This window comes from Prionailurus viverrinus, unplaced genomic scaffold, assembly GCF_022837055.1.
Source record: "Prionailurus viverrinus isolate Anna unplaced genomic scaffold, UM_Priviv_1.0 scaffold_50, whole genome shotgun sequence".
In the NCBI taxonomy this organism is placed as follows: domain Eukaryota; kingdom Metazoa; phylum Chordata; class Mammalia; order Carnivora; family Felidae; genus Prionailurus; species Prionailurus viverrinus.
The window spans coordinates 1,616,854-1,723,691 of NW_025927613.1; the positions used below are offsets into that span (position 1 = coordinate 1,616,854).

General features: G+C 46.3%; 7 protein-coding genes across 21 annotated transcripts; 4 read left to right on the forward strand and 3 right to left on the reverse strand.

Annotated features, from left to right (window-relative positions):
• Nucleotides 1-7,010: 7,010 nt before the first annotated feature.
• On the reverse strand, nucleotides 7,011-45,379 carry PIP5K1A (phosphatidylinositol-4-phosphate 5-kinase type 1 alpha). 5 transcript variants are annotated; one of them, XM_047847914.1, is made up of 15 exons: nucleotides 41,506-42,033; nucleotides 24,942-24,973; nucleotides 22,774-22,854; nucleotides 20,906-21,036; nucleotides 20,346-20,463; nucleotides 19,981-20,133; nucleotides 18,957-19,256; nucleotides 14,584-14,789; nucleotides 13,718-13,801; nucleotides 12,845-12,893; nucleotides 12,563-12,647; nucleotides 11,316-11,462; nucleotides 10,983-11,112; nucleotides 7,887-7,935; nucleotides 7,460-7,602 (listed from the first exon to the last, which is right to left on the reverse strand). In XM_047847914.1, the coding sequence occupies exons 1-15, from the start codon at nucleotides 41,585-41,587 to the stop codon at nucleotides 7,600-7,602; spliced, it is 1,650 nt and encodes a 549-aa protein (XP_047703870.1). In that variant the 5' UTR covers nucleotides 41,588-42,033; the 3' UTR covers nucleotides 7,460-7,599. The 5 variants fall into 5 exon arrangements, with proteins under 5 accessions (XP_047703873.1, XP_047703870.1, XP_047703871.1 ...); XM_047847915.1 differs by lacking the exon at nucleotides 41,506-42,033 and adding an exon at nucleotides 45,253-45,379 and having other exon boundaries at nucleotides 7,463-7,935; XM_047847912.1 differs by having other exon boundaries at nucleotides 7,463-7,935; nucleotides 41,506-42,034.
• Nucleotides 45,380-45,517: 138 nt separating this feature from the next.
• On the forward strand, nucleotides 45,518-56,793 carry VPS72 (vacuolar protein sorting 72 homolog). 2 transcript variants are annotated; one of them, XM_047847919.1, is made up of 6 exons: nucleotides 45,518-45,699; nucleotides 49,799-49,951; nucleotides 50,135-50,249; nucleotides 50,649-50,825; nucleotides 55,755-55,899; nucleotides 56,218-56,793. In XM_047847919.1, the coding sequence occupies exons 1-6, from the start codon at nucleotides 45,583-45,585 to the stop codon at nucleotides 56,603-56,605; spliced, it is 1,095 nt and encodes a 364-aa protein (XP_047703875.1). In that variant the 5' UTR covers nucleotides 45,518-45,582; the 3' UTR covers nucleotides 56,606-56,793. The 2 variants fall into 2 exon arrangements, with proteins under 2 accessions (XP_047703875.1, XP_047703876.1); XM_047847920.1 differs by lacking the exon at nucleotides 55,755-55,899 and having other exon boundaries at nucleotides 56,218-56,391.
• Nucleotides 56,794-58,353: 1,560 nt separating this feature from the next.
• TMOD4 (tropomodulin 4) lies at nucleotides 58,354-62,088 on the forward strand. Its single transcript, XM_047847921.1, has 9 exons — nucleotides 58,354-58,485; nucleotides 58,697-58,853; nucleotides 59,173-59,289; nucleotides 60,064-60,153; nucleotides 60,334-60,464; nucleotides 60,561-60,668; nucleotides 61,083-61,226; nucleotides 61,486-61,630; nucleotides 62,004-62,088. The coding sequence occupies exons 1-9, from the start codon at nucleotides 58,363-58,365 to the stop codon at nucleotides 62,024-62,026; spliced, it is 1,038 nt and encodes a 345-aa protein (XP_047703877.1). The 5' UTR covers nucleotides 58,354-58,362; the 3' UTR covers nucleotides 62,027-62,088.
• A 551-nt stretch (nucleotides 62,089-62,639) lies between these two features.
• Nucleotides 62,640-65,137, reverse strand: SCNM1 (sodium channel modifier 1). Its single transcript, XM_047847923.1, has 7 exons — nucleotides 64,956-65,137; nucleotides 64,648-64,718; nucleotides 64,390-64,478; nucleotides 64,193-64,290; nucleotides 64,001-64,089; nucleotides 62,955-63,149; nucleotides 62,640-62,802 (listed from the first exon to the last, which is right to left on the reverse strand). Exons 1-7 carry the CDS (start codon nucleotides 65,004-65,006, stop codon nucleotides 62,703-62,705), a joined length of 693 nt encoding a protein of 230 aa, XP_047703879.1. The 5' UTR covers nucleotides 65,007-65,137; the 3' UTR covers nucleotides 62,640-62,702.
• Nucleotides 65,138-65,680: 543 nt separating this feature from the next.
• Nucleotides 65,681-72,858, forward strand: LYSMD1 (LysM domain containing 1). The gene is made up of 3 exons (XM_047847924.1): nucleotides 65,681-66,101; nucleotides 70,796-71,160; nucleotides 71,574-72,858. Exons 1-3 carry the CDS (start codon nucleotides 65,922-65,924, stop codon nucleotides 71,710-71,712), a joined length of 684 nt encoding a protein of 227 aa, XP_047703880.1. The 5' UTR covers nucleotides 65,681-65,921; the 3' UTR covers nucleotides 71,713-72,858.
• On the reverse strand, nucleotides 72,859-75,691 carry TNFAIP8L2 (TNF alpha induced protein 8 like 2). The gene is made up of 2 exons (XM_047847925.1): nucleotides 75,581-75,691; nucleotides 72,859-73,939 (listed from the first exon to the last, which is right to left on the reverse strand). Exon 2 carries the CDS (start codon nucleotides 73,932-73,934, stop codon nucleotides 73,380-73,382), a length of 555 nt encoding a protein of 184 aa, XP_047703881.1. The 5' UTR covers nucleotides 73,935-73,939; nucleotides 75,581-75,691; the 3' UTR covers nucleotides 72,859-73,379.
• Nucleotides 75,692-86,504: 10,813 nt separating this feature from the next.
• Nucleotides 86,505-100,157, forward strand: SEMA6C (semaphorin 6C). Of its 10 annotated transcripts, none has more exons than XM_047847961.1 (19): nucleotides 86,505-86,523; nucleotides 91,047-91,212; nucleotides 92,975-93,089; nucleotides 93,377-93,440; nucleotides 93,599-93,655; nucleotides 94,011-94,112; nucleotides 94,336-94,426; nucleotides 94,634-94,753; nucleotides 94,934-95,022; nucleotides 95,352-95,569; nucleotides 95,857-95,988; nucleotides 96,266-96,418; nucleotides 96,659-96,832; nucleotides 97,134-97,280; nucleotides 97,528-97,605; nucleotides 97,743-97,798; nucleotides 97,970-98,014; nucleotides 98,387-98,482; nucleotides 98,894-100,157. In XM_047847961.1, exons 2-19 carry the CDS (start codon nucleotides 91,101-91,103, stop codon nucleotides 99,934-99,936), a joined length of 2,892 nt encoding a protein of 963 aa, XP_047703917.1. In that variant the 5' UTR covers nucleotides 86,505-86,523; nucleotides 91,047-91,100; the 3' UTR covers nucleotides 99,937-100,157. The 10 variants fall into 10 exon arrangements, with proteins under 10 accessions (XP_047703917.1, XP_047703915.1, XP_047703914.1 ...); XM_047847959.1 differs by lacking the exon at nucleotides 86,505-86,523 and adding an exon at nucleotides 87,113-87,246; XM_047847958.1 differs by lacking the exon at nucleotides 86,505-86,523 and adding an exon at nucleotides 87,119-87,250.
• Nucleotides 100,158-106,838: the final 6,681 nt, after the last annotated feature.

The following is a 106,838-nucleotide window of genomic DNA, read 5'->3' on the forward strand; positions in this document are numbered from 1 at the left end:
CACACACACATATATCAGGCAACAGTAATGAAAGAAACTGTGTATACCTATATTAATATTATACAAAATAGAAATCAACACAAATAGCTGAAGTAAGATCAGGAGAAGGGTATTTCATAAAATATAAAATCCATCAACAAAAAAATATTCTGGGTTAATTACAATAATACAACTCCAAAGACAAATTGAATATCAAGGATAACTATAAGTATTCTTCTAAATGTATAAGTAAACAAAGACAAACATTCAACACAAACAAACTAGGAAATGAATGTTCTGGAATGTCATCACTGTTCTGGGAAAACATGACCCATGCATGATACCTGTGCAGGGAAGTGTCACCATCTCAGCATTAGTCAGACATTTAATAGGTTGTGACCAGTTTTTAGTCACTACACTTTTTTGTTTAATTTTTAATGTTTATTTATTTATTTTTGAGAGAGAGAGAGAGACAGAGGGCAAGTGGGGGGAGGGGCAGAGAGAGAGGGAGACACAGAATCTGAAGCAGGCTCCAGGCTCTAAGCTGTCAGTAAGTACAGAGCCAGACGCAGGGATTGAACTCACGAGTCCTGAGACCATAACCTGAGCCAAAGTCAGATGCCCAACCGACTGAGCCACCCAGGCGCCCCTAGTTACTACACTTTTAAAAGTCTATGGAGATATTGCAAAGAATACAAAATATAATGACCATCAAAAAATGAGATAGTGAGGGGCGCCTGGGTAGCTCAGTTGGTTAAACGTCTGACTCTTGATTTCAGCTCAGGTCATGATCTGATGGTTGGTGAGATGAGCCCCAAGTTGGGCCCCACGCTGACAGCTCGGAGTCCCCTTGGGATCCTCTCTCTCACTCCTTCTCTCTCTGTGTCCCCCCCCCCCACTCCCCCTCTTGCTCTCTCTCTCAAAATAAATAAACTTAAAAAAAATGAGAGTGAGAAATAGATTGACTTAATTCAACCTAGAGAATCAAGAACCAATACTCTCTTTGAACAGAGATGTCCTGTTAGCATTATGTCAGAAGCTGTTAAGAGAAATGAGAGTTGCAACAATGTGCACAAAAGACAAAATCTGATAGCATCACATTTTGGTAAAACGAGAGCTCTATAATGAAAAAAAGAACAAAACAATCCACTCATTTACCTGTGGCTCAGGCACTATTCTGGGCTCTTGGAGGGGAACAAAACAAAATCCTGCCCTCACAGAGCTTACATTCTATGGGGGAAGGCAGACAGTAAGCCAGTGAGGAAGCAAGCAAATAAATGAATAAATAAAATATAAATATTATGTATTTATATAATTTAATATATATACTTTTATATTTATATATTATTTTATATATTAAAATTATATATTTCTATGTGAAATACATTGCATTACATTAAAAATATAAATAAATATATAAATTTGTTTTCAAATAATGGTGATCACTTCAGAGAAAATTAAACCCGGGTGGATGTGGTTTCTATTTTATATAAATAGGATATTAGGGAAGCCTTATATTATAGACAGCTAAAGGATACCTGGGGAAAAGAACAAGTGAAAATGACCTGAGGCAAGAATGTACTTAAGAACTTGGAGTCTACTAGGGTGGGAGTAGAGGGACAGAGGGAGGGAGAAGACGACCAGAGAAGCAAATGTAGTAAAGTATAGAGGTTGGTGTACAGTCTCATAGATCATTTTAAGGATTCTGAGTGAGTTAAGGAGCCGTTGCAGTTTTCAACAGACGATTGACAGGATTTGACTTGTGTTTTAACAGTATCACTTTGGCTGCTACAGAGAAATGACCTTGGGGAAAAGAGCAGGAGATAAACCGGTTTAGGAGACCACTTCAGTGATCAGATAATATGACGATGGCTTATTCTAGGGTGGTAACAAGGGTGAAATGGTGATACATGGTTGGGTTTCAAGTATTTCATAAAATACAAAACTGACAGAATTTGCCAATGGATCTGATGGAGGTTTTAAGGGAAGGGAGTGTTAAGGAAGACACCAGTTGATTCTAGACAACCAGAAGCATGGAGTCATTATTTTTTTTAATTAAAAAAAAAATTTTTTTTTTAAGTAGTCTCCATGTGCAATGTGGGGCTTGATCTCACAACCCTGAGATCAAGAGTGGCAGGCTCTACTGAGCCAGTCAGATGCCCCATCACTATTTCTGAAGATGGGTTAGGAGGGACAAGAACCAGAAATTCAGCTTTGGTCATGATTAGGTTTAAGATGCCTATTAGACACCTGGATCTAGATGTCAAGTAAACGGGTGGATATAGGAATTTGCAGTTCAAAGGAAAGGTCTAGGCTGGAGACAGAAATTTGGGAGCTTTTAGCAGATATTGAGATAGTCTTCAGATCATGAGGTGATATGGGGTTTGAACAAATTATACAGGTCTTTAGGCTACTGTGAGGACTTAAAAAATTACTTAGGGAATGAATGTAGACTGAAAGAAGGGGTCCTATTATTGAGTTTTGGGGCACTTCAACATTTAGAGGCTAGAGAGGCAGGCACAAAAAAAGAGATGTAGCAGTGTAGCACCATGCTACAACCTAGTGAAAGTAGTATCCCAGAAGCCAAAAGGAGGGAATAAGAAGCTGTCAGATGCTGCTACCATGTCAGAGGACGGACAGATTTAGCCAGATGGTCACCAGTGACCTTATTAAAAGTTTTGGTTGGGTGGTGGGGGCAAAACCTTAGAGGGAGTTCAAGAGAGATTAGGGTCAAAAAAAACTATTAACAAAAATTCATCTGTAAGACAATTAGCTAACTCTGACCACTGGCTGGAGATTTGTTATTAAGAAAATTTTAAGGCATGATAATTAAAGTTTGTGTTTATTTTGAGAAAGCAAGCACAAGCAGGGGAGGGCAGAGAGGAGAGACAATCCCAGTCTGTGCTGATGGCACAGAGCCCGATCAATGTGGGGCTAGAACTCATGAACCGCGAGACCAAGAACTGAGCCAAGACCAAGAGTCAGACTTAGTCAACCTACTGAGCCACCTAGGTGCCTCTCTCTCTATATATATATATAATTTTTTTACCCCATATATGTTTATTTTTTTATTTAGAAAATTTTTTTAAACATTTACTTATTTTTGAAAGACAGAGCGAGACAGAGTGCAAGCAGGGAAGGGGCAGAGAGAGAGAGGGAGACACAGAATCCGAAGCAGTCTCCAGGCTCTGAGCTGTCAGCACAGAACCCGATGTGGGGCTCAAACCCACAGACCATGAGATCTTGACCTGAGCTGAAGTCGGACACTTAACTGACTGAGCCACCCAGGCGACCCTACCCCTATATATATTTTTAAAAAGGGTCCCTATCTCAGTTAAATGTTGAAGTATTTGTGGATGGAAGAATACGGTGTCTGGGATTTATTTTAACTTAATCCTCTGGAGGTGCAGAAAGAAAGTGGGGATGGACTAGAAAGTAATAAGTGAGGGGCACCTGGGTGGCTCAGTCGGTTGAACGTCCGACTTCGGCTCAGGTCATGATCTCGTGGTCTGTGAGTTCGAGCCCCACATCAGGCTCTGTGCTGACAGCTCAGAGCCTGGAGCCTGCTTCGGATTCTGTGTCTCCCTCTCTCTCTGCCCCTCCCCCACTCATGCTGTCAAAAATAAATAAAACATTAAAAAAACTAAAAAAAGAAAGTAATAGGTGAGATAGATTGGCCTTATTTCTGTTGATAATTATTGAAAGCTGGACAATGCATACATGGTGGTTCACTACTCTTTTGGTTGGAAATTTCCATTAAGTGAGAGAATTAATTGGAAAAAGATGCTGTATAATGAACTTCTAGAAAGTAATTTTTCAAATGATATTGACCTTTTTGTGTCTTTGAAAAACTAAAGAGGAGCACCTGGCTGGCCCAGTTGGCTTGCGACTCTACTCTTAATCTCGGGGTTGTAAGTTCAAGCCCCCACGTTAGGTGTAGTGATTACTTCAAAATAAAATATTTAAGAAAAGAGGAAGAAAAACTAAAGAATACACAGTTTAATCTGGAATCTATGGCAAGAAGGGATGAGACCCCAATTCTAGTGAATAACTTTCAGAATAGCTGAGATCGACATGCTGAAAAGAAAAACGTTAAACCATGGTCTCTTACTTTCCTAAACTTTTATGTGGAAGTAGCAGCTGCTGCTCATTAGAGGGGCCCTCTGACCATCAGAGGGTGTCTACTGCACCTATTCAGCATAACAGGTAAGAGTGGCAGAAAGACCACTTATGCCTAAAACATGTTCAGATTCAAGTCCTATTAGGGAAGAAGTTTTCTCCTTATCCAGTCTAAAGGAAGGCTGAGCCTATGGCTTACATTCAAAACTGAGAATCCCCAGTTCCTTTTACTCCAATTACTTGTTCTATCATAGTTTGCTTTTTTATCACCACCTCACTCCTGAATTATTATAGTCTAATCAGTCTGCTTCTCCTATCCGATACTTTGAGAGAACTTTGTCAACAGATTAGTCTTGGAATTATTTTTATCGTGTCCTACAGGCAAAAAACATTCTACAGTTCCTCACTGCCCATAGTAATTTAAAATAAAAAATTCCGGGGCACCCGGGTGGCTCAGTCGGTTAATCGTCTGGCTTTGGCTCAGGTCAGGATCTTGCGGTCCATGAGTTTAAGCCCTGTGTCGGGCTCTGCTGACAGCTCAGCTGACAGACTCTCTGTCTCTGTCTCTCTGCCCCTTCCCCCGATCACATTCTCTCAAAAATAAACATTAAAAATTTTAAAAACAGGGGCGCCTGGGTGGCTCGCTCAGTTAAGCGTCTGACTTCGGCTCAGGTCATGATCTCATGGTCCTTGAGTTTGAGCCCCACTCGGGCTCTGTGCTGACAGCTCAGAGCCTGGAGCCTGTTTCAGATTCTGTGTCTCCCTCTCTCTCTGCCCCTCCCCTGTTCATACTCTGTCTCTGTCTCAAAAAGAAAATAAACGTTAAAAAAAAAATTTTTTTTTTAATTTTTTTAAACAATAAAATGAAATAAAAAATTCCTCAGTCTAGCAGTCAGGGTTTCCTGTGTGTCCTCCACCTACACCAAGATTCTCATTCAAGTCTCCTCCACTATTGCTTCTGCTGTGCTCTCTTCCTTGTTCTGTTTTGGGGAGACACCTCTAGGACCTTGGGCTCAAGTACAACTTTCTTCAACACTTCTGGTCCACAGTGACCTCTAATTTTCTTCTTACATATTCCGTACCATTCTCCAGACAACTGAAATCCTTAACTGTATCCCATCTAACATGTTGTTTTTGTGTACACACATGTATGTACACTATACACTCTTGAAAGTCAATTACTTCTTTTGACCTCCACTGCCCAGTGCATTGCTTGCTACCTGCCGCTTATATATTTGTAGAATGATCTTAACAAGGTAAGGAATAGTGCTGTGGAAAGAATAGTATTAACTTGCTTCTCTCCAAAGCCCCCCACCTACAAGCCTTAGAATGAACACCCCCTCTTTGGCCTAGTTTCCCATCACAGTAAAAGAGCCTAACTAAGGTCAACCTCACAGAAGAGGAAAACAGAACTGAGGGATGCTTTGTCTATGCTCTTCTAAGTGATGCCTTAGGGCCAGGTTGGGGGAAGGAAAGAGGGAATCTGAAGACCAACTTGTCTCAATCTTGCTGTGTCCCTCTCCTTTCCTCCTAAACTTGAGGAAGATTTTCGGTGCTGGATCCCAAGATCCATCAGTTAAAATGGGTTGCCATCTAGGCAACAGACCTACGGTAATTCCCTTCTTCACTCACCGCTTTTCCCTGTCAAATTGAAGTTGTTATGGTGGAGGGGTGGCTGGAAGGTAAGGAATGAAGCCAGCACCAGCCTGCACCAGACTGAAGGAACCTGGGGAAGACACAGTATTCGCTCAGAGAAACACAAAGAACATGGAGCCTGAACAGGGGCAGGAGATGGAGCATACGGTGTTATGAAAAAGAATTAGGAAGAAACAAGAGGTCTAAATAACTGATGAAAGTTTAATACATTAAAACCAAGGATTTATCACTTTTATATTGCATTTGCGATTTCTGAACAATACAAAGTAGAGGCAAATAATGACACTTCATAAAAATGTTGATTCCCCATTCCCTTCCCTAAGACCCAGCCTCCCTCAAATATTCCCTCCCACCCCCTACAGAACTCTGTCCTGAATAAAACACTTAAATACATCATAAATAGTAAATTATGAAAAAAAATAGCAAGAATTGTTTCTTTCCTTCTTGTAAAAAAGAACATGGCAGCAAAGACAGGCAGCCAGAAACTGGCTGGGGGTGTCTAATATAGACAGTTACTTGGGGGATGGGCTACCCTACTATCAAGGTCGGGTGGGATGGACAGGAGAGTCTTCAACAATCTGCCTGAGATGCCAGGCCTCCTTCTTCCCCTGGCAGGAGTAGGAGGATCAGATGGGGAACCACAACTCTTGGAGGCAGGAACAGAGGGATTACAAAGCTCCCATTTCCGAGTTTTCTGTATGAGAAGGGGCAGGGCATGTGGCACAGCAATGACCTCACCTAGGCAAGAATCTGCTGGCTCCCCGTGAGTCTAAGAGAATATCCTCTAGCCTCATAGCTAGACTGCCTGTTAAATGGACACAGGTGTACCCTTTCCACTTGAACTCCACGAACAGCAGAACTTTGTCACAAAACGTGGGAAGGGCAAGGAAGAAACCTTTCGAGAAGGATCCAAATTCATTTGATTAAGTCTTCGTATTTAGAAAAACAAGCAGAATATATTTCAAATTGCAGAACAGTAATAATCGTGATGGCCCCGCAGTGAGTCGGGTCCCGCCTAGGAAGGGCTCTGATCTTCCAGCCCCATGACTGCCCTTCTGTTTCAACCAAAGGGGTAAAGATTACCCCATGTCCCACTCTCTCCATTCCTTCAGGCTTAAGAAATTCATCAAGAGAGGTGGAGTTAAAGAGGTGCTGCTCTTGGCAAAGCAGTTCCACACTTCCATTTCTCAAACACCAGGGGGCTCTTCTGAGGGAACCCCATGAACAGGCAGCTCTCCAACACTTCTGGAGTTTTGATCTGAAACTAGCTTGAAATTGTGTGCTGTGCGCTAGTCTTTCTTTTCCTTTTTTTTAAGGAAAAAAAAAAAAAAAAAAAAAGGAAGTTGGGAGTTGGTTTAATACCATTACTCCCCCAAAACCTTTACAAAAGTTACCAGGGTCTTCTTCCAGAGAAAGAGCTAAGGTGGAGATAAGGTGCCAGCCAGTCTGTCCTGAGGAAATAAGAGTCCAGCTCCTGGTGAAGGGTAGATGAGGAGGAAGAAAACCACCAAGTGCAGCAACCCCGCTTCTAGCAGGAAGAATTGGGGGCTTGAAAACAATTCATTTGTGGAAGCCAAGGCTGGCCAGTTGAAAACTCATGCCACTCAACTCAGAAGTGGGGAGGACGCTGCTGTCCTCAACTGTCCGAGGCACTAAGGCCCATTTGTAAGGAAAGGGAGGGAGAAGACGATCTTCTTCAGGAAAGAGACAGCCCCCCCTAGCCTCCAATATGCTTCTTCTGTGATGACCACGAAGAAGAAAACTCAGCATTGCTGGGGCAAGGGCTGGCATCTTGGGATCGCCAAGCTGGTAGAATCTTGTTCTAAGTCTTCTGAATTTTTTTGCTCACTGGAAAGGGAAAGAGTGTAAAATTAAGGATGTGGAGTATGAGATGAGGAGCCAGGAATGGAATTCAAGTTAATTTCAACCTGATTAGAAGAGTTAAGAAGTCTTCTTCTATTTCAGTCTCTGCTTGCAAGTACAAGGTTCCCAAACCACAAAATTTAAAAAGGCAAGATTTAGGGGGGCACCCAGTCCCTCTAACCTTGCCAATTAACTCCTTGTTCCACTCCATCAGTGATCATCTTTATACCCTTCAAAGCATTTACCTCCCCCACATCCCAGACACTCACATGGGTGAACTCTGACTCTGCAACTTCAGGCTTTTCCAAGAGGATTGAACTAACAGGAGAAAAAAAAAAAAAATGGAGGCAGAGAGAAGTATTAGAAGATAAAAAAGAAAAAGGACCCTCCTTTCAAGTCAGATCTTATACTGCTTCTCCATATTTCACTTCAAGATCGATTTAGGATTCAGAAAGAAAAGGTTAAGAAACTACCAGATTTAGAAGCATGACATTTTAATTAACTATTTATCATCTTGAGTACTACAAAGTATTTCCTAATATCCTCCCCTTCTGTCCTCAATTCCCAGGTGTGGCAGGCACTCAGTGATCACTGCTGCCTGATATTTATGCCATTGTAAAATTTTCTTTTAGTGTAGGCTGGATTTAGTGATTCTCTTCTAGTGGACAGATGAGAAAACATCAATTCTGAGATTAGGTTACCAAATACCCTACCTAGCTTCCTCTTTGGCTCATGCTCTCACTGTTTGCTCTGAGAGAAGCCAGCTGCCACATGGAGAGAAGCATGTGACAAGGAACTAAGGAAGTACCACTGGCCAACAGCCTGCAAGGAACTGAATCTTGCCAACAATCACATAAGTGAGCTTGGAAATGGATCCTTCCTCAGACGAGCCTCCAGATGAGGCTACTTCCCTTACAAACAGCTTGAATGTAATCTCCTGAGAGACTCTGAGCCAAAGGCACCCAGCTAAGTCACAATGAAGTATTTAAGCCACATAAAATCTGAGATAATAAATGTTTGTAGTTTTTAGCTGCCAAGTTGGAGATAATTTATTACACAATCAATAATACAGCTTTTTGTACTTGAAAATGAAGTGCTGCTGAACTAAAAATCTAAAAAGTGGAAGTAGCTTTGGAAGAGGGAAGTGGGCTTTAAAGAGAGTTTTAGTGAAAGTTTAAAAGTGCCATGAATATACTGTAGAATTTTAGACTTGAATGGGTGAGTGGCCAGTGTGGGCTGAAAGGAGAGTGAGAAAGATCTTACTGGCAAGTGAAGGAATTTAGTGGAACAAAGTTTAGCAACAATATCATATGCAGTTATGTGAAAAGTAGAATATGTACCTAATGAACTGAGTGATCTAGCAAAGGAGAATTCTAAGCAAAGTCCTGAAGGTGCCATGCAATTCCTTCTTAATAATGCTTAGAATAAAACTTAAGAGAAGAAAAAGATTAAGGGAAGGACTATTAAATAAAAGGAGGACTTGCCAGGACTTAATGGTTTTGAAAATTCTGAGCCCCTCCAGATAGCAAACCACGCTGAAGTTAAGAAACGGCTTGTGAACAAGCAAAGTTTTATAACCTGAGCACTACCAGGAAAATGTGCCCTAAAGACAAAGCCAATGGTATGACTGTAAAACATTTTTTTGAGACCTCAGAAAAATCAAAGTTTGTTGGTTAGAGTACTATTCAATCATGCAAAAGGCCATCCAAAAAGATTAATGTCTTGTAGATCCTCTCAACAACAGGATCTCTAAGAAGCACAGGGCTTATATCAAGATGGTCAGTATCTGTGGGTGTGGCTTTTGTCTGAAGGACTGAATCCCAATGAGATTCATAGGAGGTCCACAAAATCTTTGAGGGCATTATAACAACAGAAACACTACCAGCTTGGACTGAAAGGGACAGAAACAGTACAAAATGAAGAGACCACTGGACCCTAAAATTGCACTGGCAAGAGAGCAGGCTGACAAAACTACTCAGCTGCAAACACATTCTACCTTTTGTGAAAAGGTAAGACCCAGAAAGCAAAACCAAGACTCCAAATGGTGGAGCCAAGAGCCATGGATAATTACCCCCATGTTTTGAGACTTGATAAAAGAAACTCCAACAATAGCTGGATTTTGGACTTAGCTATGCACCAGTGACTCCTCTGTGCCTCCTTCGCTCCTCTTTTTGTACAGGAATGTGTACAGTGGTTATCTCCTTACTGCCTCACCACTGTCTGCTGGGTATGAAGGGAGAAAACCTCTTTATTTTTCACAGGTCAAAAGACTGAGAGGAACTATACTCGAGGAACACCACCTGGGGAATTCGTTCAAACCAAGACCTAATTCAGAGGACAAAATTCTGGAATTTGAGCTGCTGCTATAATGGGGATGGGACTTTTAGAGACCATGGGAGCCAATGAACGCATTCTGCACATGGAGGGATGTGAATTATTGGGGGCCAGAAGATGGACTGTGACAGGTCGCTCGTTAGGTGGCTCCCCATGATCTCTGCTTCCTGATATTCATACCTTTGTGTAAGCCCTTCTCCTTGTGAGTTTGGGCATGTGGGCCACATTTAGCGACTACAATGCGGTACAGGTGACAGGATGTCAATCTTGAGGTTAGGTTACAAAAAGATTATGGCTTCTGCAAAGGTGCATGCACTCTCATTTACTCACTCTTGAGAGAAGCCAGCTGCTATGTGCTGAGTTGTCCTAACAGAGAGGCTCACGTGGCAAAGAACAGGGAGGTCCCCAGCCAACAGCTGGTGAGGAACTAATGCCCTCTGTCCAGTAACCCACAAGGAACTGAATGCTGCCAATAAGCACATAAATGAGCTTAGAAGTGAAGCCTCTCAGTCAAACCTTCCAGACAAGACAGTAATCCTGGCCAACACTTCATGAAAGACCCAGATTCTGACCCACAGAAACTAGGATATATGCTTGTTATTTTAAGCCACAAGTTTTAGGTTAATGTTTTATGATGGAATAGATAATCAACACACCATGTTACAAAATTAAATCACAATCTTCATACTGGATTCTTTTGCAAGATTGACTGTTCATTTTCTTCACTGCCCAGGAATCTTCCCAGGCTTACAAAATAAGCAGAGAATTCTCATCTAACTCAACAGGAGATAAAGGGTTGGTTGGGGCGTGTTTTGACTGAATATCAAAAAAGTCTTGCACACCCCCCTAAAGATGGAGAGATATTGACACTTTTCCAAATCACTAAAGATCAGCTAAAAGAAAGTAAACCTGCAAAAATCTAGTGAGGAGCAAATGACAATGATCTCTTGAAGAAACAACTTATGGAGGTTCCTAAGGACCTGAAGAGAGACATGAAAAGATTATATGGAGAAAGGGGCCAAGGAACCAACCTTGTAGTTTGCATTTGTAAAGTCTCTCCAACTACAGGTGAGAAATAGGGGTCAGGAATAGTCGTGACCTCACTGATTTTCTCCAAAGGTGGAGTCTGAGGTAAAACATCAGGACGACCGAAGTGGACGCCTGGAAAAAAGAAAAGGGAAGAAAATCAATAAATAAAAAAGAAGACAAAATGGGGTGGGGAAAATATGGGGGGGGAAAAAAATGAAGCAACTTGGCTTTTCCTGGACAGGAATGGAGAGTAGAGGTCCTAGGCAGATAAGATAGGGCTCCGAAGGAAGGGAGGGAGTGCCCACGCACATGGGAGCCCCAGCCCTGGCGCTGACCTGGCTCCACTTCCGCCTTTGTTGTCACTTGTGCCTTGTGCTCCCCAGAGACCGATGTCTGGTAAGTAATGCAGGAGTTGCCGCTGGGGCCTGCTCGCCGAGAGAAAGATGAGCCAGACCGAAACTTTTTGGAAGGAGAGGGCTTCACTTCAAAAGGGAAAGAGAAAGCCTACTTAGCACCCACCTAAGAAACCATCACCAAGACACAGATACAAATCGCCAGCACCCCCAACACAAACCCAAAGGTGCTCTGCAAAGCGGGCAGAAGGACTAATGTCAACAAAGACAAGCTCTATTAACTACTCTTCAGAGGACAGGGTGTGCATCTTGGGTCACCTCACTTTGGAAAGCAGAGAACCTAGACGAAAGGAGACAGACACACACACACACACACACACACACACACACACACACACACACACATCTTTCCCCTGCTACACGCAACCTCGATGGCTTTGCTTCCACCCGATGAGATGTCCTCCGCTCCGTCATCCCCTTGTTCTTTAGTAACGTCCTCCAGGTCAAGCTGATGAAGATGACCCTTTCACTCTGCATCCTCGTAGCACTTACGCACACAGCACCGTGATACTTTACACTTGTTTATATATCACTTTGAAAAGACTTTGAAAAGATTTTTCCATGTTTCTTTAAGACTGTCTGGCATGCCTAAGTCCTCTCTGCCGCACTGAGGGACGACTGAGGCCTAAGATGAGGAGATGGGAAGGAGGAGTTGGAAATGTGCCAGGGTCAACAGCATGGAAGGTTTGGGAAGAAGAATACTGGCACTTTCCAGTCACAAAAGTTGAGGGAAGAGAGTGAGAAGGACTGCTAAGCAGAAATCAGTAAATGCTTCTCTAACCCTATGATCCCACTCTGAGAATTCCTTGGCACTGGGGATACGAACAGAAAATAGAACACCTGTGATATCCTTGTCTATCTCTGTAAGTCTGGCTCTATCTCAGCCTGTGGCGTGGATCCTACTCCCACAACGACACTTTTTCCCCACCAATCCCACTTCCCAGAAATGCCCCTCACCTCAATGACACACGGAGGGACAGCCATGGGGAAAGCAGCAACTCGGAAACCACGGGGACAGACAGAGTGACTGACATAAAGACGGGCAGCAGTTCTCACGGGATGTGGGTAGAGCAGAAGAGGCTTTGGCAGTTCCCTGACAGAGGTGTCTTGCCCCCCCATCTCCTGGAGTAAGGGAGGCACTGGGGGGTCATCTGGTAGAAGCCACTTACAGGGTATCTTCTTGAACACTGTGTTGCACATGAAGCGTTGGAACCGTTCAGCATAGAAGCCTGGCCGATGCACCGATACGGTGTCCTGCAGAGCAGAAGAGAGGGCTGCAGAGTTAGAGATGGGGAGGCCCAGCAAGAGGGCCTCTATTTAGTCCTAGGGCTGCTTTCCCCTAGGCTGGGACCCAAGCAGAAGGGCAGAACCCACAAACGAAATAAGAACAAATGGAGGGGGCAAATCAGAACTGAAGGAGGCAGGAGAGCCTATAGCAAACTGCTACTCACCCCATCATGTACCAGAGCTTTCCAAGAGTGCTCCAACTTCTTAACAAACCTGCCGAGAAAAATGTTTATCACACAGCCCCACATTTTTAAGTGAATGACACAGTTTTCTCTTTTAGAGTTGAAGAAGCTGGGAAAGCACTCCCTCTATAAAACTAGCTTTCCAAAGAACAGACACAGTCATGCTTGTTCAACATGGAGATCAAAGCTGTTTCCAGGGAAGTCACTTAGCTCCCCATAGAAAGAGAGCAGTAATTATGTCCCTGGTAAGTCAGAGACAAGAGCATTTATTACAAAAGGAGAACTGAAGGAATAGATGGGTATGCTACTAGGGGGAAGAGAGGAATTAAAACTGGATGATAAGACGCTGAAACGGTAAACCAAGTATTGTCCAATCCTCAGTAGTAGCTGAAACCTGGGATCCAGCATTCCCAGCTCTCCCCTCACTACCACCTCACTACCTCCGTTCCACAGGCTAACACTCTGCACAGAACACAGTGATCCTCTTGTTTTTCCTCTGAGGAAAGGGGAATGGTGTTTCCAGCTGTATCCCAATGTGAAGTGTGACTCATCTCACAGGTTTCTCACAAAGAGCCAGACAGATGGTGTATTCTACCCTGGTGCTTCTGAGGACTGACTCAGCTCTCCACAGAGGTGTGTGTTATGTTTGGGGAAGTGGCAGGGTAATGAAGCCAGGGAGACAGGCAAAATCAATGAACCAAACCACCATTTAAAACCTAATGAGGTAAGCAGCAGGGTTGCAACTCACTGTTCTTATTTCAGGAAGAATTTAGTGACAAACCCACCTGAAGGAGAAATGTGAGTGGTTATCTGCAACCACTCTGCCCCCTCATTTGGGATCTGTGCACTCCTCACCTGTAAGACTGAAGAATGTCAATGATCCCAATATAAAGCAGCAGCCTTTCCCCTTTACTATTGCGGGCCGGGATGCCACCCATACTGTTCCGGAAGACAAGAAGAAAAGAGTAAGAAAATCTTTGGCCTGGCACACGGGGCTTCTCTTAACCTCGAGTCAGATCAGGACAGGGAACTGAGACCTAAACATAACCGTCCCATCTCCCATAAACTGGGGAAGAGAACCTTCCTCCATCCCCAAGAACCACTCTGGAGTACGTATTACAACCTCTTTGCCTCCAAGTTTCACTCACCTTCCCCCTCCGACCCTAATTCCACCAAAGAGAATCTAAAATCACCTCTACTCAGCCATGTTGGAAACGTTCCAATAACTGAACTTCCTCAGTACTTTCATATTTTACTTCACGCCCACTAGGACACTCTTCTTGAGAGTCGTGGTATCCTTTACCGTGACTTAAAACTGAAACTACCTACAAGACATTTATACTTCACGGTAAATATGCTTCCCTGATAGATCCACCATGGTAAGAAGGACATCTTCCATAAAGCTGCCTATAACAAATTGCTTTTGGTGAAGTTTCAATATAATAGGCAGACATGTCTAAGACCCTGAGTAAATTCTTTTCAAAAAGTCTTTTAATTTTGAATAGCTCTCTTTCTCAGATGTGCTATAAATCCCCAATTTGAGACCTCTTCCTTTCTTTTTATATTCTTAAGAAAGTTCGTTCTATAGTTCTATAAATACTAATACTGTCAACTTAACTCCTGAATCAGGGCTACTCTTATTCCAGAAGCTGGGTCCCCTCCTCAAGAAAAACCTACAGTGAGTCTATGCTCTCCTTTCTGGTGTCCCTGAGCCCACTCACTGGTCATCAGTCTCCATGGTGCCACCTCGCCGAGCCTCGCCCTGGATAGATTCCATAGCTGTGGAATAGAGAGCCTTTTGGGGGGCTGGTCTGCGAGTATCAACTGAATACTGTGTTTCATTGCCTAAGGGCTCTCGTTGGGCATGATCTATGTTATGGATTGACATCAAGAGGCTATAGTCCATTATCTTGAAGCTCTGCAGCACCTAAGTGGAAAGAAAACAAAAACAAAAACCATGATCTGAGCCTCGGGAGGTAAGAGAACTCTTTTTCAGGACCTCACAGCTTTCCTGATTCAATTCTTTTTTTGTTTTTTAAAGATATATTTTTTAAATATTTAATTTTTTTTAATTTATTTATTTTGGGGAGAGACAGAGTGTGAGCAGGGGAGGGGCAGAGAGACAGAGACAGAGACAGATAGAATTTGAAGCAGGCTCCAGGCTCAGAGTTGTCAGCACAGAGCCTGATGTGGGGCTCAAACCCACGAACTGAGATCATGACCTGAGCTGAAGCCCGACACTTAACTGACTGAGCCACCCAGGCACCCCGATGTTTATTTATTTGAGAGAGAGAGAGAGAGGGACGGAGAGAGAAGTGAGAGAATCCAAGGAGACTCCACATCATCAGCATGGAACCCGATGTGGGGTGTGGGGCTTGATCCCATGAACCATGAGATAATGACCTGAGCCAAAATCAAGACTCAGACTCTCAACCGACCAAGCCACCCAGGTGTCCTTCAATTATCCTTTTTTTTTTAATGTTTATTGGTGGGGGGGTGAGGGAGCAAAGAGAGGAAGAAAGAGAATCTCAAGCAGGCTCTGTGCCGACACAAGGCTGGAACTCACAAACCGTGAGATAAATGACCTGAGCAGAAACCAAGAGTCAGATGCTTAACCAACTGAGCCACCAAGGTGCCCCTTGACAGTAAACCTCCAGGGTTAACTACATAGGCTTATCCTTTGCTCCTCCTAGTCCCTGAAGAAGAACATATTAACCTCCTCTGGTCACCGTTTACATCCCTTCAGCTTTCTTCCATTTGAGTAAACATATATTAGACCGCTGCCTGGCCCACAAGACGCTCTTTGTTCCTTCCTTGTATCTCTTTATTATTATTATTGAGCATTATTTTCTCAAGGGAACAAGGAATACATACTTGAATTGTAAAGAATCCACAAGGAAAGTCTGGTAAAGTACACTTCGTGATAGAACAGATCTGCTGCAGGACCTTATATGCCCAGCTTCAATTCAGTTCAGTATTTAGCGAAGCCCTAATATCTGTATGCGCTGTGCCTGCTTATTGGGGTACAAAGATACTTAAGAGGGGTTCTGTCCTCAAGGATATTATAATTTAGGAAAGAAAACAACTACAAAAATAAATGCAATACAGTCTACTATGTGCAACAACAAAACTGCTTACATGACTAAATAGTGTAGAAGTCAAGAAGTGATACATAAATAAGCTTATGAAGGATAAATTGGAAAATAAGTCCAAATAAAGGCCTGGAGACATGAAACAAACAGCATGTTACATCCTGTGAGATGTAATTTGGTACTACTAAAACAGAAAATGCAAAAAAAAATGGTGTGGCAGATTACAGAGGTTGATAGGGGCAAAGCAGTAACAGGCCTGATGTGTCATATTAAGGAGCCTCGATTGTGGGGTGCCTGGGTGGCTCAGTCAGTTAAGGGTCCAACTTCGGCTCAGGTCATTATCTTACAGCTTGTGGGTTTAGGCCCCATGTCAGGTTCTGTGCTGACAGCTCAGAGTCTGGTGCCTGCTTTGGTGCTTCTCTCTACCTCTCCCCTATTCATGCTTGCTGTCTCTCAAAAATGAATAAACATTAAAAAAAAATTTTTTTAAATAAAAAACAAGGAGCTTGAATTGTATCCCACAGTTCTCAACCCTCCTTCCATTCCAGAACAGCATGTGAAAGGGTGTACTCCCACCAGTTCCAGTGGCCCACTTTGGTGATGCAGCTCAACCAAGGGTGTTTTGGTAGGTTGGTGGAGGAAGCGATGAAGAGAGCATAGGAGTGATTCTTTTTTTGTTGTTGTCATGTTTGGAGAAAGAGGGGGGTGGGCAAAGTGAGTGAGTGAGAGAGAGAGTGAGTGAGTAAGAGAGACAGAGAGACAGAGAACTTCAAGCAGGTTCCACACCCAGAGTGGAGCCCAACACAGGGCTGGATCTCACAACCTGAGATCATGACCTGAGCTGAAATCAAGAGGTGGATGCTTAACCAACTGACCCACCCAGGCATCCCAGGAGTGATTCTTATTTAAGTTTGAAACCAACTCTCTGCTCCATTGTATCTAGTCCTTTCAACCAAAGGACTCAAACTAACATAGGCATTGCCCTGTAAATAGATGCAGAGTAAGCAAAGAACGAGGATGGACAATGTTATGGAGTAGAGAAAGATCCTACAGTAACAGCTGAGGAAAAAAAAAATCAGTAGGAAAAAGTGTCACAAAAAACAAAAAAAAAAAATGTGCATTAAGAAAGTGGAAATAGTCAACTGTCAAGCTGCAGAAAATTCAAGGAAAGACTCTGAAGTAGTCTCAGGGCACTTGGGTGGCTCAGTCGGTTAAGCACCTGACTTTTTTTTTTTTAAAGCTTACATTTTTAAATTTTTTTTAATGTTTTTTTTATTTTTGAGACAGAGAGAGACAGAGCATGAGCACGGGAGGGGCAGAGAGAGAGGGACACACAGAATCCGAAGCAGGCTCCAGGCTCTGAGCTATCAGCACAGAGCCCAATGCGGGGCTTGAACTCACAGACCGTGAGATCATGACCTGAGCTGAAGTCAGACACTTAACTGACTTGAGCCAGGCGCCCCAGTACCTGACTCTTGATGTCAGCTCAGGTTATGATCTCAGAGTTCAGGAGCTCAAGTCCTGCTTTGGGCTCTGCATGGACAGCGGGGAGCCTGCTTGGGATGGTCTCTCAAAATAAACATTAAAAAAAAAAGTAGTTGTCTCTATTTGGCATCCCAGGTCGTCACTGGGGAGAACAGTTCATTTGAAGAGAGAGCAAAAGCCAGGACAGTGGGTTGAGGCAAGAATAGGTGAAGATAAATGAAAAGGAAAAAATAGAAACATCATTAGATAGAGACACTGAAAAAGGACCCTCCTAACCTTAAGATAAAAGAGATAAAAGTTTGTACATAGAAAGAAAACAGTTGGTAGAGGCGGAAGCCAGGGGAGGGAAAGGAAGGAAGTTGTGAAGCAGGACCCTAAGGAAATAGTCCTGCAAAAGGGACTGACCTGGACTAAGACACCAAGTTGGGCAGAAAGGAGATTAAGGATGGGTGAGTGCAGACATGTTTATAAATTGGAGATGGGGTCAGGACAAAGGGATGGTATGGAACAGAAGAGCGAGGTAGTCTGTTGAGAAACAAGGCTGGGGGATAAAAGTTAGAAAATGGTTTGGAGACAGTCCCAATCATGTGACATCTGTGCTGAAAGGAATAGGAAGTGGACTGGTGGACAATATTGAGGCTGGACAGCATCAACCTATAGAGATGCCAGGAGACACAGGTGTGTGATTTCCTTCAGCAGCACACAGCTTCCAAGATATAAATGTGGATTTGGTAGGCAGGACCAAGATCTGAGGAATGATGGTGCTGATATGCAAATAAGAAGAATACAGGATTATGAGGCCTAGGAGAGGTAGAGAAGAAAATGAAGCCAGGTGTGGGGAAGATAAACAGAATGTAAAAATGTAAAGGCTCAGCAATGACTAATGTAAAAGTTATTTTATTTTATTTCAATTTTTTAACTAATTTTTTAAATGTTTTTTAATGTTTATCTTTGAGAGAGAGAGGGCGGGGGAGGGGCAGAAAGAGAGAGAGAGATACAGAATCTGGAACAGATTCCAAGCTCTGAGCTGTCAGCACAAAGCTCGATGCAGGGCTTGAACTCGTGAAACATGAGATCATGACCTGAGCTGAAATCAAAAGTCAGTCACCTAACTGACTGAACCACCCAGGTACCCTGTAATTAATACATTTATATAAAAAAAAATTTTTTAATGTTTATTTTTGAGAGAGAAACAGAGACAGAGTGTGAGCGGGGGAGGGGCAGGCACAGAGGGAGACACAGAATCCAAAGCAGGTTCCAAGCTCTGAGCTGTCAGCACAGAGCCCGCTGCGGGGCTTGAACTCTCGAACTGTGAGATCATGACCTGAGCCAAAGTCGGATGCTTAACTGACTGAGCCACCCAGGCTCCCCTGTAAAAGTTATTTTAAATGAAGTCTGGGACATATAGAGCTAAGGAACTGAGTCCCATCTCCTACAGATTTGATGGGAGAATAATAACCTGTTTAAGTGACTGAAATTTTTGGTATCTGAGAGTGAAGGAAATATGACAAACTCACCAAACAGTCACGCTGTAAGGTCTTACATAGAGCATTGTACATATCAGCATCCAAAAAAAGACCATCTGGAATGTCTTGTAAGAAGTCCAGGTCTTTAAAGGTGGGTAGAGGCTTCTCTCGCTCTTTTTGGGAAGCCCGCCGTTTGTAGGTTGAGCCCTTGAGGTCATATTTGATGTGCATCTTGACTGACCGTGGTAAGAGATTGTTCATCACCACAATTCGAATGTTCTTACCACCTGCCTGCACACAGTACAGTCCATAGAATTTAGGCAGCAAAGTGCGAGGGTTCTGGTTGAGGTTCTGTGGGCATGAAAGTAAAAAGAAGTAAGACAACAAGTCAGCTGATTTTCAGTGAAACTCAAGGGGAAAAAGTAGCCACCCATCTTTCTTTGTCTGCTACATGGGGTTCAGGTCCAATCTGTCTGCCCATAAGGCCACACCATATTTGCTTACAATTTTCAAACACATCTATCTCAGTGATCCGATTATCATCAAGCTGAGCCACAGACCCCCCAATCCAGTAATCAGTCAGCATACTCAATGTATGATGGATACATTCTTTCAGAGAGGTTCAAGAGAAGATCGTATTGAAAAAGTCTTAACTCTAAGCCCTTGGTATAGCATATTCTTGTGGGTGTGATGTGAAGCAAAACTAACTTCTCCAGAAGCTCCAAGGGCAGTCAATCAGAGTAAGATGGAATAGAGTACTATCAAGGGAAGTAACCAACCTCATTCTCCTGGTGTAGGAGGTAGACTAAGAACAGAAAATAAAATTATCACTGAATATCACCTTTGGGTAGGACGGTCTAAGCCAAATAATATTTAAAATATGACACATAAAACCCTTTTGGCCCCAGAGAGGCAAGAGAGATGGGCCCAAAAGCCCCAAAATGAATTACGTCTTTAAGACAGAAGTGCTGACATCGTGTTGCCCTGCTGACAAGAACCATCCCGCCCCCCAACCCCCACCTTGCCCAAGAGTGGAGTGGGCAGCACAGGTGGCCAAGTGCTCTTCTTTTCTCACCATGTAGTATCCTGGAAGCAGCTTCTGCAGAAACTCCGCCTCTTTATGCTGGACCGTTTTAATGATGAATTCATCGTCACTGGACACATAGAAGAGGGAACCACTGGCCCCAGAGCTGCAGAGTTCAATCAGTGGCTCACTGCAGAGGGAGTACTAGGGCCCAGAAAGAAGAGAGCAAGAGGTTCAGAAATACCAGGGCTTGTCCAACCAGAAATTAAGTACAGATGCAATCCTAAAGTACAGAAATCAAGTACAGATGCTATTCTAAAGAAAGACTAGAAAAGCAAGACTGTGGAGAGAGGGTTTTCCTTTGGGAGGATCCCTCTGGTACTGGAGTCATAGGGTCCTGAGATCCAGAAGCTTACCAAGTAATCATCAGGCCGGATACCAAATAACTCCCGAAAGTAACGGAAGGCAACAGGTGCATAGGTTTTGAAGCGAAAGTCATTGTAGTGATGAGCAGGAGTCAAGTTGCTCCCTTCACTGTAGGGTTAAACAGAAGAACTTGTAATTTACCAGTCCCTGTCAACCAAGGAGTCTACCCTGGACAGACACTCAGTCACCCAGAGGCAGGTCAGTACATCCCTTCTGAGAGAACCAGAGGTATTAAAAGAGTTGGTTACTTAACGGGACATTGGCACAATATGGGGATTAAGACACGGGCATAGAGAATCACACTGCCTCTTACCTAGTGCACTAAATTGCTTTTACGGCTCACTCCACAGGCCAGAGGCTCATGGAAGTATTCAAAAAACAGCATCTGCTCTCCAAATTCTCCAGTCCCACATCACCCCAACTAAGATCAAGTTAAGGACTGGACAGTGGGCACATGCCTATGTTAGATCTGACCCCTTAAAACTGCCCTCGGGTTGATATGAAAAAGCCACACTTCCCAGGAAATTCCCATGAACATTAACCTCTGTACCTGGGAAAGAAGATACTCTCCACCACATAGAAGTCTTGCATGAGGACATCACGCTCTGGTTTGGTACTCAGGCTTCCCACAGTGTGAGTAATGCCTAACTGGATGGCACCTTTCAAGGCAGATGAGGTTGTCTGAGAAACAGAAGAGAAATGAGAGGAAAGATTCTAGTATTAAATCTGATCAGAACAATAAAAACTCTGGAGGGAAGAGCCAGAAGAAGCACTCCAAAGGCAAATGCCCTTCTAATACTTCAGACTAAGCTGGGGCAATCCAGTTCCTCCAACCTCTTGCTTAACTCGGCAGTTACGCCTGGTAAAGACTGGCAGGGTACAAAGATACACAGTAGCAAAGGCAGACTGTCTTTGTCAGCCTCAGCTAGGCAAGGTGTTCCCGCCTATCCTTATCTACATTTGGAAGATAATGTCCTGAGAGAACAATCTTATATCTCACTCCAAAGGTTCCTGCCCCCAGAGTACCTGGGGCTTCTCCAAACATTTTATTCATGGAATATAGAATGTAACTAAAATTAACTGATATTTTGATTGACTACCTGGCTACAAAAGGCCTTTTAAGTCCTTTTAAGGCAGGGCCTGATTGGTGTCCCAAGGACAACAGAGTGGCACAAAATTGTTCCTAAGTGAAAAAAGCCTGAAAGACTCAAATTATTTCCGCGGGAAGTATTTAGAATTAAAATGATCACACCGTGGTCAAGAGCCCCACTCTTACAATCCTATAGGAAATTATCAGATCATCTAGATCTGTGCTGCCCAATACACCAGCCATGCATGGCTATTTGTCAACTTAAAATCAAAATAAACTAAAAATTCACCTTTTCAGTCTTACCAGCCACATTCAAGTATGACCAGTGGCTACTACCGGATAACACAGATTATAGCACATTTCAATCACTATGAAGTTCTACTCGACAGTTTTGCTCTAAATGATTTCCCTCATCCCCAATCCCCATCAAGTATTAAATTACTGGTACTTCTATTTAGTCCTCATTAAGCATTAAAATTAAAACTAAATAAAATTAAAACTAGAGGCTGGCTCAGGCGGTAGAGCATGTCTCTTGATTTTGGTGTCATGAGTTTGAGTCCCATGTCGGGGGTGGAGATTGCTTAAAAAAATTTTTTTTATAACTAGATTTTTAAGTGTGTGCCTCTCCAATTAGACTAGAAACTCATCTTTTTGTCTCAATGTTCAGCACATAAACAGAGCTCGATATATATCTGTGGAATTGACACTGGGCCTTGGGCCCATTCCCAGGAGGGCCAGGTGCCTGACAGACTTCAGTCCACCTCTATTACTTGGGACAGTGCAATAAAGGCAGAGAACACATGTAAGAAAAATCTACATGGGCCAGAAACAGGATTCCAAGAAATCATCACACCCCATATTAAGCAAAGTATAGATGCTCAATGGAAGGTTGAACACTGTCCCTTGGGAAGCCTGATAATCTCCACGGTAGTCCAGAACTGCGAGTAAACTCTAAAGTCCAAGTTGTATGATAGTTCTTGCACAAAGCCTTAGGATATCAAGGAATGAGACAAAATGTGGAGAATATCATCAAGGGGACAGAATTATCCCTTCCTGGAGTAAGATGAAAGGGTTCCACCCAGACATACCTTTTTTTTTTTTTAATGTTTATTAACTTTTGACAGAGACAGAGAGACAGAGCATGAATGGGGGAGGGGGGGAGAGAGGGAGAGAGGGGGGGGGAGAGAGAGAGAGAGAGAGAGAGAGAGAGAGAGAGAGAGAGAGAGAGGGAGAGAGAGAGAAAGAATCCGAAACAGACCGCAAGATCATAACCCAAGCCAAAGTCAGATGCTCAACCAACTGAGCCACCCAGGTGCCCCCAGACATACCTTTTTATATGTCGTCTCTCCTGAGGAATCAACACCTCGGTGGCCTATTTTCTTCATGGGCATGCCAGAGGCATATGGCACCTGGAAAAAGACGAGTCAAAATTAGCACACGATCCCCATGCCATACACCATACAGCTACTGTGATGGTACATTAAAACAAACCAAAACACTCAACCTACCCTTTCTAGAAAAACATTTTATAAAGTCTTCACAAGATTCATTCTGTGCAAATACACAGCTCTAATGTTGCTTCCCAATGAATTAACTGGCTAAAAGAACACAGAAAATTCCTAGGCACAAATATTTCACTTTTTTTGAGAGAGAGAGAGAGAATGCAAGCTAGAGGAGATGGAAAAGGGGGGACAGAGAATCTTAGGCAGCCTCCATGCTCAGCACAGAGCCTGATGTGGGGCTCGATCCCATGATCCTGGGATCATGAACCCGAGCTGAAATTGGAGTTGGACTCAGCTGCCTGAGCCACCTAGGTGCCCCACATGCTTCACCTTTGATCCTCAGAAAGATGACGTTTAAAAACTGAGTACCAGGGTGCCTGGGTGGCTCAGTTGGCTAAGTGTCTAACTCTTGGTTTCTGCTCAGGTCATGATCTCATGGTTTGTGAATTTGAGTCCCTTATCAGGCTGCGCTTGCTTGGGATTCTCTCCCCGCTCCCCCCCGCCCCCACCTCCCCTATTAGCACTCACTCACCTATGCTCTCTCTCAAAAATAAATTAAAAAAAAAATGAGTATCATTAAGGAAAAGCAGAAACAAGAGAACTACGAAATAGCTGCTCCAGGAAAAAGAACAAACCTCAGTTCACAGAAGGAGATAGGTTAAAAGTAGTTCCACAGACGTTTTTTCACCAACCTTCTTTCAGAAATTACTAACTCTCTAACCTTCAACCCGACCTGAACACTATTTGCCCAAAGTGAATTCACCAGTAACAATGATCTAGCCACTTGCAAATGAAAGTACTGCTAGTTGAGGCACTAAAAAGCTGAGGCAATAAGAGGACTCCTGAGACAGGGGCCTCAGGGCCATGAAGAGATTCCTGTGAATGAGATATGGCTTTGTTTTCCACCCACATGACAGCCCCTGAAATGAGGAAGGAGTAACACAGTACAGCGGCTGAGCCTAGAAGGCAATTCCCCACATCAAGATGAAGCACAAGACACAAAGGTATTCTTCATGAAGTCAATACTCCTTAAGTTAACAAGCCAGAGGCAAAAAAGCCCAGTGTAAATAGGGTGCGATGATCTTAGGGCCTGATATTCAAGTTTTACTGTTCTTGCTGAGGCCCTTAGTGTCAGAAAACCTTCAGTAAAGAATCTCAAAGATCTTGGAAGAGGCTCTCAAGAGAAAAATCTAAAATCACAGGCCAAAGGGGGTCTGCATTCTGAAGCCCTGTCATAAAACCGAGGAGAGAGGCAAGAAGTAAGAAGAGGTTTAGGAAATAATGAATAGAAAGAAAGGTAAGCAAATGGAAGATATTCTGCACAGAAAAGAAAAATTTAGGCAATTAACAGCATCTGTATGGTTAAAAGAAGTTCTTTAAATTCACTGAAGCTATGTAACCAGAAGGCAGTAACAGCAAAAACCAGAGAGTGAGCTTTAGTGCCAACTTTGCAGGTTTTAACCCCAGCCTTATTGATCCCACTTATTAATTGTGTGACCCTGGGCAAGTTACAGAACCTCTAATTCTCACTCTTCTTATCTGTAACACATGGATAACAATGGTACTTAGTTCACAGCGGTGTTTACAGGACTAATTAAGAATAAAGGGCACTTAGGTAAATTATTTACTCTCTGGTACACTGTATTTGATACATTAAAAAAAAAAAAAAAGATAGGGGCGCCTGGGTGGCTCAGTTGGTTAAGCTCAGCTCAGATTCTGTGTCTCCTTCTCTCTCTGCCCCTCCCCCCACTCGCGCTCTATATCTCTCTCAAAAATAAGCGCTAAAAAAAAATTTTTGTAATCATCAATGTGAGCTATTAATACCTACAATAAACTGCAACAAAAGTAGTTGTATAATTTCTAGCTTACCAAAGACATGTCAGAATCTAGTCTAGCTTCCAAGATCCGAGGGTTAAAAATAAAGATGTTATAAACAGGTATCCTTCTATCCCAGAATTAAAACTTTAGAAACATGATATCAATATAAAACTCACCTCAGATGCCATGGGTCTCTTGATTCCAGATGCTGTTAAAAGAATAAACAAAACACAATTACAAGTGTGTACACACACACTAGTACCCACAATCTGTATCAAGCACACTGAAACAATCGGGGTTTGCGTCAAACTAAACCCATGAGCCCCTGCCTCTTGCTCTGATACTAGATCCTTTTGGGAAGGGGTTTTAAATATTCATTCCTCTTCTTCCTCCATACTCACAGAACCCTTATGCATATTCCATTCTTGTTCTAGTCCCTTTTCTTACTCAAGTGATCATATTTTTTCTGGAAAATATATCTGTTCTTGATACATTTAACCATCAGTCAAGAGGGTCTCATTTGATACCGGGGCTGAAAGAGAACAGGTATAAGAGATACCTAAAGACCCACTGGAGAGTCTAGGACTTGATAATTTTTCCTATAGAGGTAAAAGGGTAAGAACTTTTAGAGCCTATCTATGGTGCTTTACTCCTAATTATTTCAGAAAAAAAGGTAAAGAGTTGATCTATGGAAATGAGGCAGCTAAAGATGAGAAAATGCAATGTCAAAATAATGAAGATTCTGCATCTCTACCTCTTCACCTTGATTTCTGCTGTAAACCCAACAGGAATTTGTTGGCATTTACTTACTAAAGTGAGTTTTACTTACCAAATATTTAATCAACGCAGATGTGTAAGACAAGTGTGTGGTTCAATCTCGTATTATGACTTTTATTCACTTAAGTTTAGGAAAGATTTTAAGAATATATTTAGCTAAAGTGATTAAAAGAACCTATCTGTAGAAAACCTACCCTGAAAGGTTAAATCAATTTTCAAGGGTCTGTCATCCCTATAACTTTCACCCATGATCATACTGGAGACACATGAACACTCAGAGACAGACTGTCCTCCCCTTCATATTGGAGAATATTGATCTATACCTTCAAAGACTACTGATATATCACTTTAATCTAATTCTAATGAATTCAAAGGGAATAAAGATTAGCCATATTAAAGAAAATTAAAAAGAGGAGCCTGATGGGATGGATCTTCAATAATGTAAGTTAATACTTGAGTAGGAAGACCCCAGTTCCACTATATGTATAAGGATTAATGGTGAGGCAACAGACACATGGGATTAAGGGCAATAAGGTAAAGCTCTAATTATGATTGTTTAAGACAACTGATCAAGGGCCCTGAGAATTTCAGAATACAGCTGGGCTCAGAGGCAAGGTTGTGATAATTAGCCCTTAGTTGTACAGAGGCCACAGACCAAGTATTTCTGTTACCAATAAACAGAGCAGTAAAATTTCCTTCCCTATAGTGAGTGAGTCAGGGTGGCAAAAAATGGGGAACAGATGGTTTTCACTCCTCTTCCCCAAAACAGAGGCAATTAAATGTCACCTAGCTGTTAGGAAGATATGCTGCATAAAATGACCCAAAAAACTGAAAAACCAGTAGAGCCCAATAATCTATACCCTTTAGAGATGCTTCATCTTCAATCATCAACTTACTTGGGTAAAAGACTAGGTAAATTAGTAATGGAATCCTAAACTAAGCTTCCAAGGAACAATAAGCCAGGATGATTCAGATTTAGGATTAAAACTGCTACTGACCTACAATAAAGTGTCCACCACCAACAAAAAAAGTCTAACCTTTTATATCTTATAACCTTTTAGCCAAGAGTCAACATGCTGAGCTATTTAAAAATCAGAAGACCTGGGTTCAAATCTCTTTTAAATCAGGAAAATTGTTCTCTATACTTAACTAAAAAAGAACCTATATTAGAAGGCTTATGTAAAGATTAGATAAGCTAAATCAAATAGACTATGAAGTGCTATACAAATATGTTCTTTCTGCATTTCTTTGTTGTTGTTGTTTATACTTGACACACACACACACACACACACACACACACACACACACACAGGCAGTGAGAGAGTGGGGGAGGGGCAGAGAGAGCTGGAGACAGAATCTGAAGCAGGCTCCAAGCTCTGAGCTGTCAGCAGTGAGCCCCACACAGGGCTCGAACTCATGAGCCATGAGATGATGACCTGAGCCGAAGTTGGACGCCTGACTGAGCTACTACCCAGGCACCCCGATTTCTTTTTTCTTAATGTTTATTTTTTAGAGAAAGCGCACTTGTGCATGAGCGGGGGAGGAGCAGAAAGGGAGACAAAGGATCTGAAGCGGGCTCTGCACTGACAGCAGAGAGCCCGACGCAGGGCTCAAACTCACAAACTGAGATCATGACCTGAGCTGAGGTCAGACGCTTAACCGACTGAGCCACCCAGGCGCCCCAACTCTGTGATTTCTAAAGCAAGAGCAAAGTTGGGCCCGTAGCAAGGTTTAATGTTCAATTACCTAGACCTTCATGAAATTTTAATCAGCATCTCAAATTACTTGGCTCCTCCCAACGCGGCCCCCCTCCCCAACCCTCCTGCAAGTGCATACATGCAACTATGGAATCAGTGATTCTCAATGAGAAAATCAGTAGGCTTTCAGTTGAGAAGACGAACACTGATTCTGCACTCCTTGGTCAATGCTTGGCCTATCCCTTCCTTTTTTATCCCAGAGGAAGAGGTTTGGAAGCGATCTGGCAGAACCAAGAAAAGCCAACATCCAGCCCTAGTCTGACAGTATTTCCTCCTCTGTAGAGAAGTAGTCACTGGACAAAGTTAAACAATGCAGATAAAAAGGCAGATTAAGTGATTTCAAGGCACAGAGTTAGATATATGGCTTTCTTACTCCCTGAAAAGTTCTATTTTGCTAGTTTTATCCTTTCCTAGTTTTATCCCACAAAAATTGTAGCTCTACAGCTGCTACACTCTTGCAAAAGTACCCAGAACCAGGATGGGAGGAGTTCACTTAGCAGAATTTTGGTGCCAATGGCTTAGCTATCAGCAAGCGCAAAACTGGGATTAATCCCAAGGACACTATAGCTGAAGCAGTTAGAACAATATTGGGATCCAAATAGTAATAATCAGACCAAGTAATATTCTCTTCAAAGAGGAGAACATGGACCTAAGATTTACTCTACTCCTTGCTTGAAGTTCTGCCCCTGTGGCACAGACCGGAGCTCGAATCTAACAAAAATGAACAATGGAAGGGAAGAGAAAAATATCTAGAGAATTTTACCAGTGTTGCTGTTAACACCCAGGTTGGTCTACAAACTTAATAAAGAACAGAGTGACATTTCAAGGAAACAGATACCACCTGCTAAGGCTTGACCACTTGGTCCAAAGCTCTGCCAATAAGAAACTGTCTACTAGAGAAGTCCATGAGACCGAAGAGTCAACAGCATTGTACCTGTTTACCTGATAATCAAACTTTCTCTTCTGTAAGTACAGAAGGAGGAGGAAGAGGAGCTGAGGGAAGTGAAGGAGAAGTTGGGGGGTTGGGGGGAGACCAACTCAACATGGCAACACCGGGCTTGGTAATGCCAGCCAGCCAATGTTTAAGGGAAATGAGATTCATCCCTATGGATAAGACTAGAATATGGTTTAACAGAAAGTTTGTTTTCTAGTATCTTTGTGAAAAATTCTCTCTGATAAAGATATGTTATTATCTTATAATCCATATCCATTATCTATATATATCATTCTCTTTTTGGGTAGGGAAACAGAGTATAGGGCAGAGCTCCAATGTTAAAATTTACTTTACTCAGGGAAAAACTTTTCTCCTGAGAAACTGGGGGCCTGCCTCTCCCCTCTAAGCCAAAACTCTCAAGGATTATTATTAAAATGCCTACATATTGGGGTGCCTGGCTGGCTCAGTCAGTGAAGCATGCAACTCCTGATCTCAGGGTGATGAGCTTGAGCCCCACATTGAGTGTGGAGATTATTTTTAAAATACATAAATTTTGAAAAAGCCTACATCATCAGTCCACACCATGAAACGTGGCATGTGCTACAAGAAAGGAGAGCACATTACCCAAGGGGGGCAGATATGGAGGCTGACAGCTTAGCTATAAAGAAGGTCCTAGAGGGGCACCTGGGTGGCTCAATCGGTTAAGTATCTGACTTCAGCTCAGGTCATAATCTCACGGTTTGTGAGTTCGAGCCCTGCGTTGGGCTCTGTGCTGACAGCTCAGAGCCTGGAGGCTGCTTCTGATTCTGTGTCTCCCTCTCTCTCTGCTCCTCCCTCACTTGCACTCTGTCTCTGTCTCTCAAAAATAAACATACATTAAAAAAAAATTTTTTTTTTAAAAACAAAGAAGGTCCTGGACCCACCTCTCGCCAGCTCAATTTTAACACCTCCCAACACCAGTTCAATGTTGAATTATTTCTGCTCCCCCACCTCATTCATTTATTTAAAAACTATTAATTGATCATCTGTTACATGTCAGGAACGATGCCAGGCACTATGGACAGAGCTTTATGTTCCTGACCTAGAGGAGCTCACAAATTTTTCTTTTTTTCTGCTATCACTTGGGCAGATCCTCCTAGTTTTCCTTAATGCTGACTGCAAGACTCAACAGAAATGCTGATACTTTTTTAGAAAGTATTTCTTTCCACTGGCAAAATGTTTATTTGTATAGCACTTTGAAAGCTTACAAACGTATCTCCTTTGACCCTTAAAACAGTACTACAGGCTTTGGGAACCATTTAAATTAAGGACTTAAGAGACATATCCACCAAGTATAATGTATGAAACTTGTTTGGATGCTGATAAGTAGTAAACTAAAAAGATTTCTGGGACAGGAACCTTGAGAGGAGAAATAAATAACTACTACTAATTTTGTAGATGTGACAAATACTACTATGGTTATGTCATAACTCCCTCCCTCCTTTTCCCCCTAAAATACAGTCCTGATCTGTAGGAATAACATTATGAAGTATTTATGCTGAAATCACATGAAGACTGGGATTGCTTTAAAATATTCTAAGGGGTGGAGGTAGGGAAATGGGAGAATAGATGCAACCAACTTGCAAAATATTGCTGCTGAAGCTAGATGATGGGCACAGGAGGTTCTTTATAGTTTTCGTTCTACTTTGCGTACAGCTTAAAAATTTTATAATTAAAAGTTTAGGGAAAAAATACCACAGAAGGAAACAAGTCTGGATAATCAACTTCTTTGTCTGAGCTGGCTTCTTTCTGAGAGGTTTTCTCTGGTAAAAAGCACCCAGATGAAGTTCTGAAGTAAAATTCTTTATATATTGCACTAAATTCCCAAGTCATGTCCATAGTCTGTTTCCTTCATGACTATGGGACTCCTTCTCATTAACAGGCCCTGGACGAAGAAATATTCTAAACAACTAATGTTGCAGCACTGAAAGCAAGAAATGAAGCCTTGACAAAAAGGCTGCATCAGAAAAAAATTAATCGTTCAAATAACTTATTTTTGAGTGGGCCAATAGATGATATAGAAACAACCATGGCAATATTGAACCCTGGTTACTCTGCAGAAAGAAGAAAATGTAAAAGACCTAGAGATGCAAGGGTGTACTCACTTTGGGAATTTTAAAAATTCCCAAAAAAATTTGGGAATTTTTAAAAATTGACAACACAAGCTCAATCTGGCTAAAATCTACAGATGGGTTTTTTGTTTGTTTGTTTGTTTGTTTGAGAGAGAGAGAGAGAGAGAGAGAGAGAGAGAGAGAGACACCCCAGGATAGGGGGAGGGGCAGAGACAGAGGGAGAGAGATAATCTCAAGCAGGCTCCACACCCAGTGCAGAGCCTGACACGTGCGGGGCTCCCACAACTGGGAAAGTCGGATGTTTGACTGAGCCACCCAGGCGCCCCTGAAATCTATAGCTATTGATGAAAGTTGATTTTTAAACAAAACAAGTTGAAAACTCAGCTCCTTCAGTCATAATCAATAACCATTTATATTATGAAAAAAGTCATTCCAAAAGGGCCTTTGAGAATTTTAGTCTAATCTTCTTTTTTAAGTAAAAGCAAAAGCATTAAGGGATGTGCTCAAAAATCACAAAGCAAAGGTAGTGACAGAGCCAGAACACGAATTCACATTCCTAATCCCCAATTCAACTCTCTTCTAAGAGAGTTTTGTTTTCAATTTCCTGGCCACCTAGCGTCTAGAGAGCCCAAGCAAGCACCAAGGGAACTAGAATACTCTACTAAACTAAATTAATCTCAGAACTTCTAAGAGACAATATGAACACAATTTTCTTCCCCTGAGATCTCCCATTTTTTTGAGACAAGGAAATCTTTTTTTCATTTTCACTGGTAAGAGTCCTTCTCCTTCAGTCCTCCTCCTCTCCATCTTAAATTAACAATAACGACAATTCTGTCCCTCTGGTAACAGCCATCAATGTTACTGGCAAGAAGAGTAGGAAAATACCTTTTGCTTCTTTTAGTGAAGTTATCTTTGTCTGGACCAAATAATGCCTGTATTCTAGAGCAGTAGAAACCTCTTTCAAGTCTAATATTTGCAAGAGCAGTTTTACAGACGTTAAGGTGCTCACTAGTAATAGAAAAGTACCTTTTTGTCTCTGTAATAAAACATCAATAACTTGGAGACAAAAAAAGAACTCCATCTCAGATTAGAGTTTTCTTTTTGGTGTGTGTGGGACCATGACTGGCTCTGATTAAAAGCATAAGGCTTTTATGATTATTGAATTTTCAGTGGACAAAAAGAAGGCATCTGATAGACAAACTCTTTGTGTTTGTTTTGTTTTAGGGATCTTGGAACTGACTGCAGAATCATTACCAATCCTTGGCACGTTAACTTCTAAGATACTTTCTGAAAGAATGAAAGAATCAATAACTCCACATCTTATGCACAGAAGAGCTCAGAATTTTGTTGTTTTTCTAGGAGAGCTAAGGTCAGAAGGGGAAGTTGTCTTCTGTACTACTCTCTCCTTCACCAAGGATTCCTGGTTCAGTCAGTAACCATTCAACAATAAATAGTTAATCTGGTTTAAAATCACATTAGTTCACACACAGACTTTCAGATTAGTCAGGGGAGCAATAGCACCACAGTGGGTAGAAATGTGGACTCTGAAATCAGAACACCTGAGGTTTGAATACCTGATCCATCACTAACTAGGCAAGCTTGCACAAGTTAGTGAAAATTCTCTAGGCCTTGGTTACCTCATGCATAAAATAAGCAAATAATAACATGTTCCTCATATGGCTGTTAAGAGAATTAAATAAATCACGTATAGCATTTAACATATGATAAATGCTCTATAAATAACTAGTAACTATTATCTGCATTGTGAATTAGGAAACCTATCTACAGGATGGGAAGGGTCAGAGAAATGAAAAATGCAGTAGAAAGGGAAAAGAAGAAGAGTTTGGACTAATTTAATGAAACAAAAGGAAAGGAAGTTATGTGAAGATTTTGAGGGAGACAAGGTAGTTGACTGATTTGTATCATACTGTGGAACTGTAAGAAAAGAACTTTCTGTGTTAAGATAGCATCTTTTTTGGGAAGGGCAGAGAGAAATGGGAGCTAACATCAAATAATTCTTGCAAGACACCCACAGCCTTCCCAGAAGAAGGCCATGTAGTGACCACTACACAAAGTCTGTCACTGTTACAGGGAAAAGAAGCTGGCTGCTAGTTACTGCGAGGAGCTCATGCTTCTTCAGCACAGATACACATCAGATCTACCTCTCTTACGGCTGACCCCACAGCACAGAAAGTTGAAACCTAAATGAGGAAAAACAGAAAGTTATCACTTACTTCGAGGGTTCTACTTGCTTACAGCTGAATAAGCATATTAAAAAACCAAAAACAAAACCCCTCTAAAGTTTAAAATTATAGGGCTTACTTAACCCAATCCCTAGCACCATACTTGAAATGTACGATTTTTTTGCAGTTCTGGGTAAACATCCAAAAAACAAGAGAAGTTCTGGCAGAAAATTCCAAGAGTGGTCACAAAATTTGTAACCCAAATCATTTCACTCTGGAGTGATTTCATATTGACAAGAAAATTTCAGGTGCAAAGCTCATTTGTATACAGGCATCTACCCTTTTTAAAAAAAAAAATGTGTGTACATTTTATTTGAGGGTCTTCCATTCTTGGAGGATAATCTGGTCATGCCTAGCAAAAAGTCTTAAAAACATATATGTACAATTGACCTAGAGGTGAGAATTTGTCCTAAAGAAATAGTCAAGTGGATAAAGACGTATATACAAAGATATTTACTGCAGCATTGTATGTAATAACTATTATTGGATAGATACTGTAATTAGAAAAAAATCTAAACAAAAGGAGATTGGTGATATAAATCATGTCATAAATAGAACATATAAACTATTATTCTTATGTATATTTAAGGATAGGATATGAAAAAAGTTAAAAAAATTATATAGTACAATACTTTTGTAAAACACTTATCTATAAATTCACATGTACTTACATACAATGAAAAGATCCAAAATTAGGTTGATTTTTGTAATTTTAAATATTAATTTTCCCTTATCTATATAAAATTTCTGGAAAAAATAATTACATAGATAATTTCATAATTAAAGAAAAGAGATACACAGGGATGGCTTTACTAATCCATTTTCCCTAGTAAACCACTACAAGATAGTCCCACACATACAGACCAATATCACTCCCTCCTCACACATTATCTCAAGCTCATTATAATCATATTGAGCGGCTGCAGAGATACACTAGAAGAAAAATGTGAAAAGAGAATGTCCAGAATGCACACAATCCCAAGCTACAAATAAGCATGATTCCTCTACACTCACTCTCTGCCACAAATCACTTTGAGATGTTTGTACAACCTGAAACATTCATCAGCACATATAAGAGGCTCTCTCTGAAGAGGTTTATCTTTCATGTCCTCCAGAATATCAGTATTTTCCTATAAAATGGGTACTTAATTTCAGCGCATCTCCTGGATACCAGGCCCTGAAAAATATAAAAGATCTACCCTCTAAATTATGAAAATAAGCTGGGAAATCTTTAATGTTACTAAAATAATTTCAAAACAGCTGAACCAGTCAAGTGCTAAAGTGGAAACAATCCAATCAATTTTACTAAAATACAACACTGAATCATCACACCACGTCACAGAGTACTTTTCTGAGAACTCTGGACCAGTCTTAAGGAAGCACTCCATTTTGGTCCTCAGCCCCACCCTAACTTATGTTTCTGATGAAAAAGGTACTGGAGGGGCTGGTTTCTAGTCACTTGGCAAAACACCAATGTGACTCTCCATATATTTGCTCGTTAGCACTGAACTACTTGCAGACTAATATTCACTATTAAGAAGGAGAAAATGTAGAGGAAAAGAAAAACCATCAATATAACTCTGAGAAGTATAAAAAGGCAAACTTCAGAAGGGGAAATGAGTTGACTTTAAAAGAGGAGATAACTGAAATATATTTCCCAACCATAAAAACCTCCGACATTAGAGTTGTTTCTCCCCCCACCAGAGTGTAGAACAAAACAGACTTGGCCTTAATACCAGAGCCTCTCCCTGCACTTTCAGAACAGAAGCATTTCCGTTGGAGATGAGATGACATCATCCATCAGATGAAAAACTAAGAGGCAGTGTGTGACTGACTTCAATGTTTGAAGTACACATATAATTTGGGGACGCCAGAGGCTGGCCGGATGTGCATTCCTCAGACAACTGGAGTTTCGCCTGGGCAAGTCATACAGAAGCAATCCCAGAGACCTAGTTCAATGACTTTCCAATACTACCACATCAAACGTGTCAAGGATACCTACACAGAGCACAAAGAGATATAAACAGACTTTTGGGAAGCAAAATGCTAACTCTCAGGGCTTCTCTTGGTTGAGAAGAGTGAGAGCCAGAGGTTTTAAAAGGAAAAAAAAGGCAAAAGCAAAAACCTACACAAAACAGAAACACAATCAGCCAGCCCAGTTATCTGCTGCACTTTATAAAGCAATCTCTCTGGTCCTTGTTACCCTGAAATACTGAAAGCCATTTTAATTACACCCCTGTAGGTGCGAGGCACAACATGTTCTCCAAATGAAAATACTGAGAAATATGTTTGAGGTATCAGCCCACCTCCTAAGCACTCAAAAAACTGTTGAGAAACAAACAAAAAGGTACCATTACCACCGCCTCAATAAGGACTAAACCAAGCCACATCCCAGAGGAAAGCTAAATGTTGTTTCCTATGAAGTGTCAAGTTTTCCTAAGGATCTTCTAGAAAAAAGTCAGAAAGCCAAGGATGCTCCTAGAAACAAAAGCTACAAAGCAGTTTGATCTACCAGTCCTGAGGTCACCTCAGATAACAGCCAACTAAGTAGCAAGGAAATGAGTTACAAGATTACTAAAACTCATCCTGTAACATACAGCCTTTCTACAACACCTCTGCCACTAGTAACAAGCTCTCTGAACCTCAGTTTCCAGATTTGGAAAATGAGGTTAATTAAAATACCTCTTCATTTCCCTCTAGTGATAAACTTTTACTTCTACAAGGCAAATTTCATGGTTCTCAGGCCTCATATATGTTTTCTTGGCACTAAAACTTTGGTTGAAAAAAAATTGTGTCCTTCCAAAGAGACAGGAGTCTCCTGGATAAGCCACTCATGGCCATTGATTTCTTGGCAGATCACCACCTCCTATTTCCAAACCTGGCTCTATCTATCCTGAAAAAGCAAGGACTCTTGATGGATCGGAATGTACATGCTTTAGCAGAGAAATTTTAATGATATCATTGCCCCAAACAATGCACTTCAAGGCAATTACAAGGCAATTATAAGGAATTACAAGGAAAATAAGAGATAATGTTACTTTGTTGTCATCCCTTTTATACAGGTTCTTTTTTTTTTTAAGTTTATTTTTATTTATTTTTTGAGAGAAAGAGAGCACGAGTGGGGGAGGGGCAAAGAGAAAGGGAGAGAGAAGATCCCAAGTAGGCTCCACACTGTCAGCACAGAGCCCCAAGCAGGGCTTGAAATCATGAACTGTGAGATCGTGACCTGAGCGGTATCAAGAGTCAGATGCTTAACCAACTGAGGCCACCCAGGTGTCCCTATACAGGTTCTTGTCAATGAAAATTTGAAGTTTACCAAGTTTGTTTACCTACGTTGTTCACTGGAAATCTACTCTACTTCAGCTCATTATGTATGCTAAAAAGACCTCTTCCCATTCTTTCCCCACAACTTCCCTCACTTATCTTCCTTTAGACCACTCCCCATCAACACTGCTGATCTTTGGGATAGTGCTTCTTCTGGGTTAAACCCACATTGCTCAGTTAAGTATATAAGGTAAATAATAAGATATACTGAACTCCCTGCAAAGAACTTGCCCTCCTTACTCTTGCCAAAGTCTTCCTCATACTCAACAGAAAGGAGCTTTTTCTGGAATCAGATGTTTACCAATACATTGTCTACAGGGACAACTGACTGGCTCAGTCAGTAGAGCATGTGACTCCTGACCTCGGGGTTCTAAGTTCGAGCCCCATGTTGGGTGTAGAGATTACTTAAAATCTTCAGGGATGCAGAGCCTGCTTGGGATTCTCTCTCTCTCTGCCCCTGTCCCACTTGGGTGCATGCTCTCTCTCTCTCTCAAAATAAATAAACTTAAAAATTATCCTTAAAAAAAAATAAAACCTTTAAAAAGAAATACATATTGTCTACAGCCATTGCAAACAAACAGACTGGAATTTCACAGGAGAAGAAAGAAAAATGACTGGGAGACAAAGTTTAAAAAAATGGAGGGGTTGAGGAAAAAAAGTTCATTTCAAATAGAAAACTGTAAAAAGAATGATGGAAGCTCACAGGAAGTATGAACAAAACCAATCAACACATACACAGAAACTAAACAATGCTCTCCTTTGATAGGAAAGGGTGGGGGAGTGAAGCGAGATAGGGGAAACTGGCTAGGAAGGGGTTTCCTCTAGGAAATAAATACCATCAACCCAAACACTCTCTCTTTGAGACTGAATGGTGGGCTGGGGTTTGGAACACAGAGAAACAGAGATTCCCTCTACCAGGCTATCAGAAAATAGTATACTTCCTCAAACATACTTTTATCCATGATCAAGAAACACACCCAGTCAACAGAAAGAGAGAAGAAACTAACAACTTTGCTCTTACTTTATGTCAAGCAAGAACATCCTAAAATTCTAGGAAAGAAAATATCCAGATTAAAGGATAAAAATAACCACCTTCTTTCTTTATCCCCAGTTCTGTTTTTGGCCTGGTTTTATCTCTGTTATTCACTTCACAGGCTACAGTTTCCATTATATTATCAAAGAAACACAAACTAATAAAACATGTAATAACTAGTAGCTGGCACCTATTTGGGCAAATATCAATCAGAAGACGTTTGTATCAACCCAGAACCGCACATAGAAACCAACAAAACATACAATTTTGAATCCAAAGCCAACTTATCAGTACATTATTACCAATTAATATCTGATACTAGACACCTAAAAAATCTGTATAATCATACTTGACCAAGTTTGAGCAGCCATGGCAGAAATAAATGGTTAAACAAAAACAGTGACATGCCGATGTCATTTTCTGTCAGAATCTACCCAAGGGAACAAAAGTAAAAAAGAAGTGTCAAAACCCCAATGGAGAAAACAAACAGCAATATCTCTCCCTACTTACAAAATGTCAACCAAAATGGTGAACCTAGTCATATTCTGACTACATGACATTCTGTTCTATCTTTATATTTCCAAATTTCAGTTTCTCACTCCAGTAAAGTGGCTTAAATTGTATTACTATCCACTAGAACAGAAGCACTGAAGGGTAAAGGACCAGCGTACAAATGTTTTACATTGGACACAAAGAACACGGATGGGCACCTGGGTGGCTCAGTCAGTTGAGTGTCCAACTCTTGATTTTGGCTCAAGTCATGATCCCAAGGTCATGAGATTGAGCCTTAGACGGAGAGTGGAGCCAGCTTAAGATGCGCTCTCTTTCTCCCTCCCCTCCCCCTCACACGAGCGTGCACACACACTCACTCATTCTCTCTCTAGAGAACAAGACAGAACACAGACAACAACAACAACAACAACAAAATACTCAACAAAATCCCTACCATTTGGAGTTATCAGATTACAGGCTAATTTACTAGTGGGGCTCTTCTGGGAAGAAGAGAGCCATCAAAATCAAGGATTTATGAGGCTGGCCCTACTATAAAGGTCCCAAGCAAAAATGCTTCAGTCCTGTGTTCTCTGGGGTTTCCTTCAGCAGTTACATGAAGTCAGGAAAGGAGCTATAAAGTTATTTCCAAATCATTTGTGCTCATGATAAAATCACATAGGTGAAGGGCCACAATTTCAGAAATGTTCTTGTCTGAAGCAAAAAGGAACTACAGGTTCATGATCTTCTAATGTTTCAAGTACTTTTTCTTGGGGGAGTCACGCATGATTTTATCACAAAGTTCTTATTTCAGAGAACAGTGTACACCTTAGCATTCTAACTTTACTTTCTAACTCCTTCAAATCAAGTCTCCAAAACAGAAACTCCTTACTCCCTTCATGGTAGTTTAAAAAAGGGATGCAGTGGCTTATTTCAAATCCTTTTTTTTTTTTTTTTTTTTTTTTTTTTTAAGATTTGTTTTTAAGTAACCTCTATACAGCAATGTAGGGCTTGAACTTACAACCCTGAGAGATCAAGAGTCACATGCTCTACCAACTGAGCCAGCCAGGCGCCCCTGAATTTCAAGCTCTTGATAAACTAGTCAAACTACAGATAGGGAAACAGGCTCTCTGCACACTGGTGTGACAGATGGTCATACTGTCAACAGCACCTCATCAGGGCTAATTTTATTTTTAAGTGGTGCCACTGTCCAAATAATGAGGATGGGGAGAAAGCAAAAGAAGGAATAAATTTCCTTTGCACACCAAACAGCTGAGACTAGAAGGCAAACTGCATCAACTTTTATTAACAAAGTGTAAGAACAAGCACATGATGATGGCTGCTGTAAGCTGATATTCATTTATAATTGCTTCCCCCAAATCCAAACATGGTAATTAATTATTCCAATGGGAAACGATGTCAAACATCACTTAGAGTGTATGGTTTGATCTAACCTCTGTATTTCACATGTCAGCAGAATAAAAGACCAGCTCTGACTTAATGGTGAAATACTCTAGACAGGGAATGACTGTTCCAAATAATCTGTCCTTTTTAATTTGAATTCCAAAAGATTTTGAGCCTCCAAAGGTTATAGGCAGCTTATCTAAGACGTCAATCTATCCCTGAATCCTAACATTCTTAACCTTGAATCTATTTTCAATATTGTCAAAGAGAGTTCCACCAAAACTTAAGTGAGCTCAGCTAAACATCTAAGAACAATAAATTGGTTTTAGAATGGTTACAAAACCCACACACACAATCTCCTACTTGAATTTCTACAAAGCCAGCCTTCTTACCTTTAACAATTTAGGAAATCATAAACCATCACTCATTCTTGTCAATGTCCTAATTCCCCTGGTACCATCCAGACAAGCAACACTCACCCCCAATCACAAATAAAACCCATTAAAAAAAAAAAAAATCAAAAAAAAATTCTAATAGCCTTTTTTTGCATCAGAATCTAATATCCTTCTTCTTCAATCACATCCTTAGAATGAAATATTTTACTAAATTAAATCTACTAAGGCCAAACCTAAGTGAAAGTGAAGATACACAAAAAAAGTCAACACTATGGATCTGGACACAAAAATCCCATCAGGTTTTCAGGACTATTTATAAACACTTTTTCTTAATTTCTCAATCCAATTGTTTCAACATTTGTCAAAGAAGCAAAGATGGAAGGTGTGAGAAACAAAAGTAAAAATAAGAATCTGAAGCTATTTTTAGACATTTTTATACTTTGACTTCTCATATGAACATCATGGAGTCAAGGAGCTGTAACGTCCACTGAAACCCAGTATTTTATTTTCTGGTGAAAACACAATAGGACAAAAACATTTACACAATCTGAATTACTAACTGCTAGCTGTAGGATCCGGCAGTAAACATAAAAACATAAAAATATCAAACAATGACATCTGAAAAAGACAGCAGGACTATCCGAAGCAGTAGAGATGGAAGAGGAGGAAGATGATTCCATTAAGTGACAAAAGAAATTTTCCTTTACTCCTAAATCTGCCCACATCGCCAATACTTCCATGGGACAGAGGCTGAATCAAATCCTGGAACATAAATACATGGTTTTTAAGGTTACCCTGGTTCTAATAGAACACCTAACTTCTTATAAGCTTAAGAACTACACACAACCTTCTTTTCTGCATTGGGGGAAAGAGAGAAAAGGTTTAAATTAAGGGACTACTCTAGAAAAACACCTGTTATTTTACCTCATCCTTCGCACTTAGAATGCAACACAAGTTTGCTCTGGTCCTCTAATGCTTTTACAGGAAAGGCAAAAAACACCTCTCAAGAAACTAAAAATAGATGTACATAAATAAAACTGCAGCTTATGAAGAAGATACTTGTGACCATGTAGCCAAGCTCATCCCAGCTGGAATATGAAAGCGGGAACCCTCTATTTAGCCAAGTCAAAAGGCAAGGATGCAATCCCAGGCCTAAGGAAATGTCAACCTCTCAAGTACAGCATCCAACATCTGACAGCTTCTCCTGCCTGTAGAGGCAACAGTAACTGTGGAACAGCAGACATTTCTGATAGAAGCTCTAGAACAGTTTCTGACTCAATTTCCACCCACCTCCCCACACTTACACACATTTTCCCTCCTACACACAATCTGCTGCTTTTCTTGTGGGCTCCTCTGCCCTGCCTCAATCTCCAGTAGTTTCTAACTACCCTGGCTCAGTGCTCCAAGTGCCGGTTTCCTGATACAGACTAAGCATTCTTCCAGTGCATTTCCTATTATGCAATATTTCTCCACAGCACGTACAACCACCTCCCAAGCACTCCATCCTTCCCAGGCCTAATTCCCATCACAACCTCTCTCAGCCTCTACTGTGCATCATTCCATCTTCTCCATCTGTTTTCTAGGGTCTTTTAACTCTAATTTTCCGCCTTCCTTCAAAATGCCCTATTCCTTCCCAAAGGTGGGCAGTCTGGAAATGGGAATCCTACAAGGAGGGTGTCTGATATAAATGCATGTGGGTACGAGCGCGTGCGCGGGGGTCGGCACTGGGAAGGGAGGCCTCTAAGGAAAAAGGTCTCCAATAACTCCCACCCCCAACAAAACCCACAATTCCCTAATTCCTCAGCAATCTAAAGAAAACGTCACATAACCTTTAAACATGTTTTAACCCCATGGCTTCTCTTCCACATTTTTATCCGATTAACCCCATAGTCAACTTGAATTTCACCTGCCTCTCACACTAAGTAATTCCTCTAAATACAAGGCCTCCGTTTACTTCAGTTTTCTCTACTTCTTTCGGTTTCCCTTCTGTTACCGTCCTACCCCCATGTTCAATCTCCATCCCTTTTCAAGTTCTCAAGTCGGTCTCCTCGAAGACAGCTTGTGTTTTTGAGAGCCTCCCTTTCCTCAATCAAATCCACCCTTTCCTCAGACTCCCCCTGACCGCTCAGAAAACCCTATCTGAAAACCCAACCTCCGTCCTCCTTACCGGCAACTCCTCGGGCATCCCCAATTACAGGTGCCCTCCCAGGTCTCGCTCTCGTTCCCATCGCACAGCCGCCATCAGCCCCCTGCCCACGCCCCGCCCTGATTACCTGAGGACGAGGCGCAGGAAGGGACGCCGGGATCCGCGGATGAAAACCCGACCGACGACGGCCCTGAGGAGGCCGACGCCATCTTGGCAGCCCCCTCCCCCTCAGCGGCCTCGCTCCCTTTCAATCGGGCTCTTCCTCTTCTCCGAGTCGAATTTTCTCCACGTCTCTTCACAGAACCCGCGTTCTGCGGGCCACCTCCCTGCCCCCTCCGGGGCCTCTCTCAGACACGTCGGGCTGGGTCCTGAAACAGCTCAGGGCCGCACCATTTGGCTGGCATAGGGGAAAACCGCCGTCTCGCACCCGCTCCGCAACTTCACCAGTGCTCCGAGGGAGCTACTTTCCCCTTTCACAAAGAGGTAGGCTCCAGCCCGCCGCCAGGACCCCGCGTCCGAACCTAACCACACCTAACGAAATAGGGGGCGTGAAAAGTCCCAGAGGAACAAATGCCCCCGCCCCTCCTCCCCAGCCACAGCCTGTTTATCGCCCAACCTCACTGCTCCACTCGGTGGCCAGGGGAAATCCGGGAACTGCTCATGCGCGTAACCTTTCCAGCGTTCCAGCCCACTCAATTGGGGGGGGGGGGGAGAAGAGGGAGGCCCTGAGAGCCAATCGGAAGGCTGGTGTTGGTCACATTACACAGGTTCCTCTTGCCCTAACGAATCCACAGGTCCAAGACAAGCTCTTCCCCGACTGTGAACCAGCGCTACGGTGGCTCTGTGGGTCCAGTTAAATTCGTCTCTGTGAAAGGACCCGGCTGAGTTGCCGGAGCTCGGGATAAGTTAGAGTCGGCTCGGCTGGCCTTCAATTTTAGAGCCCAGGGTTAGAGCTCCCCACCGAGGCGCTGTTGTCAACTCAGCGACGTTAAGCCCTTGAATATCACAAAACATCACATGCGGCTATTCTTCCGGCTTTACTGCTTGTTTACTGTTTGGCTTAACATGCGTCCTTGTCTTGCCTTCCTCTGAATGACATTCAAAACAGATCTACACTTTGCTTCAAGCGCAATGCTGGGCACAGTTATGGAATTCAGAAGACCTCTCAGAAAAAGCCACGGAAGGCGACCATATCACAATCTGCGATCCAGGCAAACCCTTGGTTCTGTTAATCAGTGCACCGAACTGCACAGAGAAATTCCGCAAACCCTTGGTTCTGTTAATCAGTGCACCGAACTGCACAGAGAAATTCCCCATTCTAGTCTAGCGTTCGGATTAATAAAGTACCCTGGAGATTGTGAAAACCAGATGGGGAGCTGAAGACTGATCGGACTGTAAGCTGCTGAAAAGCAAAGACTATTTCACTCTTGTATCTCCAGCTCCTCCCATCTTGTGAGCCTGTACATGGTAGCGGCTCAATAATTATTTGTGAAATTAATAAATGAAGAGAAATTGTGTGTGGGGGGGTCTTGGTTTGCAGCCCCCAAGATGGCCTGGTTATCCTCTATCCGGATGTCTTCCGGGTCCTCGAAAGGGAACCTAGGACCATGAAGTCCAGAGACTACCACTGCCTATTTTCCTCTGCCTTCTACCCCTCTCTCAAGATAGAAATAATTGTTTCCCTGCTGCCACTTGCTGGATTATTCATATTCCATTGGGTATGAAGGTAGACAAACTACATGATTGCGTTGCCATTTCATTCAATAGCAATGGAATTGAACGACACTGAAGTATTTTACAGTTGCCTATACATATACCCCTCCACCCAACTAACAGTACAGGAACTAGACAGGTGGGAGCACACTGTCTAGCACAGGATTTGGCTCATAGGTCAAATAAATATTTATTGAATAAATTATACTTGTTTCCATAAAAGGCATGGAGTTGCTACCATTTCCTGAGTTATTTTAGAAATCAGCTGGTGTAGAACTAAAGCTGTTTCTGATTTAAAAATTGGAAATAGACCAATAAAGGCCTGACTCATACAGGCAGTAGGTCAAATAGAGGGATCTTCTCCCTGGGATTTGATCTATGAATTTGATTTCAGCCCTCCTGAAAAGAAGAGATCCCTGTTTTGTAGCTTCTTAGGGGTCTTTGTTTCTCTTTATGTACCAGAAAATGGCTGCTATTACTCCTACTACATGGTATTATGTCAGTCTGTTTACTTGTTTGTCTTCCTCACAAGACTGAATATTTCAGGGCAAAGATTACATCTTACCCATTTTCATATCTCAAGCATTTTATATCTCAAGCATCTTTGTGCCTGGCACAAAGTAGGTGCATAATACATGTCTCCTGAATATATGAAGGAATGAAAGCAAAATTCAAAAAGTGGGGCCAGGGTGTCTCTCATCTTTTCCCCCTTTACATTATCTCTGCCTCCACTCCCACTCAATCCCTGGGGTGTCCTCTGAGTCACAGAGCCACTCTTCCCCAGTAACATTCCTGGCATAGAAGACCTGGGGTGACGTGGCAGGGTGTGGAGGCAGAGGCAAAGCAGGACATGTTGGCTTGGTGCCCCAAGGAAATTGAAAAAGGAGTTCACCAATATATATTTTGGAAAAGTAGAGCAATCTGGTGATTTCAAAATAGGTCCACGTATACAGATTTGACAGAAATAACGTGAGTGTGCACACACATGCATACACACACAGATTTTATCATATCTTAGAATAGTCCCTAAGGTCAGAATGGAGGGGGCTAGGGCAAGCAAGATCAACGTAGACACAAAATAAGAGGATGAGTACCTTATTCATTCAATTGTCATTCATTAATTCATTCACTGAATTGACATTATTTAGCCCCAACAATGTCCTAGGCACCATGAGAGTTCCTGGTATACCAGGTGAAGATAAAGTCCTCGCCCTCAAAAAGATCACAGACTAATGAGAGAGGCAGCCCCATAAATCATTAGAGTAAAATGTAATAGCTGGCATCATAGAATATGTACAAGTGCTATGGGTTGACAATCATACTCTCAGAATAAAAGATAGGAAGAGAAGTTGATACAGGGTCTTGACAATACCACAGACTATTTGATATTGGAACTATTCCAGAGAATCAAGGCGGCATGACCTCCGTGTTTATGGAAACTGTGCCAGGAAGAGAGACTGGCGACTGAGAAGACTTTACTGTCTTATAGAACCTATAGAACCAGAATTTGGCCAGGTAGACAAGTAAGGAAAAGAATCCTAAGAAGGAAAAGCAGGCAGGCACGACGAAGAATTGAAAAGTGATATTAGAATAGGACGATGAGGCAGGAGGTGAAGCTGGAAAGGCAGGGAGAGGCCAAACTATGAAGGATCTTGAATGCCATGTTAATAGTAGTTAGCACCTACTAACCATATGTGCTTACTAAATCTTGTGCTAAGCAGTTTACAAGATTAATATCTCTTAATCTTTGCAACAACTTTAAAAGATAAGTATTATTCGTCCCACCTTGTTATTTTCTTAAGTAGGTTCCACGCCCAACGTGGGGCTTGAAGTCATGACCCTGATATCAGGAGTCGCATGCTCTACCCACTGCTCCAGCCGGCGTCCCTAGTTCCAGTTTACAGATGAAAACTGAGATTCAGCAACTTGTCCAAAGTCACACAGCTAAAAGATCTTAAACTCAAACTCAGGTATGGCTGGCTCTGAAGCTGTGCTCTTAAACACACTACTATTCTGCCTCAAGGATTTTGGACTTTAACCCGTAGATGATAGGGAGCCATTAAACATCTTCGAGTAGAAGAGTGACAAAGTCTGGGTTTTTAGAAAGGTTCCTACTAGAAGCAGAATGGAAAACGGACTGGAGCAGAGGTAAAAGACTGACCTCTTCTAAGTGAAAATTTGTTGACTCCTAAATTCTGGACTTAGGGTAGTAGGACTCCTGGAGTCACCGAGCCCAATCGTTCCACAGTCCAGGTCCGCGCGTGCTAGAACGGGGAGCTAGGTTGTCTCCGAGTTCCCGGTGGGCGGGGCTGCAGAGTGAGGAAGGCGCGGCTGACAGGACTAGGAGCCTCTCGAAGCTCTGCTACTTCTGCCTGTAGACTACTGGCTTCCGCCACCGCCTACCACCCGCAGGTAGTGGTGTCGAGCGCCGAGTTCCGCTACCCGCGCTGGGTGAGGGGCCTCTGATCGCGGCGCAGTCTCGGTAGGCGGTATGAGTTTGGCTGGGGGCCGGGCCCCCCGGAAGACCGCGGGGAACCGGCTTTCTGGCCTCCTGGAGGCAGAGGAGGAAGATGAGTTCTACCAGACGACTTATGGGGGTTTCACAGAGGCAAGAGCTGGGTCCAGGAAGAGGGAGGGGAGGAAGCTAAAGGGAGCCCTGAAGGGAGAAACCTCGGACAAAGAAGGGGGCGGGGAATGGAGTGGAGCCCTGGTAGCTGATACTCGCGACGGGGTGGGAGAGTTGGGGGTGGCGGGGGTTTTAAATGGAGTACTAGAAGGTAGAGCCCTAGATGGGGTTGGAGGGGTCGGGGATGGAAGGGTCTCCGGAGGCACCCCAGAGTATGGCAGAAACCGACAGCGTACTTTTCTAGTTGCCTGTTTTCACCACACTCTTGACGTCTGACGTAACGCGAGCTTCTCGCAGCCACGCAGTATATAGTCGTGGGCCCACGGTATGGTTCTTCACCAGAGGTATAGAAAGGAATCTCTTTTCAAAAAAGAAAAAAATAGAGGAGCTTAGCCTATGCTTTTTCCAGCTTTCAAGTCTCAATGTGTTTCCTTCGATAACCCTTCTTTGCTATAAAAAGTGTCCCATTTATTTCCTTCATAGTATACATTTCAAATTGTAATTAGATTTGGTTTGCCTACTTGTTTATACTTTCCTATTAGGTTGTAAACTCTGTAAGGTTAGAGATGGTCTGTTTTGTTCAACAGAAGAAGTCTAGTGCCTGGGCTAGGGTCTGGATTGGATTGGCACTTGTATTGATTGAATCTGTCCATTCTTAAAATAGCCGTTGAGAAGCTAGGGCAAACCAACTACTGTGACAGGTTATAGGGAAGCAGAGAGTATTAAGAACACTTTTTCTTACCTATACCAGACCCCAATGGGGGAACCAGCTGAATTAACAGTTGAAATACTGTGTGATAAGGAGTAAAATAAGTGGTAAGGATAGGGTGCTGTGGTAACATGTGGGAGCCAGAATCATTGGTGGGGATGGGCATCCTGGGGGACACGATGTTTAAACTTAGGATAGTATGAAAAGTAAGCTGTGGCTGTATGTACAGCAGTAGGGCTGAGAGCAGGGTAAGGAGAAAGGTTAGCCCACTGAGGGGGTGGAGCAGATGTGTAAAGGTACTGAGTCTGGGTTTGGAGCCTGCATGTCTACTCTCATTCTCCAGACCTTGAAAGAGAATAAAGATTGGTGAGGCTGGAGAGAGTAGGCGTGGGCCAGATCATGTTGGGCCTTGTGAACCATGTTAAGGAGTTTGCTCTTCATCCAGAGGACTGAGAAGATTCATCAAAGTACATGATCAAATCTGTACTTTATATAGTTTTTAATGTTTATTTATTTTAGAGAGAGACAGAGTACGAGCGGGGAAGGGGCAGAAAGACAGGGAGACACAGAATATTTTTAAATTTTTTTAATGTTTATTTATTTTTGAGAGAGAGAAAGACAGAGTGTGAGCAGGGAAGGGGCTGAGAGAGAGGTGGACACAGAATCCAAAGCAGTCTCCAGGCTCTGACCTATCAGCACAACCCAGTGCAGGCCTTGAACCCACAAACCACAAGATCATGACCTGCATGGGAGTTGGTTGCTTAACTGACTGAGCCACCCAGGCGCCCCCAAATTTGTACTCTAGAAACCTCACTCTAATGAAGAGAATGAAGGAGGCAGTGGGAGTAGAGAAACATGGGCAATAGGTTTCAAGACACATTAAGGAAATTGAATCCACAGGACTTGATGACTGATTGGGAGTCATTACTTACACAGCTATAGTTTAAAATAGAATGTTCTCTTCCCTCCCCCAAAGGCCATTTTCCTATTCCTGTCATTTTACGAGTCGTTATTTAATATGTACCCTTCATGCTTCCAAAAAGGATTAAAGGAGGCTTACCATATAAACAAAAAGTAGGAACAGTAAAAATAGAGACAGATCAGAAGTAATTGTACCAGGAGCCTCTGCTAAAATGGTAATAGCAATTGATACTAAATTTAGCTGTGAGCTTCCTGGCAGCCAAACCCTGAATTTCTTTTTTCAGTAAGAAAGAAGCATATACATTCTTTAAAAGAGAAAAACTTATTCAACGCTAAATTTTAGGAATTTAATCCTTATATAAGATGTATAAACTAACAGGGTTTCGGCAGATGATGTAGAAATATCCTCTTATCTAGTCATGTCTATTAATGACCCTCAATAAGGGCCAAAGGAATGGTAGTAAATCCCTAACTTAATGAAAGCATTTTGATTGGACACTAACCTAATGTGTAGTTGAACTACTATTCTCTGGTGAGATGACTTAATACCAGGTTAGAGCTGAGGGGATTAATGTGTTCCCAGGCTGTCTTTCACAAACATCAGTTGGGAGGAAATGATGGTCATCAGTGCAAGATTGAACTCTGGCTAGCTTGGAGTGTCAACTGTCTGTGCTATTTGCTTGCTTTGGCAGCATATGTACCAAGATTAGCCTGTTGGTCTACATCATTGATTGAAGAGAGAGCCACATGTTTGAGATGCCACCCCGCCCAGTTGACTCCCCTGCCCCCAAGTGTATTTTTCCCTTTACTTTTTAATGGGGCTGCCGTTCTAGACTTAACCTGTACTCTCTCAATTTCAATTCTAGGCCCCATGTTCTCTACTCCACTCAGCTAACCACCTCCAGAACTTTCTGAAACACTCCTTGTATACAGTCTTCCTATCTCCCCAAGTCTTCATTGGCTCCCCATTACTAGTACTTGTACCCAGTTATTTTTCTGTTCCAACACACCTGAGGAATGAGACCTATTTCTCAGTAACTTTAGTTTACCTCAACAATGATTATCAGTACTGGAACAAGTGAGGAGAGGGAGAGGATTGAGAATCCTTGGCCTGCAAATTAAACTCATGAGTTTATTAGCCTGATAATGTAAGTCTCTCTGTAGACTGAATGCAACCTTTTCAAGTCTTAGAGCCTTATAGGGCAGTCAGGAAATGTTGGAAGAAGGCTGTGCTGGAGTCAAAGGCAGCCAGCTAGGAATATTTCTTGCCCAAGAAAAACTTTCTGCTTTACTTAGGTCTAAATCTTTATTCTATAAATAGGCTATGCACATTCCTGTTTCTGCATCTTTGTTCTTGCTGTTCCATCTACCCATGTTACCTCTGCCCTCTTGGCTGTCTAAACACTACCCACGTTTTATTTTATCTTATTTTATTTTACTTTATTTTATTATTTAAAAAAAATTTTTTTTATGTTTATTTATTTTTGAGACAGAGAGAGACAGAAAATGAACAGGGGAGGGTCAGAGAGAGAGGGAGACACAGAATCTGAAGCAGACTCCAGGCTCTGAGCTGTCAGCCCAGAGCCCGACGCGGGGCTCGAACCCACAGACCGTGAGATCATGACCTGAGCCAAAGTCGGAGGCTCAACCGACTGAGCCACACAGGCGTCCCTATTTTATTTTGTAAGTTTATTTATTTTGAGAAAGAGAGTGCACATGGGAGAGGGGCAGAGAGAGAAAGAGAATCCCAAGCAGGCTCTGCGCTGTCAGCGTGGAGCCCAAAGCAGGACTCGATCTTACAAACTGTGAGATCATGACCCGAGCTGAAATCAGGAGTCAGACGCTTAACTGACGGAGCCACCAAGGCGCCCCAAAACACTACCAGTATCTTAAACCATGGCTCAAGTTCTCTTTGTTCTTTAGAGTCTCAGCAAACTGTGACGTGATGACCAAATCTGGCTCGCTACCTGTTCTGTTTTAGCCCTTCACAGAAAAAGTTTGCCAACCCCTGCTCTAAAGGAATAAAGTCTAAAGTTTAGACCCTCCCAGACGACCAGTCTATAGCAAGTGTGCCTTCCTTTGAGCTCCTGTAACACTTTAGTACCATTTGATACCTTATATGTTGTCTTGTATTTAAACTTCCTTTTATAATGATATCCTGTCCTCTGCCTGACTGTGAGACCCCTGAAGGTAAAGACCAAACCAAATCCTTTCTGTATCCCAGAACTTAACACTGTGTGCTACGGGTAAAGGGCAGTTAATGACTGCCAAAAGAGGCGGTGCTGGAGCCAGAGGCCATTACCTAGAAGGGCTTCTTGCCCAAGGAAATTGAAGAGCTGGGTTGGGAAGGAGAGTGGGGCAGCTCTTACCAAGAAAGCAAAGAGATTCTGTACCTGGAGGGGCACTGATGACTCCAGTGACAGTGAGAACCTTCTCTCCTTATATCCTCAGGAATCTGGAGATGATGAATATCAAGGGGACCAGTCAGACACAGAGGATGAAGTGGACTCTGACTTTGACATTGATGAAGGGGATGAACCATCCAGTGATGGAGAAGCAGAAGAGCCTAGAAGGAAGCGCCGAGTAGTCACCAAAGCATATAAGGTGCAGGGGTATCCTGGTTTTCTTGGACTCCTGTAATTTCCCATAATTTCTCTTCTGCCCTTCATAAGGTCACAGGACTCCCCATGCTAGTCCTATTTCCCACAGGACTAGTTTTCTCTTAAAATCCTCATCTTTCTCTGTATTACTTCTGTTCCATGGTATTTGATTCCAATCTGTTCCCAGGAGCCTCTCAAGAGCTTGAGGCCTCGAAAGGTCAGCACTCCAGCTGGTAGCTCTCAGAAGGCCCGAGAAGAGAAAGCTCTGCTGCCATTAGAACTACAGGATGATGGCTCTGACAGTGAGTGTGGAGATGTTTGGGTCAATTGACAATTGGGTCAATTGGGTCAATCGGAACATAATGAAAAAGTATTGTATTCATGGCAAGTTAACTGAAGTTGACAACTGTACTATGGTTACATAAGGGAAGCCCTTATTCTTAGGAAACATACAGTGAAGTATTTAGGGTCGAGAACTAAGATGTGTGCAACTTAATCATTCAGGAAAACACACGCGATGCAAATGGGGCAAAAGGTTAACAGGAAGTGATCTGGGTAAAGGACACATAGGTACTTTCTGTGGACTCTTCTTACAACTTTTTTGTAAGTTTGAAATGATTTCCAAATAAGAAGTTTTAAAATTAAAATAAAGGAGGTGGACATGAATTCAAAGATTTCTTCCTCTCTGACTTCTTCCCCAGGTCGGAAGTCCATGCGTCAGTCTACAGCTGAGCATACAAGACAGACATTTCTTCGGGTACAGGAGAGGCAGGGACAGTCACGGCGGCGAAAGGGGCCCCATTGTGAGCGGCCGCTGACCCAGGAGGAGCTGCTAAGAGAGGCCAAGATTACAGAGGAGCTCAACTTACGTTCACTAGGTCAGTCTGGTTTTGAGACTAGTGGGCAGAGGGAGGGGGAACCTTAGAAAAACGGAGACTGAAGGGCCTGAAGAGCTAGGGAGTTGAGGATCCAGAAGAAGGGAATCAGAGGAAGGAAATGGGGAGAGTGAGGGATTAGGAGCAAGGAGTGAGGCAGTTAGCTGGGCTCTAAAGAACAAGTTATATTGAAGAAAAAGTGTGTTTGTATAAAATAAGAATCGAATAGAACTGAGTTCAAATCCTAGTTCTGCTGTTCAGTTGCTGTAAGACTGCTGACAGATTGCTTAACCTACTTGCATCTTGCTGTCCTGGTTCACAAGGTGGGGTGATAATGCCTCCTTTAATGATAATCATGAAAATAAGAAATTCGCCAGAATTAGTCCATGAGATGAGCTAAAGTCAAAATTCTTTAAAATCCCTTCAGTTTATGTGCCGAGTACACTGTCACGTAAAGTAATATATTGTACAAAACATATATTTCTTTATAGGGCATTGAGAGTTGCAAATCATGAGAGGTACACGAGGGAATGGCAGGTTATACGCCTCCTGTCACATGCTCGATCTGGGGCATACTTCCATTGAGTGAAATAACACATACAATACCTATAGTATGTGCTTTGTTCTCTCTGTCTTTCACCCCCAACCCCCATCAAATCTTTCTCTCTCTGAATCTTTTATTTTTGGTCAAACACATATGGTTAAACATGGATAGCCCAAATGTGGAGTTGAGTATTGTTTACGCAGAATATCTGGGACCCATCCCATTCTACTTTTATATTTCTCAAATGTAGATAACTCCAAAAGAACACAATGATTGAGAAAAGATTTACTTCAGTTCCAACATCTTCAGGGTGTGTTTTCCTGTTTTGTTATAGTGACTTTAACATTGAACATTTAATCTTTGATGGTAATTCAGTACTTTCAAACAGTAGCTATCCCTCAAAACAGAAATGACTGAGAACCATCACAAACAGTGAGGTGACCTTGATGTCACTGTAATTACAGTCCTCATCCTTTGACCACATTGGTTGGTTTGGGCCACTGTAAGGAGGGTAACACCCGGGCTTCTTGTACCAGTAGCTGACATCGGAGACCCTGCAGAAGCAGGTTCTGCAGGGGGGACAAGAAGTTCATTTTTGAACATGTTGAATTCTAGGAGTTTTTGAGTGGTCCATGCAGTGCTGAGAGTTCAGTGTACACGTCTGGGCTTGGACAAGAGATCTAGGCTGGAAACAGAAATTTGGAAGTCTGTAGAGTATGGATAGCGTTGATGAGATTGGAATGGGTCAGATCACCCAGGGAGAAAGCATGGGGAAGAGAAGATAGAGGCCGAAGAGAACCCTGCAGATGTACAAGAGGAGCTTAGCAGTGGCCAGGATTTGGAGAACTTCAGGAGAATTTATCTTAAGAATGACAAGGAGGGGCACTTGGGTGGTCAGTCAGTTAAGTGTCTGCCTCTTGGTTTCGGCTCATGTCATGATCTCACAGTTCATGGGTTTGAGCCCCACACTGTCAGCACAGAGCCTGCTTGGGATTCTTTCCTTCCCTCTCTCTCTGCCCTTCCCTCCCCCCCAAATAAATAAATATTAAAAAAAGAAAAAGAACACCAAGGAAAGAAAATGTTTGAGAGAGAGAGTCTCTGCTGAATGCTGCAGAAATGCTACTCAAGAGGAGAACTGTGAAGTGTCCATTTGTTTTGATGACAAGGAGGTCAGATGAACTTAGGGAACACTTTTTGGAGACTACACCATTTTGAAGCCGGCTGGGGAGCCACACTTATAAAGCGTGGCTGTAAAGGGTGGTTTAAGGAGTAAAACCTATAGGATCTGGGGTCAATGTACAGTTTTCCTTATTTGTTTTATCTAAGATTAGAGGAACTCTTGTCTTTGGTGAGAAGCAACTGAAAGTTTAATGACAGAGAAGAAAGAAAGGATAGTTAATAGGGTGGGTTTTTGGAGAAGTGAGATGTGGGGGGAGTGGGGTAGCTAGAGTACAGGTGGAAGAATTGGCCTAAATTATGGAGGAGGAAGGAAGGATGGCTTGTAGTTGGAGGTTTATAAACCCATAGCAGGACATTGGAGTGGTTCTCATCTGATGTCTTTTAGGCACTATCACCTGTCAGGTGTTGGGCATAGAGTTGGAAGCTTGAGGATAGTGAAATGTGCTTGAAGTAGTTCAGGGGCGCCTGGGTGGCTCAGTCGGTTGAGCGTCTGATTCTCGATTTAAGCGCAGATCATGATCCCAGGGTTGTGAGATCGTGCCCCGTGTCGAGCTCTGTGCTGAGCATGGAACCTGCTTAAATTCTCTCTCTCCCTCACCTCTTCTCCACTGCACGCACATCTTCTCTCTCCCTAAAAAAAAGTAATAAGAAGAAGAAAGAAAAGAAATAGTTGAGATAGAATTATCTGCTGGCATTGGGGGAGTCTGTTGAATTTGGGGAACATGCATTTGTGGTGGTTCCAGTCTAGCCTGTTGTGTAGTATTTTTCCAGGAGCACTCAGCAATCCAGGTCTGGACCAGGGAGTGTAGATTGATGAGAGTGACTGAAATGATAGCTTGAGGAACCTAACCTTGATTTAAAAAGGAAACTGGAAGAAAAAAAAGAACAATGAAGACTGGAGGGGGCTGCCAGATAGAATGAGGAGAGATCCATGTATGGGAGGTATCAAAGGACAGAGGATATCTAGAATTGTGGAGCAAAACAACCAAAGCATAGGATGTTGTGGCCAGAGCCTGGGATGTGTGATTTTTAGTATTTCAGAGCTGGGGCAGTTCCCGGCTGTAGCCATAGTGGAATGGAGCAACAAATGTGTCACGGACAGGAAGATGAGATCCGTAAACTGTGGGGATGGGATGTTGAAGGGGCTACCCATGGGCATGCACTTTGAGGTCACTAGGGTGATGAAGGATGATAGGAGTTGAGTGGAGAGGAACAGTGGAAAGCATTGCTAAAGTCTTCAGAGAGTAAGGGAGTGAGCATGACAGGAAAGAAACATGATCTAGCCTGGTGGCATAAGTCTCCAGAGAGAAGTGGGTTTGCGTGTGGGGAGAAAAGCAGTGGTCTAAAGTTGTAGTGTGGGCTCAACAGGACCCAGGCACACCCTGCATGGGAGGTGGCAGGATGAGAGACCTCCACCAGAGGGCTGCAGGGAGAGCAGTGGCCTTGGGATGACAGGCTTCCAGGAAGACAAGTTGTGGAAGGAATTCACAGTGAGAAACTTGAGGACATAGATGAGTTGGCTGGTTATAGAGCAGGAGTTCCAGAAGGTACAGGGAAGTGTTTGAAAGGGGAAGTGTTGGAAGGTTGGCAGAAGGGAAAGAAAGCAACATTACCAACCAGAATTCCAAGTACAAGAGAGGCTAAATCATTGGTGGGGTTTCCAGAGCACACTTTTCTGGTCAGACTTTATCTAGAAGATTGGATGCGCACTTAAGAAACAGAAATTTGGAGTTCATTCAGAGGAAAGGGATCAGGAATATTTTGACCTACTGAACATTAACAAATACTTGCTGAGTGCCTGTAATGGGTGGCACACCGCGTGGCCCTGATAATATGTAGGTAACATGAGTCACAGTCACTGCCCTTCAGGAGGAGACCTGTGTACCAGCGATGAACTACCATAGAGCAGTGTCACTGTCCAGACAGGGGACTGTGGCGAATAAGAGGAGCGCTCAGAAGGAGGATTGGTTCTTCTGCCCAGCTCGTTGTTGCCATGTGACAACGCAGATGCCAGGTTGCCCGATTTCCTTGTTAATTTTTTTTTTATGTTTATTTTTGAGAGAGAGAGACAGAATGTGAGCAGGGGAGGGGCAGAGAGAGAGGGAGACACAGAATCCGAACAGGCTCCAGGCTCTAAGCTATCAGCTCAAAGCCCGATGCAGGGCTCGAACTCACAAACTGTGAGATCGTGACCTGAGCTGAAGTTGGACGCTTAACCTACTAAGCCACCCAGGCGCCCCTCCTTGTTATTTTTTTAAGAAGGATCAGAAGGGCACCTGGGCCGCTCAATCAGTTGATTGTCCGACTCTTGATTTCAGCTCAGGTCATGATCCCAGGGTTGTGGATCAAGCCGTGTGTCTGGCTCTGTGCTGAGCATGGAGCCTGCTTAAGATTCTCTCCCCTTCCCTCTGCCCTTTCTCCCCGTTTGCACATGTGCTTACTCTCTCAAAAAAAAAAAAAAAAAAAAAAGAAGGACCAGAAATCTCTGTATTTAAATGTAATTTCCTCATTTTCAAATATCAGTAACTATTTCAAATTTTCTTTAAAATACAATACAGATCAAACAAAACACTTAGAGGAGCTGCCAGCATGCGGCCTCTGCCATAGGCTGTGAAAAGTACAGTAATGGAAGTGTCCTAGGCACAGGGGCTAGCAAAAAGAGAGTGTGTCTCAAAACCATGTTTTATGAGAAATGGTTCAAGGAATGGGTGTTGTGATCGGCCTGGAGGGAGAGACCTAGATACTAATTTCAACTATGTATGTAAAGGACTGTCATGGGGAAGACAGGTTGGACCTGTGTCCTTTACAGCTTGAAAAGGTGAAACAGTGTCATCAGGCAACATATTTCAGCTGGAAATAGGAGAGAACTCTGTAATGACCAGAGATGCCTGAAGACGCAGCGCGCTGCCGTGGCTGGGAGTGAGCGGACAGGGCAGCTTGGGCAAACAGGCTCCTCATCCAAGGGTTCCTTCCAGCTCCAGAGTCCTGCTGTCTGAGTGCGTGAGGAGCTGAGTGGACGGGAGAGGTGGGCGGAGAGGATGTCGGGGGTCGGGGGGTGGTCAAGCAAAGAATGTCGGAACTAGGAGGTGCTAGGGGGGCCTCAGAGGATTGGTGTGAGTGGCTTGGGCAGGCAGGGACTAGACAGGACAGACATGAGTGTGGGCATGGGGGAACTCACCGCCCCCTCATTCCTCCCTTTGACCCTGAAGAGACCTATGAGCGGCTTGAGGCTGACAAAAAGAAGCAGGTGCACAAGAAGCGGAAGTGCCCTGGGCCCATAATCACCTATCATTCGGTGACGGTGCCGCTCGTTGGGGAGCCAGGCCCTAAAGAAGAGAATGTGGATGTGGAAGGGTGAGTGCGTCACAGGGGAGAAGGGAAGAGAGCCTTCTCCCTGCCATCCTCAGTTCTCCTCACACAGCTCTCCAACACACAGATGTCCTTCAGGGTCCTCTTCCCTCAGCTGTGTTTCTTTCTGTTTTTAGTCTCTCTCCCCTCTCTCAGCAGTTTTCCCACCCAGCACAGCTTGCTTCTCCCCATCTGTCACTTAATAGATTCTCTCCGATTGTTGCCGTCATTCTGCCTCCTTCCTCTCTTTCCTCACCTGTCTTATCTCTTTGTAGGTGGTTTTCTCTCCTCAGACTTTTTGTGTTTCTCTGTCTCTCCCCTCAGACTGGATCCTGCTCCCACAGCTTCTGCACTGACTCCCCGTGCCGGCACTGGACCCATCGTCCCTCCTGCTCGCTGCTCCCGTACCTTCATCACTTTCAGTGATGATGCGACATTCGAGGAATGGTTTCCCCAAGGGCGGCCCCCAAAGGTCCCTGTTCGGGAGGTCTGCCCTGTGACCCATCGCCCAGCTCTGTACCGGGACCCTGTCACAGACATCCCCTACGCCACTGCTCGAGCCTTCAAGATCATCCGTGAGGCCTATAAGAAGTACATCACTGCCCATGGACTGCCGCCCACGGCCTCAGCGCTGGGCCCTGGCCCACCACCTCCCGAGCCCCTCCCTGGCTCTGGGCCTCGAGCCTTGCGCCAGAAAATTGTCATCAAATAAGGAGAGGAGTAGTCCTTAGAAACCTCTTTCCTGCCCTGACTTGGGGCTCTTAATGTTCCCCCTCCTCTCCCTGCTTCTCCTCTTGGTCATCTCTGACCTTTGCCTGGCCCTTTTCCATCTTTCTTTCCCCCCAGTTCCTATCGGTTTTATTTGTGTTTTTTAATCTAATAAAAGAGAAAGATCCCCTTTGTCTGGTGTCTCATTGAGTTGGGAGCAAGAAGTCTTTGTGAATGTCTGAGTATATATGGGTCTTTATTTTGTTTAATAGCATTTATTATGAGCTGCCCTTTTTAAATTGTAAGTATTCACTCCTCCAGCTGGATTATAAACACCTTTAAATTAGACCTCCAAACAAAATTCCTGTACTCCCCTTTATATCACCTTATATTCACTGCTTTGAATATAGCAAGACACCAAATAAGTAGGAATGACATGATTCCCCTAGTTTCTAGGACTCTGGCTTACATGCAGGAAGGGAAGGAAGTGCCATGGCTGTGAGTGGCCACTAGAGGCTCTCAGGGCTGGGCAGGGTATGGGGGCTGTGTATATGTGATCTCCCACCACCCCCCACCTGGCCAGAGCTAAAATAATAAAATGCTGAGCTCACTGTTCCCCCACCCTCTCCCCGGCACTGGGCTCTTCCTGCCGCGGGGACAGTGCTCCAGTAGCACTGACAGACCAACCGACAGAAGGGGAGGTGAGAAGGGAGGTAGCCACCAGGACTGGTAGGTGGGAAGGCAGGGGGCTTATGGACCAGAGCCTGGTGGGAGGTGGGAGGAGAGGAGCGGCTCCTTTCGGGAATGATGTGGAGTGTCTCCGTCCCTCAGCGTATGTTTCTGCCACTGTCTGTCCTATCCCTTAACCATAGCGTACATTGTCCATGCAAGTATCTCACACACTTTCTGGATCTTTCATATTCAGTATGGTGTGTATGTGTAGCTTGTGTGTATTTTCTGTATTGTAAGAGATTGTGCAAGTTTAATCTTCCCACTGTTTTTAGAGAAACTTTATCGCATTTAGAAGGTATTTCCCACCCATTGGTCCGGTGTCACCTTCCCGTCCAAAGTCAGGGACAAATTTTGGGGACTCAGCCCCTTCTCCTGAGACCACACCACGCTTCCCCCAACCTGGCACTCCCCCCAGCTCCTCTGAGCCCTTGCTTTCCCTTAGGATTTAGAGTTTTAGCAAACATAGAAAGTGAAATCTTGATTCCCCCACAATAAAAGAGGAAATGAGGGTAGGGTAAGAGAACTGTCTCTCTTCCCCCTTGCGTTCTTCGAGTTTAGGAAAAAAGACTGGATCGTGGGGAAGAGAAGAGGAATTTCCCTGAAACTCTTTGTATGCCCCCCTTCCTTTCAATAGGAACTGGGCCTGGGGCCAGCTGTGCTGGCAGGGCCCTTGGCAGCTGTGCTTGGGCAAGAGGCACGGACGGACGAGGTTATAAGGGAGGGTGTTGCCAGGATTTCTCTGTCACACAATGGGCAGACAAATCACGCTTGGATGCCTGGGATCCCCATCCAGGGTGGCTGAAGCTGAGGAAGCAGGAAGAAGGAAGCTCTGGTTCTAACTAAACAACATAAGTCCCCACTTTCCCCTGCCCAGCTAGATTTCTAGCCTCCAAGGCATCCAGTTCATCGTTCTGCCCCCTGGCTCATCTGTGTCCTGCTGTGTCCATGTGTATCTTTCCATTCTCCAATCACTTTCCCCATTCCCCCCAGGCTCCGTGAGCACCAGAGTGGGGAGGGGGTGGGGCCATCATGTCATCATATCAGAAGGAACTGGAGAAATACAGAGACATAGATGAAGATGAGATCCTAAAGACCTTGAGCCCCGAGGAGCTGGAGCAGCTGGACTGCGAGCTACAGGAGATGGACCCCGAGGTAGGGGCTCTGGCACAAGGAACCAACGAGGAAACGGGCAGCCTCCGAGCATTGGGGAAGGGGTGGTGGGCCCCGGGTGGCTGAGATCAGGGCTGCCTACAGGGCTTGGAATCCCAAGAGGGCCAGGGAAAAGGTGTGTGCAGATGTTTAGGGAACCCTGGAGGTACCCCAGATCAGAGGTCTGACTTCCTCCCCAAAACTCATCCCGAAGAACATGCTCCTGCCCGCTGGACTAAGACAACGTGACCAGACAAAGAAGAGCCCAACGGGGCCACTGGACCGGGATGCCCTTTTGCAGTATCTGGAACAGCAGGCACTAGAGGTCAAAGAACGTGATGACTTGGTGCCCTTCACAGGCGAGAAGAAGGGTATGGAGACACTAACAACCATGCCTACCAAAACCCAATGGTCATCTCTCAAGTGCACCCCCTCCAGCTTCCCTCTGACCTTCCAGCTTCTAGCTGCCCAGGGACCTGGCCACCCTGAAACACACATGCCTCTTTCACTCTCCAGCTTTTAAGAGAGATTAGGGGACCCAGGAGTCCTGAGCTGGTAGAGGACTTGGGCCTTACGGTGGCCCCTAGTGACCCAAGACTCCACCTCCTGGAGAAGGAAAGGAAGGAAGCTAGAGACAAGAATCGTAGGAGGAATGACCTCCACCTGAGCCACCCTTCATCTCCCCATCAGGGAAACCCTACATTCAGCCCAAGAGGGAAATTCCTGCACAGGAGCAGATCACTCTGGAGCCTGAACTGGAAGAGGCATTGGCCCATGCCACAGACGCCGAAATGTGTGATATTGCAGGTGGGCGGCAGTGGAAGGTTAGGGAGGGTAGGGAGATCCAGGGCAGGGCTGTTCTAGCCAGGCCATGGGACTAGTGAGGAAGGCCCTGAACAGGACATGAATGTTAGAGAAAGCCTCAGGTCATGGTTTTAAGTTTTTGCTTATGTATTCACTCATTCATTTTTTAATCTAATACATTCACATCTCAGAGACAAGTTTATAGGGATTATAAAGCAGATAAAAGTAGAACTATTCTGGCTGGAAATAGGAGGAAGTCTAACAGACTCCCTCACTCTTTTCTCTTTTTTTTTGAATGTGAAACACTGTTGTTTTTCTCTCCCTTACCCTCTAGGGGCTCCTTAGGGACCTTCCCTTAGCTCTGTCTCAAACTTGTTTGTTGGTTTTTTTAAAGTTTATTTATTTATTTTGAGGTGGGGAGGGACAGAGAAAGAAGGAGAGAGAGAATCCCAAACAGGCTCTGTGCTGTCAGTGCAGAGCCTGATGCGGGGCTCAATCTCATGAACTGTGAAATCATGACCTGAGCTGAAATCAAGAGTTGGACACTTAACCAATGGAGCCACCCAGGCGCCCCCCCCCCTCAAAGTTTTAAAAACTACCACCTTAAGCAGTTCATAGAAGGAAACCCTGGGACCTAGGGAGAGTGGGAACCTCTTTGGAAGAGGGGGGAGAAGTCAGGCTTTAAAAAACTGCAACAGATTCAGAATAAGAAGGGAGGGGATTTGGAACAAACTCCTTCTTCTCATTCCTTGTTCCCCCTCTACGTACTGTCTCCAGCAATTCTGGGCATGTACACACTGATGAGCAACAAGCAATACTATGACGCCATCTGCAGTGGAGAAATCTGCAACACCGAAGGCATTAGCAGTGAGTGTTTGGAAGCATGGCATCCAGGGCTTTGGGAAGGCAGTCCCAAGGTCTGATTAAAGGTAGCAAAGGGTGAAACGGGGATCATGGAGTGGACCTGGTACAGAAGTAATGGGAGAACCAATGGGGAGGAGGTTGTGGGGGACATGTCGTGGTTTCCTTCTGGCCCTTGCCCGCCAGGTGTGGTGCAGCCTGACAAGTACAAGCCGGTGCCGGATGAGCCCCCAAATCCCACAAACATCGAGGAGATACTAAAGAGCGTTCGAAACAATGACAAGGACCTGGAGGAGGTGAACCTCAATAACATACAGGTATCTGACCCCTATGTTCCAAATAATAAATGGGATTAACTATGTGAGTCCCAGATATGTGGGTCCCTTAGCCCACCATCTCTTCTCCTCTGACAGGACATCCCGATACCCATGCTAACTGAGTTGTGTGAGGCCATGAAGACAAATACCTATGTCCGGAGCCTCAGTCTGGTGGCCACAAGGAGTGGTGACCCCATCGCCAATGTAAGGCAACTTGAAATCCCAGCCCCCTCCCCATACATGCACCCCTTGACATGCACCCCTGCCAGGGCTGTCATAAGGGGTTGGGGTTGTGCTGGGGATGCTATTCCCATCACGTAATCTTAGGATGGCCTGATGAAGACTCCTACCCTCAGTCCCATGGCTCTTAGCTCGGAAATCCTCAGATCACCTTCTCAGAGAGCCACAGCCTGCTCTACCACCCCGCCAACTCCACCACACACTTAACCTCCCTGCTTCCCCTACGACCTGTGCTCCCTTCCATCTCCCTCTCACCCCACCTACAGCTCCTCAAGGACTCTTCTCAAAGAGCTGTGTTTCCCTCTTGCTCCTGTTCTTTCTCTCCTCAGTCATCTGTGAAACTGTCCCCTAATCCTAACCCAAGTCCCTACTACCCAGGCGGTGGCTGACATGTTGCGTGAGAATCGTAGCCTCCAGAGCCTGAACATTGAATCCAACTTCATTAGCAGCACAGGGCTCATGGCTGTGCTGAAGGCAGTTCGGGAAAATGCCACACTCACTGAGCTCCGTGTAGACAACCAGGTGAGCTTTCCCTCCCCTGGTCCCCTGATCATTCAACTGATATTCACCGAGTCTCCTCCCTGAGGCTGCCACTGGGTCAGGATCTCACCTAATCTTGTCTGAAACCTCTTTGTTGTCTCTATGAGGGGAGCCAAGGTCAGCACCTCTTATCACCCCTTCTGATGAAACAAGCTTTTTCAACCTCCCAAAGGGTTGGTGGTATGGCGCAGTGAACAACACAGAGAAGGGGGCTGACAGGGTTCACCTCTCCATCCCCCAGCGCCAGTGGCCTGGCGATGCAGTGGAGATGGAGATGGCCACCGTGCTCGAGCAGTGTCCCTCCATTGTCCGCTTTGGCTACCACTTCACACAGCAGGGGCCACGTGCTCGGGCAGCCCAGGCCATGACCCGGAACAATGAACTACGTGAGTAAATGCAGACATGCTGTATGGGGGCAAGTAGATCCTTCTGAAGCCTGACTTAGGGGTACAGCCAAAGCAATATTCACACGTGAAGTTTAAATCCCCTAAGTGACTAAAAAGTATAGAAGAGTCTCCCTGCCCCCAAACGTATACCCGTAGAAAAGCAGGAAAGGAGCTAGACATACCCGTTTGGGAGCATGGTACTTTTACTTGCCATGTCATGTCTTATTTCATTTTGTTAATGTGGGGTGGGCGTGCTTGCTGGCCAAAGACACTACCTCTTTATGAGTCTGGCCTCAAGGACCTGGAAAGAAGAGCACCTCTGCAGGAAGTAAGAGATGGAAGAAAGACTTGTGTTTACTGTTTCCTGTTACAGGTCGCCAGCAAAAAAAGAGATAACACTTCCTTTCCCTTTACCAACCAGAGCTGGAAGCCCTGAATGCTTAAATCCTCATCTCTCCCCCTTCCTGTAAATAAAGGCCCTTCTGTCCACTCTGCCTGCCTCCTTCCTTGGGCTCTGGGGTGGGAATCTTGGCACTAACACCCAAGGGTTACTGCCAGTTCATCAGGGGATTATTTATACTCTGGGGATCAGCAGACAGAGAGGTTCAAGTTACTAGGAGGAGGTGGGGGAGCTCCCTCCCTTGGTGTTCCCCACACCCCTGTCTTTTCATTTAGTCCTTTCTGCTCTCACAGAGTACCTACCCCAACCCTCTTTCCAGACGTGGCCAGGTCCCCCGGCGTCTACCCACAACCCTCGTGTGATTTGAAGGAGGAAAGGACTTTGAGTGGCGGTGGGGAAGAAGGCAGACAACATGAAGGGCACAGACCTCCTTCTGACAGACTTATTAATAGGGCATTGGGCTACGTGCAGCTGACGCTTGGCATGACATTGGTAGAAGGTGGGGGAGGGGTTAGAAGTATGGGGAGTCATGTACATTGCAGGGAAAAATTGGCCAGGCTGAGAATGCAGGTTTGAAATCCTGAAATGGAACAAGGAAGGAGACTCGAGGAAAATTCGGCTTCCAGAGCCCACTGAAATTTACTTCTGAACTGAGTGGGGGAATGGAATGTGTCAGTCCAAAGGGAGATCAGGGGGTTCCTCTTCATCAGAGTCAAACTCAACATTCTCATCTTTTACCCATCGACCTTGTCCATCTGGGATCCATCCAGAGCTGGAAATAACAAAGAGAATAGGTCAGGAAAAGAGATTTAAGAAGTTAGTAGGGAATAAGGAAAACAACAACAACAACAATTGAGAAGGATTGAAAAAAGGAGAGTCAGAGAGAAAAGAGAAAACTTAAGGAAGGTGATTCTGTATCCTCACCTTCGAAGGGTGAGATAATGATCCAGGGCACGTCTTCTCGTGGGGCTCATGGGTGCAGAGGATGAGACAGTTGCTGACTCCTTGGCCTGTGGGCCAGCCCCAGGCACGGGTTCCCTACTGATCTTCCCACTCTTGGGTTCAACCTCTGGGGGTGGCAAAGGGAAATGGGAGACAGAGGGACGAGGGGTTTCTGGTCTGGGTAGAGAAGAATCAATGTCTATAAAAGTGGTAAAGGATAAGGGCCAATTCTCTTATGAATCCCAACCCCTTACAGCAGTGCTTCCTAAATTGTTTCCCTCAAGGGACACCTGGCTGGCTCAGCCCGTACAGCATGCAACTCTTGATCTCAGGGTTGTGGGTTCAAGCCCCACATTGGGTGTACAGGTCACTTAAAAATAAAAATCTTAAATATAAATTTGTATATTATATATATATATATATATATATATATATATATATATATACCATATGGTATATATACATATACATCATATACATATGTTGTGTTCCTTAAGATGTTTTAGTAAGTGTTCTGCATGAAAAAGAATTTTGGGGGACGCCTGGGTAGCTCAGTCAGTTAAGCCTCCGACTTCAGCTCAGGTCATGATCTTGTGGTTCGTGAGTTCGAGCCCCGTGTTGGGCTCTGTGCTGACAGCTCAAGAGCCTGGAGACTGCTTTGGATTCTGTGTCTCCCTCTCTCTCTGCCCCTCCCCTGCTAACACTCTGTCTCTCTCTCACAAATGAATAAACAATAAAAAAATGTTTTTTGGAATCAAATTGAGTTCTTTAAAGGCTAGGTTAAATTTTTTGAAGTTTTTTAATTTTAAGACTTTGTAGAGCCCTTAATATATACTAGTATTACTATCCAAATTAGGATTACAAAGTGCCATTTTTCCAAACCTAAAAAAAAATTCTCTTTTTCCTGAAATACCAGTTAACATTTCTGGACTACTAGTATTCCTGAGAATACAATTTGGAATACAATCATTTTTGAGCCATCTATCTCCTCTGCCCTTTCCAACCTCTGGCTTTCCTACCCCACAGACCTGTACTTCCGGCGGCAGCAGCTGTTATAGTGAGGAGCTCTGTGCAGAGCACTTTGGGTGGTAAGTCGGGTCTGAGTTAACAGAGGAGCCTGGTATAGAGAGGGGAGACAGAGTCAGAGTCTTCAGAGCCAGAAAGAAGTCAAAACCCTTCAAGCAGACCCACTGGGAACACACTCTCCCCACCCTGATTACCTCAGCTTTGGTCTCTGACCTCCTCAATTCATTCTGCTGTCTTGGATTCTGCTCTGTTCCCTTCCCTGGCTGCTTCTTGCCATAGAAAAGCTGCAGGCCTGAAGAGACAGGGGAAAGAATTAAAAACAGAGAAGCAACAGTGATCTGCAGAGATCTGGAGGATTTCTTCTCTAACCCCTGTCTTCCCTCAAACTTACTGGACAGATGTTTCTTGCCTGCACGGTGGGCAGTCAGCATGGCCAGGGTGTCCAGGACAGGTCGGTGGGGACAGATGGCACAAGCAAAGCTGGACAGGAGGAGAGAAGATATTTGCTCCCGGGGGGGAGAGGGGTCTCGGTTGTAAGTCCCACCTTGATCTAGCAATTAATCCTAGATACTCCAGCTCTCCCCCCTGATAAAATTTTATTGAGCCTCTAACTGCAGAACCCTCAGGCTTGATCACTCCTCATCCTCACCGTCCATCCCTTAGCATCAGCGCCTCATCCTCTGGGATGTAACTGGCCAGCAGATCTCCGACTCTTCGTTTCTACAGGGGGATCAGAGAGTTAGAAGAAAGCATCGGACGGGAAACGACAAGGACGAGGATTGAAAGGGAGTAAGGACCATGAGAACAGAGATCACAAGGAGAAAAAGGGGTCACTACCCATCTCTAGTCGCTCCCTCGCGCCGCGCCCCCCCCCCACCCCGACTTGTTGCCAGAGCAGCAAAACAGCTCTTTCCCAGGGCAGTGAAGCTGCTCCCGGCGCTCTCCTCTAGCGCTTACTTTCAGCACATTGAGTTGACTCCAATCATCACCTTCCCTCTTGAAAGACATCACGACGGAGGCCCAGAAACGAGCAATTCTCCTGGGTTGCTTCGCCTCTCCTTTCAGGCCACCGTAGCAAGATTGGGGCGTCTCCTTTCCTTCGGGTTCTTTTCCGGTTGGCCTCCTTACTTCCCTGGAAACGCTTCCCAGCATGCACAGCGCTACCGCAAGCCGGCCCCAGCCTGCCGAGGGGCCCGCACTTCCTACGCCACCTGGCGACCGCGCGCGTGCGGGGCATTTTGGGAAATGAAGTCTTTTTTTTCAAAGAGCTTGCCGCCCAGCCCTCGCATCTTGACAGATTCGGGGCGTCTGCAGGGGAAGAACCTAAATGTGGAGACTGATTTTGAGAGTGTGGCGGATTTGGTGCTGTGCGGGCCTTAGAGGATCTCGGATTGGAAAGTGTGCTACGAGCTCTCGCACTCATCACGCGCCTAGTCTCCGGCCGACAGCCCACCGCGGGTGGGCCGGGTTTATTACTGACACTAGTGGACCAACCCCAGGACGGGGCGGAGCCAGGGTGTGGGGGGAATTCAGGAGGTCGGGGCTGTCCGACTAGGGGGCAAACTGAGCTGAGTGTGGAGGAAGGTAACTAGAGTTCAAAGGTCAGAGGTTAGCGTAGCGATCTGTGGCGGCGGGGGGGCGGGGGGGCGGGGGGGGCGGGGGTCGAAAGTCGGCGGGGTCCTGAGGATAGACACCGGTAGGGACTGAACACTCAGGGTACAGATTTGTGGGAAAGGGGCTTGGAGGGAGGAGGCGCGAGAGCGGAGGGGGTGCGTAGTACCGGAGGAGGCGGGAGAATTAGGAGAGAAGAAAGAAGGGAAAAGGATCCTCTGGCTATCCATTCCTAGACCCCGGCCCCGTCACTATTGAGCGCTTAGCCGGGCCTCCCTTAGTTGCAACCCCGGCTGTCGGTAGGGTCAGGAGATGGCTTCTCCCTCTAGACAGGCCTCCCTTGGGGGGTCGGGACTGCTTCAAGGGAGCCGGGCTCGTTCTTACGGAAGCCTGGTGCAGTCGGCTTGCTCCCCGGTGAGGGAAAGACGCCTCGAGCATCAGCTGGCCCCCGGAGACACCCTGGCTGGACTAGCACTCAAATACGGGGTGACGGTGAGTTTTCCACGACTGGGATGCAGGCAACCATGTAGAAGAGATTTATTCCTCAGGAGAATGTCATGGCCCTTCTGGGCAGCTTCCCCTGAAATTGTCCCAATTCTGTTGTGGTCTGATCCACCCTTTATCTTTTGGTTTTCCCATCTCAATGTTGCATTGTCTGGTTGGGACAGATCTTGTGCTACTGCTCCAGTGGAGAGGAGCTTCTTCTGTTTATCATGTCGGTCTCTATCCTAGAGGCTTTCAATGTACATTAGCCCATTTGGTTCTCACAGTCCTATCGAGCATACAGGTATTGTCCCCTGTTTACAGATGAAGAAACTGAGACCTAGATTGGTTAACCAATGTGACCAAGGTCAAATAACTAATGAGTGTTAGAGTGGGAATTCAAACAAGTCTGTCAGACTCCAAGGCCTGTACTGTTAACCACACATAAACGTTTTAATTGCAAGTGATTAAACATTTACAGCAAACAGTCCAGGGCTGGTTTCTAGTTCTGAGTTTTTGTGAGACCAGTACTCTAATCCCTCTAGTTCTAAGTTTTTAAAGTCTTTCTCTTCTGGGTCTTTATACCTCATCAGTGCTCTGCCTTCTTTCCAGTAAGGTGGCCTCCTTGGTGCAAAACAGGTACTCTCTACACCAGGCATTTCAGGTCACGCGTGGGGTCTCTTTGATAGGTGTAAGAAACATCACATTAAAATGGATGAATTTTTTTCCATACCCTGTTGAGTTTAGCCAACATTTCTATGCTTGGTATGTTTCAACGGCTGTGCTAACCATTCTAAGAGATAGAAACATAAATACAATGTGTTGTTGTTGCCCTTCTGTAATTTGCAATCTAGTGAGAAATGAACAGGGACGCAAATATGGATTGCAGGTGACAGAATGTGGTGACTTTGTAGAAGTATTAATAAAGGGTAGGAAATCAGAAAAGAAGATTAATTTTTACTTGGAAGGAGGCAGGGGAGGACATTAAGTGCAGTTTTTAAGGAGCCGTGAAACACTTAGAAATTCCTTGCTCTAGCTTCTCTGCAAGCCTATAATCCAGTTGTTTATACCTTTTGCGTGTTTGTCTTTCCAATAATCTGTGCTTTTCTTAAGGGACAGAACTATTTTCTTTCAGTTTTATATCTCTAGAGTCTGGCATAGTCCCTAGCACATAGAAGCTAATAGATGGTTTTTTTGAACTAATGAAAATGTGGCTAAGATTCCCACAGGTGGAGATTGGGAGGATTAGGAAAGCCACATTTCAAGTAGAGGCCATGGCCCACACCAAGGAAGGAGATATGAAAGTACTGAGCAGCTCCTGCATCCCAGGAGAGACTCTGAAGCTGTGAAAAGAAGGAAACTGTGCTACTGTAGATCGGTTATATGTGGAGGTTTTCTTACAGCCCTGTCCCCTCCTGAGTACAAAAAAAGCTCTGTAGCCTAGTGAAGGGTTCTAGGTTCTGGCCTCATTCTGCTGCTTACTAGCTGAGTGACTGCATAAGTCACTTCACCTGTCTGGGCCCTCAGCTTCCTTACCATTTGTAAAATGCAGAAGGTATATTAAATAATGATAATTACCTAGGTTATTACCTACCTAACACTAGGTAGTTACCTAACACCAGCTACCTTAGTGTTAACACAAAGTGTGTGCCAAGCTCTATATATTATCTCCATAAGACTTCAGGAGGTGGCTAAAACTATTCCCCAAATATTTAAAGATAAGGAAAGAAAGGCCTAGGAAGATAACCTGCTACAGATTACAAGTCTACTTAGTAGAACTAAGATTCAGACCAGGTTGTCTCATTCTAAAATCATCACTTTGAACTGCTCTGTTAAACCAGCTAGATTCTAGGGGCGCCTGGGTGGCTCAGTCGTTAAGCATCTGATTTCGGCTCAGGTCATGATCTCATGGTTTGTGAGCTCAAGCCCCGCTTCAGGTAAAACACGAGCCCTGCTTCAGGTGAGCCCCGCTTCTCCCTCGCTCTCTCTTTCTCTCTGCCGCTCGCTCATTTGCACTCTCTCTCTCTCTCTCTCAAAAAAGAGATAAATAACTAGATTCTAGTGGCCTTTCTAGCTCAGTGGACTGTGGCTCAGCAGTCTAGGACTCCTCTGGAGTTTGGCTTTAGTTACATTCTTTTTTTTCTTTTTTTAATTTTTGAGAAAGACAGAGACAGAGCATGAGCGGGGGAAGGGCAGAGAGAGAGGGAGACACAGAATCCGAAGCAGGCTCCAGGCTCTGAGCTGTCAGCACAGAGCCCGTCGCGGGGCTCAGACTTACAAGCTGTGAGATCATGACCTGAGCCGAAGTCCTACAGTCAACTGACTGAGCCACCCAGGTGCCCCTGGTTACATTCTGTTAAAAAGTGGAATGATGTTCGGGCGCCTGGGTGGCGCAGTTGGTTAAGCTTCCAACTTCGACTCAGGTCATGATCTCACAGCTTGTGAGTTTGAGCCCCGTGTCGGGCTCTGTGCTGACAGCTCAGAGCCTGGAGTCTGCTTTGGATTCTGGGTCTCCCTCTCTCTCTCTGCCCCTCCCCTGCTTGCACTCTGTCTCTCTCTCTCTCAAAAATAAACATTAAAAAAAATTTTTTTAAGTGGAATGATGTGGCCTTATATGGAATTTCTAGTAAATAATAAAATAACAAAATTCACAGAATAATTCATAGCATCTTGGAGCTAGAAGGGACCTAGGATACTATCTAGGCAAAATAAAATTAATAGCATCAAAACACTGGGCTAAATAAAAGTACAAAACTGCAAGCCAATTTTAACTTTTTTTATTGTTCAGATTAATCCAATTTTATTTTAAACACATTATAGCATATGATTTTTACTAATATACTACATCTGAGATGTCTATATTTTGTTATCTAGTTTATTTACTCATAAAGCATTAATGAACCTCTGCTGTATGCCAAATTTGTGTCATGCTGAGGAGTGCCTTGGGATACAGAGACAGCATCCCCGCCCTCAAAGGACTCACAGAGTTTGGGCAAGACAAATGTGCAAAGATGTGAATAACAGTACAATAGGGTGATAGGTGTTACATGGCAATGTTTACAGTGTACCTTGGGAGTCCTGGAGAAGGTGACACAGAGGGAGTGACAGTTGATGAGTGGAAGTTTTCCCAGCAGAGAAGGGGATAGTGGAGAAGTGTGTCAGACAGATAAAGACACAAAGGTGTGGAAGATCATAAAATGTTTGAAAGACATGAAAAGTTCAGGATGGCAAAATGTATAGATGGCAGAAGAGAGATGAGGCTAGACATCATATTGGGGTAGATCGAGAATCCTTGAATGCTAATTTGAATTTTATCTCTGAGCCAGTGGGGGGCCATAGGAAGTTTATACACAGGGTAGTGGGTTGATCAGATTAATTTTTTTTAGGAAGATAGATGTCAGGGATGCCTGGATGGCTCAGTCTGTTGAATGCCCAACTGTTGACTTCAGCTTAGGCCATGATCTTAGGGTCATGGGATTGAGCCCCTCGTCCAGTGTGGAGCCCAGTGTAGAGCCTGCTTAAGATCCTCACTCTCCTTCCCTCTGCCCCTCTCCTCCTCTCACTTGCGTGTGCTCTCTCTCTCTCTCTCTTTCTCTTTCTCAATAAATAAATAAATAAATAAATAAATAAATATCAATGTCAGCAGGGGGAGATGCATAGAAATGGAGAGAGGAAGACTGGAAGAGACGTTTTTTGCAGTAACTTGTTGACCAGCTGGGTATGGGTGGCGAAAGAAAAGTATAAGTTGAGGATGGCATCTACCCTCGTTTCTACCTTGGGCGGCAAGTGGATGGTCATGCCAGACACTATGTCCAGTGATGGATAAATAGGTACTAAGTAAATAATTTGGTCAGCAAAATTATTAATATTCGTGTGAAAAGCATTCCCAGAAGGAGTAAAAAGGCCCAGAATTCGAATTACACCTTTGTCATTAATTTGCTGGTTAATCTTAGGCAAGTAACAACCTGTCTGAGCCTCAGTTCCTTCATCTTTAACTGAAGTTCCCAGCATGAGATTCTTCAGGGATCCACAAGGTCAAAACTACTTTCATAGTAATGATAGTAAGACTTTGTCTTTTTCATCCTCATTCTCACAAGTGTACTGTATTTTTCAGAAGCTACATGACGTGTAATATTATAGCCCATCAGATGTAAAGGCAGATAGGAGAATCTTCTGTTGTCTTCTGTTAAGTCACACATTAAACTGACTTGAAAAAATATAAAGCACTGCCTCTCTTTTTGCTCCATTTGTTGTTGTTTTGGAAAATATTTTTCATTAGCATATTTATGTTAACATGCAATGGGTTATTTTTAAATAAGTACATATTTTTCAATTTGTTCACTTTTACTTTATAAGAACGTGTATTGATACCTATAATCTACATAAATGAAATCTTTTTTTTTTCCTCAATAGTTTTTTAAAATGCAAAGGGACCCTAAAACCAAAAAGTATGAAAACCGCTGATCAATAAAATAGGAATAGTATGGAAACCAATTTGACAATAAATTTCATATTGTAAATAAATAAATAAATACCCTAAAAAATAAAATAAAATAGGAATAATATCAACCCTCTGTATTTTAGCTTGGTTGTTATAGGGTCAAATAAGACTCTGTACAATCACTTTAAAAGGCCTGAGGTGCTGTACAGATAGAAGATTGATCATTACTACTGTCATTAATTGCGGTGACTTTTTTTTAAAGATGGAACAGATTAAGCGTGCAAACCGCCTTTATACTAATGACTCCATCTTCCTGAAGAAAACCCTCTACATCCCCATCCTGACAGAGCCCAGAGACCTGTTCAATGGTTTGGATTCTGAGGAAGAGAAAGAGGGAGAGGAAGAAGTACAGTCAAGTAAGGATGAAGTTCAGCCACACTCAGCTGACAGGAAGAAACGAGAAACAGGTTCAGGACGTGCTAACGGTGAAGTCCTTCCCACACCTGGCTGGGAACCCCACACTCCCATCCATGACCTCTCTGCCTCTGATTTCCTTAAGAAGCTTGATTCACAGATCAGCCTGTCAAAGAAGGCTGCTGCCCAGAAGCTGAAAAAGGGGGAAAGTGGGTGAGTCTTGAATGGTTCCTTTTACGCCCCTCCATAGACTTCTTCATTCTTCCAGCCTTGCCTGACCAGACACACAAGTAAGTAAGCACAGTGTTAGCAGAAGCGATGTGAAGCCTTTCCCCCAGATGGCCCTGAAACAACGACAGAGCCAATGGCTGCTGGGACGGGTAGAGAAGCGGGAAATGGTTTTATATTCTCATTGGAATAAAATAGTTGAGGGTTGTTATGGCTCTGATGATCCATGAAGGAGCGTTAATGGTTAGAATTTACAGAGAGGGTAATGAGACTCCATCTGAGAGCAAGCAGCTCATGTATACTAGGAGAGGAGGACAGCTTCCCCTATACCTTTTCAGTGGGCCCTTTCTCAGGTTCTTCCCCTGACCTGTCACTTTGCCCCCTTTCCTCACCTGCAGGGTACCTGGGGAGGAGTCAGGCCTTCACCTGAGTTCCCCTCGGATGCAGCAGCGAGCAGTCCTAGGTCCGGTCCCGTTGACCCGGACCTCTCGGACCCGGACACTTCGGGACCAGGAGGATGAAATCTTCAAACTCTGATGTCCCCAGAAATGATTGGGAGAAGCAAGATGTTGAAGTAGCAACTTGAGGGGGAGAGGAGCCTGAGGTGAGGCTCAAGAACATGGCTTCCCGGCCCGCCTCCCTCCCTCCTGCCTTCGTTCCAGCCTTCTCGTTGATCTAGAGTTCCTTGGCCCGGGGCAGCTTGATTGGCAAGAGTAGAGGATGGGGAGCAGACCCCTCCTCAGTTCTTTGTCTGAATCTAGAGCTGTCCTTCAGATTCAAAAGGCTCTTTTTACATCCCTGTTGGCTTCCCTGTCCCTTTTACCTTCCCTTGGCCTTAGAACAGGGTGGCGAGGACTCCCTCAGCCCCCAGCCTCCTTCCTCTCCATCTCCAACTATGTTACCTAATTTATTTGGTGCTATATTGAAGTAGTATTTATTTGCTGTATCGTACGTTTCCCTCTTATAACTGAAAAATGGGGTTTCTATAACTCTGGGGTGAAGGGAGCCCAGGAGTAGTAAGCCAATGCCCGCTGGCTCCCCACCTTCCCCACCTTAGCCAAGCATGTCACTGAGGGTGGGGCAATCCGTGATCTAGCCCCTCTGCAGAGAATGGCAGACCGTGCTGGGGCTTTTCCCCAGTCTCAATGTAAAGAATTTGGGCTCAGTCTTAACCAACCAGTCCACTATAATTTGTTTATAACTCTTGCTCTGAGAAAAAGCAGCAACATAGGAACTGGAACTCTCCACATCACCAGTTCACCCTTCTGACCTGCTCCTCTGTTCAGCATGTGTGAGGCTAAAGGATGACAGAGGAATTACTTTGGAGTTTGAGGAGGAGGACAGTTGGGGGAGACTTGCTGGTGCGGGAGTTTCTTTGTTACACTCTCTCCCCACCAGTGCTGTTGATCTATGCCTTGCTCCTCACTGCATATTTATTTGCAATCTGTAGCACTGATCTGTGGTACTGGTTTCTTTTCTTTTTTTTTTTTTTTTTTTTTTTTTTTTTTCTTTTAGAGTTTCTTAAGCAGCAGTAGGCAAGGGAACCCCAATACTACTGGCACTATGCCTCTGTCTCCTGTCTGGAAATGGTGAGAGGCTAGATAAGCGGTGTTTTTCTTTCCCTCACCTCTGTGATGGTCATAAGATGTAAGAAGCTGGAGAGATTAAACACTGAGCCCTGTGCATGCTTTAGTAGTTTTATTTCCCCTGTGAGAATCTCCCCTGCCCTAGCCCCTTCTTCCTGCACTCTGGAACAGAGCCTCTGGTGTCCATCCAGGCTCTACTTGGAGCTGGAGGTCTAGGATGGCTCTAAGGGGCCCCCACTCCCACTTCTGTCTTTAGGGTCCCCTGACGGGTTAGATGGGCTATGCCCTCTTACCCTGGTTCACAGGGGAGGGGGCTTCCCTGTTTCAAATGTCCCTTATGGGGGAAATAGAGATCCAAGTTTCACTTCGTCTTTTTCAGGCAGCTTTGTTTCCTGTCCTGGGGCTGGAGTGGGAGAGAGGCCTCAACCCTCAGCTTTGCTTCTTCTCCACCAGCAGTTCGGGGGTGGGGTGGTCTCAGAGTCCAAAGCACTCTTAGGAAAGACGAAGCCCGAGGACTGACAAGCATTAGTGCAGATGAGCAGGGTTAGAAAGCTCGTTCCGGGTTGTTTCCTCAGTCAGCTCTCTGGCCAAGGTGGCTTGTGCTGGGTTCCAGGGCCCTCAGAGTTTCCCCTCATCCAGCATCTTCCTGAGCCCATCACAGATCTTGCCCAGGTGCTGAGTGAAGTCGGGCCCGTAGAGGGCGGTGAGCAGGCCCGCGTCAGAGAAGTGATCGAACACGTGGCGGATGCGGCCGTGTGACTTGGGTGTGAGGTGGTGCTCCACCAGCTCCAGCAGCACATCCCGGCACTCGGTCAGCAGGCCAGCCAGCACCGCAGCCTCAAAGGTGAAGTCCACCTCGCCAAAGCTGAGTGCCGTCATGGCGCCCTGCCGCAGCTTTTGGCGGAAGCGGGCGGCCAGGGCCAGCTCACTGGGGCCAAAGCAACCGCTGCGGTGCAGCACGGCCACCTTGACCGCCACCTTGATCAGGTCCTTGATCACCCGCTGGGCCTGGGGCCGGCTGTGCGTGTACTCTTTGGAAACACGGTAGAGCTCATCTAGCACCGCGCTGCTGGTCTCGTCGATGAACAGATGAGCCACGGACCGACCTGCCATCTTACTCAGTAGCTTCTTCTCTGCCTGTAGTGCCAGACTCTTTGAGCTGAAGGACTCCATAGTGCCTGGGGAAGGGGGCGGTGGGGGCATGTGGTTAGTCGCCAGAAGACAGCCACAGGCATCCTTAGAAAGAGAGACATGGCTTTTCCCCCTTACTCTGGTTTCTTGCCCATTGTCATCATTTCATCTTTTTCCCCTGGGCCCCCTCGGTTCTCTAGGCCTGTTCTCATTTCTTTTCAAGTGGTACTGTAGGAAATTTTGATTTCTAAACCCAGAGGAGCAGTAATAGCTTTGGCTGGAGGAGTGAAGGCTCACAGGGGCTCGGCCTCACACGTGAAGTCTCAAGGGGAAGTAGGCCATTGCTGCCCTACAGTGGAGAAGATCCGCCTTACCTGGCTGATCATTCTACCCTTGTGGACGCTGACTGTGTGCCATGTGTCTATGAGGTGTGGCTATGACTCTCTGTTTTACAGCTGAGCAAACTGAAGCTCGCGTTAAAGAATTTACCCAATGTCAAATGCCACCGTTTTTCTGGCCCCAAAAGCCCATGTCAGCTCGTGTGCTCTACTGTCTGTAAAGAAATGGGGTGGGGGTGGGGGATCTCAGGAGTCCTAATAAAAATAACAACTAACGTTTATTGAGAACCTATGTGCCAAGTACTTTATGGGAATTGTCTTCCCGACCCTTCCTTAGGTCGGTGTCACCATCTTACGGTGAGAACACTGAAGCTAAGAGGAATTAAGCAACTTGGCCAAAGTCACTATAGCAAATGATAATGAGCTTTGAACTAAATAATCCGAAGAAACCTCCTTCCCTGGAATGTTCTCAGTGAGGTCCATGCACATGTGAGCATGAGATACAAGCACCCCAGGGCGGGAGGTGGCAGGCGGTCCTGGAGGCCTGCAGTCTTCTACTGGGACTGACCCCAGGACCCTCCTGGTGGCACATCACTGGCATATATCCAGGGTTCTCTCCCCGTGGTCTTCGCCCGTGGTTCTGGTTGTTTTGCTTCTTACTTCCCCCTACCCTGCGCTGCAGGATGTGGCTGTGACCGCAGTGAGGAGCAGCCTCGCCCTCTCCCCCAAACCCAAATGGGAGCCTGAAGACTCAGGGCAGATGGGTGCTATTGACTGGGGCAGGGGTTTCTTCCCCAGCTGTACCGGTTCAATGGGAGCCTGAAAAACTGCTTTGCTCCTGGGCCTGCCTGGGGTTTTCTGGCCCGGGCTCCACAGCCGGAAGAGGAGATTGCTCCATGCGAGCCTGCCTTCCTCCTTGGCCTTCCTGTTCCCCAGCTCTTCATTGCACCCGTTGTTATCTCCCATTTGCTCCACTGTCCTCTCCCTCCCTGTTTCAGTCTCTCTTTTTCTCTTGTCTGGGTCCTGCCCTGTGACCCTCTGCTCCAGCTCCCCCTCTGGCCCTTATGTCTACCCCCATGTCTCCTAGGACGTCCTTACATGTCTCCATACTCTGGTGCACACCCACATCACCCCCATGCCTCGGCCCTGCCTCTACACTGTCCCAAACCCCATCTTTCTTTCTGAGGCATCCTTGCCCCAGGGAAAACTGAGTTGGACCTTTCTGCTGAGGACCCAAGAATTCTGTCAAGTGAGAGTCTCACAATATGGAAGGCTCAGGCTGGCAGGGCTGGGACCTTTCTGCCACCACCACCCCTAAAGACTACCCTCCTGTCATTGCTGGCCCCTCACCTGCTGCGTGCACTGGTGCCAGTCTTGCTTTGGGTGTCCCGGGAGAGCTGATAGAATGGAGAAGCTCCTAAGTGAGAGGCTCTTTGGCTTGGCCCCACCCCTGAAGCCCCGCCTACCACCTCGGTGCTCAACCTCCGGTTCATCACACTGTCTCTAAGAAGGTCTGTGGCCCAAGAGCCTCCCAGAAATACAACAAAGGTTAAAAGGAATACCAAGCATTCTGGAGGAAATAGCCTTGATTTGAGGTCATGAGGAGGGATTGCACATCCCCTGGTCTCAAATTGTTTGCTTCTTTCTTTCCTCGATGCCCAGTTCCTTGAGATCTTCTATTTTTGTGGTACTGGGAATGATATGCAGTACAAATTGCTGGAGTAGGGGTCAGTGGGGAAGGTTTTGAAGATTGAACTGAGCTTAGGCTGGAGATGCCAGAGGCCGACCAGAGACCAGCAGGTGTGAGCGTGTCCCTGGAGTCTCCAGGGGAGGGTGGTGCTTGGGGCAGCGGTATCACGAGCATAGGCCTCCAGTGCCTGCCTGGGTAAGGGGTGGCATGGACTGTCTCTGCCCTTAACCCTAGAGAGGAAGGTGCTGGGGCCAGGGCGACCAAGCCAGATGTGACCAGCAGGTGTCAGCACAGCACTGAACCACTAGAGGAAACGCAGCTACTTACGGTGCTTTGTAGCTGCTATAGGGATGAAGGTAAGACAGTTTCTGAATGAGGCCCAAATGTTTACCATCAAGAATCTGACAGTCTGGACAGGGAGATAAACTTAAGCAAGTGTAACTATAATGCAAGTCGAATGACGTCATTAGCTTTAGTAGAAATGGGAAGAATAATGAGAGTAAAGAGATGTTTAGATTATTTCTGAGAGGAGGGCTGACAAGGCAGAACGAGGAGAATGGATTCAACTATTTACGAGGCAGAGATAGTGGAGAAGTGCTTCCCAGATGATGGGGATAACCATAAGCCATCCAACAATTAAAGGTAATGTAGAGCATACTCAGGAAGCGCTGAGAGAGAAGTTGCTTGAGAGAGAAGGAAAGAAGGAAAAGGCAGATCATGGTAGGCTTTAACAGATTTGCTCAACGGTTCACACTTCTGTGGGCAGTGGGGAGACATTCAGCATTTTGAATCAGGAGAAAGAAATCATTAGCTCAGTGGGAATGGGTTAGAGGCTCCAATAAGTTTTTAGCGGAGGGAGGGCCCGCTGGATCGGCATATAGCTTGCACAGGATGAGGCCTGATGAGAGACCTTGGGCTTTGGTGATTTTACAAGAAGTTCTAGCAGAAGGGGAAGGGTTAGAAAGTGGGTTGGCTTGCAAAAGTTGAAGAGTAAATTGAAGTTCCGGAATAGAAGCCATCCACATGACACGGACTCCATGGTTGAGAGGCTTCAAGAGGTGAAATAACCTGTCCCCAAATTCGAAAGCTAGTCGATGGCAGATTAAGGGCCTTAGGTGATTCCCAAGCCTTTCTGGCTCATTTCCTCACAAGATGATGAGGCAGTAAATTCTACCTCATAATGAACATGGCAGGGTCCTGCTCCCGTATGCTCTGATTAATTCACTGATCATACATTCTGGGGATAGTGATACTACCAAAATCACAGGGACAGTGAGAGTCCTTTTTATTTATTTTTTATTATTTGTTAATGCTTATTTTTGAGAGCGAGTGTGTGAGCGGGGGAGGAGCAGAGAGAGAGGGAGGCACAGAAGCCCAAGCAGGCTCCGGGCTCTGAGCTGTCAGCAGAGAACCTGATGCAGGGCTTGAACCCAGGGCTTCAACCTGAGCCAAAGTCAGACATTCAACCAGCTGAGCCATCCAGGCTCCCCGAGAGTCCTTTTTAAAAGGAATGTGCTTGGGGTGCCTGGGTGGCGCAGTCGGTTAAGCTTCCGACTTCAGCCAGGTCACCATCTCGAGGTCCGTGAGTTCAAGCCCCGCGTCAGGCTCTGTGCTGACAGCTCGGAGCCTGGAGCCCATTTCAGATTCTGTGTCTCCCTCTCTCTCTGCCCCTCCCCTGTTCATGCTCTGTCTCTCTCTGTCTCAAAAATAAATAAGCATTAAAAAAAAAAATTAAAAAAAATAAAAGGAATGTGCCATCTGGGGTGCCTGGGTGGCTCAGTTGGTTGAGTGCCCATCTCTTGATATCAGCTCAGGTCATGATCTCACGGTTCCTGGGATCCAGTGCCACGTCAGGCTCTGTGCTGTCTGCCCCTCCCTGTCCCTCCCCTGCTGGCGCTCTCTCTCTCTGTCAAAAAGAAATAAACATTTAAAAATGTGCAATCTAATTGGAAAATAAGAGAAGTGTGAATACAAGAAGTTGCAAATACAGTAATACTTTCTGATTCCAGAATTCTCTGCCAATTCCTTACCCACTAACCTCTCCGGCTTCTCCTCTTGTGTGCTCCTTGTGCTCAGCTCTCTCTGTCCCTTGTCCTGGGCTCCAGCTGTGTTGTAATTGTCTCAATTCCTCCAGTACTCACCGTGCATGATTGCTGTTTTCCTCCTTCCACCTCATTCTGTGTTCTAGACTTTCCCCCTTCTTGTGTCTCTGCCTGGAACTCTTCACACACACACACACCTCTTCCCTGCCTACTTAATTCTACTCAGCCTTCGGGTCTCAGCTGGAAAGTCAAATCTGTGGAGCCATCACAAGTCCCTAAACCAGGTTAGACCCTTCTGATGCATAGCGCTATTGAACCGTATACCTCCCCTATTATAATTACCCTCTTCACTGTAATTTGTGGCTTTTTAACTGCATCCCCACTAGACTGTAAACTCCATGAGGGCAGGGATGATGCCTTAGTGCCTGCCGAGTGCCTCACACACCCTGCTCAATCAATATTGGCTGAAAGAATAAATTTAAAACCCACCCAAGAAGCAGGAGATAAGGGGGAAACAGTAGCAACACAACAGTCCCATGGAATATTGTTCATTTAATTCACTCATAGACAAGTCTTTCTTTGATTTTCTCTTTTATTTAATTTTTTAATGTGTATTTATTTTTGAAGGAAAGAGAGAGTGTGAGTGGAGGAGGCGCAGAGAGAGAGGGAGACACAGAATCCGAAGCAGGCTCCAGGCTCCGAGCTGTCAGCACAGAGCCCGACGTGGGGCTCGAACTCACAAACTGCGAGATCATGACCTGAGCTGGTCAGTTGCTTAACCGACTGAGCCTCCCAGGTGCCCCTGTTTGATTTTCTCTTAATCTATACCCATTTTTAGTAATCTCCAAACCCACAGCATATAATTAGCAGCAAATTAAAAGAGGAAAGAGGAGGTTTTAGAAGCAAGAACAGGATAACAATGAAAATTCACAGAGATCGAAAGAGGAGACTAGGAAAACAAAAAAATGAAAACTAGCATTCGTGGCCATACAGAAGAGGAGCCAACAGTATTAACCATGCATATTCTATCCTTCAGCATCCTCACTGGTTTCCTGTACAATTAAGTTCACGGTGCTTCCTCTGAGTAAGCAAAAAATTGGTTAAATGGTGGCATCTTAAATGTGTGAAACACTTTTGGATTTACCAAACATTTCACCTGCATTATTTCACTTGATCCTGTGAGGTAGGCAAGCAGGGAAAGTGGCCGCTCAAACAGATGACAGACTCAGCCTTAGAAGTGATTTATCCAAAGCCATACTCCAATAGCTCAATTGAGGTCTTAACGACCCAGTCATGTTCTTTCCACTGTATAATCCACAGGAGATTAATAATCCCTTTTTGAATAAGCCCTATTTGAAACAGTTAGAATGAAAATGTTTTGCACGTAATTGGATAAACTTCAGTTATCTGGGAAAATAGGCAGAAGGGAACATTCCTATGTTTCTGTTTCACTGAGGATGCACCATGGTTAAAATCAGCACTCGTATCATTTCAGGAAAAGAAAATGCAGTGCGATTTGAAGCAGTCAACCAAGACTTCAGCCTGACGTAGCTGGAAATAGTTCACATCTTTGATGCATTTGCATCTTCCTCCATTAACCAAACTCTGGGCATTATCACTAAGTGCTGGGGATACAAAGATAAAAGACAAGCTTCCTGTCTTTACACTAAGTCGTAAAGACCTATGGCAAGTCCATATGGAAGTATCCAATAAACAATTGTAAAAGTGAGTTTAGAGCTCTGGAGAAAGACCCAGGTTGAATAGCTAGGTTTTATGGGGAACAGCACATTAGTCATTATTGTAATGTTTGGTGTGGGTTATCTTGACCAATGAGAATGTGTAAAGCAAGAAGAGATGGGTACGGACGTGACCCTAGGGAACACCAGCACATACGGAGAGATCAGACAAGGCTGAGAGAGAGAGACGCCATGGTAATAGAAGTTAAGTCACTCATTCATTTAAGACTACCTATTTTTATTAAACGCCTAGTCTCTGTCAAGAGAAAGAAGGACCCAGGAGCCAAAAGAGGAGAGTGTTTCAAGGAAGGAGGGGCCAGTAGGGTCAAATGCCATAAGGAGGGCAAAAGGATAAAGTCTGAAGAACTGTTCATTGAATGTGACAAAGAGGTCATTAGTGGCCTTGATGAGAACAATCTCAGTGGGTTGATGGGGGCAAAAAAAAAAATAATAAGATGGTTGAGAAGTGAATGAGTAGAAGGAAATGCATACAGCAATTCTAGTTGACTCTAGAAGTTTAGCTGTGAAGGGAAGAAAGAAATGGAGAGATGGCTAAATACAGACAAGGATCAGGGGAAAGTTGAGAAATTTTTTTTTTAATCATGTGAGATACTTGAGCATGTGTAGATGCTGAGGGGAAAATGTCAGTAAAAAAAGGAAAGGTTAAAAATAGAGGAAGGAGAAAGGATTTGAAGACCCAGGGAATAAAGCTTGTAAGTAGGAGATAAAGAGGACAGATTTATTCAACCAACGTGTTAATAGTTAACACCTGCTATATGCCAGGTAGTGTGCAAAATACAAAGTGTACAGTGACAGGCAAGATGGCCATAGCTAGGCCCTGGGTACATGGAACTTACAGGAAAGTGGGAAGGTGGACCTTGGACAGGAGATACAGATGCCTCATCTACTGGGATGACCAAGATGTGAGGATGTCCCTAAGGGCATCTGGAGAGGGCCCAAGAAGTTGGTGGAATTCTCACATTACTACTATTTTCTCTGAAGACAGATGTGGCAGCTGCTGAGATAAAGGAAGAAGTAGTGATGAAAGAAACTTGAGTGAGGTGGAAGTTGGAAATAGCTACTTGTAAGGATTGGGAGAGGGTGATTTTCCAAAGTTGGAGATCCTGAATTTATTAGAGGCTCTGATCTGTGGGACTGTGGGATTTTCTCCGTAAGACCCCGAGAAGCAGGAACAGAGTCATTTGGATTTGTCCTTTGATGTAGCTCTCTGGTTCATCCATTTCTTTCTATACCCAGTGTCACCATCCTTACCTGAACGCCTCTCTCCCCTCAACCTTGAACCCCCTATTTTCTTGCTGGTAGGTCTCCTTGTCTTCTTGCTAAAATAAAAGCATTTTGATAAGGAACACCCTTATTTGAGAACTTGAAATGACATCCTATTCCTGTCAGATTATTTTAACCTACTCACTTTAGCATTCCAAGCCTTCCATAATTTGTCTCCCTCTTCCCCTTTACTCTGATTGTTACTAGTATCTTTCTTACATCACTCCTGCCCAGCGTTTTGCTATCTATGCTTCAGGCTCCAGGCTTACCAAGTACAAATTTGCTTAAGCTAAGTTGCTCTTTAGAACATTTTCTTCTTTCGTTTGCACCAAACTGACTCCCACTAAAGTTCTCCATCTTCCATGATAAAATATATCCAATGGCTTTCCCTGCAGTCATCATGAAGAACATTTATTGTGTCTCTTTCATTTCAGAATTCATTCAATGTAGCTCTTTTTTCTTTCTCTTTCTTTCTCTCGAATGGGTATTGCATTTTAATCATTTAGTGCATGTAAGTTTTGTTTTAACCTCAATAGATGGCTATTTTCTTTTTCAAATATTTTATTTTTAAGTAATCTCTACACCCAACGTGGGGCTCAAACCTGCAACCCTGAGGTCAAGAGTTGCATGCTCCACTGACTGAGCCAGCCAGGCACCCCAATTGACATTTTCTTTGTATTTTCTTTCCCTTTCTTTCTTTTTTAAGTTATTGTTTTTTTAATGTTTATTTATTTTTGAAAGAGATGGTGTGAGTGGGGGAGGGGCAGAGAGACAGGGAGACACAGAATCCGAAGCAGGCTCCAGGCTCTGAGCTGTCAGCACAGAACCCGATGTGGGGCTCGAACTCATGAGCTGTGAGATGGTGACCCAAGCAGAAGTTGGACACAACAGACTGAGCCACCCTCGCGTCCCTTAAACTTTTTAAAATGTTTATTTATTTACTTTGAAAGAGAAAGAGCACACGTATGTGAGCAGGGTAGGTGCAGAGAGAGAGGAGGAAAGAGAATCCCAAGCAGGCTCCCTGCGGACAATGTGGAGTCTGACATGGGGTTCCAGCTCACAAACCATGAGATCTTGACCTGTCCCAAAATCAAGAGTCAAACGCTTAACCAACTGAGCCACCCAGTGGCCCCTCTTTCTTTTTATTGAAGTATAGTTAACACACAATGTTACATTAGTTTCATATGTTCAACATAGTGATTCAACAAATTTGTAGGTTATGCTATGCTTACACAAGTGTCTGTCACCATACAATGCTAATACAATGCCATTGACTATATTCCCTATGCTGTCTCTTTCGTCCCCATGACTTGTTCTTTCCATAACTAGAAGCTTGTATCTCCCACTCCTTTTCATCTATTTTGCCCGTTCCCCAACGCTTCTGCCTCTGGCAACTATCAGTTTGTTCTCTGTGTTTATGGGTCTGTTTCTGCTTGTTGTTTGGTTTTTAGATTCTACATACAAGTGAAATCATATAGTATTTGTCTTTCTCCTCTTTTTTTTTTTTTTCTTTTGGTGATTGAGAATTTTATGTAGCGTTGTTTGGTTTTCTTTCTCTTCATTTTTTTGTGTATCTATTACAGGTTTTGGGTTTGTGATTAGCATGATATATCATGGCTTCTATATCACATCCTAAATATATAGCATTCTATATTGACGGTCATTTAAGTTTAAACACATTCTAAAAAGAACTTCTCTTGGGGCACCTGGGTGGCTTGGTTGGTTGAGCATCTGACTCTTGATTTTGGCTTGGGTTGTGATCCCTGGGTGGTGAGATTGAGCCCCACATTGGCCCTTGTGTTGATTGTGGAGCCTGCTTAAGATTCTCTCTCTCTCTCTCTCTCTCTCTCTCTTTCTCTCTTTCCCTCTCCCTCTGCCCCTTTCCCCTCACTCAAGCTCTCTCTCTCTCTTTCTCTAAAATAAAAGAATAAAAAGAACTTTTTTAGTCCCTCCTCCTCACTATATGTATGTATGTATGTATGTGCATATATATATATATATATATACACACACACACACATGTCTTTTGTCTGGGAAACGATTTCTCTGTTTCTATGTAAAAAAACATTTGTTTAATGTTTTATTTATTTTTGAGAGAGAGACAGAGACAGAGTATGAGCCGGGGAGGGGCAGAGAGGGAGACAGAGTCCCAAGGAGGCTCCAGGCTCCAAGCTTTCAGCACAGAGCCTGTCACGGGGCTTGAACTCATGAACTATGAGATCATGACCTGCACTGAAGTCAGATGCTTAACCAACTGAGCCACCCAGGCGCCCCTATTTCTCTAATTCTAAATGATCACATTGCCGGGTAGGGTATTCTTGGTTGTAGGTTTTTTTCCTTTCAGCACTTTGAATATCTCATGCCACTCCCTTCTGGCCTGCAAAATTTCCACTGAAAAAAATCAGCTGATAGGGGTTTCCCCTTGTACATAACTTTGCTTCTCTTTTGCTGCTTTTAAAATTCTTTCTTTATGTTTAAACTTTGACATTTTATTTTATTTATTTTTTTAATGTTTGTTTTTGAGAGAGAAAGAGCATGAGCAGGGAAGGGGCAGAGAGAGAGAGGGAGACACAGAATCTGAAGCAGGCTCCAGGTTCTGAGCTGTCAGCACAGAGCCTGATGCGGGGCTCAGACTTATGAACTGTGAGATCATAACTTGAGCCAAAGTTGGATGTTCAACCGACTGAGCCACCCAGGCCCCCCATAATCTTTGACATTTTATTTTAAATGTTTATTTTTGAGACAGAGACAGAGCATGAACGGGGGAGGGTCAGAGAGAGGGAGACACAGAATCCGAAGCAGGCTCCAGGCTCTGAGCTGTCAGCACAGAGCCTGACGCGGGGCTCGAACCCACAGACCCTGAGATCATGACCTGAGCTGAAGTTGGACGCCTAAATGACTGAGCCACCCAGGCGCCCCTCTTTGACATTTTAATTATTATGTGTCTAGTGTGGATCTCCGAAGGTTCATCTTATTTTGGACTCTTTTTGCTTCCTGAACCTGGATGTCTATTTCCTTCCCTAGATTAAGGAAGTTTTCAGCTATTATTTATTCAAATAAATTTTCTGCCCCTTTCTCTCCTCTCTTTCTGAGACCCCCTATAATGCAAATGTTTATTCTCTTGAGGTCATCCAACAGGTCCCTTAACCTACCTCATTTTAAAAATTCTTTCCTTTTTGCTGTTCAGCTTGGGTGCTTCCCATTATCCTACCCTTCAGATCACTGATCTTCTTCCGCATCCATTAATCTACTGTTGATTCCCTTTAGTGTGTATTTAATTTCAGTTATTGTATTTTTCAACTCTGATTTATTATTTTGTGTATTTTCTCTTTGTTGAAGTTCTCTTTGAGTTCCTCCATTTTTTCTCTCCAGTCTAGTGAGCATCTTTATAACCATTGCTTTATTTTTTTAAAGTTTTTAATTCCAGTTAACATGCAGTATAATATTAATTTCAGGTGTACAATATAGTGATTCAACATTTCTATACATTACTTGGTGCTCATCACTAGTGCCTTCCTTTAAAAAAAAATTTTTTTTAATGTTTACTTTTGAGAGAGAGAGAGAGAGAGAGTGTGAGTGGGGAAGGGGCAGAGAGAGAGGGAGACACAGAATCTGAAGCAAGCTCCAGGCTCTGCGCTGTCAGCACAGAGCCTGATGTAGGGCTTGAACTTATGAACCATGAGATCATGACCTGAGCCGAAGTTAGACGCTTAACTGAGCCACCCAGACACCCCAACTAGTGCCTTCCTTAATCCCCATCCTCTCTCCCCCCCCCCCCCCCACCCCAACCGCCTCTCTGGTAACCACCATTTTGTTCTCTACAATTAAGAGTCTGCTTCTTGATATCTCCTTCTATTTTTTTCCTTTGCTTGTTTCTTAAATTCCGTATGAGTGAAACCATATGGTATTTGTCTTTCTCAGACTTATTTCTCTTAGCATTATACTCTCTAGATCAATCCATGTCATTGCAAATAGCAAAATTCCATTCTTTTTATGGCTGAATAATATTCCATTTTATATATATAAATAATATATATATAATATTCCATTATATATATATATATATATATATACACACACCACATCTTCTTTATCCATTTATCAATTGATGGACACTTGGGCTGCTTCCATATCTTGACTATGGTAAGTAATGCTGCTATAAACATAGGGGTCTGTGTATCCCTTTGATTAGTGTTCTTGTCGATCATTACTTTAAACTCTAACAGGAATATTGATCATCTCCATTTAGTTCTTTTTCTGAGGTTTTATCTTATTCTTTCAATTAGAGCATATTCCTCTGTCTCCTCATTTTGTTTGACTTTCTGTGTTTGTTTCTATGAATTAGTGGAACAGCTACTTCTCCTAAACTTGAAGGAATGGTCTTAGGTATGGGTCATCGCTTGTGTAGACTCTATGTGCCTGGTGACTTTTGCTGGCTGGCTGGAGTTGTGGGTGACATGGGCTGGGGATCACGAGGCACTCCCTGCTAGGTCTGCTCTGGTAGGATGGTAGATGGCCATTTCTCCAAAGACTGGGACTGCATCCCACAGCGAATTGTATATGAAATAAGTGCTTAATACTTTATAGATGGAACTGAGATTTTAATTGGGCCCTAAAACTTTAAATAAATTACACCTCAGTCTCTATTCACTAACCTATTTAATGAGCATATATTTGAGTACCTAAGTCCTTTGTTAGAAGCTGGGGAGATACATCTCTTGCTTACTCACTGTGAGGCTTAGCCCAGTCAGTGAGCCTGATCGGAGTTCAGTAAAGACCAGCAAACCCTCGTGCCTCCTTTCCTCTTGTCCAGAGACTTGTATGTGGGAGTAGGGGGCAGGAGGTGCCCACTCAGATAAAACTGTCCAAGAATGCCAATGTCTCCCAGGCCACCCACTATCCTGGGAATTTTGAGAACGTCTTTTGTCCCAGCCCCCACGCAGGGAAGAATCTTAGCAGGCGATACCAAGGTGGGAGCCAAGCAGTGCTGTCTGAAGTAGTCTCATTCTCCCTCCCCACTGACCTTCCCAGAATCAAAGAGTCTTTATGGAGGATGGGGTTGGAGAAGAAGCAGTTTTGCTATTCGAAGGAATGTCCAGGGCCCTCTGAAGAAAGATGGAACACTAATCCTGTGTCTGGGACCAGTAAGGCTATACGTGGGGCTGGGACACTGGTCACTTTCCCTTTTTGGAGTCTCCATGTTGCTCCTCTTTCTGTGTGATTCTCTGAGTCAGTTTGTCCCAATCTCCACGTCTCTCTTTTGGCTTGAGCCTCACTCACCTGTCCTCTTCCATCAACCCAACAGCCTGACTGCCAGCCACCCTGGCTTCCTGGCTCCGTAGTTCCTGGCCTAGTGGCCTAAGCCCATCCTGCTCTGACAGTAGGGGTGAGAGGGGAGGAGATGATGGGGACAAGGAAAACCTCCTGGTGACACCTTCCTTTCCTTTCCCAGGCCTCAAGCCCTCAAGCGCATGCTAGGCCTCCCTTATTGGGGTCATCATGAACCAGAGGAGGCACATGGGAAGAAACAAGGAGGTCGAGGTAAAAACAGTAGAGAGGAGGGACAGAGGGTTGGGGGCAGAGGGGAGAGCTCCCCCGAAGTGGAAGCCAGGTAGCCAAAGCCATTGGGGAGAAAGGAGGGAGGTTGAGTCGCGCAGCTCAGACAGTCCAGCCCAGCCGAGTCTCCGGGTTTCCCGTCGGTCTCTCCTTCCAGCTTCGCTTCCTTCCTCTCTTGTAAGATTTCTCCCAGGACCTCTCCGTGAGACCCCCTCCTCCGTACGAGTCTCGGCGACGGTCCGCTGGTTTCTCCATCTCGCGCCTGGCTTTGGTCTCTGGCTCAGCCTCCCGACCTGGCCCTCTCGGTGGGCGGTGCTCCTTACGCCCCGCCCCCAAGTAGGACTATTGGTGAAGAGGTGTCGAGAAGGCGGTGTCCAGCCAGCTTCCGAGAGCCAGATTGGTTGCGGAGACCCAGAGGCGGGCGGGAGGCGGAGCCGGCCGGGAGGCGGGCGGGGCGGCTGGGGCCCGGCCCAGAGCCCCGGGCGGTCGCATTGTTTTCCTGCAAGGAGCCGCGGCGGGAGTGGGGGCTGCGACTGGGACCCGCGGCTTGCCAGACCCGACAGCGGCCGGGAGCTCAGATCCGGGCTCCATCCCATTCGGACGCTCATCACATCTCGCCAGAGCCCCAATCACGGATTGCGAACTCGGCGTGGTGCGGGGCTGCTGCCCGCCCGCTGCGATCTCGGTCCCGCTGACCCGGATCTCGGAGCAAGTACCTCGGAGCTTGGGGAGATGGGGCTGCAGGGGAGGCCAGGAGGACGGGGGACGCCGCAGCTGGGGACAACGTTCCGAAGTGCGAGAGGGAACCGGGAGGGTGCCAGCGCGCTGTGTGCCTGGCTGCTGGAGAGGGTCAGCGGAGTTGGGGTGCTTGGAGGGAGGAGGGGACCGTGGCCGAGCCCCGTCAGTGCACTGTTGGGCGCAGCGTCTGGGCTCCTCTTCCCACCGGGCTTCTCTGAGTCGCGTCCCCTGGACTGGGGAGCGCTAAAGGGGATTATTTGAGGCGCGCACCGTGCAGAGGGTGGAAACCCTGGTGCCTTGACTCCCGGGCAGGGAAACTAAGGCTCCGAAACCCGCGGAGAACTGGACCCTCCTCTCGATGTCTCTGCAGGGATGGGAAGAGGGACGCGTCGTTCCGGACTTTGGTGTCACGGTTGCACCTCTGTCCTTGTGCAAGCGGGAGTCTGAGCACCTCTCAGGAGGTTGGCTGGGGCAGAGAGTCGGGGAAGGGGGCCCCCGAGAAACAACAGTCCCCGCGCCCTTCTCCTTTCTTCACCCCACTCGCCCCGGGGCTTTGTTAGACCAGGGTCTCCCAAGGAGGAGAGCCTAGCTGGAGACTGAACCTTTAGCCCGCGGACCCCGCTCAGCGCCGGCCGCAGGCCTGCCCTCTTTGGTTCCCAGCCTCTGGCCCTGTTTCTCTGGCCTGGGAGACCCGCCTCCGCTCCCCAACCCCCGCTCTCATCCTCACTCTGTCTGCGCCTGCAGGCCCCTCCAGCCCCTCCTCCCGCTAACGTGGCTCTGGGACCCGGTCCCGGCCCAGACTCTGCTGCCCGCCCCTCTCGGAGCCCCAGATCCAGTGAGGGGGAGACACGTCGAGCCCCTGGCCGCGGGCCCATCTTATGCCAGGCTCTAAACACCTGGATTATCCTCGTTGGGGGTTGGGTGGAAGGGAGAGTAGGTGCGGAACCAGGGGCAGAGGGTGGGAGAAATGTCTTGGAGAAGGGAATGCGCCTTCAGCCTGTTTCTCGAGGATCCTCACCGCGCCCCCCACCCCCTCTACCTCCTGTCTGCTCCCCCAGAGGAAGGTGGACTGGGGCGGGAGACCAGCCTGAGAGCTTCCTGCTATTGTCCCCAGCCCGGTCTCCCCTTCTCCATCCCTTCCCCAGCCTCCCCCTCCACCCGCCTTGACTCTGGTTGTGACTCTGGCTATGACCCTGGCCACTCCCCAGAGGTGGCCATAGGGCCAGGAGGAGAGAGAAGGGCTGTTTTCTCTCCCAGCAAAGAGAAGACCTAGGAGGGGAAGAAAGGTTTGGCCAGGCCTCCCCCATTTGCTTCAGATGGGGGGTATGATGCCTTTCCCCAGGCCCTGGGTGGGATGGGAACTGCTCAGATGCTGCTCCTCCAAAAACCAATGTGGGAAGCCTTCTTAAAGATATATCATACAAGTCTAGGGGGCCAATGCGAAGGCCAACCAAGTGTTTTCAGAGGCTGGACTAATCCAGTCCAAGGCAGGGGGTGGGGTGCAGAGACACTGGGCAGGAGGGAGGCAGGACCTGCTCTCTTAGGGAAGAAGGAAGAGGCTGGGGATGTTTGCTATCGGAGCATTTTGCCTAGAAATGAAGAGCATGCAAATGAGATGCAAATTAGCCTCTATTGTCCCCAGCTAGGGCGCTTTCTCGGTGAAGGCTGCTGGATTCTGAGGGTTTTAATGTGGGAGTGGATGTCATGCCCCACAAACTCTCCCTGTCACCCTTTTCCCCAAGACTGGTCCTTCAGTTCCAGGAGTTTCCAGCTAGGGGCCAGCCCCTGCCCCTGCCCTCACATCTTTGGGTTTGAAGCGGCCAGCACCTCTGTAATCTAGCTCACTGTCAACACCCCGCCCCACCCCACCTCACAACACACCCACACCTTTCCAGGGCCGCACGTCCCTTTCCCTAGCCTCAGTAGACTTCTCCTAAATTTTCACATTTACTTCTAAGGGATGTGGTAAGCAGGTCTAGCTAAGCCTCTTCCCTCCTGTCCCTTCTTCCATCAGGTCACAGGTTTCCTATCCCCCTCAAACCCCCACAGGAGTCACAACCCCAGGTGAGGAAAGGGCAGCAGCTCCTGAAGGCAGGGATGGAAACTGGCCTGGTCTGGGAGCAGGAAGAGGGGTCTGGCTGTTCTCCCCACTTGCCAGAGGCCAAAGTTGTTTCCTGGGTGAAGATACCAGTTGCCCAGGGCAACTTGGAGGGGGGGGGAGCCGGAGGGGGAGGATAGGAGACAGGCTGGGTCCCTTTCTCTTCCCCTGGGAGCACCAGCATCCGGGGATGGGGGTGGGGTGGTTAGGGAGGCTTGGCCTTTCAGCACCAGAGGGTCGTTAGCTAGCTGACTGCTCTGCCCCTGGGGAGGGGGTCATCATTAGATGTTCCTACCCCTTCCCCTCCTCCAGCCCTCTTGGGACCCCATCTGACGTCAACCTCCCCACCAGTGACGCTGGACTGGGGGTGGGGTACACTTGGGTCCTGGCTCCAAGAGTGGATTTGGGGAGATGGAATGGGCTGGGCTTGGAAACCCAGGGTCTGTTCTTTAAGGGGACATGGTGGGATGAACAACTAAGGATTGGTGAGGGATAGCTGTCTATTCACAGAAAGGAAGGATTCTCACCCGACCTGGTTTCAGGAGCCACTCAGCCCCTCGCTTCAGTTTGAGGGGAGGGAGGGCAGGAAGCTGGAGTACACCTCCCACTGCGGAGCCCAACCAGGGTCAGCTGGGGTGGGGTTGGCGGTGCCTGATGAGTGGGAAGGGCAGTCTCACCACGCTTTCACCATATCCATCTTTTCCTGGACTTTGGGCTACCGTTGCCTGTGCCTGTCGTTGAATTATTTATATTTCCATTTTGAGGCAGCCTGAAGAGGGAAGGAAGGGAAAGAGGGACATACGTGTTGAGCCATTTCTCATCACCAGTATAGCCAGTTGCATCCCTGGCTCCTCATAGGCGTCTGCTCCTCCTCATCAAATACTTGCACTGGTTCTTGGGAGCCAGGGAGGGAGCAGGGGGTTGGAGAGGCTGGGAGGGGGCACAGTGGTCGGGCAGACAGCTGCAGCCAGAGCTAAGTTTAGCCTCTGATCTGGCTCTGATGCAGATGCATTTTTGGCTAAGGCAGCCCCCCCCCACCCCGTACCCCTCCCTACCCAGCTTCTCCCTAGCAAAGAGAAGAGCCCTTGAGGCATGAACTTAGACTAAGACAACGACCCCTAGGCTTCCTGCCCCCACTCTGTCCTTCCCCAACCCTAGAGAGGGGATGGCTTCCTCGCAGCTGCCTCTTCCCGGGGCACAGCGCCTGAATGGCTCCCAGGGTGCCGTCCGGGTCTGTGAGGGAGGGTGAGGCAGACACGGTGCCCTCTTCCTCCTTCTAGTGCCAAGGAGTCACTATTTATAATTTTAAGGCTTCAGTGTCTAATTATAACTGAGTAGGGGTTAGTAAGAGGGGGGCCGGGAGGTGTCACCTACCGAATGTCCCAGGCCCGCTCAGAAGAAAGGAGAAGAGGCCGTTTGGAAGGGGAACGGGCGTGTCCTGTCCTTACCTGGGGTCATGCCTGCAGGTCTCACGCCAGCCAGTTTGGGCCAGTTGGAGAGAGAAAGGCCTGGAGTGACAGTGACAGCTGGCTGGGACCGAGGCAGTGCCAGAGAAAGGGTTGATTCCCCCGGCCCACAGGGTCCTCTAGGGTCAGACCAGGGGAGGAGCCCGCCTGGGCCAGGGGGAAGGGATCTGGCCCCTTCCCCCACTTTTATCTGTCTCCTCTTTCAGGGCCGGCATATGGGTGAGGGGGCACCCCCTGGGGCCTGAGCTGCCCCGCACAGGATGCCCCGTGCCCCCCGCTTCATGCCCTTGCTGCTCCTGCTGCTCTCACTTCCCCATACCCAGGCTGCCTTCCCCCAGGACCCCCTCCCTCTGCTGACCTCTGACCTGCAAGGTGAGTGCCCTGGCCCGACACCCCGCTGGGTGAGCTCTGCACTCCAGACCCCTGTGTAGGAGGCCAGGGTACAGGAAGACACCCAGCAGGGGAAGCAGACAGGTAGAGGGAACGGGGCGCTGCTGGCCCTGCTTCCTTCACTTGGAGGCAGTGCCGTCATTTGGTGGTTAAGAGCACGGACTCTCAGCCAGACCAAACCTTAGCAGGTTTGGATCCCTGCCCTGCGACTCATTAGCCTCACAACCCTGGTTAGATTGTTTAACCTTCCTTTGCCTCAGTCTCCTCATCTGCAAAATGAAGAGAGCAAATAGCATTCTGCCTCAGAGTTATGTAGGGATTAAATGAGGTGCCGAGAACACGGTCTGGCACATGGTAAGTGCTGCCTGTGTGTTTGCTATTACTATTAGGTATGCCACAAAGGTTCAGGGCTGGTTCAGTGGTTCCCCACACCTCTTCCCCCATCTCCACCATTTGCACCACAACTAAGCCTAGGTCCCACTGTGAGGGAAACCATACACCCACTTTTTTCTCAGAAGAACCTTGATCTATTTGCAGGTTCCTGTTATGGATGTAGAATTTAGAGTAATTTTAAGGACCAAGGGACTGCAGTTGGGTCCCTGGGAGTAAGTGTTGGGGGATAAGAATAGCAAACACTTGCATGTGCCAGATGCGGTTCTGAGCACCGTATAAACATTAAAGCATCTATGTCTGAACTCTGAGCTGCCTCTGGGTGCTGATGATCATGGTTGCCATGGTCAGGCCAGCAGACACGGAGGGTGGTCAACGGAGATAGTGACCTGGGACGGCTGAGGTGGCTTCTGAAGAGCCTTGAGGGGATGATACCAAAAGCTGGGAGAAATGGAGTAAGTGCTCCAGACAGGACAGTGTATGGCACGGGAACGAGAGGGGAGCGCTAGTCAGCCCTACAGCCCTTCCAAGAAGGAACTGTGTTCAGCTCTGGAGTAGGACAGACCTGGATCTGAATCCCAGTGCCTTCCACTTCCTAGCTAAATAAACTAGGCAAATTCCTTAATGGCTTTAAGCATCAGACTCCTCATCTGTAAAGTGGGGCCAATATTAGTATAGTAAAACCTTGCGGCAAGATAAGCAAACATTATTTTTAATTTTAATTAAAAAAATGTTTATCTTTAGAGAGATGGAGAGATGGAGCGCGAGCAGGGGAGGGGCAGAGAAAGAGGGAGACACAGAATCCAAAGCAGGCTCCAGGCTCTGAGCTGTCAGCACAAAGACAGATGTGGGGCCTGAACTCACAAACCGTGGGGGATCATAACCTGAGCCAAAGTTGGATGCCTAACCGACTGAGCCACCCAGGTGCCCCTCTAATAAATTTTAACTTGATAAATGAGCAATGTCTTGTGATACAAATAGTATGTGATACTGAATATCACTTGATCACAACTGAGCCAATGGTTCTTGAAATTCACTTTAATATACGAGTGCTTTGGATTACAAGCATCATTCCAGAATGAATTATGCTTGCAAACCAAGTTTTACTGTATTTCCCTTATAGGGTTGTATTAAACGAGGCATCTAAAATGCTAACATGGTGGTTGGCCGAGGTTAAGTGCTCAGGGCTAGCATTATTTTATTAATAGCTGTATTAATAGTTTTTTTAATACCTCACAACTTGTCTTCCTCATCCACAATGTCCATGGCTGGATTTCATCTGTCTGGAAAGGGTATTGGGGGAATGCATGGTGTCCTGGCTCAGCCTCAGCACCCACCTCTCTGTGTCTTCTAGGGACTTCCCCATTATCCTGGTTCCGGGGCCTGGAGGATGATGCTGTGGTTGCCGAACTTGGGCTGGACTTTCAGAGATTCCTAACCTTGAACCGGACCTTGCTAGTGGCTGCCCGGTAAACTGGCCGTGGCACTGTTGTGGGGCCGACATGCATGCTCCTGGGCAGACATGGGACCTGCATGGCCACTGCAGCACCTTGCAGGGGACACATGCAGGTGTACAAGCCATGGGACGTGGACATGCTTGGACCCAGAGCGCAAATGCCGAGGCATGGAGTAAGGGGGGGATAGCAGGAGGTCTGCGATGTTTGTCTCTGACCACTGAGCCTGAGCAGGGTGGCAGTAAGGAGCTCAGGTGGGGTGCCTTCGTTTGGTTCTGATCCCTCCTTACCTCTCCCTGCAGGGATCACGTTTTCTCCTTCGATCTTCAAGCCCAGGAGGCAGGGGAGGGGCTGGTGCCCAACAAGGTAAGAGGCATGTGGCAGGAGGTGCAGGCATGGAGATGAGGCCTGGAAAGGTCTGCTGGGGGTCCAGCGGGTGGGAAAAAGAATCCAAAAGGAGCCATAATGTGAGGGGGCATCCAGCTTGCCCCATGATGTTCCCTCCCTTCTGTCTCTCCCTTCAGTATCTAACATGGCGGAGCCAAGACATGGAGAACTGTGTTGTGCGGGGAAAGCTGACGGTGAGGAGCGTGAGGAGCGGGGTGACAATTTCGAGGGGAGAATTTCCCGCCTCTCCAGGCTCTGTCCAGGACCACAGTGGTCCTCTGCTGTGCCCAGTTTTCCCGCCCACTTGCATCTGGGGTGGGGTGGGGGGGATGCAGGAAAGGGGATGAATAGTTGTTGCCTTCCTTCACAGAAGAGCTAGGCTCTAGCAGGCCAAAGAATCTGTCTGAGGTTGCAGGGTAGCAAATAGCTTGGCTGAAACTTTACCCCACATTGCTCTGACCATCTCAGGGGAGGTGGCCTTACTTCCTGTGGCCCCCTGTCCCAGTCCTAGGGAGCCCTGTTGCTGACCTGGAATTTTGGCTTCTCTAGGACGAGTGCCACAACTATATTCGTGTTCTTGTTCCCTGGGACTCCCAGACACTCCTTGCCTGTGGAACGAACTCATTCAGCCCCGTGTGCCGCAGCTATGGGGTACAAAGGCGGAGGGAGGGGGTGTGGGGCAGGGAAGGGGTCATGATGGGAGTGGGAAGAGAACCCAAGGTGGGCAACCAGCGAGGGTAGGGGAACCGGAGTGTCCAGAATGCAAGGGTCCTGAAGGGGTTGGGGAGAGAGGCAAGGGGACGCGGGGAGGTGGGTGATGGAGCCAGACTCCGAGACCCTGATGGTTCCAAGAATCTGTTCCCTCTCCCTCCAGATAACTTCGCTGCAGCAGGAGGGTGAAGAGCTGAGTGGGCAGGCTCGATGCCCCTTTGATGCCACCCAGTCCAACGTGGCCATCTTTGCAGGTGTGCACCTGGGCACGTGAGAAGCGGGCCTGTGGCTGGAGGGGGCTACCACCTCAGCCCTTCTCCCAATTTGGTCTCTCACTATGCTCCTGAGTGGAAGGTTGAGGTAGGGGGCAGGGCCAGGGTGAGTGAGGTAGGGGTGTAGGAGGCCCAAGAAGCGCCAGATCCCTGGGCCCTCCCCTGACTCCCCCCTACCCGCCCCTCCAGAGGGCAGCCTATACTCAGCCACAGCTGCGGATTTCCAGGCCAGTGATGCTGTGGTTTACAGAAGCCTTGGGCCTCAGCCCCCACTCCGCTCGGCCAAGTACGACTCCAAGTGGCTCAGAGGTCAGGGCGGGCCTGGGGGAGGGAGGCTGCTCTTGGGGAGGAGGTGCAGGGGGAGGACAGGGGGAGGTGCAGGGAGCAGGCAGAGGGTGGTGGTACTGGTACTGTGCCTGTGTGAAAGGCAGAAGGCTGTGTGGGGCCTGGAGTCTCTGAGCATGCTGTTTCCTGTCTCCGCCCCCTCAGAGCCACACTTCGTCCATGCCTTGGAGCACGGAGACCATGTCTACTTCTTCTTCCGAGAGGTCTCAGTGGAGGATGCTCGGCTGGGAAGGGTAAGGAGGTGGGCACCAGGGGTGGGTAGAGAGTTCTGCTGGATCCTGAGGAGCCAGTCAAGAGTCAGTGAAGAGCTCCTGGCCCTAATCTCCACCACATAGTCCCTTGGACTCTGAGCCCCAACTTGGAGTAGCCCCCAGCCCTCTGCCCCCACATCCTGCTGTGTCCCTCATCCTTGACCCCAACCAATCTACCACGCTATACCCTTCCTTTGCTGTGCCCCTAACATTGGTCTCTCGGTCCTCCAACACTCCAGATTCGTGTCCCCGCCACTGGCCCTGGGGCCCTCCCTGTTCTCCTAGTCCTGGCTCCCCCCCCCCCCACCCAGGTGCAGTTCTCCAGGGTGGCCCGAGTATGTAAACGTGACATGGGCGGCTCACCTCGGGCCTTGGACCGCCACTGGACATCCTTCCTGAAGCTGCGGCTCAACTGCTCTGTTCCTGGAGATTCTACCTTCTATTTTGACGTCTTACAGGCCTTAACTGGGCCTGTGAACTTGTATGGCCGCTCTGCTCTCTTTGGGGTCTTCACCACGCAGACCAATAGGTTAGTAGTAGACTAACCGACATGGCCCAATCTGTCCCTTGTCCCACCAGTGTCTGAGCCCCCCTCCCACAGCCTGCTGATGCCTTATAATGAGGGGAGACTCCATTCAAGGCCAGTTTACTATTCTGTTCATTTTTTTTTCTCCCAGCATGGCCCCCAGAGACTGTCTCACCCTCTCAGGCTCCACGTCCTAATATGGTGCATAAGGGCAGCTGCCGTGTCTCACCTGGGAGGGGCTGTGCTATCCCTCCCAACCCCCAGCCCACATCCTTTTCTGGCTCCTTCAGCATCCCTGGCTCTGCGGTCTGTGCCTTCTACCTGGATGATATCGAGCATGCATTTGAGGGCAAGTTCAAGGAGCAGAGGAGTCTGGATGGGGCCTGGACACCTGTATCTGAAGACAGGGTTCCCTCCCCCAGGTACCCAGGATGGGGGTGGCTTTTGTGGGGGCAGAAGCAAGCAGTGTGTTCCCACATGGGATTATGAAGAGAGGGTCTATGGGATTAGGGGGAGGGGGCTCAGTGGGTTGGCATGGGACTGGAGAGCTGTGGAGAAAAGGAAGGCAGTAGTTGAATGTCTGTGTGAAGGGGTAGAGCAAAGGTTACCAATCATGTTTGGGAGCAGCTGGAGGGGTGGGGTACTTAACTAAACCCTGGGTCCCCGTCCTAACATGGCTCCTTTCCATGTGCCTACCAGGCCAGGATCCTGTGCAGGTGTAGGTGTGGCTGCCTTGTTCCCCTCTTCCAGAGATCTCCCTGACGACGTCCTGACCTTTATCAAGGCTCACCCACTGCTGGACCCGGCCGTGCCACCTGCTACCCATCAGCCTCTGCTCACCCTCACCAGCAGGTATGTGGTTAAGCAAATGACAGCTACTGCCCAACTCCCCCCCCACCCCCGCCCCCGCCACTCTCTATCTCCGACCTCACAAGCTAAATCATATTGGTGGGAAGAAGAACCCATGAAAGTGGAAGGGAGAGCGAGAAGAAGAAAAAGTCTGGGCGGGAGGAAGCACCCGAAGTGGGCACCAGGATACATGGGCCGTCTTCCACTAGTCAGCTTGCCCTGACCCAAGGCCTATCCCTCCAGGGCTCTACTGACCCAGTTAGCTGTGGATGGTAGGGCTGGTCCCTACGGTAACACCACAGTCCTGTTCCTGGGCTCCGAAGATGGGACAGTGCTGAAGGTACTGCCCCCAGGGGGGCCATCAGGGGGCCCTGAGCCCATCCTGTTGGAAGAAATCAATGCCTACAGCCCTGCCAGGTGAGGCCTTCGTCTGGCAGTCCCTCCCACCCCCCCCCCGCCCCCCTTGCAGAGCAGGAATGGGAAGTGAGGTGGTGGATGGAGATGTGGGGGGATAGGGTGGGAACTCCCCAGAAGCTATAGGGTATAGGGATTTGGCAAGAAGCTGGGTGGTTTGGTGGGGCAGTCCTATGAGTTGTGTTCAGGGCTTGTGCACCTCCCCACCTTCTGTTCTTTAACCCCCCCCACCCCCCACCCCCCCCACCCCCGGAGACAGGAGCCTCACCTGCGCCATCTCTGATTCCTTCTGGCTCCATCCTAGGTGCAGTGGGAAGCGGGCGGCCCAAACGGCAAGGCGGGTCATAGGGCTGGAGCTGGACACTGAAGGTCACAGGCTCTTTGTGGCTTTTTCTGGCTGCATCATCTACCTCCCTCTCAGTCGGTGTGCCCGGCACGGGGCCTGTCAGAGGTGAGAAGAGGCTTAGGGCAGGCCTGCCTGGGGAGGTTCCTTGAGCCGGAAGGAGCATGGGGACACAGGCATGGGGGGTGGCAGAGAAATGCAGGGGAGGGTCAGGAGGGAGGGTTGCCTGGAGCATTCTGTAGGTATGCAGCAACCAGGGACTAGAATAGGAATCAGGGTAGGCAGGATGGGATCTGGGGCTGGGGCATGGGCTGTGATTAGAGGGGAGAGCCTCAGATGTCTCCGTCTCCCCCAGGAGCTGTCTGGCTTCTCAGGACCCATACTGTGGATGGCACAGCTCCAGAGGCTGTGTGGATATCAGGGGACCCGGTGGGTAAGTGAGGGGCCCCTGGACCTCCTGAGGAGAAAGCTCCCCACTACTAGGAGAGGGAGCTGAGGGCCAGGGCAGGGGCTGGGGGGCAAGATGGATAACTGCACTGAGACACCCCCATCCACCTCATTTCCTTCTAGGACTGATGTGGATCCGGCTGGGAACCAGGAATCCACGGAGCACAGTGACTGCCAAGGTAAATGGCCGGGACAGGGGTGGCTGTAGCCACAGCTGCACATGGCTCTGAAGGCCCTCAGAGACCATCCCGGGTGTGGGTTTCTGTCCTTCTGTAGCACAGTCACCCCTTTCAGTTCTTCTAGAAGCTTCCCCTGCCCCTGTCTTCACCCTCCGTCTTCCTTCTTCATAGATGGAGCTACTGGGAGTCAGTCTGGTACAGGGGATTCTGCTTATGGTGAGTCTGGCTATTCCAACTTCATCCCCCCTTGCCTGGCCCACACTCACCCGAGTCTGTGCTCCCTGGCAGCAGCAGACCAGCACCCCGGACCCACTGAGAGAGTCTCAAGGGTTAGCATCCTCCACACACCTGGCATATAGCTCAGTGCTTGGCATACAGTAGGGTGCTTAAATAAATAGTCTTTGAAAAAACTACATGAAAGAATGCCTGCATGGTGAGCCCTTCCCCATGCCCAGAAGAAAGGAGAGGCTGGAGTTCTAGACTTTGGGGTTCCAAAGGGGGTGGGTGGGGGTGGGGAGGACCCTCTGAATGGGTGTCAGAGGTGGAAAACAGAAGCCTCACTGGCTCTGACCTGGTCTCTGTCACCAGTGCTTCTGGGTCCTGGCCCTTCCCCTGAGACCCCCAGCCCCCTCAGTGATGCCCACCCCCGGCCCCAGTCTTCCACTATTGGAGCTCACACTCAGGGTAAGGGGGCTGGTTGGGAGGGACAGGAGTGAAGTGTGGGGCTGCTGATTCTTGAAGAACTCCAAGCCTCTCACTGACACGTTTGATGCTCGCTAATGCCTGTCTGGTGCCCCCTCTCCCCAGAGCTGGGCATCTCCTACCCACCTCCTTCTGCACTGGCAGAGTTTGGCACCTGCTCTTGGCATGGCTCCAGGGGCCAGAGCTGGGTTGGGGACTCCTCAAGGCCCAAGCTCTAGCCTGTGTGTGAGGGCTGGTGTGATGGGCTGTGCGTTGAGGGGTCAGGGGAGGTCATTCTGAGGAGGGTCAGGCTGTGCTGGAGCGGAGGAGGCGAGCAGCAGCGGGAGCGAGGTGCAGCGCCCTCCCACACCCCCCTACCTCGGCTGAGCCTCCCTCCTCCCTCTCGGTCAGCAGGCGTGCGCCGGGACCTCCCCCCAGCCTCAGCCTCCCTCTCCGTCCCCATCCCACTCCTCCTGGCCTGTGCTGCCGCAGCCTTCGCTCTGGGCGCCTCGGTCTCTGGCCTCCTGGTCTCCTGCGCGTGCCGCCGAGCCCACCGACGTCGGAGCAAGGACGTCGAGACTCCGGGGCTCCCGCGCCCTCTCTCCCTTCGCAGCTTGGCCCGGCTGCACGGTGCGGGCCCGGAGCCGCCGCAGTCCAAGGACGGAGACGGGGCGCAGCCGCCCCAGCTCTACACCACCTTCCTGCCTCCCCCCGAGGGCGTGGCCCCGCCGGAGCTGGCCTGCCTGCCCACGCCGGAGTCCACGCCCGAGCTGCCGGCCAAGCACCTCCGCCACGCCGGGGGCCCCTGGGAGTGGAACCAGAACGGGAACAATGCCAAGGAGGGCCAGGGCCGCGCGCGGGGCGGGAACGCGGCGGGCGGCCCCGCGCCCCGCGTGCTGGTGAGGCCGCCGCCGCCCGGCTGTCCCGGGCAGGCGGTGGAGGTCACCACCCTGGAAGAACTGCTGCGCTACCTGCACGGTCCGCAGCCACCCAGGAAGGGGGCCGAGCCCCTGGCCGCGGCCGCGTTTACCTCGCGGGCGCTCCCGCCGGAACCCAGCCCCACCCCCACCCTGTTCGCGGGCCCCAGCCTCCTGCCCCGGGAGTGTGGCCCGCCGTTGAGGCTGGACGTGCCCCCCGAGGGCAAGTGCGCGGCCCCCTCCACGCGGCCCGCCCTCTCCGCCCCCGCTCCCCGGCTAGGGGTCGGAGGCGGCCGCAGAACGCCCTTCCCCACGCATCGTGCCCCCCCGGCCCTGCTCACTCGGGTCCCCTCGGGGGGCCCCTCCAGGTACTGTGGGGGGCCCGGGAGACATCTTCTGTACCTGGGCCGGCCGGAGGGCTATCGGGGCCGCGCCCTAAAGAGGGTGGACGTCGAGAAGCCGCAGCTGCCCCCGAAGCCGCCCCTCGTCGCGCCCTCCCCCCCGCCGGCCATCCCCAACGGCAGCCATTTTCACTTTTAAAGGGAGCTGCGCTGCGTCCTCCAGTTGGGCCCCTGAGGCCCGCGCCTTCCAAGGCCAAGAGCATGGACGCGTCTCCAAGGACAGAAACCCTCCCTCTCTCCGCGTTCCACACCTCCAGCCTTTCTGGACTCTGAGAGTCTCCTGGGGTCTCAGCCCGCCTCGGGTTTATTTATTGACTGTATTTCCCCCTGTCCTCGAGAGAGGAGTGGGAGGTGAGAAGCTCGCCCCCTCAGTGAGCCAGCTTTTCGGGGGGAACTGGCGCACTCCTACTTCCCCCTCGCTCAGCCAAGCTGCCTTAACTCGCCCCTTCGGGCTTCCTCCATAGACTGAGCCGCGGGCGGGCCGCAGGACGGATGGACGGACCGACGGGGCTGGGGCCGCGCGCGCGCTGTGTACGGAGTCCTCGGGCCTCCCGGGACGTGCCTCCTCCTACTGTGTAGGAGCCTCCGCTTCCCAATACAGCTTTTTGTCCCCGAGTCGTGCCTGACTTTCCTAGCGGAGGGGGCGGGGCGGGAACCGTTCCGCTCGCTAGGCGCCTCTGCCCCCGAATCTCTGCCTTTATCTTGGCCTCGCACTCTCCCGAGTAATTGGGATGGCTGCGGTCCCACCGGGGTTAATCAGGAAAGGTTTCCTGAAGGAGGCAAGCAAAGAAATGGTGTGTGGCGATGAGCCGGGGCCCAGGAGACCCACGGCCGAGCTTAGGTGGGGTGGGGAGTGCACCGGAGCACGTTCCTGGATCGAGGACGTTTTCCTAGCTTGTTCCATGGGGTGGGGGAGGGTACTTTTTGAGAAATAAAATGAAGCTGCAGCGCAAGTGATTTACGTTTCACAACAGGAAATCTTGCCCTAAAGAATTTGGAGTCTGGGTCGCATGACCGGGAGGCTGCACAGAAGAGCACAGGAGTCCGCGCTGTCGGAGGCAGGGGCTACCCTTGGCAGTTCCCTAAGGAGCAGTTAGTTTCCCTTCGCAGAGCGGGAGGGAGTATCCAGAGCGTCTGTTCCCTTGCACGCATGCGTAGCCTCCTCTCGCGGAGGAGTCTCCGGCTGCACACCGTGTGCCGACGAGGTTCAGCTAGCGGGTGCCCGTTCGGTCGTTCATCTAGCTGGGGCTGGCTGAAGATACCTGTCTGTTACCCCGCGGGCCAATGGGAGGGGCTGACAGGACCGTCTGTCCCGCCCACTACCTCGAGTCTAAGGGCTTTTAAAGCCTCTCGGGGGCGGTGGCTGCTTTGGCGGATTTACAAGTCCGGGGTTTTGCCGGCGCGTGGCCCGAGTATCCGCCCAGTTGGAGCCCTAGGCCGCCGTCCCACTGGCGCCGCCTGGAGGCCGGCCCAGGCCCTGCCGCTAAGGAAGCCTTGGCAGTCCATTGCCCTGTTTCCCGCGGAAGGGCCTTTGATGGGAAACCGCTGAGAACAATTTGGTGAAGAACGGAGATTGTTTCTTGCGCCTCCTTTGGACTACCTGTAATCCTGACAAGTCACAACTTTGCCCCAAACCTCAGTTTCCTCATCTGAAAAATGGGGTTGTTTGAGAGGCTCAAGTAATGATAATGTATGTAAAAATACTTTCAAAGGAGAAAATACGGTACCTTTTGAGATGGTGATTCTTCCAAACTCATGCTTAGGCGTCCCAACTTTGCGATCTTCTAAGCAATCGGTTTCCCTTTATATCCTCACAGTCTTTATAGATTTTACCCTCAATGTTTTTTGAAAATTACCCTCTGAACTTTCCTCACACCTTGTTCTGTCATATTTGCTCTCTGCAGTCTACCCTCTGCTTGGAGCTTGTTCTCCCAGGTTGGAGAGGTCTGTTAGGTCTTAGTTTAACCCTCTTTGGATGCCTTACATAAACCAAGATGTTTGAAAACCGTTGCTAGTTTCCTAGATGGTGAAGGAGGGCAAGGGAGGAGCGGAGAATCTTTCCAAACACGACTTCACTATCCTCTTCAAACCAAGGTGTTAAAGCCAGGACAAAGAAAAATGTTAGGGCTGCATCCTTTCTCAGCCTTCTGTTCTGAGGGACAAGGCTCAAAATACTTCAGTGCTTGCTCTGAAGGTGGTCACAAGAAAGGGGTAAATGTTCCTCAAGTTTAAATATAGACTCAAAAGAGAGGTGCAAGAGAAGTTAATCCTGTGACTCTGTGCAGGCAGCAGCAATTTACAGGTTAAAGTCCTTGTTTCATTTTAATCATGAAGGGTGTTCATTTATTAACATTTACAAAGTATGACGGCTTCTCTAGCCTAAAGAGTGGACTAAACTGGATTCTCAGAACCTTCTCAGGGCTAGCAAAAGCAACTATGTTGCACTGAGAACGAAAGTCTTGGACTCTGCCACTTTAATAGTTTTGTGTGTGACTTTGGCAATTTGATTAACCTCTCTGAGCCTCAATTTCTTTTGTAAAGGATGTGTGGCAACAGGGAGGTTATAATAAAGCACCATATAAATACATAGGTTTAAATTAAGTGCTTTGTGGGAAAAGCCCCAAATAGATTACTACCAAGTATGCAATTCGTTAATACTCATGAAATACTTCACCCTGACAAAGAGTAGTGAATAAACTAAGGGAATGAATTCAAACAACTTATTGACACTGACAACAGAGGGATAAACATGACCTCTTAATTTAATGATACTTAATGTTGATACACTTTTTTTTTTTAAACTAAGATATTAGTTTGGGATGCCTGGGTGGCTCAGTCTGTTGAGCATCTGACTTTTTTTTTTTTATAAGTTTTTTTAAAGTTTATATTTGAGAGAGACAGTGTGTGAGCAGGGGAGGGGCAAAGACATGGAAACAGAATCCAAAGCAGGCTTCAGGCTCTGAGCTGTCAGCACAGAATCCATCACAGCGCCTGAACTCACAAGCCATGAGATCATGACCTGAGCCGAAGTTGGACGCTTAACCAACTGAGCCACCCAGGTGCCCTGAGCATCTGACTCGGGTCATGATCTCTCTGTTCATGGGTTCGAGCCCTGGATCAGGTTCTACTGGCAGTGTAGAGCCTGCTTGGGATTCTCTCTCTCAAAAATACATACATACATACATACATAAACAAACAGACTTTTAAAAATAAAATTAGGGGGGCACCTGGGTGGCCCAGTCAGTTAAGTGTCCCACTTCGGCTCAGGCCATGATCTCATGGTTCAGTTCATGACTTTGAGCCCCCAGTGGGGCTCTCTGCTGTCAGTGAGGAGCCGCTTGGGATCCTCTGTCTTCCTGTCTCTCTGCCCCTCCCCCACTCATATTCTTTCTCCCTATCTCTCAAAACTAAATAAACACTAAAAAATTAGAATTAAAAAAAAACAAAATTAGGATACTAGTTCAAACTTTGTCTTTAGAAAAAAACCAGTATGTGCCAGCAAGAGGATACAGTTGTCCCCCTGAGGGATTTCTACGCTGATTTCTCAGAGGCATCCTGGGAGGTTATGGAGAAACCAGGGCCCCAGTGGGCAGAGTGCATCAGCTTGTGTAAGACTTTGGGGATCTGAAACACAGAAGGTTCTATAGTCACAAAGCTTGAAAAGCTGTTCAACATCTTGGGTATTCGGGAACTAAGTCACAGGGGCCTGAGCTATTATTGTCTCTCAGATTTGTATCTCCTTGATGGCACTACCCCACACTTGGGAACCATACAGGTATGAGTCACTTTCTGCTACTTAATCCAGCAGACCCTTCAGAACGGTTAACTCATAAGAATTTAAGGTTATATCCATGAGTTAGGTTGAAGTTCACGGATAAAATATGAAGCCTATGAATCCAAGGTTGCCTACCTCTACCACATATATTAAGGTCCCAACAGGAAATAAGACAACATACTCAAAATAACAAAGGACTGATTTTAAAGTGAGGGCAAGGGATAGGTCAGTAACTGAGGGTAGTAACAGCCTTGGGCCTGAAAGGATAAAGGGAGATAGTGGTTATTCGGAACTGGCAGGAGAGACTGCATTGAGAGGAGCGATGACCTTTAACCAAAGGGTACAGCTAGGCCCAGGGGACCCCAATGAATGGAACCTGGGCAATCCATATACCGATCCAAGTTTTTTCTCTCCCTCTGATCTCCTGCCAGAGCAGGAATCCAAGTGGAATCCAAAGTGCAGGAAGCCCACTGATGAAATGCATGCAGGATAGCCTCCCAGGATAGAGAAAAAGATATAGAGGGAGTAGTCTAGAAGGAAAGATAGAAGCTATCCAGCATCCTAGAGCTGAAGACCCCACCCAGTCTTCACAAGCGAGGTTACCTTTGACTCTCCTTGTTCAAGTGTTGCTGGCCAGCAACTTTGTGGAGATGCCTCCTGAATTGATTCTGGAGCAAACCTGACTTTGAGTTTGCAAAAAAGGCTGAAGTTATGTCACTCCTGTTTCTTAACTATATGCCCAAAGTTAAGTGAGCAAGATCATATTCTGATTCAAGGACGAATTACACACGAAAGAACACCGATAACAATGTAGGAACTGTAGTTTTATTATTATTTTTTTAATCAGAGAGCAGGAGTGTGGGAAGGGGCATAGGGAGAGAGAGAAAGAATCTCAAGTACGCTCCACGTTCAGCGCGGAGCTTGACGCAGGGCTTGATCCCACAACCATGGGATCATGACCTGAGCCAAAATTAAGAATCAGACGCCCAAACCGATGGAGCCACCCAGGTGCCCCAGGACTGTAGTTTTAGAAAGTATATATATTTTTAAAGTTGAGGGACTCTGAGGGACTCTGGGCAGTCACAACTTTTTTTTAATCTATATTCTGAAGATAATACATATCTTGCAAGATAGGTGTGTTTGTGTGTGTGTGAAACGTCTAGCTCAATGGCAGACACGTAGCAAATCGTTAATGCATAGAGGGGCACCTGGTTGGCTCAGTCAGTAGAGCATGCGACTTAAAAAAAATTTTTTTTAACGTTTATTTTTGACAGGAAGACAGCATGAGTGGGGGAGGGGCAGAGAGAGAGGGAGACAAAGGATCCAAAGTAGGCTCCAGGCTCGGAGCTGTCAGCACAGAGCCTGATGTGGGGCTCGAACTCATAGAGTGTGAGATCATGACTTGAGCTGAAGTCAGATGTTTAACCAACTGAGCCACCCAGGCACCTCAAGCATGTGACTCTTGACATTGGGTTGTGAGTTCAAGTCCCAAGTTGGGTGAAGAGTTAACCAAAAACAAAAAACAAAAAACAAAAACACCACCAAAAAAACCCTTAATGCATAGAAGCTGTTATTATTTATAATATTGGCCTCCCTCTCAAACAGCACATTTCTTATAGTAAGAACTTTCTTAAACTTTAGGAGTGGTTATGGGAGCAGAGTGCAGCCCCACGCTTTGCTCAGGGGTCCCTTATAGTTTTTTCGTTTTGTTTTATTTTTTTAACATTTTTAACACATGTAAATTGTCTGCTGGACATGACTATTAATTTCCCAGTTATCTAGTTTCCTTTTTTTTAAAGTTGTCCCCTATAGTTATAACAAACTTAACTCTATTTATCTATCAGACATCTTGCACAAACCGTACACAGCTGTGGTTTTCACTAAGTTGCTCCCACTGCGACTTTCTCTCGTATTTTCTACTTACTGATCTTCTTGGAGTAGGGGGCTCATTTTCACAGAGGAAATCTTAGGAAAGTTGCTGTAATTCATGGTTTTTTCCCATCCTTTAAGAATATTACCCTTCAGAGAACTCCAGGTTCCCATCTCTCCAATTCCCTTCCAACCTTCCCATGCTCCTGATTTCTCACACTAGGATTTGAATTCAGCAAGACTTTTAGTTCTTTGTTTCTCAAGCCTCAAGTTCCTGCTCTTTTTCTCTCAGCAGAACAAAGGCTGTATACACATTTATGAGGTATGCTACCAGATGTACCTTATAATTAATATGTACACAGGGTTTTTGACCATACACACACACACACACACACACACACACACACACACACACATCAAAAAGCAATTACCTACATGCAACCTAGTACATGGTAGTGTTCAATTTCCTGAATACTGACTTGGAGCCTTGCCTTGGAGGTTCTAGTTGTTGAGCACAGATGCTTATATGTCCTTGGCTTTAGTATTATCCTCCTTTATTTAAGAAAGGCATCCTTGGGGCTCTGGGGTGGCTCAGTCCGTTAAGTGACTGACTCTTGATTTCTGCTCAGTTCATGATCTCACGGTTGTGAGATTGAGCCCTAGGTTGGGCTGTGAGCTGAGCGTAGAGGCTGCTTAAGATTCTCTCTCTCACAACAAACAGGGTTGATGGGGGATGGGAGGGAGGGGAGGGTGGGTGATGGGTACTGAGGAGGGCACCGTTTGGGATGAGCACTGGGTGTTGTATGGAAACCAATTTGACAATAAATTTCATGTTAAAAAAATAAATAAATAAAAATAAAGAAGAGTAAACTTAAAAAAAAAAAAGATTCTCTCTCTTACGCTCTCCCTCTCTCTCTCTGATCCTCTCCCTGGCTCTCTCAAATTAAAAAAAAATTTTTTTTTTGAAGAAAAACAAAAAGCACCCTTTCTGCCAATGGAGCAGCTTTGAGAACACTGTACCCTGGATGGGGACCCCCTCTAGCCAGCCAGATGGGTCTCTTCAGCCCTGGATACTAGTGGGGGTTGAGCCACAACCAGGATGCTACTTGTATTTACTTAATAAATGTATGCTGTATTGGACTGAGATAGCAAAACAGCACCTTATTAACTAAGAATGGCTGAGAAGCCAGCAGAGCAAATCTATTTCCAAGCCTTCTTGAACCTCATGTTCTCCCTCCACCTCATATCTTCGTGTTGACTTTACTCCCACACAAGACACAGAGTCATCTCCTTCAGCTCCTGTGCTCTCGTCCTGGTTGTTTGCTTCTAGGGAAGGGAGTGGGGGGATGACAGAAGGGAGAAAGACGTAAGTCTAACAAGCCAGTCAAAAGCTCTCT

Excerpts from the sequence above, each read along its gene's own strand:
- PIP5K1A (XM_047847912.1), bottom strand. The coding sequence starts at position 41,587 with ATGGCGTCGGCCTCCTCAGGGCCGTCGTCGGTCGGGTTTTCATCCGCG. Across the intron at positions 19,257-19,980 it reads TGCTTCCAGGATACTACATG|AACCTCAACCAGAACCCTCG; the intron begins GTGAGAAAAGAA and ends TCATGCCCACAG. Across the intron at positions 13,802-14,583 it reads ACCATGGAGACTGATGACCA|TATGGGTGGCATCCCGGCCC; the intron begins GTGAGTGGGCTC and ends CTTCCGGAACAG.
- VPS72 (XM_047847919.1), top strand. The coding sequence starts at position 45,583 with ATGAGTTTGGCTGGGGGCCGGGCCCCCCGGAAGACCGCGGGGAACCGG. Across the intron at positions 49,952-50,134 it reads TAGTCACCAAAGCATATAAG|GAGCCTCTCAAGAGCTTGAG; the intron begins GTGCAGGGGTAT and ends ATCTGTTCCCAG. Across the intron at positions 50,826-55,754 it reads GCTCAACTTACGTTCACTAG|AGACCTATGAGCGGCTTGAG; the intron begins GTCAGTCTGGTT and ends TTGACCCTGAAG.
- TMOD4 (XM_047847921.1), top strand. The coding sequence starts at position 58,363 with ATGTCATCATATCAGAAGGAACTGGAGAAATACAGAGACATAGATGAA. Across the intron at positions 61,227-61,485 it reads AGCTCCGTGTAGACAACCAG|CGCCAGTGGCCTGGCGATGC; the intron begins GTGAGCTTTCCC and ends TCCATCCCCCAG. Across the intron at positions 61,631-62,003 it reads GACCCGGAACAATGAACTAC|GTCGCCAGCAAAAAAAGAGA; the intron begins GTGAGTAAATGC and ends TTCCTGTTACAG.
- SCNM1 (XM_047847923.1), bottom strand. The coding sequence starts at position 65,006 with ATGTCTTTCAAGAGGGAAGGTGATGATTGGAGTCAACTCAATGTGCTG. Across the intron at positions 64,479-64,647 it reads CTGATGCTAAGGGATGGACG|CTTTGCTTGTGCCATCTGTC; the intron begins GTGAGGATGAGG and ends CCTCCTGTCCAG. Across the intron at positions 64,291-64,389 it reads AGGCAAGAAACATCTGTCCA|GCCTGCAGCTTTTCTATGGC; the intron begins GTAAGTTTGAGG and ends CTGTCTCTTCAG.
- LYSMD1 (XM_047847924.1), top strand. The coding sequence starts at position 65,922 with ATGGCTTCTCCCTCTAGACAGGCCTCCCTTGGGGGGTCGGGACTGCTT. Across the intron at positions 66,102-70,795 it reads CACTCAAATACGGGGTGACG|ATGGAACAGATTAAGCGTGC; the intron begins GTGAGTTTTCCA and ends TTTTTTTTAAAG. Across the intron at positions 71,161-71,573 it reads CTGAAAAAGGGGGAAAGTGG|GGTACCTGGGGAGGAGTCAG; the intron begins GTGAGTCTTGAA and ends CCTCACCTGCAG.
- TNFAIP8L2 (XM_047847925.1), bottom strand. The coding sequence starts at position 73,934 with ATGGAGTCCTTCAGCTCAAAGAGTCTGGCACTACAGGCAGAGAAGAAG.
- SEMA6C (XM_047847961.1), top strand. The coding sequence starts at position 91,101 with ATGCCCCGTGCCCCCCGCTTCATGCCCTTGCTGCTCCTGCTGCTCTCA. Across the intron at positions 95,023-95,351 it reads AGGATGCTCGGCTGGGAAGG|GTGCAGTTCTCCAGGGTGGC; the intron begins GTAAGGAGGTGG and ends CCCCCCACCCAG. Across the intron at positions 96,833-97,133 it reads AATGCCTACAGCCCTGCCAG|GTGCAGTGGGAAGCGGGCGG; the intron begins GTGAGGCCTTCG and ends GCTCCATCCTAG.